Source organism: Rhinopithecus roxellana, chromosome 8 (genome assembly GCF_007565055.1).
Source record: "Rhinopithecus roxellana isolate Shanxi Qingling chromosome 8, ASM756505v1, whole genome shotgun sequence".
In the NCBI taxonomy this organism is placed as follows: Eukaryota; Metazoa; Chordata; class Mammalia; order Primates; family Cercopithecidae; genus Rhinopithecus; species Rhinopithecus roxellana.
This window is the reverse complement of record NC_044556.1, coordinates 56,221,590-56,335,225: the sequence shown is the minus strand read 5'-3', so window position 1 is coordinate 56,335,225 and position 113,636 is coordinate 56,221,590. Positions and strand designations below refer to the sequence as shown.

The following is a 113,636-nucleotide window of genomic DNA, read 5'->3' as shown; positions in this document are numbered from 1 at the left end:
TGTGTTGCTCATTGTGGTGTGAGAACAGAGGATGAACAGTGCTTTTCCACTCAATGATTAACTGATAAATGGCTCTTTCCATTTACAGTTTATGAGTCTAAGAGTTTATGAGTCTAAGAACTATCTCAGGCTTAAAAACTGGACAAGAAATTGGGACTTTTCTTTGAAGTTTCTGATTTCAGCCTTCTGTTCAACCATTCTTGATCTCCCTTATACATAAGAAGGCAATACTCTTCTTGGTTGCCCATCTATCCTGCTCCTAGGACCACCCACATTCCGTTAGCCATCTCCACTTTGACCTTGCTACCCTTAGGGAAATGTACTCACCTTGCTTCTGAGAGTTAAGTGTTGCCATCTGGCCTCTGCTATGTCAGGATCCTATCATTCCCCCACTGCTACTAGGAAACCAATTTCTTTTACATCTTCTATCAGCTTCAATCTACAGAGACAGCCACTTCTAAATTTCTCAAAGATGTTGGTAACCCTTCATCGGTGCCTTCCCTATTGTCTTTATTAAAAAATAATTCCCAGGTCTTTCTGGGGTATATAGTCAGCTCGTGGGTTTACCAGTGTTATGTAACATTCATTCTTGCATATCCACTTCCTCTAAGTCTTTTGGTCCTTTTTTGTATGGTCTGCCATCTCTACTTTATTCAATATGGGCCAATGTTTTCTCCTAGCTCCCCAAAGCCATCTTAACATCATATTGTAACTGCCTCATGGGGCTTTGACAAGACCTTCCAGAGTCACAGGAAGATGTCCCAATTATCACAAAGTCTGTATCAATTCAATTCTTAATTCATGAAGCCACCCATACAATCATAAATTTGTTATCTAACACATTTAATTTTGGAACAAAGGAGCAACTCCTTTAGAGTTTGGGAGTCGCATAAATATTTCATATACAGCTTAAACCTATGCTTTGTAATGATTATTTTTGAGCAGCAGAAAAGGAAGGCTAGAGAAATGCTAGAGATGTCCTTACTTAGTGACACATTCTTGCTGAATAACAAGTTCTCTGGAAGTGAAACTCAAATAGGAGAGAACAAGAGGTACAGATAGGTATCAGTGCTGCTAGGATCTTCAGAGAGATGGAAGGCCCCAGAACAGTGCCACTCAAAGGTGATTTGCAGACTTGTGCTGGTCTGTGTACATATATATATATATGTGTGTGTGTGTGTGTGTATATATATTTTTACCAGTCTGTGACATGGTGAATAGAAATTGAAAGTGTTTAAAAACTTTTTAGCATTTTAATGTTGCCGTGATATCCGAGTACAAGATCAACGGACTTAACCTACAGAACAGTCTGGCCAGTTTGGGTGCTGTCAAACTTGCCTGGTGGGCAGCACACAGTGTGAACTCCATACTTGTCATGGGCAATAGGAATGCATATTGATAAGTGAAGCACTGGAAAACAAAAAACCTGGTCCTTTACCATACATAGTTTGAGAAAGACTGCCCTAGAGTACCATACTTCCACCACAAGTCCTGGAATAATTCCAAAAGTTTTTGGAACAAAGTGTGACCTGAGGTCAACTTGCTCACATTCTATCAAATCAAAATAAAAATGAGTACCTTGGGAATAAAGCTAAAGTGGACTAGGGCATCTATTTAGATTCCTGGAGTAATCCCTGGCTAGGCTAGCAGAAGTGAGAATCTGTAAAGGAAAACTGGTAGGACAGGAGGCACAAGGTTCATAGACAAGGGCTCTTTTGTTCTTCCCTCCTCCTCTCTATCCTTGTCCAGTTTTTGGCTGGAGCTTTAAGGAGAAAATAGTGACACTCAGGCCCCATGACTGTATCACAAGTCTACCTGTACTTTCTCCATCTCTTGCAGAACAGAGAAGTTTCACATTCAGATCCTGGCTCTTCCATGCTCTGGTAAGGTATAAGAGTTGGAATTTCCCAAATAGCCTGAGGCCTTAAGAACATTTCCTTCCTAGTCAATACCATAAAACATGTAAGGTCTTCAAGGGGTGAAAAGTTTTAACCTAGGGGCAAGTGACATGTCAGAAGCTCAAAGTGACTCATAATGAACGTGAATTTGCTCTGGAGAGACTTATCTTCTGAGTGAACCAGGACAGCTAGTTGGGCTGACCACAGTATCTATGGGCCAAGGTCCATAGACCCACTGGGAGCCACAGAAAAAAAAGTCAGGTCAGCTCAAAGAAAAATAATTTAGAAAACATAACAATATATTACTAACATTAATAACAATAATGTAAAATGTTAAATTATAGTACCACTTGAAGGGCTTTCTACATTGAAATACTCAAGGGAACATGAGGAAAGATGGCCATCCAGTCTCCTTTGCCAACTGAGGTGCAGACTAAGTTGTAGAAGGCGGGTGGCGATGGAACCCAGCATTACAATATTGTGTAGAACTAGTCTCCTAATATACCTCACTCTGCAACTTACAGAAGCTGAGGAATATCAGAAAAAGACCTGAATGAAAAATAGGCCACACTCCTTACTCAGATATTTATTATATTCTGCCCCATGGGGCCTTGCAGGAAAAGGGACCCAAGCTATACCCCTACTCCTTTCCCAAGCTACTTTCCTGAACCAAGGGACAGGATTCTAAGAGAATCATGTATCTCAATAAGCCAGAATGTATCCGGGAAAGAATAGCCATTAATTTCCTAGACCTGACACTGGGTTTATTTGTGTCTGCCAGGAAGAGGGGGAGTCAGTGAGAATGGTAGACGGACTAGATGAGGGGAAATAGGATGGGCCCTTCTTTATCACAGCTTGAGCTCAAAAAGGTTGGGATAAACAGGTATTTAAAAGAGAGGAGGTAAGAGGGAGGACAGGCAGGAGATAGAGGAAGGTCAGGCGCTGGGTTCACCCATATCACACAGCATTGTAGGAAGAAGCAGGGTAACAATTTGAGTTCTCAGGCTGGAACAGGGAGGTGAGGGCTCAGCACCTAGAGAGAGGAGAATCCTAAGGCCTCTCTTTCAACTCTATTGTGATTAGATGCAAAAGCTCTTTCCCTTTAGAGAATTCAGAATGGTCTGTCTGAAGGCAAGAGAGCATAGTGACAGACCTGTAGCCCCAGCCCAGGCTGTTTCTCCCCATTCCCAAAGGCTCTGCCAGGAGAACTATAAAAATACAGAGTCCCAGGACTCTGTCCCTCCTCCCCAGATCCAAGAGAGGGAGTAGAGACAAGGCACAAAGACCCTGGGCATAAAGATGAACATCAGTGTGGCCACATATAAAATTATTTTGAGAAAGGAAAGAAAGTGCATGCCCCAAAAAGGATGCCTTCCTTCACCTCGCAGGTAGCTGGAACTTTGATAGTGGCAGAAACCACAATGGAGTAGGGGTCACAGAAATGGTCTCTGAAACAGACCCTATTCCTAGACAGAGGAAAAACCTCAGCTGGTATGGCACAATCTTGAATGGGATGACAGAGGGCAGCGGGCAGACTTCTCCCGCAGATGACACTCCTGCCTCAGGTCCCAATGGTTCTGCTGACTCCAGATGTTCCCCATGGCTGGGACTGAGAGAGGAAAACGTGTTGTGTTTCACATGATCAGACACTGTTCGCCACTGGCACCTGGTGGGCCCGAAAGATTGAGGGCATCCAGGTCAAAGTTGAGGCCAGGAGGCTGGGGAAGAGATGAAGGGACTCAGATAATTGCTCATTTTTTAGGACAGACCTTCTGAAGATCCATCCCCAGGAGCCACAATTATCACCTTAGGTGGAATCATGAGAGGTTAAAGAATTCTGGAAATTGGGGGCTCAGATTAAAATCCAGAAAAAGAAGACATACTCACCATCTCTCCAGCCAGCTCTTTCGGAGGATGGCCCAAATCCTGTAGCTAGAAAATAAGGAAAATGGAACAAGAAATAGAGAAAAACCCAGAAAATAACAGAGGATCCAGAAAAGGAATCTAACAAATCATCTCTCTATTTCTTCTGAGAGAGAGCACAAGAGAGGATCCCTCCTTCACCTAGGTCTAGCAGTACTGCATCCTTCCCAGATACCTCCTCAACTGAACACCTAAATGGACAGCACCAGTAGGCAGAGGGCAAGAGGCCTTACCTGCTGCATAAGATCCAGCACCATCTCAAAACGAGCCTTTTGAGTGGTCTCACTGTCTGTGGGGGTCTCTGCCTCGAACTGCTCACATATTTTGCACATGACGCTGTGCTGCTCCTGATATTTTTCAAACTGCTCTGGAGGTAGAGATTCCCGATGACTCTGCAACCATTCTGGATACTAAGAAAAGAGAGAATGGGTGGAAAAGAATTAAGTGAACAATGCATATGGATGGGTAAGCAGAACAATGTGATTAAAATGTGAAAGGGAAGGGGACGTAGAAAAACGAAAAGCTAAATAAGTAATTTCATCATGAAAAGTGGCACTGACTCCAACCAGATCACCTGGCCATGTTAGCATTTATGGTCACCAGAAATTGGTAAGCTTCTGTAAAGAGCCAGGGAATATTTTAGGCTTCGAGGGCCACATATGGTCTCTGTTGTGTCTTTTTTTTTTTTCTTTTTTCTTTTTTTTTTTTTGAAACAGAGTCTCGCTCAGTCACCCAGGCTGGAGTGCCGTGGCTCGATCTCTGCTCACTGCAAGCTCTGCCTCCTGGGTTCACGCCATTCTCCTGCCTCAGCCTCCCTAGTAGCTGGGACTACAGGCGCCCGCCACCAAGCCCGGCTAATTTTTTTGCATTTTTTTAGTAGAGACGGGGTTTCACTGTGTTAGCCAGGATGGTCTCGATTTCCTGACCTTGTGATCCGCCCGCCTTGACCCCCCAAAGTGCTGGGATTACATGCGTGAGCCACCACGCCCCTTTTTTCTTTTTTTTTGAGACAGAGTTTTACTCTGTCACCCAGGCTGGAGTACGATGGTGTGATCACCACCCACTGCAGCCCCGATCTCCCCAGGCTCAAGCAATCCTCCCACCTCAGCCTCCCCAGGTAGCTGGGTCTACCAGTGTGCACCACTGTGACTGGTTAACTTTTTTGTATTTTATAGAGACAGGGTTTCTCATGTTGCTTAAGCTGGTCTTGAACTCCTGGGCTCAAACAGTCTGTCCGCCTTGGCCTCCCAAAGTGCTGGGACTATTGGAGTGAGCCACTATGCTCGACCGTTGCCTATTTTCTTTGTAGTTTTTTTCAAATGACCTTAAAAATGTAAAAACCATTATTTGCTTGAGAGTTGGATTTGGCCCACTCAGGTCTTGGCCTGCTGACTCGTGGTCTGTATTATTCATTACACACTTACCCACGTTTCCCTGTGTCACTGAAAAGCTTCTGTTCCACTATTTTATCTCTCCAGAAAAACTACTATACACTCTTTAGCCAGGTATGGTGGCTCACACTTGTAATCCCAGTACTGTGGGAGGCTGAGGTGGGAAGATCACTTGAGCTCAGGAGTTTGAGACCAGCCTGAGCAATATAGTGAGAGCTAATTTCTACAAAAAATACTTAAAACATTGGCCAAGCACGGTGGCACACACCTGTAGTCCCAGCCACTCAGGAGGCTGACATGGGAGAATCACTTGAGCCTAGGAGGGGGAGGCTGTGGTAAGCCAAGATCGTGCCACTGTGCTCCAGCTGGAGTGAGACCCTGTCTCAAAACAAAATGATACAACCACACATATAAGCTCTTTTATGGCAGGGACCATCATTTAAACTACTCTTACACTGTTCACATCACAAAGCCAGTAAGTAAATCCTCAGTTAATTCTTTTTCTTTTTGAGACGGAGTCTTGCTCTATTGTCCAGGCCGGAGTACAGTGGTGCAACCTCAGCTCACTGCAACCTCTGCCTCCCAGGTTCAAGTGATTCTCCTGCCGCCTCCTGAGTAGTTGCAATTACAGGTGTGAGCCACTACGCCCGGCTAATTTTTGTGTTTTTACTAGCGACGGGGTTTCACCATGTTGACCAGGCTCGTGTCGAACTCCTGACCTCAGGTGATCCACCCGCCTTGGCCTCCCAACGTGCTGGGATTACAGGCATCAGCCACCACGCCCAGCCAAATTCTTGCTGGAGAAATGAAGTCAGAAATGCAAGACTGATTAGACCACAACCCCAGAGTCTTGAACCAGTTTATAGAAAACTAGAACCGAAGGATTTCCTCTTATACCCCAAAAGTTATACCCCTTATACCCCAACATACAGTGTGACAGCTTTATTCTCTCAGAGACACAACTCTCCCCGCCTCAAATAAATAAAGGAAAAAAGCAGACTCAAGTTACTCTTTCTGCAGGCTCTCAGTAGACAAAATAGCCCACATGAGTGGATGTGATGGAAAATGAAGAGAAAAAGCAGAAATGGAAGTTCACAAACCTTTTCTGTGATCTCCTTCAGTGATGGGTACAGCACATCCTTGGAAAGTAGGTTCTGCATAATACTCTGCATGATGGGGAGGATGTTCCCTTCCCCATCCCCTTCGTCCATGCCTAGCCCCTCCATGGCCTTGGTCAGCTCTTCATCCGACATGCCAGAGTTCTAGATAGGACAAGTAAGAGGTGAGCAGGTATACCACCTTCTTGGGATGCTCACACTCTTGTCAGGTGGGAAAGATAAACTACCTAAACTTGCCTGTAACAAAACAAGACAGGAACAGACTTGGGACGATACTCAAAGCATCTGTCTTTTGAGACTCTGCTGGAGAAGTGTCTGAGAGTGGACCCCTTGTGGGACCCTACTACTTTCTCCTCACCTGAAGGTCAGTGGCATTTTTGGCTAATCCACTTAGTGTCTCCTTTAGGCAAGAAGTGAATTCTTGTTGGGAGGTCATATCACTGCCTAGGAGAGATTAAAAAAGCCAACGTCATTTAGGAATTTGTTTCCTTGCCTAGACTGAACTGGTTACCAGTTTGGATATGAAGCATTTACTAGTGAATCATTATCACTCCCCATCTTGGAAAACTCTGTGGTTATCTTGATAGTCTTTTCATACATCTGTTTAATATACGGACTCTGTGTCAGTTTATTCTCCATGATGATACCCACAATAACACGGTGACCTTTCAAATGGTCAGTTTTGAATAATCTTTTCTATTATTTTCTAACCTATCTCACCCCTTTTCATTAAGAGGGATTTCCACCCCTTCTCTCATTGCCTTTACCCATTCCATGGCTGTGACATCATGATTGCTATCAACTTCACTACGAATTCTGGTGTCTTCAGGCAACAAAGACTTAAGAGTCTGTTCAGATATTTCCATGTATCTATGGTCTCCTCACCCACTCTCCCCGCAGCCTCCGAGAGCTTTTGGAACTGCTCCACCAGGTGGGGCTCTTCCTCAGCCAACTCCTTCATTGCCTTCTCGAACTCTGCAGTGGCTTGAGAAGCCAGTTCACTGTCGAATAGTTCCTGGAAAAACTTCTCTTGGGAAGCGAAGAGGGCATCCTGCGGGGGAAGGGTGGCTGAAATGCGTCTCTTACTTAGAACTATAGTGCACCTGGCCTCTGATAGAAGCCACAGGCAGTAGCTATGGGAAATGCACCTCCCTCCTACCCACTTCCACTGGACATTCTAACTACTGCTCCTAATGAGGATAGCAAAAAAGGCATCTAGTCATTGAAGGAGGGTAGGGGATGGCATACCAATCCAACCATTTAAACCTACTATTTTATCAAGGAACTCTGAGATTCCTCCACTCAACCTCAAGTCCTTATTTCACAAGGACTGAGGCTGGCAAGAGCACTCACCAATGTGAGGCCAAGGTACCCTCCCCCATTCCCCTCTGGCCCATAGGGGCCTGCCCAACCTCTGCTCAGAGCTGCATGCCCATCCCCTCCCCATCCCTTAAGGGGGTGGAATTTATACTTTGGCAGTGTCTCCTGGCGATCTCTTCTGGGGCTCCGAAGCATCAGGGGCCGTGGTGGTAGAAGCGGGTGCTGGGGAGGGTTTGGCTTTATCGAAATCATCAAGAGCACCTTCAGAGACAAGAGACATGGTGTGTGTGTTGGCGACAGATGAGGATGCAAGCAAGGCTGGGTGGTTTCTGGGCAAAGCATTAGGAATATGATTTTTCAAATTGCCAACTTTCCTCAATTTTCCTCCTTGAGGCCCCCACCTCCCCAGACCACCCTTAATGAGCCTCCTACTTCCTTCCAGATTACCTAATTTATTGTGAGCAAAGGCAAGAAATCCCTTATGGTGGAACAAGTATCCATCTCAGAGCTGGGAGGAGAGGATTAAAAATTTCTGCAGAGACATCTCCATCTATAGTGTCTCCCTTGCCACATCCTAATGATTCCCTAGAAATCCCATACAAATACCCAACAGGAGTAGAGAACACAGATGTCTTCATCCCTCTGACCTCACTCTGGAGCTCTAAAAGGAATAACTTGGTGAGAAGGCACATGACATCCCACCCAGCTTCCTGTTGGTACTGGTACCAGCACAGACTGAGGGACCACATACCACACTCCATGGTAAGGCATTAAACTACCTTCTCTTATTCTCCAGTTTAGTGCTCTCCCACAACCTCCTAGAGCTCCTTTTGGTCTGATCTTTGCAGATAACCGTATGCTAATTTACAGTCACTTGGCATGCCTCAGCGTTTCTGTTCATTTTTCTGCCTGCCCACATCTCTGTGATTGAGCAAGAGATTACAAATTCACCTCTGCCCTGAAAAGCCTGTGTCCTTACCACCATTCTGCTTGCCAGGCCCAGGGAGAGAGCACTGGCCCCACTCTGGGCAGGAAGTCAACAGGGGAGTGGACAGTAATGCTAAGAAAACATCCACCGTCTTTCAGGAGGGTGAACTGTTTTCCCCTGAAATCGCCACATCCTCAGTTTCTCAAAATAAGGGAAAGGAGTCCGCTTGAGCTACTAACAAGATGAAAGAACTGTTAAGGGGCCTAACGAGAGAAAGAGAAAAGGACTACGAGGAGAAAAGTGTCTTTCATGTCAAGGAAGACAGGACGAGGCACAGCAGGATGGGCCATGAGCTTGCTAGAAGTTAATGTAAGCAATCAGTGAGTGCGTGGTTCGCTACCCAACAAGAACCAAATGCTGCTGCTGCTGCTGAAGTTGGACTTTAAGAACTTAGTAACCTAAAGAAAGAGGAGTTTGGAGAGGTATCATGAAACGCCGTCCTGCGGAAACATCCACAATCTGGACCTCTAGGGGACCCCAGGTGAGTTCCCCAGCTCCAGTCGCGGAGGTGGAGCAGGATGACCCAGAGATTTTTGGGGGGCTCGCGGTCAGACTCTCCGCCCCCATTTAACCTTTGGAGATCCTCTCCCGCCCCGTCCCTAATATCTCAGGTTCACTTAACGCCCGGAATGGGTCCTCACAACTGCCCTCTTCGGGCCTTTCCCACTATGGGCTCTTACTTTCCAGAAGCTCCTCCAATTCCCTGTCTGCTTCTGCCCCGACACCACAGTCTTCCTCAGCGGCCGCCATCTTGCTACTTCCGACTTGCCGTAGGAGGCGGGACCCCTCGGCGCCACCACGCCCTCCACCCCTTCGTTCCTGCCCTCTTCTGCCTCGGGCAACCAATGGTATTGCTGGCCAGTGCGGAACCGCCATTTTTAAAGGGCCAGGAAGCTTTGAGTTTTTGTTTTGGGTATTTTTCCCCTTTCGCCTGTGAAACATAGAATTAAGGATAAGATAGTGTTATTTTCTGCCTGGTTTTAGAGGCCCGGACTCCTTTCAACTTCCCAAATTACCTGGCGAAGCTCTTTCATTATTTCTTCCTGAGCTATGAGTAGGCCAGATTGAGACAAACTGCCTACAAATAACCAGAATCTATACATATATAATTGATACGACAATTATGGTACATAACATACTACTTTCTCTCACTTCTTTTGTTTTTTGAGACAGAGTCTCGCTCTGTCGCCTAGGCTGGAATGCAGTGGCGCTATCTTGGTTCACTGCAGCCTTGGCCTCCTGGGTTCAAGCGATTCTCCTGCCTCAGCCTCCCGTGTAGCTGGGATTACAGGCATGCACCACCACATCCGGCTAATTTTTGTATTTTTAGTAGAGACGGGGTTTTACCTTGTTGGCCAGTCTGGGTGGCCAGGCTGATCTCGAACTACTGACCTCAGGTGATCCACCCACCTCAGCCTCCCAAAGTGCTGGGATTACAGGCGTGAGCCACTGCGCCCGGCTTCACTTCATTATTTCATTCAAATGTTATCTTTTCTGAAACACTTTCCCTGGCCATTCCCGTTCCTTTTCTTCTTAACACTGAACACTATCTGACATATTATCTACCGTACTTGTTTATTCTCCGCTCCCCACCCTGCAGAATTTAAACACTATGAAGGCGAAGATTTTCGTCTGTTGTCTTCACTGCTGTAAAGCCCAACTCCTAGGCTAGGGTTTAAAACTTAGTAGGCACTCATTGGCCACTCTTTGCTCTCGCAGTCCCTAATCAGGCACATCTGTCTGCCCAATCTAGTGGCATCTCTCATTTCCTATTCTCTATTAGAACTGTTTGATTAGCCGGGCGCGGTGGCTCAAGCCTGTAATCCCAGCACTTTGGGAGGCCGAGACGGGTGGATCACGAGGTCAGGAGATCGAGACCATCCTGGCGAACACGGTGAAACCCCGTCTCTACTAAAAAATACAAAAAACTAGCCGGGCGAGATGGCGGGCGCCTGTAGTCCCAGCTACTCCGGAGGCAGAGCCAGGAGCATGGCGGGAACCTGGGAGGCGGAGCTTGCAGTGAGCTGAGATCCGGCCACTGCACTCTAGCCTGGGCGACAGAGCGAGACTCCGTCTCAAAAAAAATAAATAAATAAAAATAAATAAAGAAAGAAAGAACTGTTTTATTAAAGGACACAGGGCCAGGAACTTAGAACTCAATGTTAGAAAGAGAGTGTCTGGGACCTCGGGACTGAGCAGGGCAATTCGAATGTAGTAGTTAGTAAATAGACTTGCTTTCCCTGACCAATCTCCTTTTCTCCACACAGAACCCAACCTCCAACTGAGTGAACACGGGGGATGCTCAGATAGAGGTAACTCTAGACGTCCCTTTCCTCCTTTGGAATTGTTCTATTCAGATCTGTAAAAATGTAGCAACTGTTTCACATACAAATCTGTTTTAGCACTTGGAGAGCACCTGTTATTAAGGTCTTGTTCTGGGCACAGCAAGGACAGAGAGATAAATCAGGACCAACCCCTGCTGTAAGGTAGCTAAGTGGAGGTGAGCGGGAGGTATGATGAGATATACACACAGTAAGTATGATACAAGGTAAGAATTTTAAATGAAAAAAAATTGTGTTAAGTCACTTCATCACTTTCATTCTTAGCTTCCTGAACGCACATTTGAGTACTGCATCAAGCACTAGATCAAGCACTTACTATGTCTTTCACAGACAGGGCACAGATTTGTAAAATCGTATCTGTGCAAAACCTGTTTCCTTCTGACCACAAGTAGTGTGTTTTGGGAGTTATAAAGCCTAAATCCCAGCCCTAATTCTGCCACTAAATCACTTTCCAAGTCCTTTACAATTCTAAACTTCTGTAATCAAATCCTTTCCTGATAAACTTGTTTCCCCAATACCTGCAACATAATTTATTCCAGGGTTTCTCATTCAAATTGCTTACATGTGGATCTCCAATATGGCTATAGGTATAACAAGCACGTTAAAAAAAAGAAAACTTGTCTATCAACAGGCATCTCTATTGGCTTTACTTTATTTTTTGAGACAGAGTTTCACTGTCACCCAGGCTGAAGTGCAGTGGTTTAATTTTGGCTCACTACAGCCTCCACCTCCCGGGTTCAAGTAATTCTCCTGTCTTAGCCATCTGAGTAGCTGGGTCTATAGGCTTGCGCCACCATGCCTGGCTAATTTTTGTATTTTTAGTAGAGACAGGGTTTCACCATGTTGGCCAGGCTGGTCTTTAACTCCTGACCTCAAGTGATATGTCCACCTTGGCCTCCCAAAGTACTGGAATTACAGATGTGAGCCGCTACACCTGGTCAATTGGCTTTAAACTAATGTAATACAAGCATGTTAATTAAAAGGTAATAGATAATAATTAAAATGAAGTAAAAAACAAGCATGACTCTTTGCATTATTGCTTAAACTTGTTTCTGCTTTTGTTTTTACTACTAATACTCTTAACATCTCATCTCAGTATTTACTGACCTACCACTGACTGCTCCTTCTGCCTTTCTAATGTATAGCGAATACTGTTGAATAACAGTATTTTATAGTACTTTCATATCACTCTGTCCTTAAGGATTTAATGGCTCTCCAGTTTATCAAACAAATCCTAATTCTTGCCTGGGATTCACAATTATTTAATATACATCAATCTTGTTTCCCCAATTATGTGATTCAAGAGGCAGGAATTGTAAAGTTTTTCCATATCCCTCAGTTAGTAATGTTTTTGTGTGCAAAATTAATTTTGTAATTTAATTTGCAAATTATAAATTAAAAAATTTGCCAAAATTTATCACCAACTTGCCTATGTTTATAGGGATAATGTTTGTAACTTGGGAAAGTGTCATCAAAGTAGTATGTACTTTTTTTTTTTTTTGAGACGGAGTCTTGCTCTGTCACCCAGGCTGGAGTGCAGTGGCGCAATCTCGGCTCACTGCAACCACTGCCTCCCAGGTTCACGCCATTCTCCTGCCTCAACCTCCCGAGTAGCTGGGACTACAGGGGCTGATACCACGCCTGGCTAATTTTTTGTATTTTTAGTAGAAACGGGGTTTCATCGTGTTAGCCAGAATGGTGATCTCCTGACCTCATGATCCACCTGCCTCGGCCTCCCAAAATGCTGGGATTACAGGTGTGAGCCACCAAGCCTGGCCTTTTTTTTTTTTTTTTTTTTTTTTTTGAGACAAAGTCTTGCTCTTGTCCCCCAGGCTGGAATACAATGGTGCAATCTCAGCTCACTGCAACCTCCGCCTCCCGGGTTCAAGCAATTCTCCTGCCTCAGCCTCCCCAGTAGCTGGGATTAATAGGCGCCTGCCACCATGCCCGGCTAACTTTTGTATTTTTAGTAGAGACAGGGTTTCACCATGTTGACTAGGCTGGTCTCAAACTCCTGACCTCAGGTGATCTGCCTGTTTGGCCTCCCAAAGTGCTGGGATTACAGGCGTGAGCCACTGCGCCCGGTCAATATGTACATTTTTTTTTTTTTTTTTTTTTGAGACGAAGTCTCATTCTTGTCTCCCAGGTTGGAGTGCAATGACGCAATCTCATTAGTAGTATGTACAATTTTGAGAAGGCAGCCTTAGTTTAGGGATGCTGTTTAAAAAAGCAACTCAAGATAAAGGTAAAAAAATACAACGTGCTGGGCGCAGTGGCTCACGTCTGTAATCCCAGCACTTTGGGAGGCCGAGGCGGGCGGATCACGAGGTCAGGAGATTGAGACCATCCTGGCTAACAGGGTGAAACCCCGTCTCTACTAAAAATACAGAAAATTAGCCGGGCGTGGTGGTGGGCGCCTGTAGTCCCAGCTACTCGGGAGGCTGAGGCAGAATGGCGTGAACCCGGGAGGCGGAACTTGCAGTGAGCCAAGATCGCGCCACTGCACTCCAGTCTGGGCGGCAACAAAGCAAGCCTCCGTCTCCAAAAAAAGAAAAATACGGCCGGGCGCCGTGGCTCACGCCTGTAATCCCAGCACTTTGGGAGGCCGAGACGGGCGGATCACAAGGTCAGGAGATCGAGACCATGGTGAAACCCCGTCTCTACTAAAAATACAAAAAATTAGCCGGGCGTGGTGGCGGGCGCCTGTAGTCCCAGCTACTCAGGAGGCTGAGGCAGGAGAATGGCGTGAACCCGGGAGGCGGAGCTTGCAGTGAGCCGAGATCGCGCCACTGCACTCCAGCCTGGGCGACAGAGCGAGACTCCGTCTCAAAAAAAAAAAAAAAAAGAAAAAGAAAAATACAACGTGTAGTATGAAGAGAAGTAAAAAACAAAGTGAAGCTCCCTAATATATTGATACGAGAAAATACCAAAAATGTTAAATGAAAAAACAAAGGTACAAAATTGTTAAATAGTATGGTTTCATTTGTGTATAAAGGGGGATAGAGAATGGCCTAGTCATATCTGCTAGTATATATATATAAAATTTCTGGAAGGATGTATGTAAGCAAGCTGGTAACAGTGGTTACCTGCTTTGGGGAAGGTGATAGGAACTGGGTGCCTGATGAAAGGATGGAAAGATTTGTCACAGAATAGCTTTTTATATTTACAGATTTTTTAACTATATGCATTTATTATTTATTGAAAACATGAATTTAAGATGCAAAAAAGTACATATTTTAATCAAAGGCACAGTAACGTCTACCCAATTATTCTTAGCATATGACAAGCAAAATATTGCATTGTCAATGTAATAATTTTATCATTGTAATATATATAATGTACTATTCTTATATCTGTATATTACATGTAAAATATCTAGAACAGTGACAGGCACATGGCAGTTGCTCAATAAAATATTGCTATCATCAGCAAGAGATAAAGGACTGCAATCAAAAACAGAATAGGGGAGCTACTTGCTTTCTATCATTTTCACAGCAGTTTAGGTCCTCATATATATCCTATGAAAAGTATGTGCTTCTTTTTTTCTTTGTTTTTTTGAGACAGACTCTCACTCTGTCGCCTAGGCTGGAGTGTGGTGGCGCGATCTCGGCTCACTGCAAGCTCCGCCTCCTTGGTTCAAGCAATCCTCTGCCTCAGCCTCCGGAGTGGCTGGGATTACAGGCACCTGCTGCCATGCTCGGCTAGCTTTTTTTTCCCCCCAATAGTGGATGTTTATTTTGTAATTAAAAATTATTACTGGAAGGAAGATATGTGCTTTGGTGGGGTACCTGCATGGGTGAACAAGAACATGACAGTGTCCAAGAAATAAATGGCCAAGTCAAGAAGCTCTCGTAGAGATTTATTTAGTGTGAGAAATATGAGAACAATAGTTATAAGAACAAATCAATAACCAGCAGTGTGCATTTTGGAAAACCAAATAACTTCTTCAAATTTCTGAGTACACAGAGGGTACCTGCCTGGGAATTTAAATGTCTAAGGAAAATGGGAGATGATTAAGAGTTGGTGTGGCCTAGTCACACCAACATGTATTTATTACATCCCGCTCCTTTCTAGTTGACAGAAAAGAAAGCTGCTGTGGGAAGAGAAGGGATAAATACTGAAGGGATTTACTAAATAAATGTCCATCACAGAGTTTTCCTTTTTTTTTTCTGAGATAGAGTCTTGCTCTGTCACCCAGACTAGAGTGAAGTGGTATGTTCTCAGCTGACTGCAACCTCCACCTCCTAGGTTCAAGTGATTCTCATGCCTCAGCCTCCCAAGTAGCTGGGACTATAGGCGCATGCTACCATGCCAGGCTAATTTTTGTATTTTTATTAGACACAGGGTTTCACCCTGTTGGTCAGGCAGGTCTCAAACTCCTGGCCTCAGATGATCTGCCCACCTCAGCCTCCCAAAGTGCTGGGATTACAGGCATGAGCCACTCCACCCAGCCCAGAGTTTTACTTGTTCCTTAGAATTAAGCTGGAAAGGCAGGGCCAATTATTAGAACAACTATAGTCAAGTTGAGAAGACCTCAAAAAAGTCAAGTTTAGACTTCAGATTTTTCCATAGAAGAGGAAAAGATACTAGGTTTTAGGGTAGAGAAAGCCAAATCCAAAGAGTAGTTGCAGGAGGAACGTGCTGTTAGAAGGAGGATATAGACACATTCTCTGGGGGGAACATATGGTGACTGACCCATGCACACAAAGGGGGCCTTAGCGAAACTGCAGAGGACTGATCCTTAAACCAATCACATCTTTGCCAATCTCTGTCACCTGTGGAAGAGCAAACAGAGGAATAAGTTAGAGATTTGTAAGGTTGAGAACCCTACAAAACTTATTCCCTATACCCTCAATGGGCGTAGCAGACAGGTATTTGGGTGTTCGTCACTGGCTGGCAAACAGCAGTGGGGAGATGCTCTAGCGTTCTCCAGTGTCACTGCCTCAGGGAGCAGGGGACAAGCACAAGAAGAAAAAAGGACCACCATATTTCTTTCTTTTTCCCCTTCTCTCAATATCCTAGATACATTTATTGAGGACAGTACTTACTGTGGTGACCCTACAGATTTGACTTTTGAACTCAGGGGAATAGCAGGCCCCACTGAGTGGACACTTTTCCACTGGCTTTCCACGGTAGATGGGCCGATATGATGCAGCACAGATGTCAAAGGGATTGTGCATGTCATAATTGAGCTGATAGGCATCTGCAGGATTCTTCTCACAGGCAGACAGGATTTTTCGGGTCTAGGGAAAGGAAGGAGCATTTTATTTAGGAGGATAGAAAGCTGCAGACAACACCTCAAAAGGATCCCATCACCACGGTTTGGTAGTTCTGTTGATGTGAGATACAACTGTACCAGGTGAAAAAAGGTCCCAGCCTCTGTACTGGATGTATGTGAAGGGTTAACAATCACCATTCCTATTGTATCAAACTATCCCCTTCTCAATACAAAAGTGGTTCCATAATCTAGACCCACATTCCTACACCAACTCTGGAGATTATCAGGGTCAGGTCCTAGAAAGGGTTAAAACAGACTTCCATCACCCAAAAAGAATGCATTTGGAGGACACAAGTAATGAGATGTGTACGTGAAGCTTTGTGGTGGTTGTGATGGGATATCTGGAGCTTAAGGACAGACTGGGGTTACTTTCAGGTGCAATGGAGCTATTCTAGGTTGCACAGCACACTTAAGACAATTGTCATGTCTCAATAAACTATTAATTTTCCAGGAACAAAGGAAGCACCAAGTCAGGAAGTAAACAGAGGGTAGCATTCTGTTGGCTCTTTTTGTTGAATGTTGTTATTTACTGCTTTGTTTCAGAGGCAAGGACCTTGGTCTGTTCCCTCCATGTAATAGTTGATCTGGCTTCCCTATGGTCACTGAAGGAGCTCCATCTACCTGTTGTGCCACCTCAGGCTTGGGCCCGAGTTCTAGTAGGCGCCGAGCAAAGGTGGCAGCTGTCTTGAAGTTCTTGAGCTTGAAGAAGAGATTGAGGGCTGTACGCAGCACCAGGATCATGTGCACAGGCTGCAGGTTTGAGTGGGTGAAATAGGCTGCCATCTGGTGGACAGAAAGAGGAACACATGCCAAGTTGATGCTACACCTGGTAGAGGTCATTTCTAAGCTGCTACACATGCATAGAAAACACAACACAACACAACACAACACAACACAACACAACACAACACAACAGGATGGGTTATAAAGCAGAGAGGTCTTCTGCCTTCCAGGTATGGAGGACTGGTGAGATGAGGAAGCAGGGTGAAGAAATGTATCCTCCCCTCATAGAAATGAAGGGCCTAAATTTCTATTCGTCCCCACTCAGATCTGGGTTTGAAATTAAAAGAATTCAAACCTAGTGAAGGGTGAAGGGAACGATCTCTCTGTTGTACTCAGGGTCCTATAGATCTTACCTCACATATGCGCTTCTGCTGTTCTAGAGTCTCTTTGGGTAGCTTCTTCCTTTCTATCTCCATGGACAAACCCACAATGTACTCACGACAAATGGTGATGAGCTGCTGGGCCTATAGAGGGAGCAGAAGGTCAGGATACAGAGACAAGAATGTGGGAGTGCCCAGAACTGGGACAGTGGCTAGACCCTCTTACCTCTGCAATCTCTTGTTTATTGTCCACAACAAGAAGTGGCACACTGAGAAGGATGGAACGGAATTTTTCCACAGCCTCCTCAAATTTGCCAACTGTGGTGAGCTGGTAACATAGCTGCAACCGTTGGATGAGGTCATTAAGCTTCAGGCCCACAGCTGGTACACCATTCTTCAGCCCTGCATCCTTCCTGGAAAAGGAAAAGTAGGAAGAAGACAGGATAGTCAGTAGCCAACTAGGATCCAATTTCCTTTTCTGGCAAACATCCTCATAGCTTCCCTCCTGTCTCCTGTCAAAGTAGCTGGGGAAGAGGATGACAGCAGATGTAAACCAAACCCCATAGAGTAACAAGCCAAAGATCTTTTTTTCTACTGGAAAACCCTAGCTCGGAAAGAATTCTGACTATGTCACTGAGGCTACCATCTGAAATATCGACCATAACTTGGAACAGATGAAAGCAAAGAGCGAAGGGCCTTACCAGTTGCGATTAGGATATCCATACATGGAGGGTAGGCAGGGCAGAGCCTGATAGGTTGTGCGGCCTCGGGCATATGTCTGTAGGAACAGTTGCTTGTAGGGGCCAAACTGGATTACCCCTACTTGGTCATGAAGGAGCTGGAACAGAAGCAAAGAAACAAGGATTTTGGCCCTGCTGCAGAAAAAGCTACTTTTCCTTGGGCAAGGTAATTAACTTCTCTGTTCCCGTTTCTTCATCAGTAAAACACATTTAATTGTAAGACCTACCTCATTTAATAATACCTATTAAAGTGTTTAGGATAGTGCCTGGCACACAGTGAACATTAAATAAACGTTAGCGGTTATTGTAGTGTTATCATTATTGTTATTATAACAATACTGGCTTAGTGTTCAAAACAGACCCCTGCTTGGGAAGGGGTACTTATCTCACTGATGTGAGCCAGAAAGCAAGCTATAAATGGGTGGAAGATGACTGAAGGATCTGTCCTAAAAGATTACTAGGCCAAGTGGAAGGCAGATAACAGGAAGTCAAGTGTACTTAACAAAGAGTTTTCATGAAAAATATACACCTTTGCCCTTGTGGGTAGGATAATTTCACTTGATTAAAATGAGTCAACCATCTCCCTGGGACCCTGGACTAGGCACACTCAAGAGAAAAAGCCAAGGTTACTTACCCGCATGGCTGTTTCAAAAGAGCCTGCCAGGATGTGATCAACTGGAAGCTGAGAGTTATTACACCAGATCTAACAAGAAACAAGAAAACCCAAACCAAGTGAAACTTTGTTCTTCTCTATTCTCCAATACCTGTTATACACTAATCGAGTATTAGCCACTCATCCTTGCTGGTTTCTTCCGCTTACCTGAGTTGGACTTGTTCCCTTGGTTGGGGGCACAAAGAAACCATCTTCAGCCCCACCAGCTGCCCCAGGGGATATATCCTAGGGGGAAATCAAAAATTGAGTATTGAATAATTTTTTTTTTTTGAGACAGGGTCACACTCTGTCACCTAGACTGGAGTACAGAGGCATGATCTCGGCACACTGCAACCTCTGCCTCCCATGCGCAAGCAATCCTCCAACCTCAGCCTCCCGAGTAGCTGGAACCACAGGCACAAGTCACCACACCTGGCTAATTTTTGTATTTTTTTTGTAGAGATGGGGTTTTGCCATGTTGCCTAGGCTGTTCTCCAACTCCTGAGTTCAAGCGATCTGCCTGGCTCAGCCTCTCAAAGTGCTAGGATTACAGGCATGAGCCACCGTGCCCAGCCAAATTGAGTAATTTTTTAAGCCATTCAAGCACTTTGTTCTGTTGAATCTAGAACACAACCATTTACATTGTTCCCTGCCTCCAATGAGGAAGAGGGGTGATAGTTGTGGGAGAAGACTGCCAAAAGAGGAGCCACCTCACCAGTGACAAAATGACTTATCAAAAACTCCAGTTGCTGCCTTCTCATAAGCTGTTGCTGGAAGAACGCTGATTACCTCATTCTTCTTTCTTTCCATGGGAGTTAAGCATCAGATTAGAGATAAGTCCTACATCCTCTCCTCTTTGAGCATATCAGGACAGATGGAAGTGACAAGGCCACTAACTTTGACTCTCTCATGCTTCCTGCTTCTTTTACTTTTAAAAATAGAGACAGGGTCTTGATATGTTGCCCAGGCTGGTCTTGAACTCCTGGGCTCAAACAATTGTCCTGCCTTAGCCTCCCAAAGTGCTGGGATTACAGGCATTAGCCACCGTGCCCAGCCATCTTCCTTCTTTCAAACGGGAGACAAGCATCAGATTAGAAGGAGGGTCTAGTCCCCTTCCCTTCTGGAGACCTTAGGATAGTGGTGGGGGACAATAAGGCCTCTAGCTTCCACAGGGAGATATGGAGAGAACCTTCTAAGGGTACAAATTCCACATACCAGCTCAGGAGGGAGCTCCAGATCTTCTTCTACATCCCAGCCACCTCCTTCTTCCTGTCCCTTGCCAAGAGCATCATCCCCCAAACCTTCTGTAGCCTCCACAAACCCATCTGTAAGGAAAATTCAAGCTCAAAACAGATTTGGGCAGTGGCATAATCTTAGCCAAAGAAAGTAAAATCAATCCTAGTTGGTTTCATGGCCTGGAAGTCTGCAGATCTACCCACAACCCAGTCCCAATCCAAGGTGTCCATCGCTCCAGAACAGTCCTTTTTTTTTTTGAGACGGAGTCTCGCTCTGTCGCCCGGGCTGGAGTGCAGTGGCCAGATCTCAGCTCACTGCAAGCTCCGCCTCCCGGGTTTACGCCATTCTCCTGCCTCAGCCTCAAGAGTAGCTGGGACTACAGGCGCCCGCCACCTCGCCCGGCTAGTTTTTTGTATTTTTTAGTAGAGACGGGGTTTCACCGTGTTAGCCAGGATGGTCTCGATCTCCTGACCTTGTGATCTGCCCGTCTCGGCCTCCCAAAGTGCTGGGATTACAGGCTTAAGCCACTGCGCCTGGCCCCAGAACAGTCTTAAAACAGCACTTTTACCTTCATCCAATTGTAGCTCTGCATCCTCTCCCCAGCCCTCTGTACCAACAGTGTCAATGTCAATGTCAGCAGCCAGTGCTCCTCCCTTCCCTACAGAGGGAAGGAATAGAACAGAACTGGTTATAGTACAGCAAGTCTGAGATATGGCCTTTTCTGCAGGCAGGTTAAATCCTTTCAAAAACAGGTGCCAAGCTTCTGCCTACTTATTATTTATTTTTGTGTATTATTTATTTTTGTGGTATATATGTTATGCTGACTTGCAGTAGGTTTCACAGAGGGAGGGAATAGAAGACAGATGGAAGGAACTGGCCTTCCTGCTACCAAAAACTGGCTCTTAAATAATTTGTACTTACCAGCCTTTGGCTACCACTCTTGAATTTCTTCCTGAGAGCTTTGCTAAGCTACCACCACTACAATATGTACAAGGCGTCAGGCATAGGATAGATAGAGGAGGTGGAGGAAAGACCGGGGTTCGGCACAAAATGCTTAAGAGTCTGTTTAGGCTCTTACTCATGTGAAATAAACTAGGAGACCGAGAAAACAGGAGGAGGTTAAGGGTGGAAGTGGTGGAGGGTGGTAGCACACATCTGCCTATACCCACATACCAGAATTATAGGTAGTTGAATTAGTACCTTTAAAATTGTGTCATGAATGATAAAATACTGAACAAAGAACATGACTACATATATAGTAAAACTTAAGAAAATATACCAAAATATTAACTGAAGTTATTGATGGTAGTAGAGGGATCCCTTGTTTTTCTCCCTATTTTCCAAATTTTCCTTAATGACCTGAAAATGCTATTTTAAGTTTTTATGACCGCACCATAAATGACTGGCATTTCAATACTCCATTAGGCTTCATGCAGAAAAAAAGGACAGATTAAACTAAATGGTAATGGTATTCTCTAGGACAGTTCTTCACAAAACAAACAACAAAAGTGGTATGGGAGAAGTAGGTACTTACCTTTGCTGGCAATGGTGCCTTCAAAAAATCCCTTGGATACAGTCAATAAAGGCCAATTGGTATCCAATGGCATGATAGGTGCAGGTGGCTGGAGCAGGTTGGCATTAGGGTCAATGTCTGGGATCTGAGTAGTAGAAGAAAAGAGGCTAAAAACAAACAGCACTTGGAAGTCACGTAAGGAAAGTTATGGAGCCTCCTTTGATGTCATTTGTTTCTCTGCCTCTCCTGATAACCAGGTGGGAGAGTGATATTCATAATTTTAAATTGTTCTAAGATCTTAGAGTTAATCCTGTAATAAGAGACAATCATGTAAATAAAGACTCACTGTCTCCTTCTCTGGGTCAAATGTCTCCTTTAGGCTCTCAGCTTCTTCATCTAAGCCATGGGTAGCAGCTGTGAGATAGGCCAGGGACTCTGTAGAGAAAACAGACTTTGTGGTATAGGTACATTTCCAAATGCATATTGCTGGGGTAAGCAGCCTCTGAGATGGTCCCCCCAGTGATCACTGACTCCTGGTATTCACGTTGTTGCATAATACCCACCTCTTAAGTGTGGGCTGGATTTATTAACTAGCTTCTAATACATAGAACATGGCAGATGTGATGGGATGCTACTTCCTAGATCTGGTTACAAAGATTGTGGCGTCTATCTTGGGGTGCCCTCTTTTGCTCACTTGCTGTAAGGGAAACTAGCTACCACGTTACAAACTTCTTTGGAGAGGGCAACATGAAAAGAAACTGACGTTTCTTAGACAACAGGGAGCAAGGACATGGGGGCTGTCAATGGTCATTGAGTGTAGAAGTAGATTCTCTCCCCGGTGAATCTTCAGATATCTGCAGTCCTGGCCAACACTTTGACTGTAGCCTCACGAGAGACCCTGCTAAGCCATGCTACAAATTGTGAAATAATAAATGTTTGTTGTTTTAAACTACTAAATTGGGGGGTAATTTGTTACACAGCAACAGAGAACTAATATAGCTGCTTATCTTTGAGACCTATCCATCAGTGCTGAGAACCTTGGATATCCCTGACTCGTCTCTGTTACATCTCAAATCTAGTTACTGCAACAAATCATGTTGTTTCTACCTGCAAAATATATCCTGAATCTGAACAGTGCTCACCCCTCCACTAAGAGCACCTTGGTCCAAACCTCATCTTTCAACTTGTTTGTTCCCTAATATATCTCAAATGCTAATACAATGCTTGGTATATAGTGGGTTCTCAAAAATATCCCTTGACCATATACATGAATAAATGAGTGAAACCTCCAAACTGAAAATAAAGAATAAAATTCTAATGGCATCCAACCATGTGCATTTACTAGGGTGTCTGCTCTAGGCCTTTTAAAATCTCCTATCTTCCCCATGAATAACTATTTTCCTAAGGGTGTTTGGCTGGACTGAATATTCTGGCTGCACCTCGCTTTGGCTTTGAAGAAAATCTTCTAAGCACAGGAGGAGCATGTTGTCTCTCCTAAAAAAATGCACAATAAAGAGAAATCCCTCACCACTGTACACAAATTAACTCAACAAGAACAGAAAAATACTTCCTCAGACCCTGAAAAAGCTGGCAAGTCCCAGATACTTACTCTGCCCACAGTTCTTTAGGATCCGCACACGCTCTGACACATCACCCAGGTATAGGGCATTCTGATAGTGGCCACTCATATCCTTTCTGATCTCAGCTGCACCAAGTTAAGTAAGAGACACCAAGTTAGGTCTTTTCTCTTAAGTTCTCTTTCTCCTTTATTCACCTTCCTCCTTCCCCCAAGAACCCCTCTTCCCATCCTTAGTTCGAGGGCCTCACCAATCTTCATCATCTTGCGAAGCTTTTCTAAGTTGCCAGTGATAAGATACAGGAAGGAAAGTTTGTCAAAGTTTTTGGTACGCTGATAGCACATTTCCACAATCTGGTGGTTCCCCTGCAGCAGGGCCACTTCTCCCAGCTTTTCCCAGCAGTTCTTGTCATCCAGTGCTTTGGCTGCTTCCAGAGCAATCTAAAGAATCCCCACGGTCATGTTAACAGGTTGAAGGACAATGTGACTCAAAACCAGGGACTCTGCAAAGCATCTGCCTCTATATAAATCTCCCAAAGAATTTCTTATACTTTCAATTACTCCTAGCTTTTAGTCTAATTCCATTGAAAATTGGCCAGGCGCAGTGGCTCGTGTCTGTAATCCCAGCACTTTGGGAGGCCAAGGCAGGCGGATCATGAGGTCAAGAGCTCGAGACCATCCTGGCCAACATGGTGAAACCTTGTCTCTACTAAAAATACAAAAAATTTGGCTGGGCATCATGTTGCGCGCCTGTAGTCCCAGCTACTCAGGAGGCTGAGGCAGGAGAATCGCTTGGACCCAGGAGATGGAGGTTGCAGTGAGCCAAGATCACGCCATTGCACTCCAGCCTGGGCAATAAGAGCGAGACTCCTGTCTCAAAAAAAAGAAAAGAAAAAAAAAATCCAGTGAACACATAGAACCCCTTTAGATACAGGGATAGAAATAATCACATCGCATTTATCCTCCTCCTCAGAAATTTACTTTTACAACAAAACCACCCAGCAGTTGATGATTCCACAGAGCCGGTTCTTGCTTAGCTACCTTACTTCCTAACTGCCAGGTATGAAGATCCACAGGGGCTTTAGCAAAGACAGAAGAAATAATACTAGGAAGAAGTTCAGAACTGGAAAACGTTTTCCTAAGCCCTTTTCACCTTAGAAAGCAATGCCTATACATTCTAGGCCTCAGTGCTTAATAAGTACTCTTTCATCTAAGTAGCTAGTCAGCAAGATTAAGTGTCAAGGAAATAATAAGATTTTCAAATTCCATACCATCTTGCTTTTATCCTAGAAGTTACTATAATTGAGGTTGACAAAAATAGAAATGCTGTGGGAGAAGCAGAGGCAGGTAAAAGTAGATGGGCAAAGAGCAACAGGAAGATGGCTCAATGTAACAACTAAAAAAATCCCAAATTTCATTATTCTGGCTAAAGAAGCAAGCCCAGAATAATGCCCTCCCAATGCCACTCTAACCCTCTCACCTCTAAGACAATATGGGGCTGATGACCATATTCCTCTCACCTCAATGTTTCCACACTCCAGTGCCAGACTAAAGCGAGTTTTCTCATCCTTGACAAAATGAAGTGCCACTTCAGGATAGCCCTTCTTCTGGAGATAAGCAATAATAGACTGGCCTACTAGTTTGGCATTCCTCACCATGTGCAGTACCTAGACATTTGGGGTAGGGTTGGGCAAGAAGTAGACATCACTCACAGGAAAGAAAAAAAAAAGAGTGCTGCCTCTCTTAATACTCTAGTTTGCATCCTCACTTCCTACCTCATCATATTTTCTGTTGATCAGGGCCAGCTTGAATTTGAACTCAGTGGGATCAATGGTGAGTACCCGGGGACGACACTCCCTGTCTAGGCAGTATACATTGTTGCCCTTCACCCGTGTGACATAGATGGGTAAATCCAGAGTTCGAATGATCCCGTGGTCCCTAAGAACAGAGGGTAGATGGCACAACTTTCAGTAAGTGAGAAGGAAAATCCATCCTGTGAAGAAATGGAACAAACCTAGGAAACGGTCTTTTGTCAAGTGCCATTTGAACAATGATATAGATGGGAAGTGATTCAAAAAAGAGCAGAACTAAATGCCAAATTTATCGTATTCTTTCTATGATGGGGTAGATGGCATGATTTTTCTTTATATACTATTATCCTAGAAGATGAGTAACAGACATGGCTATAGGAATCAGACCTAACAGTTAAATCTTAAGTTCTTATATATAATCAGGTGATTATGGACAGCTAACTCCTTTATAAGCTATAATTGAAAGTAGAAGAGAGGTATATGTGAAGAGTTCTGACAAAGAAATAATAAAAAACAGAAAGTATATATATATTTTTGAGACAGAGTCTTGCTCTGTCGCCCAGGCTGGAGTGCAGCGGCACGATCTCGGCTCAATGCAAGCTCTGCCTCCTGTCACGCCATTCTCCTGCCTCAGCCTCCCGAGTAGCTGGGACTCCAGTCGCCCGCCACCATGCCGGGCTAATTTTTTGTATTTTTAGTAGAGACGGGGTTTCACCGTTTAGCCAGGATGGTCTCGATCTCCTGACCTGGTGATCCACCTGCCTCAGCCTCCCAAAGTGCTGGGATTACAGGTGTGAGCCACCGTGCCCAGTCTAATAGAAAGTATTTTGAACTAAATAATAATAAATAGATTGCTTTGTCAATATAGCTAATGCAACACTTGACAAACAATTTATAGACTGTATTAAAAGAAATACTAAAAATTATTGGATTCTACATGCATATATTAGGAGAAACTAAAAATTAACAAGCACTCATCTCAAAAATGTTACTGTTCTTTTTAAACCAAAGAAAGTACTTAGAAGAAAATAATAAAGCCAATAGTAGAAATTAAATAGAAAACAAAAATACAATAGAGAAGTTCAATAAAGGCAAAACTTGAATAAAACTGATAAGCCTCTCATGAGGGCAATTCAGAGAAAAGAAAATAGTATGAATGAAAAAGGGGGTAACACTACAGATCTTGCAGAATAAAGATGTAACTTTTTAAGAGAATCAAACTGGCCAGGCACAGTGGCTCACATCTGTAATCCCAGCACTTTGGGAGGCTGAGGCGGGTAGATCACATGAGGCCAGGAGTTCAAGACCAGCCTGGCCAACATTGTGAAACCCCGTCTCTACTAAACATACAAAAATTAGCCAGGCATGGTGGTGCATGTTAATCCCAGTTACTCGGGAGGCTGAGTCAGAAGAATCACTTGAACTCAGGAGACGGAGGTTGAAGTGAGTCGAGGTCGCACCACTGCACTCCAGCCTGGGTAACAAAGTAAGACTCCAACTGAAAATAAATAAATAAATAGATAGATAGATAGATAGATAGATAGATAGATAGATAGATAGATAGACAGACAGACAGATAGATCGAAGGATCAAACTCCTAAAAAATAACATTTGCCAAAGCTGACTCAAAAATAAATAGAAAACACCTATAGTCCTGTAATAGCTAAATAAACTGAATCAAATTTTTAAAGTTCTCCCATAGAAAAAGTCCTATGTCCATATGACTTCAAATTCTAAACAACATTCAAGGACGAATTAATTCCAATCTTATGCAAACTCATTGAGGGAACAGAAAAAGATACATTATTTGCTTACTTTATGAAATTCACATAACCTTGATACTAAAACCTAACAAGGACAGAAAGAAAAGGGAAAATTACAGGTAATCTCACTTATAAATATGTGAAAACATCAGCAAAATATTAGCAACCTAAAGCTAGCAATATTTGAAAAGGGTAAAAATATCAAGACCAAGTTAGGTTTATATCAGGAATATAATGTTGATTTAACATAAAAAAATCAGCTGGGCACAGTGGCTCATGCCTGTAATCCTGGCACTTTGGGAGGCTGAGGCAGGCGGATCACCTGAGGTCAGGAGTTCAAGACCAACCTGACCAACATGGCGAAACCTCGTCTCTATTAAAAATTCAAAATTAGCCAAGCATAATTGCTCACACCTATAATCCCAGCTACGTGGGAGACTGACACACAAGAATTGCTTGAACCTGGGAGGTGGAGGTTGCAGTGAGCTGAGATCATGCCACTGCACTCTAGCCTGGAGTGACACTCTGTCTCAAAAAAAAAATAAAAAATAAAAAAAAATCAATTTAATTCACTACATTAATCAATGAAAGGAGAAAAATTGTATGACTACCTCAATGCAGACTGAGCATCCCAAACAGGAAATCTGAAATGCTCCAAAATCCAAAACTGAGCACTGAAATGACACTGAAAGGAAATGTTCATTGGAGCAGTGTGGACTTCAGATTTTTGGATGTGGAATAATGTTCAATCAGTAACGCAAATACTCCAAAATCAGAAAAAAATCGGAAATATAAAATACTTCTGGTTTCAAGCATGTCAGGTAAGAGATACTCAACCTGTATATGTAGAAAAGTTATCTAATAAAATTTAACATTTGGACCAGGCATGGTGGCTCATGCCTATAATCTCAGCACTGGGAGACCACGGCAGGCCGACTGCTTGAGCCTAGGAGTTCAAGACCAGACTGAGCAACACGGTGAAACCCCATCACTACAAAAAATACAAAAATGAGCTGGGCATGGTGGCATATGCCTGTAGTCCCAGCTATTTGGGAGGCTGAGCTGGGAGGATAACTTGAGCCCAGGAGGCAGAGGTTGCAGTGAGCCAAGATTATGCCACTACACAATGGGAAAAAGAGTGAGACTCTCTGCCAAAAATAAATAGTTAAATTACATTAAATTAATAAATATATATAAATAAATAAATTCAACATTCATTCAAGGTAAAAAAAAAAAAAAAAAACTCTTAGCAAAAAGAAATAGCAAAATTCCTTCGCAGAAAAGGGATATACATTTAAAAAAATCTACTGTAAGCTCACATAATTCTAACACACTGAAAGTTCGCCCTTTAAGTTAGGAATAAGACAAGAATGTTTGCTGTCATTATGTTAACTCAACATTGCTGGAGATCCTAGTCAGTGCAGTAAGACAAGAAAAATATGGTAATATATAAGTACTTGAAAGAGAAACTAAATTGTCATTACCCACAGATACTATATTATTTGTAAAGGAAATATAAATCCTAGAATTGATAAGAGTCTAGCAAGATTCCTTAAAATAAAATCAATTTTAAATTGATTTTGTTGTATTTAAATTGAATTAACTGTATTTCTAAATATCAACAAAATTAGAAAATTAAAATTTTAAATAGATATCCATTTACAAACAGAATTTTAAAACCGTCAAGTGTCTAATAAATCTAACCAAAGAGATGCAAGATCTCTATAGAGAAAACTATAAAACTTTATTGAAGGATGTTTCAGAAGACCTAAATGAATGAAGAGCTGCTATACCAAGTTCACAGATTAGGAAATTGAACACTGTAAGGACTGTAAAGATGATGGTTATCCCCCAACAGATACAGAGATTCCATGCAATTCCAAACGAAATGACAAATGTTTTTGTGTGGAATTTCACAAGTTACTTTTTTTTTTTTGAAACGGAGTCTTGTTCTGTCACCCAGGCTGGAGTGCAGTGGCACGATCTCAGCTCACTGCAACCTCAGCCTCCCAGGTTCACGCCATTCTCCTGCCTCAGCCTCCTGAGTAGCTGGGACTACAGGCGCCTGCCACCACGCCCAGCTAATTTTCTGTATTTTTAGTAGAGATGGGGTTTCACCGTGTTAGCCAGGATGGTCTCGATCTCCTCACCTCATGATCCGCCCACCTCGGCCTCCCAAAGTGCTGGGAGTACAGGCTTGAGCCACGGTGCCCGGCCAAGAATTTCACAAGTTACTTTAAAAACTTATGTGAAGGGCCGAGCCTGGTGGCTGATGCCTGTAATCCCAGCACTTTGGTAAGCCAATGTGGGAGGATGGCTTGAGGTCAGGAGTTTGAGACCAGCCTGGCCAATATGGTGAAACCCCATCTCTGCTCAAAATACAAATATTAGCTGGGTGTGGTGGCATGCGCATATAAGGCAGGAGAATCTGGGGAGGTAGGAGAATCACTTGAACCTGGGAGGCAGAGGTTGCAATGAGCCAAGATTATGCCACTGTACTCCAGCCTGGGCAACAGAGTGAGACTCCATCTCAAAACAACAACGACAACGACAACAAAACTTACGTGAAAGGGCATAATTTACTTGAAAATACCCTAAAAACTTTTAAAAAATAAACAAAATAGCATCAGAGTAAGTGTTGTACCAGATGTGAAGATTTATCATAAAGCTACATTATGTAAGACAGTGTGGAATTAGAGCAGAGATAGACCACAGATCCTTGCATTTTTGAAAACATGATTTATGTATGACAAAGATGAGAGTGCAGAACAATGGAGAAAGAATGGTCTTTTCAATAATGCTGCTGAGGAATTGAGTGTCCTTATGGAAAAAGTGGGATTAAGCTTTCTATACCTCACAGCATACATAACAATCAATGTCAGGTAGATTATAGACCTAGATATAAAAAGCACAGTTACAATGTTTTTACAAAAGAATACAGCAGAATAGCTTTATGATTTGGGAGTCAATAAAGATCTTTAAAATAGGATGAAACCTAATAGCCATAAAAAATAAAGATTCATAAACTTAACTACATTTTAAGACTGTCTGTTCATTAAAGGATACCATAAGGAAAATCAGAAGACATGCTACAAAAGAGGAGATACTGATAATTGCAACATGTAGCCCTGACAAAGGACAGACATCCAAAAAAGAAAGATAATGTAAGACAGATTAAAGATTTGAACAGAATTCATATGAGGAAATCCTACTGGATGGCCAGATGAAAAGTTGCTCAATCTTATTAGGAAACAGAGAACAGCAAAACAAAATTACAAGGAGATACCATTACACATCCATCAGATGAACAAAAATAAGTCTCACCAAATCAAGTGTTGGTCAAGAAGGCAAGAAAGGAAATTTTTTCTTTCTTTTTTTTTTGAGACGGAGTTTCGCTCTTGTTGCCCAAGCTGGAGTGCAAGGGCACGATCATGGCTCACTGCAACCTTTGCCTCCTGGGTTCAAGTGATTCTCCTGCCTCAGCATCTGGAGTAGCTGGGATTACAGGCACCCACCACCACGCCCAGCTAATTTTTTTGTATTTTTAGCAGAGACAGGGTTTCTCCATGTTGGTCGGGCTGGTCTTGAACTCCTGACCTCTGGTGATCCACCCGCCTCGGCCTCCCAAAGTGCTGGGACACAGGAGTGAGCCACCGCACCCGAACCAAAAGGAAATTTTTATACCAAGCTGGGGGGCATACAAATTGGTACAACCACTTTGAAAAGCAGTTTCACAGCTGGGCACAGTGGCTCACAGCTGGGTGCAGTGGCTCACACCTGTAATCCCAGCACTTTGGGAGGCCAAGGCAGGCAGATCACAAGGTCAAGAGTTCAAGACCAGCGTGGTCAACATGGTGAAACCCCCGTCTCTACTAAAAATACAAAAATTAGCTGGACGTGGTGGTGCGTGCCTGTAATCCCAGCTACTTGGGAGGCTGAGGTAGGAGAATAACTTGAACCTAGGAGGCGGAGGTTGCAGTGAGCCGAGATCACACTACTGCACTCCAGCCTGGGCGAGATTCCATTTCAGAAAAAAACAGAAAAGCAGTTTCACATTGCCTAATAAATGTGAAGATATGCATACTCTATGGCCTAGCAATTCTATTCCGAGGATACACTCTGGAGAAATGTATGTACATGTACACCAGAAAACAGGTAAAAGAATGTTAAGCATTGTTCACACAAGCCAAAAACTAGAATTCACTCAAATATTCCTTAAAAGAGTAGAACTGACGAACTGTGGTATAATCATATAATTATACAAAAATGAAAATAAATACATTGGAGCTACAAGATGGATGAATCTTACAAAATATTGAGCAAAATATGAAATAATATATTCAGTATGGTTTCATTTATATGCAGGCAAAACCAGGCAAAACTAAATCATATCAAGAAACACAGGGCAGTAAAATTACAAAGAAAAGCAAGGAAGAAATTACTGTAAAAACTAGAATGTTATTTTTGGTGGAAACAGGGTGGGTTGTGACCACATGGCAAAGGGCTTCTGGGGTGCCAGCACTGTTCTGTTTTTTGACTTGGGGGGTAGTTATGTTGATGTTCACTACATAACTTGTTATTCTATATTTTTTTAATGTAATTGTCTACATTTGTTTTAGAGTTCTCAATTTTTAAAAAGTTGAAAAAAGAATGTTCTAATGCCCTTTGCACATATATACCAGGTAAAGACTTTTCCATGAAGGAAGTTCATGGAGGACTTCAGTTACATCTCAAGACAGGACAGTGATTTCAGGAAGCTGCCTTCTCCCATTCTGTATCCCAGATAATTAACTTACCCAGTGGTGACAGCATATTTGATGTGGTTGCTTGTGGTATAGATAAATACCCCACTCTCATCCCAGGCCCCACTCTTGACACGAATGTTCTCATGAATGTTACATAAAGCATCCAGTTTGCGGTTACAGATCACAATGGCTGTAAGAGGCAAAGGGCATGAGTGTTCTGTTGGATAGGGTAAGTGCCGTAGACTGGCAGGAATGGGGGTGGGAGGGACTGGTCTCTAAATCAGGGTGGATATAATGAAGACTCACCGTGTTTGGCTAGTAGTGCCACATGTGACATGTCTGCTGACCAGATAACATATTTCACTTTAGAAATCTTCACAGATGCCAGAGTCCTGAGATAGACAGAGATGTGCAAACATGAATGGATCTATTTCCCTTGTCTCAGGCTATGATCTACATCAATTGCACCCTCTAATTAATGTAAACCCCAATTTCTTAATGCAATACTAATTACACAAAATAATGTAATTTCTACATAGTAGCTCAGTGACTTAAACATTTTGGCTTACACTGTTCACTTTCCCCCTCCTCAACCCCCTCTCCCTCATTTCCTTGTATTATTAGGGAATCTGTGTATGTCTATTTTCACCACTGGACTGTAAGCTCCTTTAAATATAGGAACTATGTTATTAATCTCTGTGTCTCTCTCGTTCTAAGCCCTGAGAACACGCTTTGTTCAGGTAAGTACTGTAAAAACAGATAAATAACCAAGACTCTCACTGTAATGCTAGTGTGGACATGCAGGATGGAGAGTGATCACAGAAAGGAAAAGTTACTACAAAGAGTCTTGGAGCACAAGAAGTGGCCAAGCAACAAGACAAACTCACTTGGGGAAAAAGGTTCCCACTAAAGATGTCCACTCTCCCCAACTACATGGCTGTCTGCTTAGGGGCACCTGATATGTTACCGCTTCTGCTGTACGTCAAAGAGTGTGATAGAGTCCGCATCTCGAAGCAGGAGATTGCCTGTGCCAGCATAGAAGATCTCATCACAGTTGGGCACCTGTACCTTTTTGGTGATCTCATTCTTCAGATTCTTGATCAGAAGCTGCAATAAGTATTAAAGATGGGGTTAAGAGAAGAAGTGTGTATAGATGATGATGGCAACTGATGATGTCTCTCAGCAATTGTTCCTCAGTGTCAATTAACAAGTATTTTTTGTCCTGTCCATGTCAATGACCACTGCAGACAGACCAAGCCAACCAAAATCTTCTCTAAGGGCCTTAATACATATTTTTTCTCCTCCAACTAAAATATACTGAGAAGTCCCAACTAAAGTCTGAATTCCTTAATGAACAACAGAGAGAAAACAGTGTTTCTGGGGCTTAAATTTTGTTAAATATTTTCTTCAGAGTGCTTTATCTTGTGCTGGACCTATTACATTTCAAGTAACAATGGAGACAGCAGAACGAGAAGGGAAATTTCCTCATCCAGCCCATTCACTTCAGATTTGATGCATTTTGGACTCCTGTAGTCAACAGTGACTTTAGCTTGGTTCTTAAACCCAGAGCCACAGCAATCAACCCAATCAAATCAGTTTTAATGCCTTTCCCCCAAGAGGGTTTAGTGTAGGGCTAGAGACAGAGGTATAGCCAATACATGAGAATCATAGCTGCTCGGGGGGAAGAATAGAAAAAACAATGGTCTTTATTTTGCAATACACAGGCCGCTGCCACCACACTCCCCAAATTAGTTTCCGCTTTTAGTCTTAACTCACCGAATGCATCCGATCTAGGACAGCAAACCGATTTCGAGCGACCCAAACGGCTGTCAGGCCTGAGGATCGTTTCCCTTCAGGCGCTGAGAAGAACAAAACCAAAGGGTGGGAGCATGTGGTGAGTCACTGGCAGGTGACATAGTCGGGTGCCATGGAGCTGCCAGTCTTGCTGGATGCCATCTTGGCTTTGCCAGTTGAGCTGCTTCCTAATTCAGCCATAACCTGGGGCTATTATTGAGTGACTTTTCCCCACCAGTCCCCTCCAAACACCAACCACCACCCCTGCCAAGGCTCTTTTCTCTAGGCCAAGTGGTTGCATTTCAGCCAACATCATGTACTGGCAGAAGGGCCGCCCATCTTGGGAGACAGCACACTCCATCAAGCTAACGAGCAGGGCCTCCCTGGCCAAGCTGCAGCAAAGCAAGCCTGTGTCATAGGACCCCCTCCCCAGGATGCAGCTGCTCTGCTGCTTTTAACATGCAAATGCAGACTTCCTAGTAGGGCAGGGTGGGACAGAGCACTCCCAACTAAATCTTGACAGGAGAGCTTGGTGCTGGGTGGTATTTAGAACCAAGCTGTTGCTCTGTAAATGTCAACTGACCATTCTTATCAACTTGACGAGAATTAAAAAATGTTTCTCAGTTCAGTGGCTTACTAGTTTTGAAATGGACACTCCATTCTCTGGGAAACTTGTAGAAGGATAAACAGAAGGGTACATCAAAATACTCTTTTACCTATTAGACCAGCAGAAAACTGGAGAGAACATGTTGGCTAGTCTTGCCCCTGGCATCTGGAGTGGCAGGCAATTTATGAAACTAATTATTATCAAAACTAACACTCCCATTTTCCAGGGGCCAGGAATCTGCATTATTCAAGCCTATCACTGTTGCCCACCATTGGGCTGCTCCTTTGTTATTATCTCCCTCAAAAAATGAAGTACAGAAAATAAAAGTGGTAATAAAACAAAACAAAATATTTTAAATTCTATTAATTGTAAACACAGATGGAAAAAAAAGAAAAAAAGCAAAGGGCTGAGTTGGGAGGTACCAAACCATAAGATTTAGTCAGAAATGGCTTAACTAACTTATAAGGGAGAATTTGACTTATGGATACTAAATACAAATATATTTTCTTCCTCTCACTATGAACACATTTAAAAGAGAGGAGATAGATTAGCAACAATAATAACCCAGTGGCACCCAGAAAAGAAACAGAGCTAGTAAATTATTTCTCAGGAAACTGTTGATGGGGTCTAAAACATCATGAAAGTATGCCAGTAAGAGTGGGGATATGCAGAATAAATCTCTGATCTGGTACTAGCTATAAACCCGCTGGAGGAAGTGCACTGAAAGGACCATAGGCAATAGTCAAATCCATTCTGAGAATGTTTTGTCAGCAAGTTCTAATCACAAGGACATCAACAAGGGATGGTGGTGATGGAAGAGGTAGTCAGGAGTCTCAGCTGGATCCTGGGATCCCAGGTGGGGTGTGGGGCTGTTAGCAGCCTCATCTTTTTGACACGCAAAAGGAAGCAAATCGGATCTGGATGTGGATGGGAGAGTATAAATCCCTAGTCCCAGGATGAGGCATTGTAAGATTGGAACCACATTTTTAAATAAATGAAACTACCAGGGTGAAAGTCGTATCAACTGACAATAAACTAGGATAACATGCTGTGCTGAAAGAGAAAATGTAGAGTTTCTAATAACCAAATTATAAAATATATATATCTAGCTGGGGTAATAAAATGGAGGAGGAACATGAATATTTCACACCATGGTCGCCGCTGATGCAACTGTCAGCAGCACCTGCCAACAGACATGAGTGATGTGGCCATGGCTTGCGGATGGAATGTGAAAAACTTGAAGAGGAGTTATGATGCGGGTGAGGAGAGCTGGAAGCAGAGTGGGGTAGACAAAAAGAACACCTACCATCAGGATTCTGGGAGTCAGCATCTTTAGGGATGGTGTACAGGTCATAGGTACTATTCTCTAAATTGCTAGCTCTCTGTAGAAGAAAAGGGGAAATTAAAATGTTAGTGAGAAGCACCCAAGATAACAGTTTTCCAGTTTACTGTGACAGAGAAAACAGTTCCATTGCACAGACATCAATCTGAAACCATACTTTTCTTACCCTTCACCCAGAGGGCATTTGACTGTTTCTACATCTATGAATTATAGGGCTCTTTGCCAAACAACTCAGCACTGATGCCACTTTATTTTCTTTATCTTCCAAAGATGCAGATATTATCTGAATGAAAGTAAGAACTGCTCTCTATTCCACAAATTAGCAGACTAGGACCCTGATATTCTGGTACCCCACCCTGAGGACTCATCAACTGAGTACTCAACCACTGGAAAGAAAAAAAAGACATCAAAGAAAAGACACTATAGGAATGCAAATGTTTATTGGAAAAAGAAGAAAAGAAAAAACATGAAAGAAAACTGTCAGAATATGGGACTGCTAGATATTAAAGAAGAAAAGATTAGACAATACAGCTATATAAGGAAAGACATATAACTTCATTCCTTTTAACTTGGCCACCAGGGCACTAAAATTAGAATGTCATTTTTTTTTTTTTTTTTTCAAATTCTGTTGCAAGAAACAGAGAGGACTCTTTGATGACTCTGAAGCCAACCCCACTGACATGAACTCCCTCTCAAAATCATAGTTCTTCTATTTTCACCCAAAGGAAGGAATCAAGGTAAACATTTTCTTTCCATAGGATATATACAGTCTAAACATTCCCTCAAATTATTTCTAGTGATCTGGGTCATTCATCCTGATGCTCCATTAAGTTCAGCTTTATGAAAGATAGGCAGTTCACAAATGCTCAATATGTTTACAACTGAAACCTACCTGATTTGAGTCTCTGAGTGATCACTGTGTCAGCTCTCACAAACTGACCATTAAATAGTTTTTAAGAAGCCATTAGAGATTCCCTAAGGGCATAAGAAAGAGACCTATGGAAAATGGGGAGAACTTAGGAGGGCTCCACAGGTTACTTACCGTACAAAGCAAGACTGCATTTTCTGCTGGATTGTATGACATATTGAATACTGGAAACTTGGAACCACTAGAGATATATATAGAAAAAGGAAAAAACAGGGAAGACACATAAGAATAGAAGGAAGAAAGGAATCACCCCCACACCTCCTATTTATCCAATCTTTACACTATAGACTCATCACTTTTATAATCAGGAGTAAAATGAATACATATTGTCTTCTCTTCCTTTAAGGCTTGGCAACTTCCCGAGCTCAGCTTTGAACAAACAGTTTTAAAAAGTAAGCCATAGTAGAAGTCAAATTATTCAATAGAAGGTAGGTAGGGTTAGCACTCACTGTAGTGAGTGGGACTGAAATTCCTACGCATAATTGCAGTGGACACCACACAGTAACATAATGTGATTTGTCTCTGGCTGGTTTCTCCTGTCCCTTGGAGTGTTCACATAAACCCATTTTTTTTATTGTAGTGATGCTAGAGGGCGGTTATCAAAACCTCATGCCAAAGTTTGCCACCATTAATGTTTCAGCATGCTGATGCAGCTGGCTTTTCAAAAGGACAGTTCCTTTTGCCAGGCATCCCAGAGGTTATCATATCTTCAGAATTAAGAGTTTCCAGGGACATATATTCTGGTTCAGAGCTGTGTGCTTTTTGAGGGAAGGCAATGGACAGTTAAAGACAAGAAATGCCAAATAAAGGCAAAAAGTTCTGTTACCAGTTTGGGCCATTCTCTATCAAGAAACTTCCTCTGGCTTGCAAGAGACCCAACAAATTGTGGCAGAATGATTTTCCATCCACATGGTCACTAGCATTCTCAAGAAGGGAACTATCATTCTAATCATGACCACTTCCTTGCCTCCCTCACTCATTGGGTTTACACTGAGCAGGCTCATCTAATGGGGATTCCATCTGTGACAGAATACGAGATCCAAAACGTCATTTAAAAGAAGAGTCTTGGTCGGGTGCGGTGGCTCACTCCTGCAATCCCAGTACTTTGGGAGGCCGAGGTGGGCAGATCACAAGGTCAAGAGTTCGAGACCAGCCTGATCAACATGGTGAAAACCTATCTCTACTAAAAACAGAAAATTAGTCAGGCGTGGTGGCACATGCCTGTAATCCCAGCTACTCGGGAGGCTGAGGCAGGAGAATCGCTTGAACCCAGGAGGTAGAGGTTGCAGTGAGCCGAGGTCGTGTCACTGCACTCCAGCCTAGGTGATAGAATGAGACTCCGTCTCCAAAATAAATAAATAAATACAAGTAAATAAATAAATAAAAGAAGAGTCTTGTTTGTGGGAGTTGTATCAGGGTGATAGATGAGAGGGTTGGGAGGAAAGAAACAAGTCCGATTTACCTCCGCAGCTGCATCACAGCTACATCTTTGGAGCTGTTGAAATCCAGCTGACGTAAGAATCGGTCCTTGACATAGTGTAGCATATTGCCGTGAACAGCATAGGCTGGCCGTTCCCGTTCCAGCTTAAACACAATCATACCACCATCATGGCCTGGGGGACAGGGAGAAGAGGAGAAAGAATTAAGCTGTAGGCAAGAAAAAAACCTGGAAATTGGAGATACATAAGGATGAAGATTGTATCTGTATGCTATTAATAAAAGACAAGACACCTGAATACATCTCTTATTTGCCTAAATTCTCACAATTCTTGGAATCTTTATTTAAATAGTTCTCTGTGAATCCTTTTCTAATACTATTCACACTGCCCTTTTCTGTGTTCCCCTAATGCTTTGTACAAACCTCCATTATAGTACTTATCATCCTGCACTGTAATCATTTAGGTCTATCATCCACATTATAACATGAATTCCCTGAAGGCAGAAATTATAATTTCTGTCCTTCCTCAGTCTCTAGCATATAAAAAGAGTATAAAAAGTATTTACTGGCCGGGCACGGTGGCTCAAGCCTGTAATCCCAGCACTTTGGGAGGCCGAGACAGGTGGATCGCGAGGTCAGGAGATAGAGACCATCCTGGCTAACACGGTGAAACCTCGTCTCTACTAAAAATACGAAAACTAGCCGGGCGAGGTGGCAGGTGCCTGTAGTCCCAGCTACTCGGGAGGCTGAGGCAGGAGAATGGTGTAAACCCGGGAGGCAGAGCTTGCAGTGAGCTGAGATCCGGCCACCGCACTCCAGCCCGGGCGACAGAGCGAGACTCCGCCTCAAAAAAAAAAAAAGTATTTACTGAAAAAATGAATGTTAGTTTAAAAACTCTTTATGATTCTGTTTTTTAAAATGTTTTGCTCTTTCCCTACTAGCATCATTGTCCCTTAGAGAACCCTTCCACTTTTGTTCTACTGTTTGCTCTCCAAATATAAACCAGATCATGTCACTTTCCTGCCCAAAACCTTCCAATGGCTTTCCATTTATTCAGAATAAAATATTAAGTTCTAACCATAGCATAGAAGGCAATACACGATCTGGCCTGACCTCACCTATTACTTAGTCCCTTACTCACTGTGCTCCAACTGGCTGGCCTCTTTGGTGTTCCTTAGCATGCGATGGTGACATGCTAAGCACCTCTCACAACACAGTCTCTGCATTTGCTGTTCCCATTGCCTCATACCCTTTCACTTTTCTGAACACCCAATATAAAGCAGTAGTCCCCATACTCATCCATCTCTATCTCCCTTAACTTTAATTTTTCTTCAAAGCATTTTTCACCACACATCATTTTATGTACATATAAAGTGGAAGAAAAAAAGGAGAAAAGCTTCAACTAAGTGGCTCTGAGAGTCCTTCTTCTTCTTCTTGTCATCCTACTATACATTTACTACAGACAAAGCTAATAATCACTTTCAAGTCTTATATAAAACAAAGAAAAAAGAGAGAAAATGGCCCTTACCTGCTGCAAAGAGGTTAAGGTTAGGGTGAGCAGCTAAGACCCAGAAACGATCATGGTCTCTGCGGAAAGTCTGAACCCCAGTCCTAGAAAAGGTACACAAAAAGAAAAATATTAATTTCCTAGGAATCTTCAGCCCATCCTACACAAGAATATTAAATGGTAAGCCAGCAAGCTGATTAAAATGTAAATCAGGGAGAGTAAACTGCATATCCTAAGTAACAATAGTCGTGATAAGTTCTACCAAAGAACAAAAAGAGGAGACTTCAAAACTGACCAATTATTATGATATACAGATTTCCCCTTTTCAGCATAATTTTAAGGCTTTCATTCTGCATTTCTTACTTCTCTAGCTACAGAACCAGAGAAAGGGGGAAGAAGAAAAAATGTTTAAATTTAGAGGCAAAAAATAATAAATGTGGAGATTTCTATTTGATGGAAAATTTGTAAATGCTGACTGATCTCTAGGTCTCTTCAAATTTTCATAATACATGATTTGATTTGTCTACATGCTGAAGATGATGAGAGACATAAAGAAGTATTCCAGGCCGGGCACGGTGGCTCAAGCCTGTAATCCCAGCACTTTGGGAGGCCGAGACGGGCGGATCACGAGGTCAGGAGATCGAGACCATCCTGGCTAACACGGTGAAACCCCATCTCTACTAAAAAATACAAAAAACTAGCCGGGCGAGGTGGCGGGCACCTGTAGTCCCAGCTACTCGGGAGGCTGAGGCAGGAGAATGGCGTGAACCCAGGAGGCGGAGCTTGCAGTGAGCTGAGATCCGGCCACTGCACTCCAGCCTGGGCGACAGAGCGAGACTCTGCCTCAAAAAAAAAAAAAAAAAAAGAAGTATTCCAATCTAGTTTTAAAAGAGAGAGTAAGAGAAAGTTCACACAACACTGATGACTACCTTACCGCTTAGACATATCCCAGACTCGAATACTCTTGTCCTCAGAATTGCTGAGGATCAACTCTTGGCGAGGGTGGAAGACGGCACAAGATACATTGTTATAATGGCCCCGGCAGGTATCAACCTCCCATGCCTTTGATTCTGAAGGACAAAAAGAATTAGGTCATCACAATTCCCTACTACTATAACTTTAGGATTTGGAGATATGATATCCTTTTAATCAAGAACTAAGTACTATTACAGAATGCTAAATTTCCAACTTCTTTCTAACATGGCAATCTCCTTCATTTAAGTCTCTTAATCTTTACATGTCTTGGTTCTTTCATTCTGACCCTCTTATTGATTATAACACATCTTCCCTTGGCCGTACATGGTGGCTCACACCTGTAATCCCAGAACTTTGGGAAGCTAAAGTAGGGGGATCACTTGAGCCTAGGAGTTCGAGATTCGCCTGGGCAACATGGCAAAACTCCACCTCTACAAAAAATACAAAAAGTAGCTGGGTGTTGTGGCACACGTTTGTAGTCCCAGCTACTCAGGAGGCTGAGGGGGAGGATCACCCGAGCCCAGGAGGTCAAGACTGCAGTAAGCCATGAATGCACCACTGAACTGCAGGGCAAGAGAGCAAGACCCTGTCTCAAAAAAACAAACACCTCTTTTTCATCATTTGCCATCCCTTTATCCTGTTTTATCTGTCCTGATAACAATTTGTCCTAGCTGCCCTTTTAATTTTTGTTATTTTTTATTTTTTTTTCAGGGACCTGCCACTTTAGGAGCTGCCATTTTAGAACAAATATGAGCTCCTTAAGACAGGGGCCTTATCTGTTTTAGCCACCACTGTATCTCCAGAGCCTTAAACAAAGTCTAGTACAAAGGAGGTACTCAATAAATATTTGTCAAATGAATGGATGAATTCTATGTTCATACTCCTCAAAACAAGGGTACCATCACAGGAAAAAAGGGAAAGAAGGAATACTTTCAGTTGCAAAACAGTGGTATAGAAACAAGTTGGCTTCACTCCCCTCCACAGAAAACCCAAAACAAATATACAGGGCTGAGATTTTCATCAGCAACAACCCAGACCTCAAATATGACAATGAGACAGTTCCCGGGGCCACAGAAAGATGAAAAAACTCTGAGCAGATGGTAAGAGAATCTGATTTCCACATCTGCAATGCCCCTTCCCCCAACTCATGGTTTCTACACTGCAAAAAGTAAGACTGAGGTGGTCAACTATCTGCCCCATCTTCCCGGGTGCCCTGGCAGGACATCTAATCTTGACTTAACCCATGGGAGGCATCACGACTGCCTGAGAGGAAATATCCCTGAGGACAGGCAGAGAGAAAGTGGGGAGGCAGCACTATCATACCCAGCCCCAGAAACTTGCTCTGTTACTTGGCCAAAGGAGATGCCAAGTAGCACTGCGTTGCAGGAAGTGTGTTCCACAGGTCCCCCCATACAAGAACCTCTAGCCAGCCTTGACACACAGCTGGGATAATCCCTTTGGGACCTCCCCATTCAGGACAGACAATGCTCGGGTCATTTACTAAAGCCAAGGTGAACCTGGGCTTAAGGTGTCACCTAAAGCCAAAAAGGAGGAAGTGACCGAGCAGTAAAGATTTGCTAAGTAAATATATCCAATAAAAACCAAAGCAAGCCAAACAGAGAAAACTGGAATAAGTAACTAATCTTTCAACACAAAGACATAGGTGTATACCCAAAAGTAACAATAGCAAACTCGGAACCATAACCTCCCCACAAGGACAAAGCAAAAATACAATGATTGACCCTAAAATGACAGACATTTCTGATCTCTAACAAAGAATTCAAACCAGTAGTTTAAAGGAAATCCTGTTATCTCCAAGAGATGGCTGAAAAACAATTCAGAAATTTACCAGAGAAGTTTAACAAAGAGATTGAAACAATGAAAATAAATCAAACAGAAATCTTGAAACAGAAACACATTTGCTGAAATGAAGAGCTCATTAGAGACTCTGAATAGCAGACGGGACCAAGTGGAGGAAAAAAATCAGTGAGCTTGAAGACCGGCTATTGGAAAAATACATAGTCAGGCCAGATGTAGTGGCTTACACCTGTAATCCCAGCACTTTGGGAGGCTGAGGTGGGTGGATCACAAGGTCAGGAGTTCGAGACCAGCCTGGCCAACATGGTGAAACCCTGGTTCTACTAAAAATACCAAAATTGGCTAGGCATGGTGGCAGATGCCTGTAATACCAGCTACTTGGGAGGCTGAAGCAGGAGAATCGCTTGAGCCTGGGAGGTAGAGGTTGCAGTGAACTGAGATTGTACCATTGCACTCCAGCCTGGGCAACAGAGCAAGGCTGTCTCAAAAAAAGAAAAAAAAAAAAAAAAAAAAAGAAGTCGGTGGAGAAAAAAAAAAAAAGAAGAATGAAAAGGAACAAAGACCACCTACAAGACTACAAGAAACAGAAAATTGCCTCAAAAGACCAAATTTAAGAACGATTGGCCGGCGTGGTGGCTCATGCCTGTAATCACAGCACTTTGGGAGGCTGAGGTGGGCGGATCACCTGAGGTCAGGAGTTTGCAACCAGCCTGACCAACATGGAGAAACTCCATCTCTGCTAAAAATACAAAATTAGCTGGTTATGGTGGCGCATGCCTATAATCCCAGCTACTCAGGAGGCTTAGGCAGAAGAATCACTTGAACTCAGGAGGCGGAGGTTGTGGTGAGCCGAGATCGCACCATTGCACTCCAGCCTGGCCAACAAGAGAGAAACTCTGTTTCAAAAAAAAAAAAAGAATGATTGGTTTTCAAGAGGGAGCTAAGCAAGAGCAAGGGTAGAAAGCTTATTCAAAAAAAAAAAAATCACAGAAAATTTTCCAAAACTTCAGAAGAAAGAAATACCCAGGTACAGGAAGGCCTGAGAACACCAAACAGGTCCAACTTAAATAAGACTACCCTAAGGCATATAAAAGTCAAACTCTCAAAAGTCAAGGACAAAGAAAGGATCCTAAAATAAGCAAGAGAAAAGAAGCAAAGAACACATAAAGGAGCTCCGATTGTCTGGCAATAGATGTTCCTATGCAAACCATACAGGCCGAGAGAGAGGAATGACATTTTCAGTGTTCAAAGAAAAAACCCGACATCTAAGAATACTGTACCCAGCAAGATTATTTTATTTTCCAAATATGAAGTCTTTCCCAGACAAACAAAAGGTGAGAGAATTTACCACCACCAGACTCATCTTACAGTAAGTATTAAAAGTAGTTCTTCGATCTGAAAGAAAAAAACACTAACGTGCAAAAAGAAAACTTTTCAAGATATAAAACTCAAGATGTAAAATTAGGTTCACAGACAAACCCAGAATACTACATTACTATAATGGTGGTGTGCAATCCACTTATAACTTTACTATGAAGCCCAAAAGACAAATCTATCAAAAGCAATAATAGCTATAGCAACATGTTAAGAGATAGTCAAAAATGCAGGAGCAGAAATGGAGTTAAATGTATAATTCCTGAGTGTGTTTTTGCCTTTTTGTTCTTGTTTGTGATATAAGATAAGCTGTCATCTCTTTAAAATACCTTATTCTATCTATAAGATTTTTTTTTGTGAATCTCATAGTAATTACAGCACAAAAACCTATAATATACTTACTAAAAATAAAAAGCATCAAATTAAGACATATTACCAAAGAAAATCACTTAACCACAAAAGACAGAAAAGGAAGAGAGAAGCCTCAAAAAAAAAAAAAAAAAAAAAAAAAAAAAAACAGAAAATAAGCAAAAAACAGCAGTAATAAGTCCGTACTTATCAATAACATCACTGAATGCAAATGCTCTCAATTCTTCAATTAAAAGGCATAGAGTGGCTAAATGGATAGAGAGAAGACCTAACTATATGCTGCCCTCAAGAAACCCATTTCACCTATACAGATACACATAGACTGAAAATGAAGTGGTGGAAGACATTCCATGAAATTGGAAACCAAAAAAGAGCAGGCATAGCTATACTTGTATCAGATAAAACAGACTACCAAACCTAAGACTCTAAAAAGAGACAAAGAAGGTCACTATATAATGATAAAGGGGTCAACTCGGCAAGAGGAAATAACAATTATAAATATCTGTGCACCTAACACCAAAGCTCCCAAGTATATAAAGCAAACACTAATAGATCCAAAAGGAGAGATAGACTACAATATAATAATAGTAGGAGAACTAATACTCCACTCTCAAAAACAGACAGATCATTTAGACAGTAAATCAACAAAGAAACAGTGGAGTTAAACTACACACTAGATCTAATAGCCCTAACTGAAATTTACAGAACATTTCACCCAATGGCTACAGAATATTCTTTTCATCAGCACATGGAACATTCTCCAGAATAAACTATACTTTAGGCCACAAAACAAGTTTGAAAAAATTGTAAAAAACAAATCATATTAAGTATCTTTTTTGAACACAATGGAACCAGAAATAAATAACAAGGGGAACCTCAGAAAATACAAACACATATAAGTTAAACAACATGTTCCTGAAAGACTAATGGATCAATGAAAAAATTAAGAAGGAAATTTAAAAATTGCTTGAGATGAATGAAAATGGCAATACAATGTATCAAAATTTATGGGAAATAACAAAAGCAGTACTAAGAATGAAGTTTATAACATAAACACCTATGTCAAAAAAAAAAAAAAGGAAAGACTCCAAATGAACAATCTAATGAAGCATCTCAAGGACCTAGAAAATAAAAAAAAAAAAGGCTGGGCGCAGTGGCTCACGCCTGTAATCCCAGCACTTTGGGAGGCCGAGACGGGCGGATCACGAGGTCAGGAGATCAAGACCATCCTGGCTAACACGGTGAAACCCCATCTCTACTAAAACACAAAAAAAATTAGCCGGGCGTGGTGGCCGGCACCTGTAGTCCCAGTTACTCGGGAGGCTGAGGCAGGAGAATGGCGTGAACCTGGGAGGCGGAGCTTGCAGTGAGCTAAGATCCGACCACTGCACTACAGCCTGGGCGACACAGCCAGACTCCGTCTCAAAAAAAACACACACACACACACACACACAAAAATTAGTCGGGTGTGGTGGTGTGTGCCTGTAGTCCCAGCTACTCAAGAGGCTGAAGTATGAAAATCACTTGAGGGCGGGCGCGGTGGCTCAAGCCTGGAATCCCAGCACTTTGGGAGGCCGAGATGGGCGGATCACGAGGTCAGGAGATCGAGATCATCCTGGCTAACCCGGTGAAACCCCGTCTCTACTAAAAAAAAAAATACAAAAAACTAGCCGGGCGAGGTGGCGGGCGCCTGTAGTCCCAGCTACTTGGGAGGCTGAGGCAGGAGAATGGCGTGAACCCGGGAGGCGGAGCTTGCAGTGAGCCGAGATCCGGCCACTGCACTCCAGCCCAGGCGACAGAGCGAGACTCTGCCTCAAAAAAAAAAAAAAAAAAAAAAAGAAAAGAAAATCACTTGAGCTGGGCGCGGTGGCTCAAGCCTGTAATCCCAGCACTTTGGGAGGCCAAGACGGGCAGATCACGAGGTCAAGAGATGGAGACCATCCTGGCTAACACGGTGAAACCCCGTCTCTCCTAAAAATGCAAAAAACTAGCCAGGCGAGGTGGCGGCACCTGTAGTCCCAGCTACTTGGGAAGCTGAGGCAGGAGAATGATGGGAACCCGGGAGGCGGAGCTTGCAGTAAGCTGAGATCGTGCCACTGCACTCCAGCCTGGGCGACAGAGCGAGACTCCGTCTCAAAACAAAACAAAACAAAACAAAAAAGAAAAAAGAAAAAAAAAAGAAAATCACTTGAATCGGGGAGGGGGAGGTTGCAGGAAGCCAAGATAGAGCCACTGTACTCCAGCCTGGGCGACAGAGCGAGATCCCGTCTCAAAAAATCAGTGGCATTTATATATGCCAACAGTGAACAATCTGAAAAAATATCAAGAAATCCCATTTATAGTAACTACAAAAAATATAAAATGCCCAGGAATCACTCTAACCAAAGAAGTAAAAGGGCCATACAAGGAAAACTATAAAACTCCGATGAAAGAAGTTGAAGAGGACCCCCGAAAATGGAAAGATATTCCATGCCTGTGGGTTAAAGAATTAATATTGTAAAAATGACAGGGTAAATTACTACCTAAAGTAATTTACAGATTTATTGTAATCCCCATCAAAATATCAAAGACATTCTTCAAAGAAACAGGTAAAAAAGTCCTAAAATTTATATGGCAGCACAAAAGACCCCAAATAGCCAAAGCAATTCTGAGCAAAAAGAACAAAGCTGGAGGCATCACACTACCTGACTTCAAAATTTACTACAAAGCTAGAGTAACCAAAACAGTGTGGTACTGGCACAGAAACAGACACACAGACCAATGGAACAGAATAGAGGACCCAGATATAAATTCACAAATCTATAGCCAACTCATGTTTAACAAAGGTGCCAAGAACATAAAATAAAGTGTTGGGAAAACGGGGTAACTATATGCAGAAGAATGAAACTCCTATCTCTCACCACACACAAAAATCAAATCAAAAAGGATTAAAGACTTAAATATAAGACCAGAAACCATGAAACTACTAGAAGAAAACATTGGGGAAATTGTCCCAGGATATTGGTCTGGGCAAAATGCTCATCACTAATTACCAGAGAAACACAAATCAATGTGTCCTTAACATAAAGGCTGAAATATATACACATATATACAGAAATAAAAGACATGTAAATCAAATCCATAATGAGATATCATTTCACCACAGGTAAAATGGCTTGCATCAAAACGACAGGCAATAACAGATGGCGGCGATGGCATGGAGAAAGGGGAACCCTCCTACACTGTTGGTGGGAATGTAAATTAGTATAGTCACAATGGAGAATAGTATGGAGGTTCCTCAAAAAACTAAAAATAGAACTACCATATTATCCAGCAATTCCACTACTGGGTATATACCCAAATAAAGGAAATCAATATATCAAAGCGGTATTTGCATCCCCATATTTGTTTATTGCAGCACTATTCACAATAGCCAAAATACGGAATTAACTTAAGTGCTCATCAAAGGATGAATAAAGAAAATTACACACACACACACAATGGAATATTATTCAGTCATAAAAAAGAATGAAATCCTGTAATTTGCAGCAAAATGATGGATGCAACAGGAGGCCATTGTGTTAAGTGAAGGCAAGAACAGAGATAAATATGGCATATTCTCACTCATATGTGGAAGCTAAAAAGTGGGTATTAAGATAGAGAGTAGAATGGGGAGGGTGAAGGAGGAAATGAAGGGAGGAAAACAGAATATAAATATATTTATTACCACTTAACTGTACACATAAAAATTGTGAAGATGATATATTTTATTTGTAAAATAAATAATTTCTATGCTCCTGGCATTAGCATTAATTAATTGCCTGAGATAGAAAAATAGGTCAGAGTCCAGAAGACCTGCCTACTTTACCTTGCTGGCTGGCAATTTCCTAGTGGTGATAATGTAACCAGTTCACTCACCATTCATGCGCCAGATCTTCACTTGACGATCATCTGCCCCAGATACAATAAGGGGCATAGTGGGGTGGAAGGCCGCCCAGTTTACTCCACGATCATGACCCTGTAGAAAAAGAGTGGTTCTTCTAAAACATCTTTATAGCCATCACTCAAACCAAATCAATGAATCAAGCTATCCATTGTAAAAGATACCTGATTTATTCTTCATGTGAACAGATTCAAGAGACTATGCTGATCTAAAATTTTGAGCATCAGAATTATCATGTCTGTCCTCCAATATTACCCCAAATTCTCATGTGAATTTCCAAATACATATTTCTAACCCCAAACTCAGCTTCATTTGCATTTAGGATATTCTGCTTTGTTTTTTACTTGCCCATTTTTATCTTATTTCTACAAAAAATTATTAGTATCTCCAGACAAATTTTATTTTAATTTTTATTGTTTTTAGATGGAGTCTCGTTCTGTTGCCCAGGTTGGAGTGCAGTGGCCTGATCTCGGCTCACTGCAACCTCTGCCTCCCGGGTTCAAGCAATTCTCTGCCTCAGCCTCCCAAGTAGCTGGGATTACAGGCACCTACAACCATGCCCGGCTAATTTTTTGTATTTTTAGTAGAGACAGGGTTTTACCATCTTGGCCAGGCTGGTCTTGAAATACTGGCCTCATGATCCATTTGCCTCGGCCTCCCAAAGTGCTGGGATTACAGGCGTGAGCCACAGTGCCCAACCGACAAATTTTATAACTTAATGCAGAAATCTCAGTCTGATCTTGAAGGAGCTCCAAGATTCTTTTAAGAAATCTGCAAGGTGAAAACTATTTTCATAATATTACTAAGATGTTGGCTTCTTCATTCTTTTTTTTTTTAAGATGAGGTCTTGCTGTGTCACCCAGGTTGGAGTGCAGTGGTACAATCATACTAATTGCTCCCTGCAGTCTTAAACTCAAGTGATTCTCCTACCTCAGCCTCCCAAGGGACTATAAGTGAGCACCACCATGCCCAGTTTTTTTGTTTTTGTTTTTTGGTAGAGACAAAATCTTGCTACGTTGCCTAGGCTGGTTTCAAACTCCTGGCCTCAAGTAATCCTCCAGCCTCGGTCTCCCAAAGTGCTGAGATTACAGGTGTCAGCCACTGCACTCAGCCTATTTATCTTCTTCATTCTTATTATTTCATGAGTATACAATAGAGTTTCCCAGCACATGATATGTGATATCATTGCTCTGACAGCTAATAGAATGTGTGCTGATACATTTCATGTTTTTAAAAGTTGTTTTAATTTAAAATGTGGTAAAAAATTGACACACATACCCCACATAAACAAAAACTCTTTGGGGTCCTCAATAAATTTTAAGAGTCTAAAGACATCTTTAGACCAAAAAGTTTAAGAACTGCTGATTTTAAGAAACTGTATACCCTATTTATACATTTATATGGTATAGTGTGACAGAATCCTGGATAAGGCAGTTTTGAATTAGCAGTATTATTGAGATATATCATAGTGCAGTGAAAAGCACCTGGGTTTTGCAGTCAGATACAAATTCAAATCTTAGTTCTTACATTTATTTAGTAGATACATGTAGATTTTGGTAGACTGCTTAATTTCTCTAAATCTCAATTTCTTTTTTGTCTGCTAAATAGGGATAATAATATCTACTTCAGTGGGTAGCTATGAAGATTAGATAATTTTTGAAAGAAAAACTAGTTTCTTTCCCTTATGCTTTTCTGTTTTCTCACCTGCACAAACGTTACACATGGCTGGTTCTCAATAACTTTGATTAAATTTCTTGCAGCCCTGCCTTACAGAAAGCTTGAGAATGGGCTCTGCTTTGGGATGGTGATGAAGTCTGTGCCTGGCCTTCTCCCTTTCCCCACTGGCTTTATAAGGTAATAAGACTCTCCCTCAGGTGGCACATAAGCTTCATTTCTCTGTTGGTTCACTCACAGTTTGGTTTCTATACCTCAAACAGTGCCTGGCACTTAATAAGCACTCTGTAAATATTTGTTGAAGAAATGAATAAATGAACAGCATATTGTGACTTTCCCAAGATGACAGCCCATATCCAGCCCCTGGCTGTAAAGATAAGTACCTCTAGTACATGCTTCACCACTGCATCTGTAGTTCCAAATAGATCAACCCCAGTTATTCCTCTCACATCCGATTCCACTGCACCAGGGGACAGGTTTTTTTTCCTTAGACCTTTGAAGGGATAAGGAGCAGGATGAAAGATGTAAACATAAATGTTATCTAAAACAGCACAGTACCAGAAACACAGAAAGTACAGTGAAAAAGAAGAGAAAAAGAAATGGAAAAGACTGAAAAAAGAAAACAGACTCAAGAATTCCTATTTCTAAAAATGTTCAAAATATTGAAGTACGTTCACTATCTTCTCTTCTGCTCCCTTAGCACTTAAACAGATCCATTACTGGAACTTCTTTCCAGAGGAGGGTGACCCAAATTTCTGGCACACTTTAACCTCTTCTTCTGCAAATCTTACCTCAAGAGGTGTCTGCTTCAGTTAACGCCCACTTTCCATTCTTCAGTGTTCTTGTGTTCTTGAAATGTGGCCCCAAATGGTAAACATTCAATTTCTACTCTCAACTTCATAAAATTTATAGCAGCTTTTTTCCCATCATTTCAGAAAATTTTTCCTTTTTTTTAAAGACTAGTCAAGTGCAGCAGTGAGAATGGGGAAAAGAGTGGAACAAGGAGTTCAATCTGTAACTGACTGTGAACAATCAACTGAGATAACTCACTATCTTCAGACTAGGCTCAAGAATCTTTAAAGGAAAGCCATTTGAGGCAGGCATGGTGGTTCAAGCCTATAATCCTAGCACTTTGGGAGGCCAAGGCAGGTGTATCGCTTGAGCCCAGGAGTTTCAGACCAGCCTGAGCAACATGGCAAAACCCCGTCTCTCAAAAAAAAAAAAAAAAAAAAAAAAAAAAATTCGCTGGGTGCAGTGGCGCATGCCTATAATCCCAGCTACTCGGGGGGCTGAGAGATAGGAGGATGGTTTGAGCCCAGGAAGTCGAGGCTGCAGTGAGCCATGATGGCACCACTACACTCCAGCCTGGGTGACACTGAGACCCTATCTCAAAAAAGAAAAGCCATTTGAAGAGGCCACAGCACAGTGTTTCTCAACTTGAAGCCTTTCAACAGCGGATGGGAGAAGTTCCAAATGGGTTACAGAAACTAGGCCTATTAAGGACAAAACAGCTATTTGGTAGAAAATAATGTAAAACCACAACCCATGTAAAAAAGTGTACTCATGCCTACTACTTGACTCTTGGACAAAGAACAAGATAATTAAAACTGTCATGTCCTTTTAAGTTCCTGCTTAAAAGGCTGATTATAGATTTGAATACTTGGATTTTGCCATTGAAACCTTTGGAGGCTAGTTTTACTGGGAGGAATTAGGCTGTAACTTAAAAACGAAGGAAAAAGACACCAGAATAATAAGTCTTATTTGTAGAGGACCCACGTATATGGCTCAAGTACAACTATCTTTATTATTATTATTATTTTTTTTTTGAGACAGAGTCTCGCTCTGTCGCCCAGGCTGCAGTGCAGTGGCCAGATCTCAGCTTACTGCAAGCTCCGCCTACCGGGTTTATGCCATTCTCCTGCCTCAGCCTCCCGAGTAGCTGGGACTACAGGCGCCCGCCACCTCGCCCGGCTAGTTTTTTGTATTTTTTAGTAGAGACGGGGTTTCACCATGTTAGCCAGGATGGTCTCGATCTCCTGACCTCGTGATCCGCCCATCTCGGCCTCCCAAAGTGCTGGGATTACAGGCTTGAGCCACCGCGCCCGGCCAAGTACAACTATCTTTAAAAGCTATTTGTGCTACAGTCAGAACCAAAATTATGATAACACTACTACTATCTCACATTCGAAAAGTACTTTGCAGTTTTCAGAGCGTATGCTATGTAACTGGATTCTGATAACAAACCTTTGGAATGAGCAAGCAGGTAAAACTGTAACAGTTTGTAGATGAGAAAAAAAGAATTGAGATTAAAATCCTATCTTTTGAAGTATTTTAGGGGGAAAGTGGAAGATGAAATTACCCAGCACTTGTAAATGTTTTAAGAAAAGATAGTTATGTATAATGGAAAACCAAAACTCTTACTGAAAATAAAACCTAAAGGCTGGGCGTGATGGCTCACGCCTGTAATCCCAGGACTTTGGGAGGCCGAGGTGGGTGAATCACCTGAGGTCAGGAGTTTGAGATCAGCCTGGCCAACATGGCAAAACCCCGTCTCTACTAAACATACGAAAATTAGTCAGGCATGGTGGCGCATGCCTGTAATCCCAGCTACTAGGGAGGCTGAGGCAGGGGAACTGCTTGAACCCAGCGGGCAGCATGGCGGGGGGGTAGAGCAGAGGTTGCAGTGAGCCAAGATTGCACCACTTCACTCCAGCCTGGGTGAAAGAACGAAATTCTGTCTCAAATTAAAAAAAAAAGGAGGCTAGGCGCAGTGGCTCACGTCTGTAATCCCAGCACTTTGGGAGGCAGAGGCAGGTGGAACACCTGAGGTCAGGAGTTCGAGACCATCCTGGCTCAAACAGTGAAACCCTGTCTCTACTAAAAAGACAAAAATTAGCTGGACATGGCGGTGCATGTCTGTAATCCCAGCTACCTGGGAGGCTGAGGCAGGAGAATCACTTGAACCTGGGAGATGGAGGCTGCGATGAGCTGAGATCGCACCACTGCATTCCAGTCCGGGCAACAGAGTGAGACTCCGTCTCAAAAAAAAGGAAAGAAAACCTAAGTCATTTTAAGCCTAAACTTTGCCATCTGTAGGAAAATATAAGAAGTTTAATAACCACATTTATATTTATTGTTTTAAAACGGTGATATATCTCTTTTGTTATAGTGGCACCTACATTTTAACACTGGAGAAGCAAGAGCTTAGAAGGCCACAACAATTTTAATTATTTTGTCCTCTGTCCAAGATGATCATTTAGCCAGTAGGTAGACAGAAATAAAGCTGATGCTTTACAATATATTCTCCCAAAGGTTCATAAATACTTTATTGCTGGGATGCCTCCTTTCACTTATTACACTTGTCCCTTTAATAAGATCTGTCAACTTTTTCTAATGAGTCTGGTATATGAAACAGATTCAAAGGAAAATACAAAGATAGACAGCTGTGAGAAACTTCACCTCCAATAAGCTTCAACAAACACATTAAAAGGAAAGCTGTATGACAGAATGGAAGGCTTTGTTGCATTTGCGTGTAATGATCCAGGAAAAGGGGAAGGGCAAAAACAGACAGATGAATGGTGACAGGCAGTGAAAAGATACTTAGAGAAGAAATATTTGAGCCTTCAACAAGCCACTTGCTAGGACTGAACGACAGACGGAAAATTTCTACAGCAGCTACCCAAATCCAGAGGGAGGAGAGGACACTCTCAGAATGGACCAGTTTGATGCACACCTCCCAATACGGACCAGGGAAAGCAGGAAAAAGAGAGGGATGATAACAGGATTTGGCAGCAAATTAATACTTTTTTAGTAGCCATTTCAAAGACTGAGCCTGAATTACATGGGCTTGACATGCAAAGGTACAAGCCTATTAAAATAATTTAACTGTCAGTTTACTTGGGAGCTCAAGCTAAGAAAGTAACCTTTTATGTATAGGTCTGTAAATACATTCCCTTTTAAACAAATAGTTTTTGCCACGCTAACACAAAAGATTCAGGTTAAGCTAAGCCCTGTGGGGCTTAATCCCCATGGGAGAGGTATCAAGAGATAGGTTTTCCTTTAAAGATCTCTATATTCTCTTATTGCTTAAATAACTCAGAGAGTGTCCCTTTCAAAAAAAGATAGTCAAAAAAATTAGAATTAGTCTTCTAAATTTGGGAGTATTCATACTCTTATTCAGAACTAACTTCTCCATTTTGGAAATATAAGCACTGGTCTTTAACAGATAGGAAAGCTAATTCCTCTTCCTGTTTTCTGACTTATTTGAACCCAATAGCAAAAAAGAACTCTGCTGAAAAAGAATATGCTGATTTCTAGAGAAGGAAAGCATAAAAGTCTAACCCAAAAGCTTCCTGCACTTTGTTAAATACCAAAGCATCTCCTTCCACTCTGGTTAAGGGGTTACTGGAAGTCAAGAGTTGTGGGTAAAGAACAACACTTAGAAATGGTAAAGACAGCATTAACATTAGTACAGCAAGTTAGCACAAAATTCTCACTACCACATAAATAAAGTACAGCAATTGCAAGATTATTATACAGTAATCCATGCACTTCACACATTCAAGAGCAAGTATAAACCCCATGGTGTCACACTCTCTCCCTCTCTTCTCTGATCTAGGGCCCTTAATTTTGATGTAAAAATGTTCTCTGTCTGCAAAAGGTAAAGAAAAGTATTTCGTGCCTTGAGCATTTCATGATCACCAATAATCCAACCACCTGATTGCCCCCAAACTGCACTGGCTAGACTGCAGGGAACATGCTGGGCTGGCATCAGGTGGCACAAACGTTACTCTTAGAGCAGAGCCCTTCTCAACCTGGTGTTCTGGAAAAGAATTAAGTCTTAATGCCTGAAAGCATCAGTTTAGGTATGTAATAAATTCTCTATGATCTAGAATAGCATTAGCTATATACCATTCTTGGAAGAACTATGGAAACAGCCACTGAAAGTACTTTCTTTTTTTTTTTTTTTGAGACGGAGTCTCGCTCTGTCGCCCAGGCTGGAGTGCAGTGGCCGGATCTCAGCTCACTGCAAGCTCCGCCTCCCGGGTTTACGCCATTCTCCTGCCTCAGCCTCCCAAGTAGCTGGGACTACAAGCGCCCGCCACCTCGCCCGGCTAGTTTTTTGTATTTTTTAGTAGAGACGGGGGTTTCACCGTGTTAGCCAGGATGGTCTCGATCTCCTGACCTCGTGATCCGCCCGTCTCGGCCTCCCAAAGTGCTGGGATTACAGGCTTGAGCCACCGCGCCTGGCTGAAAGTACTTTCTATAGCACTTAATTCTCTCACAGAATCCAGGTTGACAAAGGCTATTCTGGATAATTGCTGGCCGGGGGCAGTGGCTCATGCTTGTAATCCCAGCACTTTGGGAGGCTGAGGCAGCCAAATCACTTGAGGTCAGGAGTTCGAGACTAGCCTGGCCAAAATAGTGAAACCCTGTCTCTACTAAAAACACAAAAATTAGCTGGGCATGGTGGCATGTGCTTATAGTCCCAGCTACTTGGAAGGCTGAGGCAGGGTAATCGAACCCAGGAGATGGAGGTTGTAGTGAGCTGAAATCATGACACTGCACTCCAGCCTGGGTAACAGTGAGACTCTGTCTCAAAAACAAACAAACAAAAAAATTGCCCCGATCAGCTGGAACAGCATGAATTGGGATCCAAAACCCCATCAGGCTCCTATATCCTGAGACAGAGAGAGTGCTTTGAATGTGTGCACAGTGAAAAACCATGGAAAGCCATAGTGAGGTTACTGGGAGAGTAGATGCTAAGCTCCCTGGTACTGGCAGTGAGGAGAGGACACAGGTTCACAGTGCCTGTGTCTAGCTCCTCCTGTTGGCATGGCTGGTCACATCTGGGTGTACTTCAAAAAACCTTGTCAGTCTGATGAAAAACTGCAATGGCAAAGCCCTAGGGAAGGAAAGTACAACTGCCCTATCTCCAATACCTCGTTTATACTACTCCCTTTCATTCTAAGCCTTTGAAAACGATGAAGACAGCATGATCTAGAGGTTCTACTCTACAATTGTCTCCATCTCCCCTTGTCTTGTTTAATTGCTTAAACCCGGGAGGTGGAGGTTGCAGTGAGCCAAGATCATCGCACCACTGCACTCTGGCCTGGGCAACAAAGCAAGACTCCCTTTTAGAAAAAAAAAAAAAAAAAAAAAGGTATTCTGGACATAAAAGTCACCAACTCCTAGAACCCAACCATGCTCCTTGCACTAGAAGAAAAGTAATACAGAGATTTTACTATTTTTAAATAAAGCAACAGGGTCCAACAGTCTTGTTTCCCTGTATTAATCTATTCTAAAAATTTCTTTTTGTCATAGATGTATTTTTTTCTTATTTGTAGTGCAAAGCCTGATTCTTAATCAAATGTCCCAACAGTATATAGATTTTAACTAAAAGCTGATCTAAGTAGAGTTAAAATTTCTTCAAATCAAATGAATTTTCTAGAGTTACCTCTTTTCTTAGAGAAGACTTCCAATATGAAGAACGATCAAAGCAGATTCAACACCCTCAGAAACAAAGACGCTATTATAAAACAGAATATTCTAAATTTTCCAGTTCTAAGTCAACTTTCCTCACTATTTTAAGCAATTGCAGTTTTGCACCAGACATGACCAGGTTGTCCCCTGAACTTGGGCAGCTCACCAGAAATATCCCAAACGCGCACAGTCTGGTCCAGGCTGGCTGATACTACCAAGTCTTCTGAGGGGTGGAATTGAGCACACATCACATAATGGTTGTGCCCTGTTAACACACTGCAAAAAAAAAAAAAAAAAAAGACAATACCAAATTAGAGGTGGAAGTCAACAGACTCCTAAACTAAATACCTTTCTCCATATTCAATAAATGCTTATCCAATTATATTTTTATGGAGACAAAGGTAGGTCATCCTACCAATTGTGAACTAATAATAATAAGCCCAGTCAGCTATTCAACAACAGTTCTCTTCTTGCCTCTAATGCTTTAGTATTTAAATATTACTAATTTCAGAAGAACTGAGATTGCATAGCTCTCCTCTCAAAAATATTTTATAATATCAAAATAAATGTAATCTCAGTAGTTCATACTGTAAATTATCTGTGAGATTTTAGTAAGGTATCTCTTTTAAAGGCCAGCACTTTATTTATTATTATTATTATTATTATTATTACTATTATTATTATTATTTTGAGACAGAGTTTCACTCTGTTGCCTAGGCTGGAGTGCAATGGCACAATCTTGGCTCACTGCAACCTCTGCCTCCCCAGTTCAAGCAATTCTCTGCCTCAGCCTCCCAAGTAGCTGGGACTGCAGGCACGCGCCACCGCGTCCAGCTTATTTTTGTATTTTTAGTAGAGATGGGGTTTCACCATCTTGGCCAGGTTGGTCTCGAACTCATGAACTCAGGTGATTTGCCCGCCTTGGCCTCCCAAAGTGTTGGGATTACAAGCGTGAGCCATGGCGCCAGGCCAAGGCCATCACTTTAAATGGTCCCTAACTCTTCATGGAAGGTTCTATGTAAAGCTCCAGCTCCAAACACAAAATAAGACAAAGGTCTAGACCTTGACTCGGGTTTTCTGGGAAAATAATTGAAAACCAGCTAAAAGTTCTTGTTCTAAAAGGCTGTATGACTTCTCTTCCTGGTAAGAAATTACTGGAAGATCCAGATTCATATATGGGATTGCCTTTACATTTATTATTTTGCACTTAAAAGCATCCTACAAATACAATCAGTAATTAATCAGCCGACATAGCCATTTGGGAAGGGAGAAGATTGTTGTAAGAGAAGCTGATTATGAAAAAGTAGGAAAAATGAAGACTCTTTTTGAGCCCTCTGCCTCCTGCTTTACCAAACACAGGTTCTAGATTGCCAATTCCACACTCGGATGGTCTGATCATCTGAGGCACTCAGAATCCAGGGATATTCCTGAAAGATATTCCAGACAAAGGCTTTAAACATTAAACAAATTTGTTTTATCAGCCTCTTGTAATCATTTTTCTCTAAAGAATTGCATTGCTTAACAGCTTAGCTACATTAGCAAAGGGGCTGCTGCTTTTGCTACCAGGTTAGCTGTCGCCTTTTCTCTACCACTCTAACGGCTTTTTTCAACTTCGGCACTTTCACCTATAAGACTTAAGAATGGAAGCCAGTCAGAGGCATAATAGATTCTCAGAGGCAGATAGTGACATATACATTTACATTTTCTTCTATATGTGTGTATGTGTGTGTATTTATATATAGTTAATCATGTAAATTAAGATCCTGTGAAAGATTCTTCTACCTTTAACTCTAGGATGGGAATATTATTTTATTGTCTGACTTCTTTCTGTCCAGTTTCAAAAAATTCCCAGGTCTCAGCAACCAAAGCAGAAAGTAACATGTAAAGACAATTTAACCTTTTTGGAATCTGTAAGATTGTTGAGAAAAGGAAGTATTTCTTATTTACACTTCCTTCTTACTACACTTGCTAAGCTTTGTGTTAAACACTGAGGATAGACGGTATCTCTATCTTCAATACAGAGATAGTACCTCTAACATCAGTATTTAGCACAAAGCTTAGAAAGTATAAGGCATACACGTATTTACTGAGCTAGTAAAATGAAAGAAAATAAGGTTTTTCATAACTTTCCAGGTAGATGGCAACTTGTTCTAGGCAAGGATCTTCAGGAAGTCCTTTATGGCAATGACAAACAATTCCTACTTAAATTATCTTATTGAGTGGTTATCATTCTGAAATGTTTAAATTGTAATTTTCTCATTCTCTCCTATCCTAAAATTTTTTAATTAAAGAAACAATGTATACTCAACCAGTAAATTATTGTTTATTTCATCATATTCTTTCTAACTTAATTCAAAGACTTAATTTACTGGCAATCAAAGAATAGTATAAGTTAATGCTAATACACAGAATTATAAGGAGATCCTCTCAGGTTGCAAATGGATTCAGAGGTTGGGAGTCTGTAATCTCACTATCTAAATCTACTATGATACCTGGCAGCTCAAAGAAAGTAGTAAGCCTGGCTAAGGGAACAGCCTCCACCAGACCCAAAAATCCTAGGATAGACGGGTATGATTGTTAATATTTCAAAACGTTTGTTAGCTCATCAAAATGGCATCTTAGTCTGATCTTCCAGACACACCTACTAACTTACTAATAATACCCTACATGGGATTAGCTGGCAAATTTTTGTTTTTTGGTTCAGCAAACCTGAAATCAAATCCCTACTTTTCCCTACAGAGAAACAATGACTTCCCATAGAATCCACTGAATCCAATAAAATTAAATTCAGTACAATCCCAAGTGCTTCCTTTTGCAGAAAGAAACAAAGCAGAAAGGTCAATACCACACAGATTGTAGAGGAGCCACTCCAAAAACAACTCTGTTATTAAGACATGGGTTCTCAAGGATCAAATAAAGATTACTATGGGGAAAGTAAGAATGCTCCAAAACTAGTGCCACCATGACTACTTACATGATGAAAAAACGTGGTGCGAATATAATCTAAGTGCCCAAGCAATGTGAAAAGACAGCGCCGAAGCTTGTAATTCCAAACCTGCAAAGACAGAAATCAAACTAAGAAACAGAAATATACCTATTGGGCCTCTATAGAGATAGAAATATGTATATAAATATGGGTTTACATACATATTTGTACTTTGGTATTTCTAAATAGGTAGGAATCTTGGTAGGAAGCCTTAAGATTTGAGGGAAAAAGAACAAGAATGAAACTATAAGTCAGATAAACAATGTGGGGTTGGGATGTGATTAGGGAAAAGATAAATATGAAATTATTGAAGTTTTTCAGGCTGGGCGCAGTAGCTCATGCCTGTAATCCCAGCACTTTGGGAAGTCGAGGTGGGAGAATGAGACCACCCTGGCTAACACAGTGAAACTCCATCTCTACTAAAAATACAAAAATTAGCCGGGCATGGTGGCATTCGCCTGTAGTCCCAGCTACTCCGGAGGCTGAGGCAGGAGAATCACTTGAACCCGGGAGGCAGAGATTGTAGTGAGCCAAAATCATGCCATTGTACTCCAGCCTGGGCGACAGAGTGAGACCCGGTCTCAAAAAAAAAAAGAGAAAAGTTTTTCTTTCTTTGGGAAGAAACCATCTGTATTTAGTAGCGGGAAATATTTAACCAGGGCTTGATTTGACACTCTTTTTTCTACTGCACAATTGTGCTCTCAGCTTGAATACAGGCCCCTTAATGCTTTACCCATCACTTTTAAAAAGTATGACAGGCCGGGCACGATGGCTCATGCCTGTAATCCCAGCATTTTGGGAGGTCAAGGAGGGATCACCTGAGGTCAGGAGTTTGAGACCGGACTGGCCAACACGGGGAAACCCCGTCTCTACAAAAATACAAAAAAAATTAGCCGGATGTGATCCCAGCTACTTGGGAGGCTGCAGCAGCAGGATCACTTGAACCGGGGAGGCCGAGGTTGCGGTAAGTAGAGATCGCACCACAGGACTCCAGCTTGGGCGACAGAGAGGCCTGATCTCAACAAAAAAGTAGAACAGATAGATACCATGACTCCAAGGGAAACAGTAATATACGGCATCAGCTTCTTAGACTCCTAACCTGACGGCAAATGATGCCCATACATATGTGGTCTGTACTCAACTGTCAAGCAAACAGACTTTAACTTATTACATGGAAAATACAAATTGCTCAGTAAGGCTGAGCTAACCAGAGAAACAATCTCATATTCAGATGTGAAGTTGAGTCAACTACCAAAGTACTAGGCATCAACAAACACAACTGAAGACACGAAAACCAGGAGCATAAATACAAAACAGCTTATCTTCCTCATTCAGAAAATCCCCTAAAATGTACAAAAATAAGAGACCAGATGCATTTTTCTTTTTATTTCATTTAATTTTTGAAAAATTTCTTTTTAATATTTGTTTATAATCAATCTGGGCCAGGTTGTTACTATTTCTAATTTTTAACTTTTCTTTAGTAAATTATAAAAATATCATTTCCTGTAACAAATTCAGACAATTCAAAAGTATGATCTTCCAAACAAGAATGCTGAGTTCCTTAAAGGCAGGGTTCTTGCCCAGCATGCTCAACACTATACCCTTACCACCTAATACAGTGCCTGACACTAGGTAAGTGCTCAGCAAGCATTATGCATGGAAATAAGAATAACATGAAAAGTTAAAGTATTCCAATACCTTCGCCTCTATCTATTCAATCAGCTACATATAAATACACATGTACACAGTGGAGTTTCACATAAAAATTAGATCATACCATAAACACTATTCTTTAACTGACTTTTTCCCCCTTATAGAGTTCAGTGTTTTAAACTTTCATATTTCTAGCTTCAAAATGTCTTGACTCCTTCAATGGCCTAAGTCAAGCTCCAAAACTGTAAATCCTTAAAGACTTATAGGGGTTTTAGACCAATACTCTGACCATTTGCTGGGCTCCCCGTCTTACTCTTTGTAAATGAAGATTATACTAATGCTACATTTATCTGGATATAGCAAGCAATATGATAGTCCACAGACATACTTTTCTAGATAATCCCCCTTTTTATGAAAAAATGTTCAAGTTTATTAGTCATCAGAGAAATTAAATTAATTAAAACCACTGAATGGCTGGGTGTGGTGGCTCACACCTGTAATCCCAGCACTTTGGGAGGCTGAGGCGGGAAGATCACCCAAGGTTGGGAGTTTGAGAACAGCCTGACCAACATGGAGAAACCCCATCTCTACTAAAAATACAAAATTAGCCGGGTGTGGTGGCGCATGCCTGTTATTCAAGCTACTCAGGAGCCTGAGGCAGGAGAATCACTTGAACCCGGGAGGTGGAGGTTGCGGTGAGCCAAGATCACGCCATTGCACTCCAGCCTGGGCAACAGCGCAGACTCGGTCACAAAAAACAAACAAACAAAAAAACAAATAAAAAAAACCCCACCGAATGATAGCACTATACACCTACCAGCTAGTAAAGAATTCCTTTGTTTTAATAACAGCTTTATTGAGATACAGTTCAAATACCATACAATTTATTCATCTAAAGTATAAAATTCAATGGTTTTTAGTATATTCACCATTGTGCAACCATCAATTTTAGGACATTTTTATTCACTCCCCTAAGACATTCATACCCATTGGCCGTCACTCCTCATTTCCTCCCAACCCCTCCAACCCTAGACAATCACTAGTCTACTTTGTGTTTCAATAGATTTACCTATTCTGGACATTTCATAAGTGGAAGATTATTTCTTTTCCAAAGTATTAGTCATTTTGGGAAAACTTTTTTCTTAATTAACACCCAGTTTTTCCTTTTTAAACAGATTATAAGAATCCCAAGTTAACCATTCTTGATACTCAATGTTCATCACTATAAACAACAAATACAAAAATATCATAATGAGGTGATATCCTTATGGGCTTCTGAGATCTATCAGGTGATTTGAGTTTTGATTGCCCCAGGATGTGGTGCCTAAAAACTAGAAAACAGAAATAAATGTCCTTCCTATAATTCCAATAGCTCTTTTCTCTGTAGGCAGCTGTCACTCATTACTCCTGTCACCTGAGTTCTGTGGTATAATCACAATATATAACTTCTTGAAGTTGCTTATGAAAAAGACTTTACCTTTTTATCAAGTAAATTTCACTGGTTTGGTTTGATAGATAGACTTAATGAAAACAACTAAAGGAAGTAAATAAAGGAAATTTTGATTTATTTTTATAAATATAGGTCGCTAGTCTCTGGCTCTAACTTTCGCTATTATGAATCAATCGTCTTCAAAGAATTGCCTATATTCTGTCTGCTTCCTCATTTTATACTAAGGCCTTCCAAATTAAGCACTTTAAAGGTTATTGCTCAGTCTTGATCTTATTCTAAACGCTTTCTCCTTCCCAAAATTCTCTTCTTCCTTGGCATGCAAGAGGCTTCTTCTCCCTCTTGGTTCATCTTGAACCCCTCAAATCACTGTTTCCCATACTAACTCTACTTCCTCTCTCTCCCTTAAATGATGGTCTGTCTTCTTATTCAACATACTCCTTGAGCAATATCTTCTACTGCTTCTCCTTTGGCTCCTTCCTTCATGATGACAAATCACAAATATATTTCTAGCACAGACACCTCAACTAGACTGTCTCTTAGCTCCCTCAAAATTATCAGAGACAAGATGGAATTCATTACCCATTCTCTTCCACTCCAGAAAACTATCTCCTCCTGATTTTCCCTTCCTAGTTAATGACACCCCCTTTACCCAGTGACCTAAACTAGAAGCCTGAAAATCATTTCATTTATTTCTCCTTATTGCCCCTTATTTCTCCTTATTGGCCATCTCATTTATTTCTCCTTATTGACCATCATCTAACGGACATACTGATTCATTTCCTTAAATTCTCACATCCATCTCCTTCTCTCCATTTCAAATGCTACTACCTAAGCTCAGGTTTCCTGACTGGTATCTTTGTCTCCAGTTCTGCCCAAATCATCCAATCTTTTCTTTAATTACCACCAAGTAATCATTTTAAAAACATATAAATCTGATATCACTCCTGTATTTAAGTTCCTTAAATTGCTCCTTGTTATCTGCATGATAACATCTAAACTCCTGAGTGCTGCAAACAGGTACTCCATGATCTGGCTCCTCTCATCTTCTGCCCCTTCTCTCAACATTTCTTCAGGTTTTCTCCATACAAAACTAGTAAGAGTTGCCCTGTATCTAGCTGTATCACGCCTTTTGTCTTTGCACCTGTACTGCTCTTTCCTATTTCACTGTGAATAGCTATTACATCACTCACCAAACTATACATGCTATTACTTGGATATATGTTTATCTCCTCTATTAGAATAAAAACTCCTTGAAAACAGAAGCCATTTCTTATTTTTGAATTCCCAAAAAAGAAAACAGTGTCTGGTATACAGTAAGCATTCAATAAATGTTTGCTGGGTAAGTTCTCCAGATAATGTTGTCAGAAGCCTGAGCTCTGTATGAATGAACTTCCCTGTCTTTCAGTCCCTTTCACGATTCCCAAACCTTCCCACATCCTCTGTCCTTTATTCTCAGTCATGACAGACCCTCTGTACCTTAATCTTATAGTCATCTCCTCCAGAGACGAACAGTGGCTGCTGCTTATGGAAGTCAATGCCTCGCACTGGACCTGGTGGAGAAGGCAGGCAATGTATGTTAGAGAGAGCTATCCTTTCTAATATCTAAGGTAATTCCTATTCAGGATTTTTCCGTTTTATCACTTCCACATTCTTTAATCATAGAGGAATCCATGTCAAACAAGGCTTTAAATACCCCAGGATATGATAAATACTTATACTCCTTTAACTTCCTCCTAGAAATATCTCACCATCGTGTTCATCAAACTTGTCAATGAGAGTGCACATCCGATAGTCCCATAACTGGATGACCCCATTATGTAAACTAGTCAGGATCCAAGGTCTTTTGGGGTGAAAGCTGAGCCCTGAAAAAAATAGAAAATGATACAATGAGCTAACTAAGCCCCATGATGTCACCTTCTGTCAATTCTGATAAGAAAAAGAAACAGCAAGGTTAATCTTAGGCTCATTTATTCATTCGACACGCTTGATGATTTTTTACTGGATGCCAGACATCATGAATTTTATGTTTGGTACTAGATGTTTGTTATATTCCTTTAAATATTGTTGGGCTTTGCTCTAGGATGCAATTAAGTTACTTGGAATCAGTTGATCCTTTCAAGGCTTGCTTTTAGGTTCTATTACAGGGGAGCTACAGCAGCCTTCATTCTAGGCTTAATCTGGAACCATTATTAAAGCAATAGCCATCTGAGGTCTCTATTTGAAGCCCTATAATATTAGGAAGTCTTTCCATTCTGGCCAGTAGGAACACAAACTAGTCTCAGCCCTGTGTGAGCTCTGGGGACTGCTCTGCCTTCTCCTTTCCAGTGGTTCTTTTTCAGGTTTTGAATAGTTTTCTTAGATGCAGATCAGTACTCAAAGACCCAAGAGGACATCCTGCAGATCTCTAGTGGTCTCTCTCTGCAGCCCCCTCTTCTCCGGTATTTTGCCCTGCAAAATCTAGCATCTTTGCTTCCCCACACTCTAAACTTTTGTCTCCTCAGAAAGAACAAGGGATTCCCTTCTTCACTGAAGCCTGAAAACTCTCTAGGCAGCAATCTATGACAATCATAGGACTCATCTTGTTTATTTCCCTTCTCTCAAGAATCATTTTCCTGCACTGAGTGTCACCCAACGTCTCTGAGCAATGTATGAACCTTTGTTTCATACATTTTGTTTGTTATTCTATCAAGACTGGAAATGGAAGTCCCCAGAGGTAACAACTACTAACAGTTTGGAGTGTACCCTTTCAGATTTTTAATGCAGTTACACATAGACATAGGCCTTAGTATTTTATGAAAGTGGGGATCACATTATGATGTTGTTCTGCAAACTTTTACATTATTCTAACAGGCATTTAACTTTGTCCCCCAATTTTTGGCTATCAGAAGAGCCTACCGAAGATACTTCTACACATAATCTAGCCTATTTGCATTATTACTGCTCTAGGCTAAAGACCTGTGAGATTGCTCAGGAATAGAATATGTGCACTTAACATTTTAGTACATATGTTTAAATGTAAAAACACTGTATCAATATACAGTCTCATGAAGTTTATGGAGGTGCCCATTTTGCACCCAGGATGTTATCAGCTATTTGTTGTTTTGTTTTATAAATCTAAGACCCTTTCCCCAAGAAAGTAACTTCACTTTTTTTTTTGCATTTCTTTCATTACTAGCGAGGTGGAACTATTTTAATTATTTATTGAACATTTACAATTTTTCTTCTAAATTGTCTATTTTTCCATTAGGTTCTCTTTTTTTTTTCCATTATGATATATAAGTACACTCAACAATGGATGTTTGCCCTCAATTATTACAACATCTTTGTTTTTCCTTCTCTACTGCCCAGCAAGAAATTAGGAGCAGAAAATAAAACTGAAAGATTATGAAGACCCATTTCACCTATACAGGTCTCAGAAATTCTTAATGGTACCCACCTTTTAAGGTCAAGTTTCCCAAGAGACTTAGAAACAGCTCAGAATATATTCACACATTGATAGCAGCCTCCACTTTTTGCACTACTGAGTCTACACCAGGCGCTGTAATAAATACATTCCATACTTTCTCATTTTAATTCTTTCTATAAACGACTATTTTACAGATGAGGAAATAGAGACTTAGAGACCTTAGGTAAGTCACCCAAGTCATACAGCTTGTTAGTGGATGTCTCAGGATTCCAAAGCAAGCCCATCTGACTTCAAAGACCAACCACTTCAAAGACTAACCACTTTGTTACGCTGCATCTTACTACATACTCTAGATACTATTTTTCCAGGTCTCTGGAGACCTTACTTCTCTCTGCCTTTCACATTTTAACATTCTGAGGCTAATATTGCGATCTCAGTATTTGCCCTCCACCCCCAACGACCCACACTCGAGCTCTAGAGTCGCCATACTTAGCAAATAAAAATACGAGATGCCCAGATATATTTGAACTTTTGGTAAGCAAGGACAGACTAAAAAAACTATTCATTGTTTACCTGAAATTCAAATTTAACTGGGTGTCCTGCATTTTATCTGGCAACCCTATCAAGTTCAGACTTTATTGGGGTTATAAGCCTCAAAGTACTATTTCCGGGTAGTGAATAAAGCCGAATGGAGGTAGCGATGTTGAGGTGCTGCAGCCAAGGCCTCCATGAGTGAGGTAGCCACTACACGTCTCCAAAAAAGCTACTGACTCGGGTGCGAGTAACAGAGATCGAGACTCAAGCCCCAGGGCCACTCCATATAACACAGTCAAAAAGCCAACAGGTCACAGGGACTTTGGAGCAGAACAATACAAGTCGGGAGCACAGCAAAGAGGGAAAGGGAAAAGAAAGAATAGGGAAGGGGTCTAAGGAATCCCCTGCAGTGTGGGAGCCACTTTATAGGTAAATCGAAGCCCAAGGACACACCAAAGAAGAGGGGACTGGAGAACCGCTAGCCAGGCCTAACTTCTCTCCCACCCTCCGTCTTCCTCTGGGTCCGTCTGGTGGGCCCACTTCGGCCAGCTCGTCTACCCATTTTCTCTTCCCCGGTGTCTGCGCCGCTCTTGACATCCAACCTCCATGTTTCCCTTTTTTTTCTCCACTACCTTTGACCCGCGCGCTCTTGGTCTCGAATTTGGTTAGCATCTCTCAGGTCTCCGACTCCGATGTTTTAATCCGAGCCCCGACACACCCTGCTGCCCTTCGGACGCCTCCACGTCAGCTACCCTCTGCCTCGGTTTCCGGAAGCTCCTGGAAACACGAACTTCCGGTCTGTTGGGCTCCGGGCCACAGAGATGGTGTCAGTGGTAGCCTAGAGAGGCCGCTACCCGGCAGGAGCCGAACGGGGGCTTCCGCTCAGCAGAGGCAAGATGGCCACGGCAGGGGGTGGCTCTGGGGCTGACCCGGGAAGTCGGGGTCTCCTTCGTCTTCTGTCTTTCTGCGTCCTACTAGCAGGTGAGGCCTCCCCACCCGTGAGCTCCGTTCTCTAAGGGGAACTCTCCGGATCGGCCCAGCCGCGAGCGCCACTGTCTCCCTTCTGGTTCCTGCTGCCCCTCTGTCCCCGCACCCTGTAAATCCTCTTTCTCTTTCGTTCCCACGACAGAAGTTCCCCCTTTGCCTGGACCTAAAGGTCCCTTCTCCCCCGCAGCATGTCGTGTCGCTTCACTCCCTTCTCTAGGCCTCTTCCTGGACTTTGAACCCGACCCTCTCCCACTTTGTCCAGATGCCTCGTTTTTCCCACAACCTTAGCCACCCACCCCACAGTCGAAAGGAACAGGTGTGAAAGTTAGCTTTCTTCCCCGCGTTTAGACTTTTTGAGACGAAAGCAATCTTGTTCTGTGGGTACTGTGCGGCGCTTAAAAGGTAGATTTCTGATTTCTTCCTCTATTGGTTACACCCAAAGTCTGTGTCCCTCTGCCTTGCCTCAGGTTTTGTTTTTGTTTTTTTTAATCAGTAAAGCAAGAGTAAGATAGGATATGGGTACTCTTAACTGTCAAGACCGTGAAGTAACGATTCAAGGAACTTTTGGCATTTATAATGTACTTGACTGTTTGCTTATACGCGTTTATTTACTGATACATGGCTTTTTAGTTGGTCACGCCCTAAAATGCAAATGTCTGTATATAACTATGACTGTGCCTTTCCCCAGTTCACATTGTTTTTAAAGATCCTCAAAGGAGAAACTACAGCTGCCCCACACTGTGGGCACACAAATGACCTACTGATGTTAAATTAACTGACCGGTGTATGTCATAAGGTTTCTCTCAATTCTGTTCACACTTTTGGAAAAATGTCTCAGAAAGTTTTCTTAGCCCAGCACCTTTGTATTAACTGATTAGTAATATACATACAGGATATACAAGCAGAAGTGTGATCACCTGTGCAACCAGAATCTGGCAAATCTAAGGTCAAACACCTTTCCTTTGACCAAGTTTTCTCTCTTTTAGTGTCACTGTCAATAGCGCTACATGGACTTTTAAATAACCCTTTGAGGCACATAGCTGAGTGCCATGTAGAGCGTGTATCTGTTACAATAATGTGCGCAAGAAGTAAGAATAATGGACTTTAATCTCATTTTAGAAAGTATGATATTGAATGATTTACCCAAGCCATACGTCAGGTTAATGACATGATAGAAGCTAATACCTGTGTCTCTCAATTTTTTCTAACACTTTTTATCTTCCGATCAGGTTTGTGCAGGGGAAACTCAGTGGAGAGGAAGATATATATCCCCTTAAATAAAACAGCTCCCTGTGTTCGCCTGCTCAACGCCACTCATCAGATTGGCTGCCAGTGTGAGTTGAGACTGGGATTCATGTTTATAGACATTGGTATTTGTCTGTGCCCTAGATAGTAAGTAACATTCATGTCCTGCTTAGGAGTTCTGACACTCATACTGGACTGAGAGTAGGCAGTTGTAGAGAACGGTCTGTCAAGCTAGGCAAGATAATTAATAAGAACTGACATTTAGTAAATGCTGCATACCAAGCTTTTTACATGTGCATCTCATATAACCCCCACGACAACCCCATAAAATAGGTCTTACTATTGTTGTCACTTTATAAATGATGAAACTAAAACTTAAAGAAATTGAGTAACTTTCCCAAGATCATACTGGTAATAAGTGATGACGCCAGGATCTAGTGGCTCAAGCACTAAACTGAGACTCTTATTTTTTTTTTTGAGACAGAGTTTCACTCTTGTCCCCCAGGCTGGAGTGCAGTGACACCATCTTGGCTCACTGTGACCTCTGCCTTCCGGATTCAAGTGATTCTCCTGCCTCAGCCTCTTGAGTAGCTGGGATTACATATACCTGCCACCATGCCCAGCTAATTTTTGTATTTTTAGTAGAGGCAGGGTTTCACCATGTTGGTCAGGCTGTTCTCAACTCCTGACCTCAAGTGATCCACCTGCCTTGGCCTCCCAAAATGCTGGGATGACAGGCGTGAACCACCGTGCCCAGCCGAGCCAGGACTCTTAACCACCCTATTACACTTTTTTTAAGGAGAAAAAAGTCTCATGTTCTATGGTGTACAGTCATCACTTGCACTCTGAACTTTTTGGAACCAAAATGGTCTTCTTAAAGGCAATGAACTATTTAAAGAGAAAGCATTGAAAATGCCATATAGACTGGGTGCGGTGGCTCATGCCTGTAATCCCAGCACTTTGGGAGGCCAAGGCGGGTGGATCACTTGAGGTCAGGAGTTTGAGACCAGCCTGCCCAGCATGGTGAAACCCCCCATTTCTACTAAAAATACAGAAATTAGCCGGCTGCTGTGGCGTGCCTATAGTCGCAGCTTCTCGGGAGGTGGAGGAAGGAGAATCACTTGAGCCCAGGAGGTGGAGGTTGCAGTGAGCAGAGATTGTGCCACAGTACACCAGCGTAGGTGACAGAGTGAGACACTGTCTCAAAAAAAAAAAAAAGAAAGAAAGAAAATGCCAAATAATTGCAGGAGGAATTAGTGAAGCATTCTATTTATCCTTTTTTAAAACTTTGTTTTTCCTTAAATTCAACTGACATTGAGGCCACTTATTTTTATGCTTTGTGTGTTCCAAAAGAAGGTGCCACAATACTGTGGCTTTAAAAACTGTTAAAACCATAGGGCAGGAAAAGTAGTAATCTAAAGGCTAACCTGCTGTCTTCAGATTTTATTTCCTGTGGACAATAGCTGTGTCAGAAAGTAGTTTTGCAGATAAGCAGGAAACTTGGGGTCTGATATTGGCTTTCTCATCATCAAATTGATCACCTCTGAATTTCAGTTTACCCCTGGAATAATGGTTGGAATACTTGCATAAAGCTGAAAGTCAAATATCTCTTAATAGATGGTTATTGATGATGCTAGGTAAAGAGAGTGATCTCAGAAGTGCTGTATAATTTCCTGAAGCCTTCTTCAAATTTGGTAAGAGAAAACTGGGACACTGAGAAGTGAAGGACTTGTTCATGGAAGCAGTTACTACTTTTTTAGCCATCTTTCCATGAGCTATAGTATCTGTTAATTGTCCCGTGTCCCTGCTATACAGAGCACTGGGAGTAGGTTGACTGGTTCCAATCAGCCCCAAATAAAGTTTTTGTTGTACTTAGTTTCTTTTTTTTTTTTTTTTTTTTTTGAGATGGAGTCTCGCCCTCTCGCCTGGGCTGGAGTACAGTGGCACGATCTCAGCTCACTGCAATCTCCGCCTCACAGGTTAAAGTGATTCTCCTGTCTCAGCTTCCTGAATAGCTGGGATTACAGGTGTGTTCCACCATGTCCGGATAATTTTTTGTATCTTTAGTAGAGGCAGGGCTTCACCCTGTTGGCCAGGCTGGTCTTGAACTCCTGACCTCGTGATCTGCCCGCCTTGGCCTCCCAAAATGCTGGGATTACAGGCATGAACAACCGTCCCAGCCCTCTGGACTTAGTTTCTGAACTGATTTGTAGGTAGAAGAGAGCTAGGTCCAGGGTGGGCTGAGATCAGACTGCTGGTCTTGCTGGAACCTCATGATAAAGTACTGAAGGCCAGGACCCCATCTTCTTGTAACTGGGCTCTAAGAAAACTCCTTTGGGAATGAGTCATTCTGCTCTATGTTCTTAAAACAGCTCTGTGGGAAGCAAAGCCTCTGGAGGTAAAGCCAAGTGCCAGTACAGAGAAACAAGAGGGGGCAAGCGGGACTCTGGCCACTTCCTCATTGTTTCCTTTTCAATGTACTTATTTCTGAGTCTTACTTTGTCATATCTGTCTTTTTCTGAGCAGGCTGCGCCCTTTTTAATTAATGTAGCTAACATGATAAAACTAAGGAAAAAAAGTGATACCCAGGTTTGATTTCTCATTATAATGCTCTGCTTCTCTTGGACGCTTTAAAGTTCTGAAAGGGGGCTATAAATAGGTTTCTTTTCCCTCCCTCCCTCCTTCTATCCTTTCTTCCTTCTTTCATCTATCCCCACAGTATGAGATGAATAGAGGTAGAAAACCTCCTCATTGAAGGCCCAAAGAAAATAAGCACGTTACTTAAGACTACTCCATTGCTAGTTGGAATCCAGATTAGAATCCAAGTTTTTTTCAGTCCAGTTATCATAGTTTGTCTTCTTCCTGTCCTCCCTGGAGTTGAAGTTTTGGGGTGGTTGTGTGTGTGTGTGTGTGTGAGTCGGAGTCACACTATGTCACCCAGGCTGGAGTGCTGTGGGACAATCTCAGCTCACTGCAGCCTCCACCTCCCAGGTTCAAGCGATTCCCCTGCCTCAGCCTCCTGAGTAGCTAGCATTACAGGTATGCGCCATCACACCTGGCTAATTTTTGTATTTTTAGTAGAGATGGGGTCTCGCCATGTTGGCCAGGCTGGTCTCGAACTCCTGACCTCAAGTGATCCAACCACTTCGGCCTCCCAAAGTACTGGGATTACAGGCATGAGCCACTGCACCTGGCCGAAGTTATATATGTTTTAGTTGCCACACTATCTGTTCCTTTTCCCATGTTTTAAATGCTATGGCAAGGGCCAGGCAGACTCACTCCTGTAATCCCAGCACTTTGGGGGGCCGAGGCAGCCATTTAAAACTCTAAAGTGATTCTGATACACAGCCAGGGCTGAGAACTACTGGTCTTAAATAATTTATGAATAACACATCCAATTTTCTGTGGGGGGAAGACTCACAGGGAGACCCTAGGATATCTCTACACACATCACTAGGGACTTAAGGAGTATTACCTAATGTGTTGAATTATGTAGAATTCAAAGTATTCTGGACTCTGGGTCATCCATCCTCTAATACAGTGCTTCCCAATTTTTATCATGTCATGAGACACATAGAAAAATGTTATTTGTATGGCATCCTGGCACATAGAGAAATGGGTGATATTTTCAGGGCATCCTGGGGTAAATGATAAGTAGACTCCTGGCTGGAGATGACTTTGGAAAGAAACCCTAGGTTTCCTGGAATGAGGAGAACCAATGAGAGCACATCTCTGATCCATTCAAGGCTTATCAATTAGGAAACTCTGTTTTAGAAACCTCAGAGTTCTTGATTAACCTCATCTAAAACTGGCCAGAAGTAAGTAAAGTCATTCCCAAAAAGGGCAAAAGGAATGATGATCCAGGAAGGCTCCTGAGGCCAAGGGCATCTATGCATGTGTTTTCACAAAGGAAGATTCAAAGCTAAAACCCTGAGCTAGAGATTTAGTGGCATTTCCTGGAGAAAATATAGGTTTGAAAACTTTGTTGTCTATTGTTGTAGAATCTTATGTATATGGCTAAATAAGGTTGGGGTCAGAGGGCAAGAAAATGGAGTTCACAGAACCTTTCTGGCATATAATGAGTCCTCTTGTGCTCTTTTATATTCCATTCCCTCCTGATAAACTTCAGATGAAGCTGGGGCAACAGCTTTTCAGTTCAAATCTAGAGGTGCCTGTATTCACCCAAATATGTTGTGACATCTTTAGGGATAAAAGATACACAGAATCAGTGAGACAGAGTCAGAATTATCAACTGTGGGAGCTTTAATTTAACTCATTCTGTCCTGGCAGCTTCAATTAGTGGAGACACAGGGGTTATCCACGTAGTAGAGAGAGAAGAGGACCTACAGTGGGTATTGACTGATGGCCCCAACCCCCCTTACATGGTTCTGCTGGAGAGCAAGCTTTTTACCAGGTAAGAATAGATATATCTGCTGGGAAAACATCCATAGAGGGAAAGTTTCAGTGAACAGTCCTCCCACTTATTAGTGAAAACTTCCCTTGGCTGCCCTGGTCTGGTCAGGGGAGAAGGCAGGGTGGTCCTCAGAAGGAAAGGTGTACCATCAAAAGAAATGATCTTGAGCTCAGGGCCAAATTTCACCCATCTTGTCCCTGACTAACCCTGGGTACCCCTCCCCTTCCTTCCTGGGGTGCTGACTCACTAGAGCTCTACTTTTTAGAGCAGATCATAGTCCAGACTCAGAAGTTAGAGACTGAAAGGGAAGAAATAAGTCAACAGTATGATTCCCCTCGTTCCCCATTTGTTTCCATCCTGGAGGGCAGGATGTCAGGCTGTCCAATACCTTCCTGTGTTCCTTCATGGAATTCCTTTCCTATTCCAGGGATTTAATGGAGAAGCTGAAAGGGAGAACCAGCCGAATTGCTGGTCTTGCAGTGTCCTTGACCAAGCCCAATCCTGCCTCAGGATTCTCTCCTAGTGTGCAGTGCCCAAATGATGGGTTTGGTAAGTGTCCCAAAGGATCAGGAGAGCCTACTGTCACCTAAGGCTCATTGTTGCTTCAGTCTTATGTCTTTGTGAGGGATGTATGTGTGTTTGTGTCTGTGTGTAGTGTCAGTAACTAACTCCCAAACAGGAGGTAGTGTTTATTTGTCCTTGCTGCTCATCCCTTCCCTTTCCTGCTTCCCCTTCCTTTGCCTTCCCTGGCATCATCTCTTTTTGTCACATGTTCACATCCCTAATCTTATAGCCTAAGACTCCCTGATACCATTATCTTTCCATTTTAGTGTGAATGGTGATAGACATCATGCCTGCTTCTTTGAGTCACCACCTGCTTTTGAACTCTTAGTTCCAACTGTAAGATTCTTCCTCCCTCACCGGGTTCCTAAGTACTTGGTCCCAGTAACCAGTCCCCCTATTCCCCATCCTTCTCTTCAGGTGTTTACTCCAACTCCTATGGGCCAGAGTTTGCTCACTGCAGAGAAATACAGTGGAACTCGCTGGGCAATGGTTTGGCTTATGAAGACTTTAGTTTCCCCATCTTTCTTCTTGAAGATGAAAATGAAACCAAGGTCATCAAGCAGGTAATGACTCTGCCAGCTCCTAGCAGTTCCAATTAGAAAGAAGATTATTTTTCTAGCCAGGTGTGGTGGTGTGTGCATGTAGTCCCAGCCACCCAGGTGGCTGAGACAGGAGGATCACTTGAGCCAGGAGGCAGAGGTTTCAGTAAGCTGAAATGGCACCATTGCACTCCAGCCTGGGTGACGGAGCAGGCTGTCTCTATCTCAAAAAAAAAAAAAAAAAAAAGAAAGAAAGAGGATTATTTTATAGACTCTCCTATTTGGAGGGTGGCTCATTCTACTAGTACACCTGCTGAAAGATGGTTGCTTCAAAAAAAACCAAGACGTTTATTTTTCTCACATTCTCTCCCTACATTTTGCTCCTGCTCCTTTAATGCTCACAGCATTAAAGCCTTTTAGACTAGAAGAAAATATAAAGAATATCTGAAAGAATAATATGAAACAAGGTACACAGCCCACGTGAAGAACCACTAGTATCGTAAAAAAAAGCATTGGACTAGAGATTGAGAGATTCAATTTGGTAATTTCTGGGCTTCTTTTTAGCTCTACTGTGCCTGAATTCTGGCCTAGTATTTCCATTTGACTCATAGAGTAGTTAAGAGATTTGTCCAAAGTTGCATGGTGAGTTGATCTCCTAGCTGTGTCATGTCTGATTTTCTGTCTCTAGTTTGGTGCTCTTTGTATCAGATCACACTGAGTCTTTTCAGTGGCTGAAACTTTCAATTGGGCCTGGCCATCTGGAATGGGATAATTTCATCTCCAGCTAAACCATTGAGTCTGCAACCCTTTGTACCTCTTGATGAGTTTTTCTCTTTGACCTTATAGATCCTATGGTTGTACCAGATAACTATTGCTCAGGGACAGATGTCTCTGAAAAGGGTGTGGTTTCATCCCAAAAGGATGGAACTGGGCCCTCCTCCTTCTGGGACGTAGGGGAGGGCCTCCACCAACTAGCTGTCTCAGTGGGGTCCATCTCCCCTTTCAGTGCTATCAAGATCACAACCTGAGTCAGAATGGCTCAGCACCAACTTTCCCACTGTGTGCCATGCAGCTCTTCTCACACATGCACGCTGTCATCAGCACTGCCACCTGCATGCGGCGCAGCTCCATCCAAAGCACCTTCAGCATCAACCCAGGTAGGACAGATCCAAACCATGAGGGTAATGGAATAAGGGGCAGAGGGAGAGTGGAACCAGGCCGGGGAATGTTAGAGAGACTATAATAGGGAAGGAGTAGACACCATGAAGGTGCTCTGCATGGGAGAACTAGAAACAATTCTGAAAAATTGAGGCAGCTTGTTCCTAAAGCGGATGGTGGCAGAGAAGCCAAGCCGGGACTATTGGAAGTAGAGAAAATGACTTAGAGTCCGTGGGGCACTGGTCAGAAGTTTTCCAGTGTTGCCTTTATAGCTGCGGTCTCCTTCAGCCTTGTTGATCTCTCATTGCTTTCATCCTGCTTAGAAATCGTCTGTGACCCCCTGTCTGATTACAATGTGTGGAGCATGCTAAAGCCTATAAATACAACTGGGACATTAAAGCCTGACGACAGGGTTGTGGTTGCTGCCACCCGGGTGAGTGTTGGCTTCTGATCAGGATGGGCAGGGCTGGCACAAAAAGAGCTGGTAGGCCCCTCTCTAGCATATCAGATTTCAAAGTTGCTAAATTGGGAAGCCTCAAATGGGGAGGAATCTGGGCTGTGGGACTCCTGGGTTGTCTCCGTTGCCGCAGGACAGGTATATTCTCTTGACTGGAGCAAGAAAGGAGGTTTGGGGCCAGTTTTAAAGTATATATCCCCTGACTTTTCTTTTGTTGTACCTAGCTGGATAGTCGTTCCTTTTTCTGGAATGTGGCCCCAGGGGCTGAAAGTGCGGTGGCTTCCTTTGTCACCCAGCTGGCTGCTGCTGAAGCTTTGCAAAAGGCTCCCGATGTGACCACCCTGCCCCACAATGTCATGTTTGTCTTCTTCCAAGGGGTAAGGGCTCTTTGCTGGGGTGCAATGGCAGGAAAGAAAGAGGATAGTAAAGATGAGAGTGGCTACTGGTTGGAGAAGACCTCAGCACTTGACCTAAGTTGTTAACTAGCATAGAGCTTCTGGATGTGTCTACATGTGTCTCCCCTTTAGATTCCTCCATTTTAGGAAGCTTAGAGTCCTTCTTTTTAGGAAGCTTTTACACCCCGAATTGGTATGTAACCAGCCCCTTTTTTCCCCCACTGATAAGATATATTGGAGGTGGCCTTTTACTTTTACTCTCTGGACTCCTTTACTGCTATCTCCATCCAGGAGCCCTGAGGCTCCTGACTCTCATCACTAGGACCACAGCCCTAAACTAAGGGAACAGCATCTGTGGCTGAGTCACTGGAGGTGGGGGACAGTTAAGAAGCAGACACATTATAGCTGATGTTCATCTTAGGCCTTTACTGAGGCTACTTTCCCCATTTCTGGGCTTGAGAAATCTTGTAATACATAAATATGAGGGATAGTCACAGCTGGGATGTGGGGCCAAGAGAAGCACAAAGTCGCATGACTGTAAGCTGACTAGCAGTTGAGGTGACCTGAGACAGTCGTCTTGCTTACAGCTTTGATGATCTGGCCTTCCTCAAAGCTCTCCTAACCCTTTGGAATCTCTGTTCCCCCTCCCACCTACCTCCATCTCTCAGGAAACTTTTGACTACATTGGCAGCTCGAGGATGGTCTATGATATGGAGAAGGGCAAGTTTCCTGTGCAGTTAGAGAATGTGGACTCATTTGTGGAGCTGGGACAGGTATGTGGCATGTCCCCCAGCCCCTTCCTTTTTAATTAAAACTTCCTCCTTTGTTGTTCTGTGCTCTCAACTGCAGGAACCACCACCTTTTCCCTTGACTTCTGTCGCCTAAGTATGGCCCAGAACAGGAGACTGATTCTAAGTGTTGTTTCTTCATCCTCCCCCCAGGTGGCCTTAAGAACCTCACTAGAGCTTTGGATGCACACAGATCCTGTGTCTCAGAAAAATGATTCTGTACGGAACCAGGTAACCTGAGCATCTCCCCTCATTTCCTGTTCCTACAGCTCAGAATCCAGACCCCAACCCCTGCCCTGTTTCCACCAACCCCCAGGGCCTGTGAGACAGGGTAAGAGACAGGATTGGATTGGGTGTTGGCCAAAGGATGAACACCACAGCTGTTGTTGCTGCTGGGAAGAATCAGGAGCTCAGTGGCATTCCATTGGTTCCCTGGACTGGGTAGTTCTCTGATCATTTGTTGCCTAGCAGACTACCACTGCCCATTAAGAATAGGTGAGTGACTAGCTCTCTTCTTGCCTTGCTGCCCCATGGATCCAATTGTCAAGGCTGCTCTGCCCAACTCCTGGCTGTGTTACACTCCCTATCCGACTTGTCCTCCACTTTCCTCACTGCTTGTTCAAAACCTTCCCTTCCCTCTAGGTCCACCTTTAGGTCTGCTTTTTTCCAGGTGGTCCTCTTTCTGTAATTCCAGCCTTCAGCATCATCCCTGCTGTGGAATTCTGTAGCATTTAAAGAATTGGTTATCTGTTTGGCATTCAGCACGCAGTTTTCTATTATTATTTGCTCCCTGCAATTCTGCACAATAAGTAATAAGTGAAGCATCCACTGAGGATAAAGCAGAGTCTTGAAGACGGTAGAATTTCCTTATAAATATGAAAAAAAAAAAGGTCTCTTCTTTATGCCCCAATTTTCTCATTCTAAAAAGAATGGTGGAAGCTACAGGAAATCCAGAGAGCCTTGGTCCCAAAAGGCTTGAGGGATAAAGGTCTACTAGAGATAGGGTAGCTCCCCAAGCAGGGAACTTGAAGTATAGAGCATTTCAGGCCTAAAAGAGACCTCCTGCTTCCCATCCCCCAGCCCCCCATCAGTTAATCTCCCTCGTTCCGCCCAGGTGGAGGATCTCCTGGCCACTTTGGAGAAGAGTGGTGCTGGCGTCCCTGCTGTCATCCTCAGGAGGCCAAATCAGTCCCAGCCTCTCCCACCATCTTCCCTGCAGCGATTTCTTCGAGCTCGAAACATCTCTGGCGTTGTTCTGGCTGACCACTCTGGTGCCTTCCATAACAAGTAAGAATCACTTGGCCCTGCACCCTCTTCATTCTTGAAAAAAGTCTATTCTGCAGTCTGGGAGGAAGGTTATTACCCTCCACTTTCCCACACTACCCCCTCCAAAACCTCCGGTCCATCTGTATTCTTTGCTCAGTGGCCTTTTCACATCTGACCTGAAACCCTTATTTGTTTGACGGTCTAGTCATCTTAGAAAATCATCCTCACCCTTAGCCCTTTCCTGTCACAATCCTCGGTTATGGTTCCACTGCTCCCAAGCTCTCCAGGGTCCTGAGTTCCTCAGGGCTGCCAGCAGAGGGCATCATCTCAAACAAGCATGGGAAGGATGGTGGGGGCCCTTTGACTAGAGGACAAAAAGCAATCCTTCTCTGGAACTCACCCAGAGGTGCCAGAAACAGTATTCATACTCTGTGAAATGTACCATGTTCTTGACATGTGGTAGGTGTCCATGGTTCAGTGTGAGGGTAAAAGTGCCTCCTATAGCTGATGGAGCTCCAGAGATAGTAAGGCCCTGTTAGTCACCTCTTTCTTGGTCCGGGTTACCCTTAAACTGCTCCTAACTTGAGGCCTCGGATAATGGGGACTTCTTACTCAGGCTGGATTGCCAAGCTTCCCTGGGGCCAAATGAGTTTCGAAGTGAAAATGCTTGAGCTCTGTTTCTGACCCCAGCCAAGTAGCACCTTCTCACTCATTTAGGGGAGTGACAGTCCTAGCACTTAGGGTCAGCTGTCTTCTCTAAAGCAACCCTTTTTTTTTTTTTTTTTTTTTTTTTTTTTTAATTGAGACGGAGTCTCGCTGTGTCGCCCAGGCTGGAGTGCAGTGGCCGGATCTCAGCTCACTGCAAGCTCCGCCTCCCGGGTTTACGCCATTCTCCTGCCTCAGCCTCCCGAGTAGCTGGGACTACAGGTGCCCGCCACCTCGCCCGGCTAGTTTTTTGTATTTTTTTAGTAGAGATGGGGTTTCACCGTGTTAGCCAGGATGGTCTCGATCTCCTGACCTCGTGATCCGCCCGTCTCGGCCTCCCAAAGTGCTGGGATTACAGGCTTGAGCCACCACATGCCTCTAAAGCTGTCCTTTAGAGCTTTAAAGTGGTACAAGGCCTCTAAAGCTATCCTTGTACCACTCTGGGGCAAGTGAGGATTCATCATTTGAACACATTTTGGATTTGATTATGTGGCTGACTTGACTTGTGTAAACAGGGATTTACTGATGGTAAAGACTGGAGTTCAGCCCCTCTTTTAAGGTCTATCTCCTTGGGGCTCCATAAGGATCATCATGGTGCTTTTATCAGTGCATTCTTACATCTCTATGAGCAGACCTGATCCTAAGACGTGCTAATCACCTCTTGCTCCCAGCCACCGTAAATATAAATGTTCATTGGAACAGTTACACAGTTGATCTCATGGTATATGGCAGAGTTCTCTGAAAATCATCTTAGCCGTCCCCCATATCTCCAGCCCAAATGATACAGAAAAGACTCTCCTGTGTTTAAAGATCTGAGCTCATTCACCTTTTCTACCTTGTCTGTCAGGAAAATCTTTAATTTTCTGTAACTACCTCACCCTCACTCCTACTTCCCTGTTCTCCACACCTTTTTCAGTATGGGATCCTGATTTTCTCTTACCCCTTTTTTCTGGATGCTGAAAATGAGATACTGAGTTCCTGCATAAGGGGGCATTTCAGGGAGGAAAGGGGCAGAGCCCTGGCTAAATGTAGCCAAGGCTCATGCTGGCTTTCCTGTCAGATATTACCAGAGTATTTACGACACTGCTGAGAACATTAATGTGAGCTATCCCGAATGGCTGAGCCCTGAAGAGGACCTGAACTTTGTAACAGACACTGCCAAGGTAGCATTGAGTCAGGCTGGGTGGGAGCCTGGGGCACAAGTGAAGAGCTAGCATTTGAGGATAGGAGAGGTGGGCCATTCAGCCCCCTCCTCACCTACCACAGGCCCTGGCAGATGTGGCCACGGTGCTGGGACGTGCTCTGTATGAGCTTGCAGGAGGAACCAACTTCAGCGACACAGTTCAGGCTGATCCCCAAACGGTAAGAAGATGGGCCCTAGCTCCTTCTTTCTGTTTACACAGCAAGCTGTCCCTATCCTCCCTTGCCCTAGTGTCCCAAACTTTGGAATTCCATGTTACTGTTGATGCCGGTGAGAATGCCTGATGCCCCAGAGAGCTCTTAGGTGGGCCTCATCTGCATCTTATGAGCCAGCCACTGTCTCCCAACTCCAGTGTATCTGGCCAGTCTGGTTCCTGCCCCGTGACTGGGTCTCCACTGAATTCTTTCCCTGGGCTCCCTTCAAGTCACAGGGTTTTCTCTCCTCACTGTTCCAATCCTAGGTTACCCGCCTGCTCTATGGGTTTCTGATTAAAGCCAACAACTCATGGTTCCAGTCTATCCTCAGGCAGGACCTAAGGTCCTACTTGGGTAAGCATCTGGTGTGGGAATGGGACCCTTAGCTGAGGAAAGGGATAGAGAAAAAGTCATTTTGGTTTAACCTTTATTATTTTTTTCTTTTTCCACTCTGTTTTTCTTACCCCTTGTTTTCCTTTCTTCTCATATTTGATGGATCCTTTCCCCTTGCCCTCCTTTCTCTGGCTGCTGCCAATCTTGGGCTTTTCCTGTTTCACCCACCATCCACCCACCAAATCTTCCCTTCCCTTTGGTCTGCAATCAGGTGACGGGCCTCTTCAACATTACATCGCTGTCTCCAGCCCCACCAACACCACTTATGTTGTACAGTATGCCTTAGCAAATTTGACTGGCACAGTGGTCAACCTCACCCGAGAGCAGTGCCAGGATCCAAGTAAAGTACCAAGTGAAAACAAGGATGTGAGTGGTGGTGGGTGTCGGAAGTGCCCTGGGATCCCTTTCCCTTGGGAAAGTTGGAGGTTCTTCTAGACCCAGTTAGACCCAGGGGTTGGGATGGAGAGGTGAAGAGATGCAGTCCTTAGCAATTGGGTGTTGAAGAACCTGGGTGAAAATGGACCACCTAAAGGATAAAGGGACAGCAACCAGTTAGCTCAATTGGTTAGAGCATGGCACTGATAGAGGGTAGAGGGAACGAGTGAGAAGAGGATCACCCTAGCCATGTGTTGTGGCCCATCTTCTGTGCAGCTATATGAGTACTCGTGGGTCCAGGGCCCTTTGAATTCCAATGAGACGGACCGACTCCCCCGGTGTGTGCGTTCCACTGCACGATTAGCCAGGGCCTTGTCTCCTGCCTTCGAACTGAGTCAGTGGAGCTCTACTGAATACTCTACATGGACTGAGAGCCGCTGGAAAGATATCCGTGCCCGGATATTTCTCATCGCCAGCAAAGAGCTTGAGGTGAGATAGGGCAGGAGGGGAGGTGGCAGGGATCTGTTTGACTTCTTTCTGCTTTCTTGTGTCACATAGCCCCTTCCATCTCCCATTTGCCCCACATCTGTAGCAAAAGCTTACTGCAAATCTGTCCCTGGTCAGCCAGCGTGTTCTCTTAGGAGGCCTCTTTCTTTCTTTCTTTCTTTTTTTTTTTTTGAGATGGAATTTCACTTTTTGCCCAAGCTGGAGTACAATGGCGCGATCTCAGCTCACTGCAACCTCTGTCCCCCAGATTCAAGTGATTCTCCTGCTTCAGCCTCCCAAGTAGCTGGGATTACAGATGTGTGCCACCATGCCCGGCTAATTTTTTTAAATTTTTAGTAGAGATGGTTTTCACCATGTTGGTCAGGCTGGTCTTGAACTCCTGACCTCAGGTGATCCACCCGCGTTGGCCTCCCAAAGTGCTGGGATTACAGGCATGAGCCACTGCGCCCAGCCAGGAGGCCTTTCTTCACAGATAGTTTGAGTAGGTGTTCATTCTGGAGAGCCCTTGTGGATCCCAGAACTCCTTCACAGTTTCCACCTCCCATCTGGCATTCCCCATCTGGCACAGCTGGGATGAGTCAGTCTAATGTACTGAGCTCCTGTCACAAGTCAGTAATGTAAGTGCCGCAAGAGAACCAAAGCCATGGGCCCTCCTTTCAAAATGCCTAAAATACGAGACGGAAGCAAGAACAGAGATACTTCACTTCTCTTTTCAAATGGTGAGACAAAGTCTGTAGGCTGGGGAGATGTTGCCCACGGTTGTTCCATACTTGGTGCTTAGAGCCAGCATCCAAATTCCCATGGCTCCAAACCCCAAACAGTTATCCAAAAAACGGCACTAAGTTCTGAGAATGCCTTTCTCCTTTCCTGCCCTCCCTCTCCCTGCAGTTTATCACCCTGATAGTGGGATTCGGCATCCTCATCTTCTCCCTCATCGTCACCTACTGCATCAATGCCAAAGCTGATGTCCTTTTCATTGCTCCCCGGGAGCCAGGAGCTGTGTCATACTGAGGAGGACCCCAGCTTTTCCTACCAGCTCAGCAGTTCACTTCCTAGAGCATCTGTCCCACTGGGACACAACCACTAATTTGTCACTGGAACCTCCCTGGGCCTATCTCAGACTGGGATTAACATAAAAGACTGGAACTATCCAAAAGAGACAGGGAGAGATAAGTAAGTTGCCTCCCTTCCTCCACTCCACTTACCCATCTCCCCTTCCCCATTTCCTCCTCCTTCTCTACTCATGCCAGATTTTGGGAATACAAATAGAAGCTTCTTGCTCCTGTTTAACTCCCTAGTTACCCACCCTAATTTGCCCTTCAGTATCCTTCTACTTTTTCCGTCCTGCCCTGTACCTCTCTCTGCTCCTCACCCCCACCCCTGTACCCAGTTACCTTCCTGACTGGGAAGGACATAAAAGGTTGAATGTCAGAGTCAAACTACATTGAACCCCTGAGGAGGACAGGGGCATCTTTGGGCTGAGCCTACTGTATCCTTCCCACCGTCTCTTCTCCAGACGCTCAGACAGCACATTAGGGTGGGCGTGCTGCGGGTGGGTATCCCACCTCCAGCCCACAGTGCTCAGTTGTACTTTTTATTAAGCTGTAATATCTATTTTTGTTTTTGTCTTTTTCCTTTATTCTTTTTGTAAATATATATATAATGGGTTTCATTAAAATAGATTATCCCACATTACTTGTACTGCTACAGTTATTCTTCCCAGGCCACTTTGTTCAGCGAGCCTGGACTGGAAGTCATGAAGTTGTTATCTTTTATGCTATCGTCTTGGGCTCCAGAGGACCCAAGGGGTGAGGCTTTGTCAAAAACCGTTGAAGTCCTTTCAAATTGCAGAGCCCTGGTTCTCCTCTTATAAGAACAATGTTAACATAGTTTCTTCTCACTTTGTAATGAACAAGCATGTCTTTATTCACTCTGAGACACTGGCTGGGGTACAGAGATGAAGAGAATATAACCCTAACCCTTGAGTAGCTCACAGTTGGGATGAGAGAAGGGACAGACATTCTCACAGCTGCATATAATCCAGTGTAATAAAAGGAATAATCGCAGTATATCCCAAGTGCTCTGGTAGCACATAGAGGAATTCAGGACCATGTCGGGGGTGACATTCAAGTGATGATTTAAAGCGTTCACCGGGTGTGGAAGCACAGAATCAAGAAAAGGCGTGAGTCACGTTTGGGAGATGATAAGTTCAGTGTGTCTGAGCCATAAGGATCAGCAGGAGGCGAGACTAGGCTGAATCCCGAAGTTCTTGGCTGGCATGCTAAGGAGTTTGGGTTTCTGTTAATGGTGGGCCTTTTGTAGGCCAAAACAAGTTTGAACTATTTTAGAAAAAGACCCTGACCTCTCTAGAGATGCTCAAATTCCCTAGGTCTTCACAGAGGCAAAATTCTGGAGTATAGCAGCCCTGCTAAATGATCGTGGGCAACGGCTGAGTCAGCCAAGGGGGAAAGAGAACCTGCAGGAGTAGAAGCTTAAACCCAGCCTTCACTCCACTGCTGGCCAGGAGGCTGCCTCTGACACGTGCCTGAATGCCAGCAGCAACGGAAAGGGACTGGCTGGCAGTATTCACAGGGTTTCAAGCACTCCTCTTAGTTCCCTGATTGGACTATTTACCTTTTCAAATCCTGCTGAGAAGAGGTGATTTTTCTCCAGGTTTCTCTCCAAGTTCCCCTGGGGGGAAGGGAGACATGTTTGGAGTTCCGAGAGATGAAATATACCCTGCTACTTCTCCCCCACCCCAACCCTCCCAGTTTGAGCTGGAGAGGCTGTGTGGTGCTGGCGGGAGTCGAGCACAGCTGCCACCATCGACTGGGCCGGGCTCCACACCTCCCTTGGCCAACAGGTCTCCCAGCGGACAGAGCAGTAAACTCCCTCATCCTGCTGGCAGCTTCAGGAAGCAGAGAAGTGGCTGGGAACCAATGAGGGGGCTGAACAGGGAAACAGGGTTGGGTGGAATGGTGATCAAGGGTAAGTAAGAAGTTTCGAGATGTAGGACTGTCACTACTTCAATCTCTGCCTAGGGAAGCATCCTGAACACAAACTTGTCTGCTGCCTTCCATGCTCCCTTACCTTCCACCTCCTAAAAAACCAGCTTAGCTTTTTCCATGGCTCATGGAGAGGCCAGGCCCCATAGAAGGAGCACAGCCATCCAGATGACCCACTGGTCTCTCAAACACCCCCTTTCTGAGACCATGGTTCTGACTTCTTACCAGTTACCTCCTATGCCCTGAAGACCATGTGTGACTGGCTAGAAGCATCTAATGGGCCATGTACTTCTCAGTTCCTTAGCCTCCGCCTCTCCCTCGATCTTGGCCTTGCCTACCCATGCCTTCTGAAATGTTTCATTTTCCAGCCCCTTTCCTTTCCCCAAGGGTTTTCCTCCCTATCTACTCCTGCCTATTGCTAGCTGACACTGTACCTTCTCTTCCTCCCAACCCATGCCAATACTGGAATAACTGACCACTCCTGCCCCAAGACCAAGCCTGCCTCTGCCTATTGTGATATCTCGTCTCTCAAGACAAAGGCTTTCCTACTCACTGGTGTTTCTTGCACAGCTTATCTGGGTAAAGGGATTTTTTATTTTTTTCTTTTTCACCTCTGGGTCACTGCTCTCAAAGGTACATCCTGCGATGAGATACTGTTTACCCAGAGTGTGGTGGTCTGTACTCTGTGTCACTATTATTCAGTAGGACTTTTGTTTCTTCAAGCGATCTTAGAAATCATTTGCATAGTCTAACTCAGTTGATTGAAGAGGGAAACAGCCCAGAGGAGTGATGTGGCTTGCCCAAGGTCACACAGCAAATTAGAGACAGAACTAGGATTAGAACCTTCTGTACATCTGCATGGGCAGCCACAGCAGTAATAAGCATTTATTGAGCATGGCTCTGGGTAGGGCATTCTGCCCAGCGTGGACAAAGGGGAAGAGATAGAGCACCTTCCCTTGGAGATTTGGGACCCAGAGTCTAGATGGCAGACGAGACATAAGATAAATAACAGGCAAGGCAGCATAGTCCCCATGCAAAATCAGTGCTGTAAACAAGTTCTACAGAGAAGTTCAGAGGATGAAGGGTTTGCTTCAGCCAGGCGAGGCCAGTATGGAGGAACGTCGTGGGAAAAGCTCAGGACCAGGATTCTGCCACTAATGCTCTTTGTGGCCTTGGAAAGGGCATTTCCTCCTTCTGTAAAATGTAGTTAGACAAGGGACTGCTCCCAGGTCCCTCCAGCTCTCTCAGTCTTGTTCTTTGAAGAGAGCCAGAGTTGAAGCCTCTTCCTTCTCCCTTCATCTGAAAACTCGGAGCAGGGAACGTTTGAGAGGTTGATCAATTCCTGAACTCTCAAAGGTAGCAGGAGAATCAACTCTAGGGAGGAAGGCCTGAGGGGCACTATTGCCGTATAACCCAGGGACAGCAGGAATATGGGGAAACTGTGGCATAACACCAGAGAAAAGACCCTGTCACCCAGCATCCCATTCCCAAAAAAAGTTTGGCAGGAATTGAAGTTAAACTGGGGAAGCAGGGACCCCTGGAAGGTTGGGGTCCCAGTGGGCCTCAGATTGGATTTTTATTCCTTCCTAAATTCAAACTCCAAAGCTAGAGGAGCTCTCCCACTCCTATTATGGAAAAGGGCAGCTGTTGCCCCTGTCCCCAGTCGGGGAAACTTGGAGCAGGAGTGGAGGGGTCATCTCAGGAGGCCTAAGGAGAAGTCATTAGTCTGAGATGATGCAATTGTTGAGTAAATGTTACAGCCTCTGGCTCAGGCTGGTTGGATGCTCACAGGCTGGGGGCTAGGACCCCTAGAGTCCCCACTATCTCCCTCAACTCACAACTGAGGAGTTAGATAAACTGAGGGAAGAAAGAAAAAAAATGAGAGGGTATCCAGAAAAGGAAAGCTAGTGAAAGGAAACTAAGGAACTAGGGGGTTCCTGGAAGGACTGAAGGCGGAAAGGGAGGCTGAAAGCTGTACTGAGAGGGATGGGAGCCTGAGGGGAGAAAGGCCAGGCGGGCGTGGCCAGGAGGGGAGTAAGCCCAGAGCTGGTGGTGACAGATGGGTGGACACAAAGAAGAGAGTTTCAGGGAAGACAGATGGATGGGGGAGGGAAGAGAAGAGGTTGGGGGGATTTGGGGGGAGCCCAGTAGTTGGAGGCCATAATGAGATTGGAGATGGGCTATGAGCTGAGGAGAGGTGAGTGGAGAGGAAAGAAGAAAGGGGAGGCCGCCTTAGGAGACAAAGGCAATACAGCCTAGAGGGCCAGGGATGAGAGGGCTCGGTTGGGCGCTGAGAAGGGGGGCTTCCAGCCGGGCTGGCAGCAGAGAGAGTGACAGATTGTGTAGTGAGCCAGAGTGGAGACCCGCTGTCACCTTCCAGAGGCACAGAGAGGTGGAGATAGAGAAAGACAGACTGACAGAGACCATGTGGAAAAACACAAGGAGAGAAGCTAAGATGAAAGACATCCAAGACAGGCTGTCCCTTCCCAGAAACAACAGCTCCTGCCCAGGAGGAGCAAGCTCTGCCTGTCTTGCTCCTGTGACCCAAAACACTGCCACTGTTATACAAAATAACACCCTAGCCATAGGCCACTCCCGGGAAGGGTCAGGCAGTGTGGCACAGCGAGGGTTAATGTCGTCTGCTCTCCCTGCCAGCCGCTTGCCTGGTTGGGTCCCCAGGGCTCCCCACATATGTCACCCCCTCTCCTGCCAAACCCACTGCTTCCCAGCTCCTCCAGGCCCCCCCCCCCCCCCCCGAGGACAAGGCCCAGGCCCCTGTATCTTCCCTACACACCAACCTCCCTCCCTTCCCACAACGATCTACCTCTCAGGCCATGGGGAAAGATTTGCGAATCATTATCTGAAAAAGTGAATGCCTGTAAAATGTAAAATAGCAGGAACACTCATTCTGTTGTATCAGGTGTTGCCTGATTATTGGATTATCACAAAAGCCAGTGGAGATTTTTAAACAACAAAAAGAAAGTAAAGTAACAAACTATAAAGCCATAATCATTCTCCTTATCCCCAGGCCCTGGTCTTCCTGCCCTCCTTGCAGCAAAGAGCCATATACAACTCCAGGGGTTCTCCCTTCCCCTGGGGTCAGAGGCCAGACAAGCTGGGTTGGCCTCAGAACTCTCCCCAGCCTCCATAATCATAATGCCACAGATACATGTGTGTATGAAACTTCTTGCCACTTTAAAATCACCATAGGAGGTTGGGATGAGCACTTTATACAGTTTACCCAGCACTTTCCCATGCATTATTTCACCTGGGTGTCACTACTCTGACAAAATAAAACTCAGTCAAGGTTAAGTGACTTATCCAAGGTCACCAGGACTTAGACCCATGTCTAACTGCCCCCAAATTTAGTAGATGTAGTTCTTCTCACCATTTCATGCGTTTACATCCTCTTTATCACAATTGTGTTTAGCTACTCCCCTAAGGAGCAAATTCTAAGTGAAGTCCTAAGTGAAAACTGGGGCAGGAGGCCCCAGAGTCCAGGATCCTGGGATGCCAGATGCAGAGGAGGAGGAGCGGCCCCCAGAGCACTCTTGCACCCTCCTCTCCCATGGAACCTTAGCTTGAACTGGGACAGGTTCAGGCAGGGTGCTTCCAGGATGGAGGCTGCAGAGCTTAAGTATCTGAGCAAAATGGCCTGAAAGGAGGGAGCCTGCAAGGGGTTTGGCTTCTTCCTGCATTCTCTATGCGATCCTCAAGGTTCCTTTCTGCTTATGGGGTCTCTCTAGATTCTGCTTCTGTTTTCCTCAATGTCTTACTTTTTGGGATCTGGCCTCCCTGTTTCAGTAATAGTCCCCCATCTCCATCGTTCAGTTTATCACCTTTCCCCACCTTGTTCTCTTTGTCTCTGGTATTTTTTGTTTCCTCCCAACTGTCTGCTCTCTGCTTACCCCCTGCCTATGTGGCCCCACCCTGCCTTGGGGCCTCCCTCAGGACTCTGTCTCATGGTGTCAGTATTTCCCTGTCACTGAATGGCTGTGTTTCCTCCACATCTGTATTCATCCAAGTCTGTGTCTCTTTTTTTTTTTAGACGGAATCTTGCTCTTGTCGCCCAGGCTGGAGTGCAATGGCACAATTTCGGCTCACTGCAACCTCTGCCTCTCGGGTTCAAGCGATTCTCCTGCCTCAGCCTCTCGAGTAGCTGGGATTACAGGTGCCCACCACCACACCCAGCTAATTTTTGTATTTTTAGTAGAGACGGGGTTTCACAATGCTGGTCAGGCTGGTCTCGAACTCCTGACCTTAGGTGATCCACCCGCCTTGGCCTCCCAAAGTGCTGAGATTACAGGTGTGAGCCACTGTGCCCGGCTGCAGCATCCTCTTTTAAAGCCCCTCCGCAAGTCTCTATCTCTCCCATAGCTTGGGTCTCCAAGTCTTCCCCAAAGCCTTGGTAACCTGGCAATTCTGTTTCCATTCTTTTTTTTTTTTTTTTCTTAAAAAAAAATCTTTTTGCCTCCTTTGTGTGTCAATCTCCCCATGAGACTGTGTCTTCCCATTTCCCTTTGTCTTCCCCATGTCTGTTACCCAACGACTGTGGTTTCTCATTTTTTTCTCTCCCTGAGTCTCGGTATCTTCCCGTGTCTTTCTCGTCGTTTTCCTCCACTTCCCCTGTCTCTGTTCATCTCCCCTTCTTTCTGTATCTCTCATCTCCCCCATGGCACTCTCTCCTGAGTCTCTTGGTCTCCCAATTTCTTGGATGGGGTGGAGGGCAGGAGAGTGGAGGAGGTAGAATTGTTGTTGCTGGGGGCTCATTAGGTGGAGATTGGTTTTTAATCAGCACCATGGCAATGATGATGCAAGAACTGAGATGCCACCTGATCCCCTGCCCCCCAGCCCCCCTCCTCAAGCCTCCTTTCCCCTCCAGCTCAGCCCATCTGCTGGCGCCTGGGCACCTGTCTGGGCCTGCCCAGGTGGGAGTTGGCACCTCCCAGACTCAGGGGTGGGGGCAGGTGGGGGAGCTTGGGGAGGAATTATGGGACTCCCCTTAGGGAATGCTTCACCCTGGAGAAAGCCCAGAAAATGTTGACCAGCAACAGAGAAATGGCAAGTTCCTCCAGCCTGAAGGTGGGATGTGCTCCTACTAAGCTCTAGGCCCACTACACATATTATCTCCCTTAATTTCCATGGCAACCTAAGAAGCAGCTATAATCAACCCCATTTTACAGAAAAAGAGGTCAAGGCTCAAAAGTTTGTTATTTGTCCAAGGTCACACAGCTGACAGAGCCTTTTTCACTGTACCACGCTACCTCTCCAGCCATGGTTCTTTTGAATACTCGCAAAGATTCAGTGAAAACATCGAACAGCTGAGTAGGGAGAGAACTTCAGATACTGAAACCCTCTGTGCACTCCCTCTCTATGTACCCTGGTCCCTGTGCTGCCCATCCTCAATCCTGCCACTCGGCAACATACACACACACTCACACATTCACACTCAAACTCACACACACTTGCATATACATGCTGGAGGCTGCTGAGCTATTGATGGGAACTTAATCAGTGGCCATTTGCATATAATTTTGTATCTGGTTTTCTTATTGCTGATTTGATGCCCTCAAAAGTCAGAGCCTACCTAGGCTGCCCTGCCCTCCTCTCCCAGTATCCTTCCAATCCTGGTTCTTCCTGTCTTGGCACTCCTCCACTCCTCTCCTTTTAACCCTTACCTCTTCCTAAGAGCCCTCTAATTCCCAGTGGTTCAGGTTGGGCTGGCCAGCCTAGAAAAACTCCCTGTGGGATCTGTGTCCCAAATTTGATCCTGCTCCTCCCCTTGGTGATGGGTTAGGTAGAAAGATAGGGGATGGGGTAAGGAGGGTGTGGGGGTGATTGAGTCCCAGGGTGATGAGGGTAGGGGCTTGAACAGTTGCTACAGGCAACCTGGCAAACAGTGGGTACCAGTTTTATGAAGGATAAGAACTTGAGGGCCAGGACCCTAGGGTCCTCTTCTGCATTTTAGTGCAGTCCTCTTGCTGTTTTCTCGGTTTCCCTGTTAGAACCTTGAAGAGTCTTCCTCTCAGGAAAAAGGAGACACCAGGAAGGGGCTGTCCAAGTCACGCTGGGACTCAGAATGGGGCCATGGCACTTAACCATAGCTTGCTGGGAGCCTCTGCCCTGCTGCCTCTGGTGTGGGAGACTGAGGCGGTTCATCTGTGGTCCTGCCCTGGCTCTCGCCCCAGCCCCACCCCTTCCCCAGCTCTCCATTTCTTGCTTATGAAATATGCATGGAGAACAGATGTCCCTGCTCCCCCACTCCCCCGCCCCCCCAGGGCCAGCCCCCGCCCCCAGCTCCCGGGGGGTTCCCAGATCCCTCTGCCAATGGCTGCCTGGCCTGGCTGTTTAATATTGATGAAGGGGGGTGGGCCTCGGCCAGCCAATGGAGAGCTGGGGGTGTGTGTGTGTATCTCCATATATATACATAGGGCTGGGCCAGCTCAGGTGTGTATGTGTCTGAGGGTGTGTGTGTGAGTGTGGCTGGCCCCAGTACCCTGCCAAGCCTACCACCTCCACCTGGGCCCTACACCGCCACAATGTGTACCCCTCTTATCTGCCCTGGAGCCTGTACAGCCATGCCACGCTGCCCTTGAGAGTCTAGAAAGCTGGTCACTAACTTTGCAGACGGATGAGCCCTGAGCACCCAGAGGAGACTGGGGCTGTCAGCGCTGCCCCTTGTGCTGCCGGTTTGGATCCCCTGACAGGGTCCTTCTAGGTAAAGGGGAAACCACGGGCGGGGAGGGATGGGCGTGTCCCTCCCATTCTCTGGCTCAAGCCCCTTCCTAGTGCCTCCCTCTAGTTCTCTCTCTCATGCGCTGTGTCTCTCTCTGTCTCCGCATGTCCCTCTTCTCCACTCCTCCCCTTCGACTCTTTGTGCCTATCTATCCTCAGTCGGGTTAGGGCTGACAGAAGTTGGGTGGGAAGTCCTGTCCTGGAGGCTTGGAATTGCTGCTCCCCTGATCCTTGGACCCTGGAACTTTGAGACCAGAAGTGAATTTGGGGGTGAGGACTTGATGGGTAAATAGAAGCTACTGCCGGGACTGGAACTGGGGAGGACAGTGGGGCCAGGTGGAGATGAGACTGGGGCCAGATGGAGAGCTCAGAGAGGGGAAGGAAGGGCATGGCAAAGTGATGAGGGATGAAGGAACATAGGCACCAGGCAGAGAGAATTAGCCTGTGATAGATGTGATAAATGTGTTGGGAACCCCACAGCTGAACTCCTGCTCCCAACTCCAGCATGGGGGTGGGGAGTTGGGGGCACTAAACATATACTGGGAGGTACTGACTTTGGGGCCTCCCACACTATTGCCATCCCCTCATAGTTCATTTGAACCCCAGAACATGGAATGTGTTCTCAATTTCAGCACTAACCACCTTCTGTTTCCTGTTAAGATTGTGTGTACTTATCATCAGATGTGGATGTACTTATCATCAGATGTGGATGACATCCCTCCAGAGCTTCATAGCTGTTTCTTGGCTTGATTTGAACCTATCTTCTGTGTGATGGGGTGGGGCAAGGCTTGGGAGGATCCTAACCCCTGTGAGAGTATCTATCAGGCAGGAAAGCCAGGGCGGGGAAAGAAAGGGAGATAGTGACGGTGCAGGCACCTTGGGGCTTCTGTTTCTAATCATTCTTAGTTGAGCTGATGGTGAGTGGCCCACTGTTCCCCTTTAACACTGCAACAAGCAAAGCCCTTTCCCCAGCTTTTCCAATGCCATATTTGTGCTGCCCTGCCCTGATCTCCTCTGGTCCTAGGACAAGCAAACCTTAGCTGAGTCCCATAAGGGTAGCTCCAAAAATCTGTCTGTGTCCTCCTCTGCAGGCCATGTCTGAACCTACCCTGGGCTATGGGAGAGTATGGAGGTGGAAGGTTGATTATGTTCCCTTTCCCCAGTCTTCCTTGCAGAGCCTCCAAAAGGGCCAGGGAATGGCAAGGGCTGAAAATTTCAAGGACAGAGGTGGAGGAAGGGGCTGGTTGTGCATAGGGGGGTGGTGGTGAGAAGAGATATCTTCCCCTGGTTTTAGTGGACAGGATCTGACATCCACAATGGTTCTGCTGGAGAGGTTTGGGGAACTGGGAAGGGAGCTGTGCAGAGCTGGGGCAGCTGTGCAGAGCTCCATATGTCCTAGTCTACTCTACAATGGGCAATCTGTGTGTTTATCCACTCCTCCACCCCAGGCAGCAAGGGTGGAGAGGGGCCCTGAGAGGGAGGGGACCACAGGACCAAGGCTTGTATTCTCCCCTCACAACTGGGAAGCATCTAGAGCCATAGCTAACTTCTCTTGGAGCTGTGGCTGCGGTCTTGCTCAGATTTTTTCTCCTTTTATTTATTCATTTAGGTAAAAAACAACATAAAATTTATAATCTTAACTATTTTTAAGTGTACAATTCAGTAGTGTTCAGTATATTCACATTGTTGTGAAACAGATCTCTAGCACTTTTTCATCCTGCAAATGTATAATTCTATACCCACTAAACAACAACTCCCCTTTACCTACTCCCTCAGTCCCTGGCAACTGCCATTCTACTTTCCGTTTCTATGAATTAGACTACCTTAAATACCTCATATAAGTGGAGCTATACAGTATTTGTGTTGCTACTGGTTTATTTCACTTATCATCATATCCTCAAGGTTCATTCATGCTGTAGTGTGTGACAGAACTTCCTTTTTAGGGCTGAATAATATTCCACTGTATGTATATACTACATTTTGTTTCTCTGTTGTCTATTGATGGACATTTGGCTTGCTTCTACCTCTTGGCTATTGTGAATAGTGCTGCTATGAACATGAGTGTGCAAATATCTCTTTGGCTTGTATATATACCCAGAGGTAGGATTCCTGGAGCTTATGGTAGTTTTATTTTTTTATTTTTTGCAGAACATTTATACTGTTTTCCATAGTGGTTGCATCATTTTGCAGTCCCAACAAGGCATAAGGGTTCTGATTTCTCCATATCCTCGCCAAGACTTATTTTTTGTTTGTTTGGTTTTTGTTTCTATAGTAGCCATCCGAATGGGTATGAAGTGATATTTCATAGTGGTTTTGATTTGCATTTTAATGATTAGTGATGCTGAACATTTTTTCATATACTTGTTGGCCATTTGTATAACATCTTTGGAGAAATGTGTATTCTAATCCTTTGCCCATTTTTTTTCTTTAAAACATTTTTATTTACATAAATTTATTGGGTACAAGTGCAATTTTGTTACACACATAGATTGCATAATGGTCAAGTCAGGGCTCTTAGGATGTCCATCACCTGAATAACATACATGGTACCCATTCTGTAATTTCTCATTTCACCCCCCTCCCAATCCCTCCTTTGCCCATTTTTAAATTGGGTTATTTTATTTTATTTTTGTTATTGAGTTGTAGGATTTATTTATATGTTCTGGATATTAACCCCTCATCAGATATATAACTTGCAAATATTTTCTCCCATTCCATAGATTGCTGTTTTACTCTGTTGATTATATTCTTCAATAAATTAAAGTCTGATGTGGTCCCATTTTTTCTATTTTTGCTTTTGGTGTCACATCCTAGAAATCACTGCTGAGTCCAACGTCATGAAGGTCTCTCCCTGTTTGCGTCTAGGAGTTTTATGGTTTTAGAACTTCAATCCTCTTGCTCAGTTTTAACCTGCCTGGTGTATCCTTCTCATCACTTCTGCTCCTTTCCTATTACTCGTTTTCTCTTCCCTTCTTATTACTTTTCCTCCTCCTCTTCCTTTCACCCTGTCCACCTGCCTGTCTGTCTCTCGGCCTCTCCCCACCCCGGCCCACACTCGTTTCTGCTGTTCTTCCCTCACACTCACAGTTCCTTACCCCTCCCAGCCCACCTCAAACCTGCTTTCCTACCTCTGAGCTGAGCACTCCCTCCTCCCTCTGCTGCTACCACTTCTCTCTTCTCTTTTTCAGGCTTCAGACTAGAACCCTGACCATGGAACCCTGAAGTGGCAGTGACTTCTAGAGCTCAGTGGCAGACCCGACGACCCCAGGCCCTTCCTCCCCCTCCCACCACCAGCCTTCAAGCTCCCAGAGGGAGGGGTGGGGAGGGGATCCTGATCTCACAGGGCAGGGGGCTTCCATCATGATGCTCAACTCAGACACCATGGAGCTGGACCTGGCGCCCAACCACTCAGAGACTGAGTCGGGCTTCAGTGACTGTGGGGGCGGGGCGGGCCCTGATGGTGCTGGGCCTGGGGGTCCGGGAGGGGGGGGCCAGGCCCGAGGCCCAGAGCCGGGAGAGCCTGGTCGGAAAGACATGCAGCATCTGAGCCGCGAGGAGCGCCGGCGCCGGCGCCGCGCCACAGCCAAGTACCGCACGGCCCATGCCACGCGAGAGCGCATCCGCGTGGAAGCCTTCAACCTGGCCTTCGCCGAGCTGCGCAAGCTGCTGCCCACGCTGCCCCCGGACAAGAAGCTCTCCAAGATTGAGATCCTGCGCCTGGCCATCTGCTATATCTCCTACCTGAACCACGTGCTGGACGTCTGAACTCGGCCTGTCTCCCACCTCCCGGACTTCTCTGGGGCCCCTTTCCACCGCTCACTGCTTAGAATGGCCGCATCCTCCCCGAGCCCTTAAACCTTGACATGGAGTCCCAAAGGCCCTGGCCCCAGGCAGAGAGCCCACGGGCTGGTCATGAAGGCATCTTTCTTTCACTGACCCAGGCACCTCGAGGGCTTTTCTCCTGGGTTCCTCCCGGGGTTTGTTGCTGAGGCCCAGCTGTGCAGAATTGTTTGCTAGTGTGGTTGGTATGGAATCCTTGCTAGCTTTACTAAGCCAGCCGCACTTGGAGTCTGCCCCCAAGCTCTCTCACGGAATGCTGCCTCTTCTACCCCATGTCCAAATTTTCAGGGACTACAGACCCCAGCTGTGTATCCTATCTGTTCTAGCTTCTCCTGCCCATGGTGGGGATGGGCTGTCAGAACTGCAAGGGAGGAAGACTGGGATTAGAGTGGGAGTGGCTTCTTCCTTCAAGATCTCAGTCTCTCAGTGCTTGGCAGAGGGGCAGGGCCCTGGGGAGGCAGGGGTTGGTGCCCTGACTCCTGTGAGGGGAATCTCAGTAGCTGGGAATTATGGAAAAACTCTTGCTGTTTCTGCCCATCTCGTTCCTGTGGCTTAGCACATACAGACCTCAGATCTTACTTGGTAGTGAGTGCCTTGCCCTCTCCGAGCTATTTGGCCACTTCCCTGCCCCTCTGACTCCTACCGTCCCAGTTTTCTCCCTCCCTGTGTGTCACTAGAGAAAAAAACAAAAAAACCTAGATCCCGGATTAGGGGATGACATCCCAAACAGCCCGGAGTATTTGCAGAAGGCTCAGGCAACGAGTGGGCCACATCTCACTTCTGCTTCCTCCATCTCAACCCACCCTGAAAATGTGCAGCACCCTCACTGGTTCCTCCCCCTCGCAAGGAGGGTGCCCGAGTGTTGCCCTCTGGGAATGCTCAGTTCTCCTGGCCTTAGGACCTACTTATTAAACTTTTTTTTGTTTTTCCTTGATCTGCTTTTGGCAAGGGAAGAGACCCCCAACTCTCTGTCCCTACTCCATGTTGCTGATCCCCACCTGCACACTATAACCCAGGGTCGGCAGTAGAATGAAGGGCCTTAGAACCTGCATAGAAGAAATGAACTCACTGCATTTCTGTATTCCCTTCTCCCTCGCAACAAACTCCTAGCTCTACAAGTATATTTATTTATTCATCTATTTATTTACTTATTTATTTACTTATTTATTTATTTATTTATTTATAAATATTGCTATTTATTGCCGAGTTGTGCACTTTGGGATAGAGTGAGGGGCTCCCAGCAGCTCTGGCTGGGTCTTTCTTGCTTCCTCCCTGTTACTCCTCTCCTTTTCTTGCTCCTTCTTCAACTCTTGGTGTGTGTGAGCATGCCCTTTGCTCGCCACACCATATCCTTTCCCCAGATCCACCTGTCCTGACACTCTAGTCCTCCAGGATAGTGCTCCTCCCCCAGCTTCGGGGCTCCTGGATATCCTTCCTCAACGCCCTCCACCCCCAGACAGTCCCACCCGGTCCCGTCTGCCTATTTTCTCTCCCCAGCCTGCCCTGTGACCCTTGCTTCTTCCTGATACTCCCAAGAGCAGGCCCCAGGGGTCTGTGTCCTATATCTGTGTGTGATTCCTTCTGGTTGCATTCCCAATTTCATACAAAAGGAAAAATAAAAGTGACCTCGTTCTAGCACCAGGTATGGTTGTGGTTCATTCAATTGGGTTAGGAAGCTGGCCTGCAGGTTATGGTAGTGTGGGCATTAAGGGTCCTGGGCTTCGTAGGCTTTTCTGATGAGGTCAGAGAGCTCAGTTTGGGGAATAAATGAAGACAGAGAGAAGGGGCCACAGGGAAAAGAGGTTCAGGGGAGAGTATAACATACAGATCCAAGATTGCCCCACCAAAATCTGGGTGCCAGATACTCCCTTCTTGGTACTTATTTAGTGACACTATCTGACTTCTCTGATGTTGTGCTTCTGCTCCTGCTCTCTATGGCCTGAGAAAGAGGTGAATATTCCAGTGGAACCTAAGTTAAACATGTGTCTGTGGGTCTGTGCTGCTGGGAAAAGCTATGGTATGAAACTGAGACATTGCCTTCCCCTTTATTGTCTCTAGGCTGGGTCAAAATTCCCTGCAATCTCAGTTCTTGGCCTATTTTGTGTTCCCCAGCCTTAGGATACTGGGGAAAACAGACGGCAGGCCGGGGACTCAACAGAGGAATATGAACAGGGATTAAAAAAAAAAGAGTGCTGAAGGAACCCTCAAATGAATTTATAGATGGTAACACTCAAGCTCAGAGAAGGTCAGAGTCTTACCCAAGGTCACACAGCTAATTGGGAGCACAGCTAAAGCCCAAATCCAGGTTCTTTATACCATATGCTGCCAATTCCCCTCTGCCTCCTTAAAATGACCCAGCCTGACAGCCCTCTTTTGGACCTCATATTTTCATATGTGCATTTATAAGCACAACAACTTTATAGAAGGAATAGTTGAAAAACTGAGGATATGTGTCTTGATCAGAGTAGACTTGGGGATAATATGACACCCACTTTTAAATATTGAAAGAAGAATCAAAAATGGATATTCTGTGGGGCCCCAGGAGGTAGAACAAAACCAGTGAGTAGAAGTTAGAGGAAAGTGGATTTTAATTGGAAGAAAAATTTTGCAATACCTGGAGCTGTCCAGCAATGACAGTGACTGCCTCAAGAGGAGAACTCCAAATAGAGAAGCTGGAGCATCAGCCACACGCAAAGAAATCATAGAGCACATTCCTGCCTCTGATGGAAGACTGGCTAGGGTCATTAGAAGATCCTTTCCAAACTTAAGGTCATACGAGAAGGCTGAAGGCAAACAGCAGGAGGGAAATGCAGAGACACCTTTCGGTCCCTGAAGGGTTTTCTTTTCTTTTCTTTTCTTTTTTTATCGTGTTGAGACAGAGTCTTGCTTTGTTGCCCAGGCTGGAGTGCAGTGGCAGGATCTTAGTCCACTGCAACCTCCACCTCCCGATTCAAGCCATTTTCGCAGCTCAGCCTCCTGAGTAGCTGGGACTACAGGCGCCCGCTGCCATGCCCGGCCAATTTTTGTGTCTTCAGTAGAGATGGAGTTTCACCATGTTGGTCAGGCTGGTCTCAAACCCCTGACCTGAAGTGATCCTCCTGCTTTGGCCTCCTAAAATGTTGGGATTACAGGCATGAGCCACCGTGCCCAGCTATGGATTTTCATCTTTGATGAACAAAGAATGACATAAACAGCATGAAGGGCTTAAGTTAGACTTACGGAGGAGCTTCCATACAGGAGGACTTGACATCTTCCCCTTCCCATGTGAGTTAAATGACATGTGCTCTGCCCAGAGCCTGACAAAAGGGAGGGCTGAACTGAGATCAGGGAGAACTTCAGGACTCCAAAGGGCCAGAGTTGGACGGAAACACAGAAATCACTGAATCCAACAACTTTATTTCAAAGGCAGGTAAACTACTGTCCAGACAGGTGACATAACTCACCCATGATGATGGCCTGGAATCAGAAGCCAAATCTTCTATTCCTGGCCCTGAGAGCTTTGTGCTTCTCTGTGCTCAGCAGCCACAGTCCTCTGGGCTCCCTGCCTCCCTCTCTTGTCTCTTTGCCTGGGCTGGAGAGCAGAAGGGGTTAGGGGGCCCCTCCCCTCAGGGATCCCTGAGGGCCTGGGGGTGGTGAGAGGGGGAAGCTGCAGCTGTTCTACTGCTAGCTCCGAATTTCTTCAGATAATCAATTGGCCTCGCTGCCGCTCTTCTTGCTCTTCTCACTCTGGGCAGGACAGGAGAAGGAGGTGGAGAGTGGGAGGAGGAGGGAGCAGGGGACCAGGCACTAGGGGAGGAGGGAGAAGGCAGGGAGATGGAAGTCCCTGGGCTGAGGGGAAAGTGAAAGCTTTGGGGCTAGCAGACAGGGAGGATGGAGAAAAGGGATTGTTAGAAGAGGATCTGCTCTACATCCCTCATTCCACATCCCTCTAAACCCAACTAGTGGGTGGTGGGGTGGGGGAGGGGCAGCTTGGGGACCCCAGAATGGGACTCTTGCACTTCACCCCTGCTTTCCTGCTCTATCCCCTTGCCAAGTATCCCATGCATGGCCATGGCTCCCCCAGCTGTCCATGCCCTCTTCCAGCTCTAGTGACTACAGATGCCTGACCCTCCAGTCGTGTCTTCATCAATGCCCCGCTCTGTCCGGTAACTCAGCAAACCCCACCACCAGTGACAGAGCAGAAGGCAAGGCCCCAGGGGCTTGGGGGGATGCCTAAAATACCACACACACACACACACACACACACACACACACACACACACACACTGTCATAGGCTGCCAGGCATATGGCCTCTTTGTGCCCACACAATGGAGGCCCTGTTTGTGCCCTTTCCCAAGTCTGGGCACAGTGTGGAGAGTGCTCTGCTCCCTCATTCCACCTACCTCCCTTCCCTCTCCACCCCCTGTGCAGGTCCTGCTTTTTTTGTCTTTGCTTCTTCCTCTATCTTGAAAGCCCTTTCTACTACCCAGTTCCTTTATCTTTCTGCTTTTTTCTTGTGTTCTTTACTGAGCTTTTGACCTCTCATTGGATGAGGATTATGGGCAGAAGAAAGAGGCTCACAGCGCTGGGATGTCAGCGAAGGGAGGAGAAGGGAGCAAACAGAGATGAGCCTGAAAGGCTGACAGGGAGTAGAAGAAGGAAGGCAGTGGTGGCAGCTCAGCCACACTGTGCTAGAGGGGAGAAATCTCACACCCGGCGGCCAGAGGACCCTTGTTCCTGCTCTGTCTCCACCTCTCCCCTTTGTGCCACAGTGAGCAAACCGTAGGCCCTCCCTGAGTGACAGCTTTTTCATATGGAAAGCAGAAAGACAACAAGACCCACCAGGGTGTGATGAGGATTAAATGAGATCATCGTGAAAGTGTTCAGCATCCTAAAAGCTCATCAGATGCTATCTCAGGGGCAGTAAGTAGCAGGGTCAACTGTACTTTTACACAGTTTGTGCACCGTACAAAGCACCAGGCTAAGGGCAGTGTGGGGGCCTGACTCCCAACCCCCCCTCTACTAAACCAGCTGTGTACCAGGATGCAAGCATTCCCCGAGAGGTGGCCCTGGAACTGAGCCCCTCATGTGAGTTCTTGAGCATTGGTCAGGAGTCTAGATGAAAACTCTGGAGTCCTGACCACCTTGGGAACCAAGACAGAATGGAAAGGGTCAAGAGGCTATGGGGAATGCCTCTCTCTGAGGGGGAAATTCCTGAGCTCAGTCTTCTCTGAACAAATAGACAATCTGTGAGATCTACTAAACGAAGGATGGAGAAACTGCAGCTGAGGAGAAGAAGGGGGCTGAAGAAGCAGAAAAAAAAGGGAGACGTGAGTTGAGGGTGTGATCAGAGCAATGTGTTGGTCTGAGGACCTTTCTCTAGTTCCCTCCTCCTCCATTCCCTCCGTTTAGCAAGTTGAAGGCTGATTTGATTATTTCTTGTTGAACACTGCCTCCTGCTGGCTACTAGCAGAAACGTTTTCCCTCTTCCCTCTCCCCAGCTAGGAGCTGCTGAGAGCCTGAAAAAGAGAAGAAATGACCTGACTGAGGACAAAGCACGAAGGAATTGCAATTCTGCAATCTGGAATTTTCTACTTGTCAGAGATTTCTGGAAGGTGAAGGAGGCTTGAGGGCTGACTAGGGATAAATAGAGTTTAGAATCCACAGGTGGTTCATTTAGCTATGTTATGACCTATAATTTTCAGATTGATTTTTTTTCTGGTCTGTGCCTGTTTCATTTATTGTGCGTCTGTGTTATGCGTGTGTTCTGTATCTGGGTATGCTTGCCTAATTCTGTAGTTTTTGAACACGTCTATGTCTGTGTACTTTGTGTGTGTGTGCTCTTTTTAATGTAGGAGTCTGAGTGACAGCTATCAGGTATGGAGCAAGGACAGGAAGCTGTCTAATTTCCTCTTTCCTAGAAGCCTGTTCTCCTCTTGAAGTTTTACCTTTGTCTCCCAGTTCCATGAGCTATAACCTATGGCTATTTATAGGTTACAGGTTTTATTCTGGCTCCTGCCCCTCTTTGGACATCCCAAGTTCAGAGCCTTGATTTGCTCTAACCTGAGACTCTTGGACCTCCCAAACAGGGCCTCCAGTGTGGTTCCCAAGTGAGAATCTCTACTGTCTACTTCCCTTTTATCCTTTCTGGCATTAAACTCCAGCCTCCTTCTTTCATAAGCTTGTAGCTACCTCTTTCATTGGTTGATCCAATTTATTCAGTGCAACATACATTTATGGAATAGCCAATGTATACCAGGCACTGTTCTGGATTCTGAAATACAGGATCAGGCCCTCCCCACCATCTGCTTGGGAGGGAGTGTGGGAGACAGGCATGTAAACATATCAATTTCCCAAAAGGGAGAGGCATCTGCAAGGAAGAGAAGTAGTGCAAGGAAGCGAGTGATTACCTCAGAGAGGGTGTTGGTGAGGAAGGCAGCCAGTAAAATCTGAGCTGGGTTTTGAAAACCGTGAGATGTGTACAGTGAATTCTGTGGTGTGCAGCCAAGACCCTCCTTACAGATTTCCTCCTTCGCTGGACAAGCCACTCACTCCTCCAGCTGTGGAAGTGTTGACTCACAGCTGAGTCCCTCTCCAGGAATTGCCTTTGGAGGAAGAAAGCCACCTTGCCTGAGGTGCTGCTCTCTCCCTAGGGCAATGACTGGCTGATATGGAGTTACAAAGTTATCCCAGCTTGAGAGCCCCCATGGGATGGACAGAAGCCTCCACTGCCATTGTGTTGCTTTTCGGTTTCTCTCTCTGCTTATTGCAGCTTCCCTCACACCTCACAGGTGTTCTCAAGATCTCTCCTGCTGGCACTCCCCTGTATACGATCTCAGAGTTCAGGAATCCGCTTCCCAGGGAACCCCACCTAAGATGTAAAGGCACTTTAGGTGTGAAGGCATGGAGCTCTGAGAAGCTCTGGTGAGCAAGAGCACACTATAAGCAGTGTGGTATTGTTGGGACATTAAGTGCAAGGGGCTGATGGGACAGGAGAGTGACAGAATGGTCTGGAGAGGTAAGCATGGGCCAGGTCAGGAGAAGCATAATAGGGAGTGTTGTGCTTGGCCACACAGTGATGGGAAACCAATGAACATTCTCTAGTAGGGTAGATAAACACCATCACCAGATGTACATTTTAGAAATATCACTTTCAGAACATTTCTTTTTTTTTTTTTTTAAGAGTCTCATTCTATCACCCAGGCTGGAGTGCTGTGCAGTGGTGTGATCTCGGTTCACTGCAACCTCTGCCTCTGGGTTCAAGTCATTCTCCTGCCTCAGCATCCTAAGTAGATGGGATTATAGGTGTGCGCCACCACTCCCGGCTAATTTTTTATTTATTTATTTTTTGAGACGGAGTCTTGCTCTGTCACCAGGCTGAAGTACAGTGGCATGATCTTGGCTCACTGCAATCGCCATCTCCTGGGTTCAAGCGATTCCCCTGCCTCAGCCTCCCAAGTAGCTAGCTGGGAGTACAGATGTGGGCAACCACACCCGGCTAATTCTTTGTACTTTAGTAGAGATGGGGTTTCATCATTTTGGGCCAGGCTGGTCTCGATCTCCTGACCTCAAATGGTCCGCCTGCCTCGGCCTCCCAAAGTGCTGAGATTATAGGTGAGAGCCACCATGCGTGGCCACTTTTAGGACATTTCTGAAGATAGCTGCGTAAAGGTAAGCTCTGTGCAGGGAACAGTTTTAGGAGGCTATCGCAAAGTCAGCTGCAAGAAGATGAGGGTCTGTATTTAGGTAGTGGCAGTAGGAATGGGGAAGGGAGGACGGATTTAGAAAGCTATTTAAATGGTAGATTCAACAGGATGTCGTGATTCATTAAATGTGACAGGCTAGAGGAGAACTCCCAGGTTTCTGGCCTGGGAGCCTGGGTGCACAGTAGTGCTACTTTCCAAAGTAGAGCATGTAGGAGGAGGAACGTTGTAGGGAATTGCAGTGGAGATGGTGGCAGTAAGGTGGTGTAATAAGGACAAACTGAACGAGAACCCCCTAGGAGCCTTCCTGTGGAGCTGCCCAGAAGGAAGTTGGCTTTCTAGGTTTGTAGTTGAAAAGTTGTACCGCTTTACTAGGATGTCTCTCAAGAATGTCCAACTCCACATACCTCAAACTGGCCACCTTATCTTCTCCCCTCCTCAACTCTCCTCCTCTCCTCGTATCCCCACGGCAAAACATGGTACCATCAGCATTCAGTTGCCTTGACTATTGCTACTCGTTTTTCCCTCTAGTCTCACCTCCAATCCATCATCAGTAGCTATTCATTTTACCTCCTAAATGTGACTTCTCTTTTTCCATCAGTTCTACCAATGCTTTTCTTCACCTGGAGTATTGCGGTGGCCTAGCTAGTCTCCCTGCCTTTCGGTTTCCTCCCTGTAGGTCCACCCTTCAAACTGCCCTCAGACTTAGCTACCCAAAATGCAAACTGAACCAGGACACTTCTACACTATCCTTTAAATGATTCCCAATTATTTCCCCAGAATAAAACCCAAGTTCTTCAACATGGTATGAAAGTCCCTTCACAGTGTAGCTCCTGCCAGTTTGTCCAGCCCCATTAGTCATTCTGTCCTTTATATTTTTTACTCTAATAATTTGAAGTCACTCAAAGCTCTCTGGCACAGTCTGTGCTACTCCTGACTGCTGTGCCTTTGCTCCCGTGGTTCCTCCTCCTGTACTTCACCTGTATGAGTCCTATTCATCCTTCAAGACAATGCAGATGTCCTCGCCTTCAGAAAAGTGCCACAGCTTTGTGTGTCTCTCCTATAGCCCCAGCTTGGCTCCTCATGTGCTCCCTGGTCTTTCTATGAATATCTCTGTCATTGCACTCACCACACTGAAGTTTACTGAAATAATCTATCTGCTAGCACATGGGTTTCAGTGTGACCTGGGGTGAGTTACTTCAAATCTCTGACTATGTTTTCTTTATTTATTTGTTTGTTTCTTTGTTTTTTTGTTTTGAGACACAGTCTCCCTCTGTCACCCAGGCTGGAGTGCAGTGGCCCAGTCCCAGCTTACTGCAACCTCCGCCTCTCAGGTTCAAGCAATTCTTATGCCTCAGCATCCCAAGTAGCTGGGATTACAGACATGCGCCATCACGCCTGGCTAAATTTTGTATTTTTAGTAGAGATGAGGTTTCGCCGCATTGGCCAGGCTGATCTCAAACGCCTGACCTCAAGTGATCCACCCACCTCGGTCTCCCTAAGTGCTGGGATTACAGGTGTGAGCCACCGCACCCGACCCTAGCTTCACTTTTTAAACTTCTGCATAGGACATATGTATATAATTCACTGAGCTTTCCTCCTGCTGATGATTTCAATCTTCCATTATTAACAATGCTGCAGTGCACATCATCCCATGCATATACTTGTGCATTTATACGAGCATTTCTTTCTTTCTTTTTTTTTTTTTTTGAGATGGAGTCTCACTCTTTCGCCCAGGTTGGAAGGCAGTGGTGCAATCTCGGCTCAGTGCAACCTCTGCCTCCTGGGTTCAAGGGATTCTCCTGTTTCAGTCTTCTGAGTAGCTGGGATTACAGGCATGCGCCACAACGCCCAGCTAATTTTTGTATTTTTAGTAGAGGCGTGATTTCACCATGTTGGCTAGGCTGGTCTCGAACTCCTGACCTCAAGTGATCTGCTGCCTCCCAAAGTGCTGGGTTTACAGGTATGAGCCACCGTGCCCGGCCTATATGAGCATTTTGTGAAGAAATAAAACTGCTGGATTAAAGATAATGTACAATTTACATTTTGATAGATACTTGCAATTCTCCTCCAGTAAGGCTTTATCAATCCACACTATTTCCAACCACATGTAGGAGTCTACATTTCTCCTTACCCTTTATAACAATGAATATCATCATTTTTTTTTTTTTTTGCCAGTTTGATGGGCAAAAGGAAATGTCACATTTTTCTTTAATTAGAATTTTTCCTATTATTTGAGGTTGATGGTAATTTCATGTACTTATTAGATATTTGTTTTTCTTCTATGAATTTCCTGTTCATATCCTGGGCCTATTTAAAATTTGTTTTAATCCTTTTTAAAATTTAAGCAATATTTATTTTCTAAAAAATACAATTTATTTTAGGTGAAATAAAAATGTTTTTATTCCCCCCTTTTTTTCAGAGATGGTATCTCACTCTGTTGTCCAGGCTGGGGTGCAGTGGTGCTATCCTAGCTCACTGCAGCCTCAAACTCCTGGACTCAAGTGATGTTCCTGCTACAGCCTCCTGAGTAGTCTCAGTGTTTTATTTGTTTATTTATTTTTTTGGCACACTAAATAATTGGTTCATGTATCCCTTTTTGTTGCATTCGATTTTCCTGTCCCTAATCTTATTCTCCTTATTTTTATTTATTTATTTTATTTTAGATGGAGTCTTGCTCTGTCACACAGGCTGTAGTGCAGTGGGCGCCATCTCAACTCACTGCAAGCTCTGCCTCCCAGATTCAAGCGATTCTCCTGCCTCAGGCCACCAAGTAACTGAGATTATAAGCGTGTGTCACCACGCCAGGGTAATTTTTGTGTTTTCAGTAGAGACATGGTTTCACCATGTTGGCCAGGCTGGTCTTAAACTCCTGACCACAAGTGATCCACCTACCTTGGCCTCCCAAAGTGCTGGGATTACAGGTGTGAGCCACTGTGCCCAGCCACCTAATTCTCTTTTTCACACCCCATAGGCATTGACTCATTTATTTAGTGTGCGTCTTTGAATCTACCTTTTATTCCTTTATTTTCTTTGTTTGTGTATCCATGATCAATACATTAGATTATTTTGCATATTTTACATTTCAGAACAATATTGTAGTGTACATCTCACTCTGCTTCTTTTACTTTTCCTTCTTACCAAACATTTGTTATTAAATTCTATTCTGCTTTTATATGAGTTGGAATTTAAAACAATATATGGTGACTTAATTTATTCTTTTTATCTACTTTTACTATATGTATAACATTCCACAATATGTTTATCATAGAAGATATTTTTCCTAATTTTTTGCTGCAATGAATAGCCTTGAGTATGTAATTTTACGTATCCTTTGCAGAATTATTTTTGTAATATATTCCTAGATATTGGAACTAGATCATAGGTTACACACATATTCAATTTTACTAGACACTTCCAAATTACCCTGCAAAAGGTACCAATTTATACTCACACTAGCAGCTCACGATGCTCTTCATTTCCTACCACTTCACTAGTGCTTGATTTTTTTTTTTTTTAATTGAGATAGAGTCTTGCTGTGTTCCCCAGACTGGAGTGCAATGGCATGATCTCTGCTCACTGCAACCTCCCCCTCTTGGGTTCAAGCAATTCTCCTGCCTCAGCCTCCCAAGTAGCTGGGATTACAGGCCCCCACCACCATGCCCGGCTAATTTTTGTATTTTTAGTAGAGACGGGATTTCACCATGTTGGTTAGGGTGGTCTCGAACTCCTGACCTCAGGTGATGCACCTGCCTCAGCCTCCCAAAATGCTGGGATTACAGGCATGAGCTACTGTGCCCAGCCACTAGCACTTGATATTATCCAAACTGTAAATCTTGCTGCTTAGGTAAAGTGATGTAAAGTGAGAGGTATTTTTTTTCCACTTTCTGTTTGATTGTTTGGAATTTTAACTGATTTTAGGATCTCTAGAATTATTAAACTGAGGATCCATAGGCTTATAGACAGTAACACTTGCCATGCAGAAAATTTTTGTTTAGTCAAATGTATAATCTGGTCTTCTATTACTTCTGTATTTTGGGCCTTGGCTTTCCCTGCTCCAAAATCACAAAAGAAAAAAAAACTCCTTTGTTCTCTTTTCATACTTATATGATTAATTTTTTGTGGGTAGTATTTTACCTTTAACACTTTAATACATCTGCATGTTATTAGAATAAGAAATGAGGTAGGAATCCAGCTTTACTTTTTCCAAATGGCTATCCAGTTGTTCCAACACCATTTATTGAACAATCCATCTTTTCTTTATCAAAATAATAGTTTTATTCTCCCTTTGCAATACTTTTATATATTATTCTCTTTTTTCTTTCTTTAGTTTTGAGAGTTATTTATGTAATGTGAATACAAGTTTTTAAAAAATCAAATACATGATTTGCAAATGTTTTCCTCTAGTCGGTGACTTGTCTTTTCATCTCTTAAAAGCGTCTTTTGAAAGTGGAAGTTCTTAATTGTTAGTGAAGTCCCACATATCATTTTATTTATTTTATGGATCATGCTCTTGGTGTAAGAAATCTTTGCCTCACCCAAGTTCACAAGGATTTTCTTCCTGTTTTTGTCAGGAAGTTTTACAGTTTTAGGTTTTTTTGCTTTTGTTTTTGAGACGGAGTCTCGCTCTGTCGCCCAGGCTGGAGCTCAGTGGCGCGATCTCGGCTCGCTGCAAGGTCCGCCTCCCGGATTCACACCATTCTCCTGCCTCAGCCTCCCAAGTAGCTGGGACTACAGGCGCCCGGCACCACGCCTGGCTAATTTTTTTGTATTTTCAGTAGAGACAGGGTTTCACCGTGTTAGCCAGGACGGTCTCAATCTCCTGACCTCATGATCCACCTGCCTTGGCCTCCCAAAGTGCTGGGATTACAGGCGTGAGCCACCGCACCCGGCCAATCAACTTTCTGAGAAGTAAAATCTTAACAATATGAAATATTCTAACCCATAAACAACGTATAGTATATTGCCCCATTTATTTAGACCTTCTTTAATTTCTTATTTTATTTTATTTTTTTACTATATACTTTAAGTTCTAGGGTACATGTGCACAACGTGCAGGTTTGTTACATAGGTATACATGTGCCATATTGTTTGCTGCACCCATCAACTGGTCATTTACATTAGGTATTTCTCCTAAGGCTATCCCTCCACCAGCCCCCAATCCCACAACAGGCCCCGGTGTGTGATGTTCCCCACTCTGTGTCCAAGTGCTCTCATTGTTCAGTTCCCGCCTATGAGTGAGAACATGTGGTGTTTGGTTTTCTGTCCTTGTGATAGTTTGCTAAGAATGGTGGTTTCCAGCTTCATCCATGTCCCTGCGAAGGACACGAACTCATCCTTTTTTATGGCTGCATAGTATTCCATGGTGTATATGTGCCACATTTTCTTAATCCAGTCTATCATTGATGGACATTTGGGTTGGTTCCAAGTCGTTGCTATTGTGAATAGTGCCACAATAAACATACATGTGCATGTGTCTTTATAGTAGCATGATTTATAATCCTTTGGGTATATACCCAGTAATGGGATTGCTGGGTCAAATGGTATTTCTAGTTCTAGATCCTTGAGGAATTGCCACGCTGTCTTCCACAATGGTTTAACTAATTTACACTTCCACCAACAGTGTAAAAGTGTTCCTATTTCTCCACATGCTCTCCATCATCTATTTTTTCCTAACTTTTTAATGATCGCCATTCTAACTGGTGTGAGAGGGTATCTCATTGTGGTTTTGATTTGCATTTCTCTGATGACCAGTGATGATGAGCATTTTTTCATGTGTCTGTTGGCTGAATAAATGTCTTCTTTTGAGAAGTGTCTGTTCATATCCTTTGCCCACTTTTTGATGGGGTCCTTGTTTTTTTTTCTTGTAAATTTAAATTATTTGTAGATTCTGGATATTAGCCCTTTGTCAGATGGGTAGTTTGCACAAATTTCCCCCATTTACTCCTGTTCACTCTGATGGCAGTTTCTTTTGCGGTGCAGGAGCTCTTTAGTTTAATTAGATCCCATTTGTCAATTTTGGCTTTTGTTGCCATTGCTTTTGATGTTTTAGTCATGAAGTCTTTGCCCATGCCTATGTCCTGAATGGTATTGACCAGGTTTTCTTCCAGGGTTTTTATGGTTTTAGATCTAACATTTAAGTCTTTAATTCATCTTGAATTAATTTTTGTATACGGTGTAAGGAAGGGATCCAGTTTCAGCATTCTACATATGGTTAGCTAGTTTTACCAACACTATTTATTAAATAGGGAATCCTTTCCCCGTTTCTTGTTTTTCTCAGGTTTGTCAAAGATCAGATGGTTGTAGATGTGTGGTGTTATTTCTGAGGCCTCTGTTCTGTTCCATTGGTCTATATCTCCGTTTTGGTACCAGTACCATGCTGTTTTGGTTACTGTAGACTTGTAGTATAGTTTGAAGTCAGGTAGCATGATGCCTCCAGTTTTGTTCTTTTTGCTTAGGATTGTCTTGACAATGTGGGCTCTTTTTTGGTTCCATACGAACTTTAAAGTAGTTTTTTCCAATTCTGTGAAGAAAGTCATTGGTAGCTTGATGGGGATGGCATTGAATCTATAAATTACCTTGGGCAGTATGGCCATTTTCACAATATTGATTCTTCCTATCCATGAGCATGGAAGGTTCTTCCATTTGTTTGGATCCTCTTTTATTTCATTGAGCAGTGGTTTGTAGTTCTCCTTGAAGAGGTCCTTCACATGCCTTGTAAGTTGGATTCCTAGGTATTTTATTCTCTTTGAAGCAATTGTGAACGGAGTTCACTCATGATTTGACTCTCTGTTTGTCTGTTACTGGTGTATAGGAATGCTTGTGATTTTTGCGCATTGATTTTGTATCCTGAGACTTTGCTGAAGTTGCTTATCAGCTTGAGGAGATTTAGGGCTGAGATGATGGGGTTTTCTAAATATACAATCATGTCATCTGCAAACAAGGGCAATTTTACTTCCTCTTTTCCTAATTGAATACCCTTTATTTCTTTCTCCTGCCTGATTGCCCTGGTCAGAACTCCCAACACTATGTTGAATAGGAGTGGTGAGAGATGGCATTCTTGTCTTGTGCTGGTTTTCAAAGGGAATGCTTCCAGTTTTTGTCCATTCAGTATGATATTGGCTGTGGGTTTGTCATAAATAGCTCTTATTATTTTGAGATATGTTCCATCAATACCTAGTTTATTGGGAGTTTTTAGCATGAAGGCTGTTGAATTTTGTTGAAGGCCTTTTCTGCATCTATTGAGATAATCATGTGGTTTTTGTCGTTGGTTCTATTTAAGTGATGGATTACATTTATTGATTTGCATATATTGAACCAGCCTTGCATCCCAGAGATGAAGCCGACTTGATCGTGGTGGATAAGCTTTTTGATGTGCTGCTGGATTCAGTTTGCCAGTATTTTATTGAGGATTTTCACATCGATGTTCCTCAGGGATATTGGTGTAAAATTCTCTTTTTTCATGTGTGTCTTTACCAGGCTTTGGTATCAGGATAATGCTGGCCTCATAAAATGAGTTAGAGAGGATTCTCTTTTTCTATTGATTGGAATAGTTTCAGAAGGAATGGTACCAGCTTCTCTTTGTATCTCTGGTAGAATTTGGCTGTGAATCTGTCTGGTCCTGGACTTTTTTGGTTGGTAGGCTATTAATTATTGCTTCAATTTCAGAGCCTGTTATTGGTCTATCAGAGATTCAACTTCTTCCTGGTTTAGTCTTGGGAAGGTGTATGTGTCCAGGAATTTATCCATTTCTTCTAGATTTTCTAGTTTATTTGAATAGAAGTGTTTATAGTATTCTCTGATGGTCATTTGTATTTCTGTGGGATTGGTGGTGATATCCCCTTTATCATTTTTTATTGCCTCCATTTGATTCTTCTCTTTTCTTCTTTTTTAGTCTTGCTAATGGTCTATCTATGTTGTTGACCTTTTCAAAAAACCAGCTCCTGGATTCATTGATTTTTTTTGAAGGGTTTTTGGTGTCTCTATCTCCTTCAGTTCTGCTCTGATCTTAGTTATTTCTTGCCTTCTGCTAGCTTTTGAATGTATTTGCTCTTGCTTCTCTAGTTCTTTTAATTGTGATGTTAGGGTGTCAATTTTAGATCTTTCCTGCTTTCTCTTGTGGGCATTTAGTGCTATAAATTTCCCTCTACACACTGCTTTACATGTGTGCCAGAGATTCTGGTACGTTGTGTCTTTGTTCTCATTGGTTTCAAAGAACATCTTTATTTCTGCCTTCATTTCATTATTTACTCAGTAGTCATTCAGGAGCAGGTTGTTCAGTTTCCATGTAGTTGAGAGGTTTGAGTGAGTTTCTTAATCCTGAGTTGTAATTTGATTGCACTGTGGTCTGAGAGACAGGTTGTTGTGATTTCTGTAGTTTTACATTTGCTGAGGAGTGTTTTACTTCCAATTATGTGGTCAATTTTAGAATAAGTGCTATGTGGCACTGAGAAGAATGTATATTCTTTTGATTTGGGGTGGAGAGTTCTGTAGATGTCTATTAGGTCCACTTGGTGCAGAGCTGAGTTCAAGTCCTGGATATCCTTGTTAACTTTCTGTCTGGTTGATCTGTTTAATATTGACAGTGGGGTGTTAAATTCTCCCGCTGTAATTGTGTGGGAGTCTAAGTCTCTTTGTAGGTCTCTAAGGACATGCTTTATGAATCTGGGTGCTCCTGTACTGGTGCATATATATTTAGGATAGTTAGCTCTTCTTGTTGAATTGATTCTTTACCATTATGTAATGGCCTTCTTTGTCTCTTTTGATCTTCGTTGGTTTAAAGTCTGTTTTATCAGAGACTAGGATTGCAACCTGTTTTTTTTTTTCTCCTTTCCATTTGCTTGGTAAATCTTCCTCCATCCCTTTATTTTGAGCCTAGGTGTGTCTCTGCACGTGAGATAGGTCTTTTGAATACAGCATACTGATGGGTCTTGACTCTTTATCCAATTTGCCAGTCTGTGTCTTTTAATTGGGATATTTAGCCCATTTACATTTAACGTTAATATTATGTGTGAATTTGATCCTGTCATTATGATGTAAGCTGGTTATTTTGCCCATTAATTGGTGCAGTTTCTTCATAGCATCGACGGTCTTGACAACTTGGCGTGTTTTTGCGGTGGCTAGTACCAGTTGTTCCTTTCCATGTTTAGTGCTTCCTTCAGGAGCTCTTGTAAGACAGACCTGGTGATGACAAAATCTCTCAGCATTTGCTTGTCTGTAAAGGATTTTATTTCTCCTTCACTTATGAAGCTTAGTTTGGTGGATATGAAATTCTGGGTTGAAAATTCTTTTAAGACTGTTGAATATTGGCCCCCACTGTCTTCTGGTTTGTATGGTTTCTGCTGAAAGATCTGCTGTAGTCTGATGGGCTTCCCTTTGTGGGTAACCCACACTTCCTCTCTGGCTGCTCTTAACATTTTTTCCTTCATTTCAACCTTTGTGAATCTGACAATTATGTGTCTTGGCTCTTCTCGAGGAGTATCTTTGTGGTGTTCTCTGTATTTCCTGAATTTGAATGTTGGCCTGCCTTGCTAGGTTGGGGAAGTTCTCCTGGATAATATCCTGAAGAGTTTTTTCCAACTCGATTCCATTCTCCCTGTCACTTTCAGGTACACCAATCAAACTTAGATTTGTTTTTTCACAGAGTCCCATATTTCTTGGAGGCTTTGTTCTTTTTTTTTTTTTTTTTTTTTTTTTTTTTTTTTTTTTTTTTTTTTTTGAGATAGAGTCTCGCTCTGTCATCCAGGCTGGAGTGCAGTGGCCAGATCTCAGCTCACTGCAAGCTCCGCCTCCCGGGTTTATGCCATTCTCCTGCCTCAGCCTCCCGAGTAGCTGGGACTACAGGCCCCCGCCACCTTGCCCGGCTAGTTTTTTGTATTTTTTTAGTAGATACCGTGTTAGCCAGGATGGTCTCGATCTCCTGACCTTGTGATCCACCCGTCTCGGCCTCCTAAAGTGCTGGAATTACAGGCTTGAGCCACCGCGCCTGGCCTTGTTCATTTCTTTTTACTGTTTTTTCTCTATTGTTGTCTTCTCACTTTATTTCATTAATTTGATCTTCAATCACTGATACCCTTTCTTCCACTTGATCAAATTGGCTGCTGAAGCTTGTGCATGCATCGTAAAGTTCTCATACCATTGTTTTCAGCTCTATCAGGTCATTTAAGGTCTTCTCTGCATTGTTTATTCTAGTTAGCCTTTCGCCTAACCTTTTTTCAAGGTTTTCAACTTCCTTGCAATGGGTTAGAATATGCTCCCTTAGCTTGGAGAAGTTTGTTATTACCGACCTTCTGAGGCCTGCTTCTGTCAAGTCATCAAAGTCATTCTCCATTCAGCTTTGTTCCATTGCTGGTGAGGAGCTGCGATCCTTTGGAGGAGAAGAATCACTCTTGTTTTTAGAATTTTCATCTTTTCTGTTCTGGTTTCTCCCCATCTTTGTGGTTTTATCTACCTCTGGTCTTTGATATTGGTGACCTAAAAATGGGGTTTTGATGTGGATGTCCTTTTTGTTGATGTTGATGCTATTCCTTTCTGTTTTTAGTTTTCCTTCTAACATTCAGATCCATCAGCTGCTGGTCTGATGGATTTTGCTGGAGGTCCACTCCAGACCCTGTTTGCCTGGGTATCACTTGCAGAGGCTGCAGAACAGCAAATATTGCAGAACAGAAAATATTGCTGCCTGATCCTTCCTCTGGAAGCTTTGTCCCAGAGGGGCACCTGTCTGTATGAGGTGCCTGTCAGCCCCTACTGGGAGGTGTCTCCCCATTAGGCTGCACAGGGATCAGGGACCCACTTGAGGATGCAGTCTGTCTGTTCTCAGAGCTCAAACGCTGTGCTGGGAGAATCACTGCTCTCTTCAGAGCTGTCACACAGGGACATTTAAGTCTGCAGAAGTTTCTGCTGCCTATTGTTCAGGTATGCCCTGCCTACACAGGTGGAGTCTATAGAGGCAGTAGGCCTTGTTGAGCTGTGTTGGGCTCTGCCCAGTTTGAACTTCCAGGCTACTTTGTTTACCTACTCCAGTCTCAGCAATGGTGGACACCCCTCCCCCCACCAGGCTGCTGCCTTGCAGGTTGATCTCAGACTGCTGCGCTAGCAGTCAGCAAGACTCTGTGGGCATGGGACCTGCTGAGTCAGGCATGGCGGAGAATCTCTTGGTCTGCTGGTTGCTAAGACCATGGGAAAAGCACAGTATTTGGGTGAGAGTGTACCGTTTTTCCAGGTACAGTCTGTCACGGCTTCCCTTGGCTAGGAAAGGGAAATCCCCCAACTCCTTGCACTTCCCGGGTGAGGCAACGCCCTGCCCTGCTTTGGCTTGCCTTCCATGGGCTGCCCTCACAGTACAACCAGTCCCAATGAGATGAACCAGGTACCTAAGTTGGAAATGCAGAAATCTCCCGTCTTCTTTGTCAATCATGCTGGGAGCTGCAAACTGGAGCTGTTCCTACTTGGCCATCTTGGAATGGACTCCAACTTTTTAAAATTTCTTTGAGCAATATTTTATAGTTTTCAGTGCATCAGACTTGCAC

At 43.9% G+C, this 113,636-nt stretch overlaps 4 protein-coding genes across 4 annotated transcripts; 2 read left to right on the top strand and 2 right to left on the bottom strand.

The window, feature by feature from the left end:
- Positions 1 to 830: 830 nt before the first annotated feature.
- PEX19 (peroxisomal biogenesis factor 19) lies at positions 831 to 9,435 on the bottom strand. Its single transcript, XM_010360750.2, has 8 exons — positions 9,319 to 9,435; positions 7,802 to 7,911; positions 7,216 to 7,381; positions 6,689 to 6,774; positions 6,313 to 6,474; positions 4,055 to 4,231; positions 3,786 to 3,830; positions 831 to 3,616 (listed from the first exon to the last, which is right to left on the bottom strand). The coding sequence occupies exons 1-8, from the start codon at positions 9,386 to 9,388 to the stop codon at positions 3,533 to 3,535; spliced, it is 900 nt and encodes a 299-aa protein (XP_010359052.1). The 5' UTR covers positions 9,389 to 9,435; the 3' UTR covers positions 831 to 3,532.
- Positions 9,436 to 14,818: 5,383 nt separating this feature from the next.
- COPA (coatomer protein complex subunit alpha) lies at positions 14,819 to 66,464 on the bottom strand. The gene is made up of 33 exons (XM_010360748.2): positions 66,290 to 66,464; positions 63,466 to 63,579; positions 63,194 to 63,267; positions 58,603 to 58,683; positions 56,979 to 57,055; positions 55,795 to 55,904; positions 49,529 to 49,638; positions 47,447 to 47,546; positions 39,948 to 40,083; positions 39,035 to 39,117; positions 37,531 to 37,681; positions 36,183 to 36,249; positions 35,105 to 35,180; positions 33,174 to 33,256; positions 32,365 to 32,504; positions 31,704 to 31,789; positions 31,449 to 31,587; positions 24,854 to 25,016; positions 24,599 to 24,745; positions 23,330 to 23,519; positions 23,112 to 23,207; positions 21,849 to 21,937; positions 21,524 to 21,647; positions 20,558 to 20,647; positions 19,969 to 20,078; positions 18,922 to 18,999; positions 18,736 to 18,804; positions 18,063 to 18,199; positions 17,588 to 17,774; positions 17,395 to 17,505; positions 16,880 to 17,041; positions 16,029 to 16,223; positions 14,819 to 15,755 (listed from the first exon to the last, which is right to left on the bottom strand). Exons 1-33 carry the CDS (start codon positions 66,327 to 66,329, stop codon positions 15,696 to 15,698), a joined length of 3,675 nt encoding a protein of 1,224 aa, XP_010359050.1. The 5' UTR covers positions 66,330 to 66,464; the 3' UTR covers positions 14,819 to 15,695.
- On the top strand, positions 66,380 to 82,537 carry NCSTN (nicastrin). Its single transcript, XM_010360749.2, has 17 exons — positions 66,380 to 66,638; positions 67,874 to 67,978; positions 72,180 to 72,303; positions 72,731 to 72,852; positions 73,285 to 73,430; positions 74,413 to 74,563; positions 74,888 to 74,997; positions 75,246 to 75,398; positions 76,085 to 76,189; positions 76,358 to 76,435; positions 77,319 to 77,491; positions 79,236 to 79,338; positions 79,442 to 79,537; positions 79,837 to 79,924; positions 80,175 to 80,329; positions 80,615 to 80,827; positions 81,734 to 82,537. The coding sequence occupies exons 1-17, from the start codon at positions 66,554 to 66,556 to the stop codon at positions 81,854 to 81,856; spliced, it is 2,130 nt and encodes a 709-aa protein (XP_010359051.1). The 5' UTR covers positions 66,380 to 66,553; the 3' UTR covers positions 81,857 to 82,537.
- A 7,764-nt stretch (positions 82,538 to 90,301) lies between these two features.
- Positions 90,302 to 96,066, top strand: NHLH1 (nescient helix-loop-helix 1). Its single transcript, XM_010360747.2, has 2 exons — positions 90,302 to 90,568; positions 93,774 to 96,066. Exon 2 carries the CDS (start codon positions 93,946 to 93,948, stop codon positions 94,348 to 94,350), a length of 405 nt encoding a protein of 134 aa, XP_010359049.2. The 5' UTR covers positions 90,302 to 90,568; positions 93,774 to 93,945; the 3' UTR covers positions 94,351 to 96,066.
- Positions 96,067 to 113,636: the final 17,570 nt, after the last annotated feature.

Bases quoted from the DNA above. Each gene is read 5' to 3' on its own strand.
- PEX19 (XM_010360750.2), bottom strand. From the start codon at position 9,388: ATGGCGGCCGCTGAGGAAGACTGTGGTGTCGGGGCAGAAGCAGACAGG. The intron at 7,382-7,801 runs GTATAAATTCCA...CTTCCCCCGCAG, and splicing joins CGCCAGGAGACACTGCCAAA to GATGCCCTCTTCGCTTCCCA. The intron at 6,775-7,215 runs GTGAGGAGACCA...AATCTCTCCTAG, and splicing joins GGAGGCTGCGGGGAGAGTGG to GCAGTGATATGACCTCCCAA.
- COPA (XM_010360748.2), bottom strand. From the start codon at position 66,329: ATGCTAACCAAATTCGAGACCAAGAGCGCGCGGGTCAAAG. The intron at 32,505-33,173 runs GTGAGTTAAGAC...TACTTATTGCAG, and splicing joins TCCTAGATCGGATGCATTCG to CTTCTGATCAAGAATCTGAA. The intron at 17,506-17,587 runs GTAAGAGGGTCT...CTCCCTCTATAG, and splicing joins ATAAACAAGAGATTGCAGAG to GCCCAGCAGCTCATCACCAT.
- NCSTN (XM_010360749.2), top strand. From the start codon at position 66,554: ATGGCCACGGCAGGGGGTGGCTCTGGGGCTGACCCGGGAAGTCGGGGT. The intron at 67,979-72,179 runs GTGAGTTGAGAC...CTGTCCTGGCAG, and splicing joins TCATCAGATTGGCTGCCAGT to CTTCAATTAGTGGAGACACA. The intron at 72,304-72,730 runs GTAAGAATAGAT...TTCCTATTCCAG, and splicing joins GAGAGCAAGCTTTTTACCAG to GGATTTAATGGAGAAGCTGA.
- NHLH1 (XM_010360747.2), top strand. From the start codon at position 93,946: ATGATGCTCAACTCAGACACCATGGAGCTGGACCTGGCGCCCAACCAC.